The following is a 141,304-nucleotide window of genomic DNA, read 5'->3' as shown; positions in this document are numbered from 1 at the left end:
AATTTCGGAGAGGCAGTGGGTTTCTAAGAATGCGGGACCTGAGAGCCAGGCTACCAGAGTTTGGACCTTAGCTCTGCCACACATTAGTGTAAACCCTGGTTAAGTAATGTAACCTCTTTGTGCCAGTTTTTTGTTTTTTGTTTTTTTTTAAATCTGTAAAATGTGGATAAGAGTACCTGCTTCATAAATTATTCAAAGAGTTAAATGAGTTAATTTATGCACAGTATTTCGAACAATGCCTGGCACATAGTAAGCATTCAGTAAATGCTAGCTACTTCGGTTGTCATTTTTCTACCTTGTTTTTAACCTCTCCTTCCAGTACCCATTTTTAAACAGTCAGTGTGTTTTCGGTATCCTAACACATTTCTTAATTTCTTTTTTATTGAAATATAATTAACAACTGAGCTTAGGTATTAAATTTGAAGAGTTTTGACAAACAGCTATTCTTTAAACACCACCCAAGATAAGATGTAGAACATTTCCATTCCCCAGAAAGTTCTTTTGTGTCTCTTTCCATTCCCTTCCCTACACCATCCCCACAGCCTCCACACTCCTCATTTTTATCACTGTAAATTAGTTTTACCTGTAATTCTGTTTCCTATAAGTTGAGTCCTATGTATGTACTCTTTTGTGCCTGACTTCTTTGACTTCACATAATAGTTCATTTTGTTTTGTTTTAAATGTTTAATTATTTTGAGAGAAAGAGTGCACACACATGGGGGAGGGGCAGAGAGAGACTATTAAGCAGGGTCCACTCTTAGTGTGGAGCCTGACATAGGGCTCAATCCCACGACTCTGAGATCATGACCTGACAAGAGTCAGATGCTTAACCAACAGAGCCACCCAGATGCTCCTTAACATAATAGTTGTGAGGTTTATCCATGTTGTTGCATTTATTAGTAGTTTATTCTTTATTGTAAGAAACCTCCACACTCCCAGGTGGTTGTACTATTTTACGCTTCAACCGACAACGTAGGAGAGTTTGGTCACTCGGCATCTCCAACATTGGTGTTATTAGTCTTCCTGATTTTAACTTTTCCGGTTTACTTGTTTAGCTGTTTCTTTGCTTGCCACTTGCTATTTTTTCTTGCATTCTATCCCCCCCCCCCCCACCTTTTTTGGTTCAGTTTCCTTCTTAAAGTAATTCTTCCGGTAACCGTCTGTATCTGTTTGTTTGAAGATAATTTTATTGTGACCTGGATGTTGAAGCTTGATTGTTATTTCCCTTAATATTCAAAAACTGTTACTGCATTTTCCTCTGGCATCTGTTATTAAATGAAAAGTCTGTATCTGTCCAGTTGTCAGTCTTTTGTAAGTAGTGTTTTTTCTCTTGTTGTTGTTGTTTTACAACTTCTTTTTCTCATTGTTGTTAATAGTTTGAAGTTTCCATTCTGAAGACTCATGTTCGTCTTTAATTCTAGAAAGAGCTCCGCAATAATATCTTCAGATTGCTTCTACATATTCTCCATTGTTTCCATCTGGAACACTTATAAATTTTTAAGATTTATTTACTTTTGAGAGAGAGCGTAAGCTCTGGGTAGGGGCAAAGAATCAGCCTGTCACCACAGACTCTGTGGTGACAGCAGTGACCCCAGTTTGGGGCTCGAACTCAGGAACTGTGAGATCATGACCTGAGCCAAAGTTGGAGGCTCAACCGACAGAGCCACCCAGGCGCCCCATCTGGAACACCTATGAGAGGCATGCGCTGCCTTCTCGTTCTGTCTTCTGTATCCTTTAGCTTCCCTTTCATGTTTCTGTTTTTATAAACTCTGCCATCTTCTGAGTAATTTTTTCAGACTTCTCTTCTTAATTACTGATTTTATCTTTAACTGTATCTAGTCTATTTACTTTATCAATGGACGAATGCAGTGATTTCAGTTTTTATTCCTAGGAGTTCTTTCGGTTCTTTTTCATATCTGATTATCCTTTTGCCATGTTATCTTGTTCCTTGATTATGACTTCTCTTCATTTTGCCTGTTTATTAAAATGAAACACAATTTATAGCATTTTTCACAGTATTCTATTATTTTTATGATTTTCAGTTCTTGGGGCTGCTATTTGGGCTGGTTATTGCAGTTAATGTCTTTCCTTCTCATGATTCATCTCATGTGACTTTTTAGTTTTATTTTTGCCTTGTGGGGATGGTGTAGGGAGCCTCCTCCTGTGACACTGTAGCATTTCTCTTATCTGGGCAAGGCCCCTCTTGTTTGATTTTATTTTTCTTTCTCACCTTCAACACCTACCGTCATTGCCCTCCCCTGCTACAGGTACCCCCTCTAATGTATTGGATAAAATGTCTTTAGCTACATATGTAGCTTTGTCTAACGTATAGTACTATTTAGATTATGTGTTTTAGTTCATATAAATGCTTATTATGCTCTAGATCTTGTTCTGGCTGTTAGTTTTTCACTCAACACTGGGTATCTATCCACGTTCTGTCTGAGTAGCTAGTTGTTGTTTCTTTCTAATGCACTATTTTCCATAGTATGCATCCAGGGCATTTCCTTACTGTCTTTTAGTGATAGACATCTAAATTGCCTCTCATCTCCCTGCTACCCAAACAATGCCCCAGTAATCTTTCTGGCCATGTTTCCTTATGGACCCATGTAAGAACTCTTCTAGGATATGCATGCAGGAGTATGATTACTGGGTTGCAAGGCATATATGCAGAGAAAATTTCACTAAATATTACCAGAATGTTTTTCCAGAATAGCTGTATCAATTTATATACTCACCAGTGGTACCCTAGATTCAAATTCAAGTTCTACCGGTGTTACTGTGAGACCTTAGAGAAATTACTCAACCTCTCTGGGCCTTAGGCTCTTCATCAGTAAAAGGGGATAATTATAGAATCTGCCTCATCAGGTTGTTGAGAGGACAGAATGAATTAATATATGTAAAGCATATTCCTGAATATAATAAACTCTTCCTGAATATAATAAGCATCAAATAAATGCCAGCTCTTATTACTGCTGTTATAACCACTACAATTACTACTTGTCAGTTAATCAAAAGTAAGCTTTTCCTTCTCTTAATTGCCTGGTTATATCATTTGCTCCTTTTACCCCTACTTGAATTTTAATTTTTTTCCTAAGATTTGCAGGAATTACTTAAATCTCATACTAACTCCTTGTTGACTTTAAACTCTGCAAATATCATCTCCTGATTTACCATTTGTCCGTTGTCTGTTAATCATGTTTTTGATAGAAATCTTTACCATCAATGCAGTGAAATTCATCATTACCCCCCCCCCCCCGCCTTTTTTTTTTTTTGGCATTTGGGGCATTACGAAGTTTCCCTACCCCTGCTTCAAAGACCCCCTCTGACATTTTCTACAGTTAGCCTTTATAGATTTACCTTTCACGTTTGGGTCTTCCTCATATGGTTTGTAATAGTGAGTTCTGTTCTGTGTTTTTCTTCTTCCCCGTGTCTCTGTGCCTTGGGTTGTGAAAGTATTCTGGGTTTTTTCCGCTGCACGTCAAAGACCAGTTTGGATGTTAATTTCTCAGCTCAGGATTCCTGTATGATACAGATTTGCATACCTACACATGCCTCTGTGTGGCATAGGCCTACATTTTAGATTTCTTGTGGGTGCCTTTTCCTTTTAAGGCATAGATAATTAACAACTTTTATTGCTGCTTCCCTGAGTCAGTGAGCAGAGATTTTTTTCAGACAGTGTATCAAGGAAGGATAGATATTTGAGCCTCTGGGCTTTACACAAGGGTCTCAGTTTCAACTCACCCACCTTCTACCTGCCTGAAGCTGTATTTCTAGTCTCCATGTGAGGATTAATGCTTTCTCCTCCAAGCCCAGGGCCTGGATTGGAGTTTGAAACCCCTGTGGGTCACCGTGGTCTCAACATCCACTTACTGTTCCAGCTTTGATTTTGATGTCTCTTTCATTTTAGGTGCTTGGGATTTCCTTTTTTTTTTTCTTTTTTTTTTTTTTTTTAAGCTTGACTATATATTTTAAAAGCACTTTTAAAATGTTTTATCCAGCATTTCTGTGTGTATGAAGTGGGAGAAAAGGTCCATTTACATCAGCTCAGTGTGCCATTTTGCCAAAAGTCCGCTCTTTAATTAGTATTCCTATCAATCTCGGTAATTTTCAACTTTCAACATTGCCAGCTTACATATTAAGTAGCCCTTGATCACCCTTGAATGTTTTCTGCCTTAACTACCTCCATTCTCCCTTTATTGCAGGTTGATAACTATGTTTTAGTATCTGTATATTGGTAAACCATATAGTTCAGTTCAATTTTTTTTTAACTTTGCTCAGTTGCTTATTCTGCTACAGTGACTCTATTATTTTCTCATCTAATCTAGTTGTTGACAAAAATATGAAATAGCTCTGACTACAAGATTCTGTAGTTAATGCTTAAAATACCTCCCTCTGGTCATTGGTAGATCTTTTGTTTTTTAATCTGATGGAAGATGTGGATAATTTCCCTAGAAAAAATTACCAAAAACGACATTTAAAAAAAAATTTTTTTAATGTTTATTTATTTTTGAGACAGAGACAGAGCATGAACAGGAGAGGGTCAGAGAGAGGGAGACCCAGAATCTGAAGCAGGCTCCAGGCTCTGAGCTGTCAGCACAGAGCCCGACGCGGGGCTCGAACTCCCGGACCGCGAGATCATGACCTGAGCCGAAGTTGGACGCTTAACCGACTGAGCCACCCAGGCGCCCCTTTCTTTTTTTTTTTATGTTTTATTTATTTTTGAGACAGAGACAGAGCATGAGCGGGGGAGGGGCAGAGAGAGAGGGAGACACAGAATCTGAAGCAGGCTCCAGGCTCTGAGCTGTCAGCACAGAGCCCGACACGAGGCTTGAACTCACAGACCGTGAGATCATGACCTGAGCCGAAGTCGGAAGCTCAACTGACTGAGCCACCCAGGCGCCCCCCAAAAATGACATTTTAAGTATGTTTTAGTTTTTCCTGAAAATAAAATCTCAGTCACTTACTTCATATTAATAAGAATGTTTAAAAAGATCTAATGTACATCCAGATAAGTCTTTTGATTTACTGAATCCACAAGGCCTATGTTTGCTCTTAGGGGAAAAAAGGCACATTCTGTTGATAAAATTCATTTTTTAGAAAAACTGTAGTGCCTGTTTAGTAGTTTATACTTTGTGCTGTCTGCACACTGAATTCTTGTTCTGATTTTATTCTTGGTTATTAAAACAAGTTAATTTACAAATTTTAAGAACTATCTCCTTTTTAAAAAAAATATAGCTCCTACTTTTGCCTCGTTAAAATCTTACAGCATCTGTTTTGTTTTGTTTTGTTTTCCACTAGAAAACCAGGAGATACGGATTCCGGTCCTGCCCCTGCGGCTACTAGTGTCACATGTCAGCTCCCAGTCTGCACTTTATTTCTTTAAAAAAAAGTATGCATTTTTGTGATCCAGATATTAAGACAAATTGTATTCAAACAGGAGGGGTAGATATTCTTAAAGATACTGTGAGTAAGCTAAAAAAAATTCTATGAATTCATGAATGTTCCACAACGTTCAATACCACGGTATATAGATAAGGTTTGGGGTGATGAGAACCGAAAGATTTACATTCGTTTTATGAAGGTTTTTAAATAAATGAACTTTAATTCTTAGAGAAGTTTTAGGTTTACAGCAAGATTGAGAGTACAGAGTAGAGTTCCCATGTAACCCTGCCTCCCCCCGCAGGCTCCCCACTATCTCACAACACAGTGATACATTTGTTACAGTCAGTGAACCTACGTGGACTTATTATCACCCAAAGTCCATAGTTTCATTAGGGTACTCTTTTGGCATTGTCCACTCAGTGGATTTTGACAGATGTAGAATACATGAATCTACCATTGTGGTATCGTAAAGAATAATTTCACTGCCCTAAAAATCCTCTGTTCTTCACCTATTTATCCTTGCCTTCCTTCAGCCACCGGCAACCACTGATCTTTTGACTGCCTCAATAGTTTTGCCTTTTCTAGAATTTTGCCTTTTTCTAGAATACAATAGTTGGCTTCATACAGTATATAGCCTTTTCAAATTGGCTTCTTTCACTGAGCAATATGCATTTAAGTTTCCTCCGTGTCTTTCTATGGCTCGTTCCTCATTTCTTTTTAGTGTAGAATAATGTTCTATTATCAGGATGTGCCACAGTTTATTTATCCATTTACCTACTGAAAGTCATTTTGATTGCTCCCAAGTTTTGGCAGTTCTTAATAGAGCTGCTATAAATATCTGCGTGCACCTTTCTGTGTGGGCAGTTCATTTGGGTAAACACCAGGGAGCACAATTGTTGGATCATACGGTAAGGGTATGCTTCGTTTTCTAAGAAACTGCTAAGCTGTCTTCCAAAGCAGCTGTACTATTTTACGTTCTCATTACCAATAAATAGGAGTTCTTGTTACTATACATCCTGACTGCATTTGGTATGGTCAGTGTTGTGGATTTGGGCCGTTGTAATAGGTCGCTTTGATTTGCAATTCTCTTAGGACGTATATTGAACATTGTTTTCATATTTGCTTCTTGTACTTGCTGTCTGTATCTCTTTGGTGAGAGGTCTGTTAAGGTTTGGGGCATTTTCTAGTCAGGTTGTGTGTTTTCCTGTTGTTGAGTTTTAAGAGTTCTTTGGGTAGTAGTCCTTTAATAGATGTGTCTTTTGCAGATATTTTATTCTAGTCTGTGGCTTGTCTTCTCATTTTTTTGACATTACCTTTCACAGAGCAAAAGTGTTTTTTTTATAATTTGAAATCTGGCTTCTCAGTTATTTCTTTTAGGGATCATGCCTTTGGTGTTGTTGCTCAAGAGTCATCACTGTACTCAAGTTCATCTAGGTTTTCTCCTATGTTCTTTTCTTATTATTTTGAGAAAGAGAGCGAGCAGGGGAGGAGCAGAGAGAGGGAGGCAGAGAATCCCAAGCGGGCTCAGTGCTGTCAGTACGGAGTCCGACATAGGGGCTCGATCTCACCACTGTAACATGTGAGCCGAAGCCAAGAGTCCACTTAACCAACTGAACTACCCAGGTGCCCCTTCTGTGTTGTTTTTAGTTTCCTAGTTCTGTGTTTCACATTTAGATCTGTGATCCATTTTGAGTTAAATTTGCGAAGGCCGTGAGGTCTGTCTCTAGATTCATTTTTTTACATGTGGACGTCCAGTTTTTGTAGCACTATTTGTTGAAAATACTATCTTGCCTTGTCTTGTCTTTGCTCCTTTGTCAAAGATCGATTGACTGTATTTTTGTGGGATGATTTATCTGCTCTTTTACCAATACTGCACTGTCTCAGTTACTGTGTCTTTGTAGTAAGCCTTGAAATTGAGTAGCGTCAGTCCTCCAGTTTTTGTTACTCTCCTTCAATACCGAGTTGGCTAATCTGCCTCTCCAAATAAACTTTAGAAACAGTTTGTCAGTGTCCACAAAATAACTTGCTGCGATTTTGATTAGGATGTGTTGCGTCTATAGATCAAGTTGGGAAAAAAACTGAAATTTTGACAAAACTGAGTCCTCCTATCCATGAACATAGAACATCTCACCGTTTACTTAGTTTTTCTTTGATCTCTCATCAAAGTTTTATAGTTTTCCTCATATAACTCTTATACATATTTTGTTAGACTTACCGTTAAATATTTCATTTTTAAAATTTTGTTTTTAGGTCCTAATTAAGTGGTAATGTTTTAACTTCAAGTTCTACTTGTTTATTGCTGATATATAGGAAAGTGATTAATGTTCATATATTTACCTTGTATCCTGCAATCTTGCTATAATTGCTTATTAGGGTTTTTTTTGTTGTTGATTTTTTTGCTGGATTTTCTACAGAGACAGTCATCATCTGTAAACAAAGACTGTCTTATTCCTTTCTCCCCAATCTGTAGACTTTTTATGTCCTTTTCTTGTTTTATTAATTAGCTAGAGCTTCCGGTACAATGCTGAAAAGCAATGGCGAGAAGAGACACCCTTACCGTGTTCCTGATCTTAGCAAGAACAAGTTTCTCTCCATTAACGATAATGTTAGCTGTTGGTTTTTGTAGATGTTGTTTATCAAATTGAAGACGTTTCTCTCTATTCCTAACTTGCTGAGAGTTTTTAATCATAAATGCATTTTAGATTTTGTCAAGTGATATGATAATGTAATTTTTCTTCTTTAGCCTGTTGATGTGATGGATTACATTTACTGATTTTCAAATATTGAACCAGCCTTGGATACCTGGGATAAATCCCTCTTGATCGTGGTGTATCATTCTTTGTATATATTGTTGGAGTTGATTTGCTAATACTTTGTTGAGGATTTATGTATCTTGGTTCATGAGAGATGTGTGTGTGTGTGTGTGTGTGTGTGTTTCCTTCTAATGTCTTTGTCTAGTTTTAGTGTTAGTTGTAATGCTGGCTTCATAGAATGAGTTAGGAAGTATTCTCTCTGATTCTGTCTTCTGGAAGAGATTGTAGATATTTGGTGTAATTTTGTCCTTAAATGTCTGGTAGAATTCACCAGTAAACCCATCTGGGGCTGGTGTTTCCAGTATTCATTACTCAATATCTTTAATAGATTTAGGCTTATTCAGATTGTCTCTTTCTTCTTGTGTGAGTTTTGGCAGATTGTATCTTTTAAAGAATTGATCCATTTTGTCAGAGTTATAAAATTTGTGGGCATAAAGTTGCTCATATTTTTTGATTTTCCTTTTATTTTATGTGAAATCTATAGTAATGTCCCTTTTTTCATTTCTGTATGAGTAACTTGTGTTTTTTGTTTTGTTTCCTTTTGTTTTTTGTTTTTTGTTTTTTCCTTAGTCTGGTTAGAGACATACTTATTTTATTGATCTTTTCAAAGAAAGAGCTTTGGTTTCATTGATTTTTCTTTATGCATTTACTCTTTTCAATTTCATTTATTTCTTTGCTAATTTTTTTCTACTGTTTAATTGGATTTACTTTGTTCTTGTTCTATCCCAAGGTGGAGGCTTAAATTAATGGTTTTAGATCTTCTTTTCTGAAAGCACATTCAGTGCTATAGATGTTCTTCTAAGCACTGCTTTTGCTGCATTCTACAAATTTTGATGAGTTGTATTTACATTTTCATTTAGTTTAGGACCTATATATTTTTAAATTTCTACATCCAACATGGGGCTTAAACTCATGACCCTGAAGTCAAGAGTCACCTGCTCCATCTACTGAACCAGCCAGGTGCCCCCTAGTTAAATTCCTCTTGCGATTTCTTTCTTGACCAATGTGTTATTTAGAAAAACGTGTGTTGTTTGGGGTGCCTGGGTGGCTCAGTCGGTTAAGGGTCCCAACTTCAGCTCAGGTCATGATCTCACGGTTCATGAGTTCAAGCCCCACGTCAGGCTCTGTGCTGACAGCTCACAGCCTGGAGCCTGCTTCGGATTCTGTGTCTCCCTCTCTCTCTGTTCCTCCCCTGCTCATGCTCTGTCTCTCTCTCTCAAAAATAAATAAAGATTAAAAAATTTTAGAAAAATGTGTGTTGTTTAATCTCCAAGTATTTGGGATTTTCCAGCTATCTCTTTGTCATTGATTTCTAGTTTAATTCTATTGTGGTCTGAGAGCAGAGATTGTATTTCTATTCTTTTTAGTTTGTTAAGGGAGTTTTATGGCCCAGAATTGGTCTAGTTGGGTGAATGTTCATGTGATCTTGAGAAGAATGTCTAATCTGCTGTCGTTAGATGGAAAGTCTATCAATGCCCATTATACCCCGTTGACTGGTAGTACTGTTGACTGCAACCGTGTCCTTACTGAAGTTCTGCCTGCTGGACCTGTCCATTTTTGATAGAGGGATATTTAAAGTCTCCAACTATAATAGTAGATTTGTCTATTTCTCTTTTCAGTTCTTTCACTTTGCCTTGTTTTGATACTCTGTTGTTAGGCATATGCATGTAAAAGATTATGTCTTTTGGAAGTATTGACCCCTTTTCTATTTTGTAATGCCCCTCTTTATCCCTGATCGTTTTTTTTTTTTTTTTTTACTTTGAAGTGTGTTCTGTCTGAAATTAATATAGCTACTCCTGCTTTCTTTTGATTAGTACTAGCATGATATATCTTTCTCTGTGGATTTACTTTAAATCTATATGTCTTTATATTTGAAGTGGGTTTCTTACAGATAACATAGAGTTTGGGTCCTGTTTTTCAGTCTATTCTGATATCTGCCTTTTAATAGGTGTATTTAGACCATTGATGTTTGAAGTGATTATTGATATAGTTGATTTATATCTGCCATATTTGTTAATGTTGTATATATGTTGCCCTTGTTCTTTGTTCCTATTTTTGTCTTCCAAGTTTTTTTCATTCTTTCATGGTTTTTAATTGAGTATTTGACCTGAGTCCATTTTCACTTCTTTCCTAACATATCGGTTATACTCCTTTTCAGACTTGTTTTAGTGGTTGCTCTGTAGTTTGCAGTATACATTTATATCTAATTCAAGTCCACTTTCAAATGACACTATACTATTTCACAGGTAGTGCAAGTACCATATATACCAATAAAATAATCCCAATTTTCCCCTCCCATCCCTTGTATCATTGCTGTCATTTATTTCACATATATATGTAAGTATATCAAGACATAAACATACATAATCAAATAAATTGCTGTTATTTTGAACAGTTATCAGTTATATCAATTAAGAATTAAGAAATAAATGTTTTATTTTACCTTCACCTATTCATTCTCCAATGCTTTTCTTTATGTAGATTCAGATTTCTGTACTTTATCGTTTTCCTTCTCTCTGAAGAACTTCTTTAACATTCCTTGCAAGGCAGGTCTAATGGCAACTGAGTCTCTCAGTTTTGCTTGTTTGAGAAAGGCTTTATTCCCCCCCCCCCCCACTTTTGAAGGGTAATTTTGCAGGGTACAGAATTCTAAGTTGGTTTTTTTCTCTTACACTTCAAATATTTTATTCTACCTTCTTCCTGTTTGCATGGTTTCTGAGGAGGAATCAGAGGTGATTCTTATCTTTGATCCTCTAGAAGTTAGAGTGGTCTTCCTCCCCACCCCCCCCTTTATTTGGAGATTTTTTTTTAAGTATTAATTTTCTGTAGTTTGAATATGATATGCCTAAATGTAACATTTGCTGCTTACCCTGCTTGGTGTTCTCTGAGCACCCTCAACCTGTGGTGTGGTATCTGACATTGATTTGGGGAAATGCTCAGTCTTATTATTCAAATATTGCTTGTGTTCCTTTTACTTTCGGTTCCATCGAATATCCCCACTGAATATGTTTTACCTTTTGCAGTTGTCTTGCAGTTCTTAGATACTCTGTCCTGATCTTTTCACTTTGCTTTTCAGTTTGGGACGTTTCTATTGTTATATCAATCCTCAAACTCAGAATTCTGTAAAAAATTTTTTTTTATGTTTTATTTATTTTTGAGAGAGAGACAGAGTGTGGGTGGGGGAGGAGCAGAGAGAGAGGGAGACACAGAATCCGAAGCAGGCTCCAGGCTCTGAGCTGTCAGCACAGAGCCCGACGTGGGGCTCGAACTCACAGACCGTGAGATCATGACCTGAGCCGAAGTCGGACACTCAACTGACTGAGCCACCCAGGCACCCCCAAACTCAGAGATTCTTTCCTCAGTTTTTTCTAGTTTTCCAATGAACATATCAGAGGCATTCCTAATTTCTGTTATGTTTTTGACTTGTAGCATTTTTTTTCATTTTTTCTTATTTCCATCTTTCTTCTGTTATTCATCCTTTCTTGTGTGTTGTCTACTTTTTCCATTAATGCCCTTAGCATATTAATTGTGGTGTTTAAAAAGTTTTGGTCAGAGTGGTGCTTAGGTGGCTCAGTTGGTTAAGCATCAAACTCTTGATTTTGGCTCAGGCCACAATCTCACATTTTTTTTGAGTTTGAACCCTTCGTTGGGCTCTGCACTGACAGCACGGAGCCTGTTTGGGATTCTCCCCCTCTCTGCCCTCCCCACCCACTCTCAAAATAAATAAATAAACTTAAAAAAAAACCAAACAACCAAACACTTCTTGGTCAGATAACTCCTGACATATTTGAGTGTAGTTCTGATGCTTGTTCAGTCCTTAAAGCTGTAATTTTTGCCTTTCAGTATGTCTTGAAAGTTTTTCTTTTTTCTTTTTTAATTTTTTTAATGTTTTTATTTATTTTTGAGACAGAGAGAGACAGAACATGAGCAGGGGAGGGGCAGAGAGAGAGGGAGACACAGAATCTGAAGCAGGCTCCAGGCTGTCAGCACACAGCCTGACACGGGGCTCTAACTCACGGACTGTGAGATCATGACCTGAGCTGAAGTCGGACGATTAACCGACTGAGCCACCCAGGCGCCCCTTGAAAGTTTTTCTTGAAAGGTAGACATAAAGTACCGGGTAAAAGGAATTGTGGTAGGGGCGCCTGGGTGGCTCAGTTGGTTGAGTGTCCGACTTTGGTTTAGGTCATGATCTCACGGTCCGTGGGTTCAAGCCCCGTGTTGGGCTCTGTGCTGTTAGCTCAGAGCCTGGAGCCTGCTTCCGATTCTGTGTCTCCCTCTCTCTCTCTGCCCTTCCTCCATTCACACTCTGTCTCTCAGAAAATGAATAAACGTTAAAAATAAGTAAATAAGTAAATATATATATGTATATACACATGTATATATGTATGTGTATATATAAATCTATAATGAGTGAGCATTTATATTTATATAAATATAAAAAATACGCGTGTGTGTGTATATATGTGTATATATATATATATGCACACATATATATACATACATACATACAGAGAAAGAAATTGTGGTAAATAAGCCTATAGTTGATGGGATGATAAGGTACAGGGGAGGAAGTGTTTTATAGACTGATGATTAGGTCTCAGTGGTTTGGTGAGCCTGTGCCCCTGGTCTGTGAACTTCACCAGTGTTTTTCAGAACCTCCCCCCCCAACACACATCTTGGGGCAGGATGGCTAAAAGTGGGGTGAAGTGTATTGTCCTTCCCCCAGTTAGGTATGAATCTGGTAAAATAGCTTCTCCTGAAACTAGGCCTTGTTAAGAACAGAGTGCTCTGGTATATTTAAAAATGGTTAGTTCCCTCCCTTCCTCTGCCTGAAGCAGGAGGAGGTTTTTCTCCTATATTCACCCCTTAGAGCTCCTGCAGGTAGAACTCACAAAATTATGACTTGGTCCCTCTGGAGTTTTTAACTCAGACTTGTCCACCCTGAGCCTGAGGCAGTTTGTCAATTGCATTTTTTTGTTTTGTTCCTGGTGTGGTTCCCACCATGTGCCTGTTGGTGGGTTTCTGTTCTGAGAAGTTGCAGTTCTCCGAATCTGCCTGTCTTTCTCTCCACTTTGGGGGATAGCAGTTTTGCCCTGTGACCTCAGTTCTCTGACAGATCTAAAAAGAGTTGTTGACCTTTCCATTTTTTTTCAGCTTTTTACTTGTTGTCAGGATGGAATGGTGACTTCCTAAGCTCCTTCCATGCCAGACCAGAAACCAGAACTTGGAAATATTTATATTTTTATCTGTCAGCTTCAAATGTGGGAAATTAAAGAAATGGTGGTGGCCTAGAAGGGGATCATCCACAATCTTGCTAACAAAGGCAACCAGTGGTATTCTGACATTTGTCCCCCCCACCCCACCCCCTTGTCAGTGCATTTTCTTTTCCTTATCCGAGTGAGATTATACAGTTTGGCTATCTATGATCATAAGATCATCAAACCCAAAACTGAACTGGATGTCCTCTTCCCTAAACTTTTCTTATGTTGTCTGGATCATCTCAGCATCCACCTTCACGTACCATACCAGGACCTGGGAGCTGTCTCTCTCTTCCCTCGCATCCGCTCATACTCTTAAATCATGACAGTTACATTTTCTGAGTATTTTTGGTTGTCTCTTTCTCTCTCTTCTCTTGCCACTTTTCCGGGTCAAAGCCTTCATTGATTTATCTCTGAACTATGCAATAATAGAGCCTGTCTCCAGCATTATCTCCCTCAATTCTGTGCAGATGTCACTTAGATGATACATTTAAGATGCCTCTCTGACCATGCAACTTCCCTACTTAAAGCCTTTGAAACCCTTCAGTGTTCCTCATTCCCTTTCAGATAAATCCAAGCTCCTAAGCATGGCCCATGTATCTGTGGCCACACCCCCTGCCAGATTTAGCCCCTGATACTCCCTGTCCAGTATCACTGACATCCTTACAGCTCCCCCTCCCCCCCTTCCCCCCCACCACTGGGGATGTTTTCTTGTTCATGCAGGCTCACGCAGGCTCCCTGCTTCGAGCGCCTGTTGTCTTTCACTGTCTTTCCCTCGTCAGTGCCTACTCATTTATTCAGGCCGGTCAGCTCCTCCTCTAACTGCCTGACCCCCCTGGTCCGAAGCTGGGTTTCTGGGTGCAAATCTCTGCCATTAGCTTTCCTTCCATTCGTTTATTCATGCCACCATCTAATCAACAACATCGTGTGAGGCAGAATTTTAAGCTCTGGGATATAGCAGTCGATTTTAACAAGTTCCTTCCCTAAAGGAGCTTACATTCCAGTGAAGGGAGATACACGATGATGAGTAAAAATATATGTCATAGGTGATAATGCTATGATGATAAATAGAGTAAGAGGAATGGAATGGAGAAGAGGCTCCTATTTAAAGGACATAGGGAAGCCTTCAGTGATGATGGGGCCTTAGAGCAGAGACCTGATGGAAGTGAGAGTGAGCCATGCACACGTGTGGAGACACCTGCAGATGAACATGCTTAGTGTGTTCCGTGATCGGTGAGGAAGGCAGTGTGCTTAAGGTGGAATGAGTGAGGGAGAGCGGGTGGAAGGTGACATCAGAGAGTTAATGCCAACCAGGTTATGAGGAGGAACGTAGGCCATTAGGAGGACTTCGGCTTTTGGCGTTTACTCTGAGACCAGAAGCCCAGGAGGCCTTTGTGCGAAGAAGGGACAGGATGTGGCTGTGTGCTAAGAAGACCCCTCTGACTCCTGGGGTAGTGCTGGAAAGGGGCAGAGGCATGGAGACGGTTAGAAGGGATCGCTGTCGTAGTCCAGATAATAGGGGACGGGGGCTTGGACTGATCACAGAGAGCCAGGGGAGGCAGCAGGAAGTGATTGGGTTTTGGATATGTGTTGAAGGTAGAGCCAACAGGATTTATAAAGGATTCCATACGGGGTAGGAGGAAAAGACGGGAATCAAGGTTGACTTTTGAGTCTTGTTCTGAACAGCTAGAAAGACAAAATTGCTATAAAATGGGAAGGTGGCAGGAGAGTTTTAGATACAAGTTGAAACAACCTATCAGGCCTCCGATTGGAGATGCTGAGTAGGTAGCTGGAGGTGTGCATCTGGACTCCAGAGGACAGGACTGAGCTTGAGATGTCACCCTGCAAGCTGACAGGATAAGGATAAACTGCATAGTCCGGATTTGTTGATATTTCTTTTTATTTATTTATTTATTTATTTATTTTAACATTTATTCATTTTTGAAAGACAAAGAGAGACAGAGCGCAAATGGGGGAGGGCTGGAGAGAGAGGGAGACACAGAATCTCAAACGGGCTCCAGGCTCCGAGCTGTCAGCACAGAGCCCAACACGGGGCTCGAACTCACTCACGGACCGCGAGATCGTGACCTGAGCGGAAGTCGGCCGCTCAACCGACTGAGCCAGCCAGGTGCCCCAGGAAATGTTGATATTTCAAAAGTGTGGAATTAGATGGGACAGAAGACAGGAGGAGAGATGACTGAGTCCTGGAATATTCCAAACTGTAGAGGCCAGTGTGGCCCAGGGGACCCAGCAAAGGATGCTGGGTGGTGAGGTCACAGGAGAACCAGAGAGAGCAAGAGCAAGTGAAACAGGTGTTTGCAGCGGGAGGGAGTGATGACCCGTGTCCTGTGTTGCACATAGGCCAGATGAGATGAGGACAGCGTATTGAAGGTCCGTTTATGTAACTGTATGAGCCTTCTTCGTTTGGCTGAGAACTCACCGGAAGCAGGGGCGCGTACAGCTCTGACTTGGGTGGGACGCAGATGCTGTTGAACAGCTGTTTTCCTCAGGCTGGTTCTCTCCCTACCTCTGAGCTCCAGTCTCATCTGTAAAATGGGGAAGGTTTCCATTGAGTCACTGTGAGGATCCCGCGAGAGCTTCCAGATGAAGCGCTAAGCGTGGTCGCTTCCGTGTATTAAGCGCGTGACGGTTGCCGTCATGAACTTAGCGTACCTGGCGCGGCGCCCCTCCCTGTTGAGAAGCGTTTGTCAGATGCACCAGTGGGTTGCCCGTTTGTCTGACTGTTCCGTTCGTGGCGTCCCCCTTTGTGCCGGTGAGGTGTTAACGTGGCGCTTTCTGGGTTTCCCTGGGATGCAGCGCTGATCCGCAGACAGCGGATTCCGGAGGCGAGAGGGCGAGACGTCCTCGGGGCGGGGCCGCTGCCATGGAGCTCCCCAGCTATGGCCGGCAGCTGCTGCAGCAGCTCTACACCCTGTGCAAGGAGCAGCGCTTCTGTGACTGCACCATTTCCGTTGGCACCATCTACTTCCGGGCCCACAAGCTCGTCCTGGCCGCGGCCAGCCTCCTGTTCAAAACCCTGCTGGACAACACCGACACCATCTCCATCGACGCGTCTGTGGTGAGCCCCGAGGAGTTTGCCCTCTTGCTGGAGATGGTGTACACTGGCAGGCTGCCTGTGGGCAAGCACAACTTCTCCAAAATCATCTCTTTAGCCGACAGCCTGCAGATGTTCGACGTGGCCGTGAGTTGCAAAAATCTTCTCACCAACCTCGTAAGCTGCTCCGTTCAGGGCCAGGTGGTGCGGGATGTCTCCGCACCGTCCTCAGAGTCACTCAGGAAGGAGCCCGAGAAGCCCGAGGTGGAAACCCTTTCCCCCGAGGGTGCTGCAGAGCCTCGTTGTTCCCCCGAGGATTCTGCCCCTCCGGGGGGCCCTGTGAAAGCCGAGACCGAGGAGGCGGTCCATACGGTCGCACAGGAGATGAGCGTGGGTCCTTCCACCGCCCAGGAGATTCCGGGGAATGCAGACGCCCCGGTGGAGACTCCTCGTACAGCTGAAGTTTGTTCCCCCTCCCCTGCCGGACAAGCCTTTAGTGCGGCGAAGGAGGCGAGCACGGAACCAGGTAACATTCGCGTAACAGTTGTTTTGTGATCCGTCCCTCTGTTGTCAGTTACTATGTTCAGTGACTCTTGTGGAGTTTTTGTTTCTTTTTTTTTAAAGTTTGTTTATTTATTTTTGAGAGAGAGAGAGAGTGAAGGGGAGGGGCAGAAGGAGAGGGAGAGAATCCCAGGTAGGCTCCGGGCTGCCAGTGCATAGTGACCCCGGGGCTCGAATTCAGGAAATGTGAGATCGTGACCTGCGTGAAACCAAGAACCGGACGCTCAACCCACGGAGCCACCCAGGCGCCCCAGGAGTTCTTTTGTTTCAGTGATGAATTTACTGAAGACCACTGCTAGATAGGCAACCAAAATCCAATCCAATCCCACACAAAATCCGAAGCAAAACTCCTCCTGGGGCATTCTTCTTTTAAAAGTGTTTGTGTTTTTGAGTGTTGGAAGTCTGAAGATGAACTACAGAGCAGAAAAGCAATACCGAAATAGTGATGTATCAGTTTTGATGTCTACCCATTATTCTAACCAGGATGAGGCTGGCACAAAGGAAGAAGCTGTAAGAGACACTGTTCTTTGTTACCCATAACTGATGTGTCAGGTGTCAGTTATAGATGCAGTATGTGCCCTAAAGGTCATCAGCTTAAACTTTTAAAAATCACTTCAAATGATGAATCACTGATTTTTTTTTTTTTTTATTGTGTTTTGTTTTGCGCTCAGAGTATGAGAGGAAACGCCATCAGCTGAATTTTCTTCTAGAAAATGAAAGTATCTTCTCTGATGCACTCTTGGTTACCCAGGACGTTTTAAAAAGACTAGAAGAATGTTCAGAAATTAAAGGTGCACAGGAGGAGGTAGGTCCTGCGAGTTTTGTTTGTTTGCTGGTGTCCAGTGTTCTCTGGACACCAGATCAGCCTTCCATATGGGGCAGAACAATGAAAATGCAAAATACCTCGGGTCTCAGTTTTTTCAAACTTAAATTTTTTTGACATTTAGTCTCTAAAGAGCCGTCTTGCAACAGTACTAGGCAATGTGCTTTCAAAACCTGAATCCCAGCTTTCAACCAGTTTTGATCCAGGATGCTTAACTGATCATACCATTTCCTCCTGATTAATCAAGGGTAAAATGAAGCAGAGGGTAGTCATGGATAACCCCAAATCAAGATCAAATGATAAAAACCAAAGCAGAACAACAAGAAATACTCAAAACGTGGCACGTCAAGGATTTAATACAAACCTTACATGGTGAACTGTAGTCAGTGTTTAGGAATACGGTAGCCATTTTCAGACACAAAACAGTAATGGTGAACATTTATTGAGTACTTAATATGCTACACTTGGGACACATGTTATCACATTTAATTCTGACAGAAATCACCAGGGTGGATTTTACTCTTTTCTAGCCCCATTCTATGGAAGAGAAAACAGTCTCAAGGAGGTAACATAACGTGGCCAAGGTCACAGAGCTCGTAGGACTGAGCAGTAATTCAGACCAAACCACTTTGACTTCAGAGCTAGCTGTTCCTTTGCACACTGGGTTTTACTGCCAATAGGGTAAAAATGATACACATTTGTCATGTATGTATAAATGTTTAAGAATTGCCCGGCAGAAAACCGCCCAATGGCTTATCATGCTCTTTTTCTTAGCTGACCTTTTCTCCTTTTCAGTATCTTGGTGAGACGCATCCCCACCTGTGGGCTTCCCACTACCTGATTCCTCAGATCTTGAACCTACAGGATTGATTCCACGGCCACTTTAGAACTCCTCGTGCTTCTCTCTTCACCCAGCCGTGCCTCCTGTGCTGAGAGGGGCTGGCACAGTCAGCGGGCACTGTGCCTGCAGGCTCATCTGAGGGGTGGAGTGGGGTGGGGGAGGCCTCCCATGTTGCTGTTAGTTACCATAATCCAAGCAGTAAATGTCTTCTACTATTTAAGTATTTCCCCGATTCATAGCAAGTTACTTTAAAAAAAAAAAAAAAAAAATTCAAGGTCAAGTATTTATTTTGACCGTGGTTAATCAGTAGTTGGCTGTAAATTATTTTCTTGAGAGAGAAGCTTTTTATAAGACTGGGTTAACCCTGATGACTCTGGTAGGGAGGTTACAGATTGGTATCTTGGTACAAATCCTTGGTATTCTTTGTACCGATTATGTTGAAGGACATTATGATTTTATATTTTTGCACTTGGATGTTCTCTTAACTGTTCGGTGTATCATTTTTGTCACTAGTTTGTTACCTTGATAGCTTATAGACACATCTCTTCATTTGTTCTCTTAGGACTTCCTCTCCATTTAATTTTGGTTATGGAGGAGCAAGAGCATCCCTTAGACCAGCAACACCCAAATTTTTAGTGTTGCCTGTGGACAGACTTGCTTGAACTGTGTGTTAAGCATTTTTTTCTAACGCTGGTACCTAAAATGTGCGGCAAATAACAAATGCTCAAGAAATTTTTGCTGTACGTGGTTTCATTCAACATTTTTTCCCCTCCTGATTCTTGTCCTAATCTTTTGATGGCAGTAACATTAATAATACTTGGAAAGAACACTGATTCACTGTTGGGGATCATTATAGGCTTATGTTATTTTTTCTCAGTTTTAGAGATGAGAGTAAGAGCTCTACAAATCACTTGGTGGCTGTATTTAAAACTGAGTCTGTTATAGTCCATAATAAACCTTTCAGTTACAGAAAGAAAAAGAAAAACGGCTAAAGAGCATCAGATTAAATTAAAATATAGAGTTGGTGAAGTGCTGCTTTGTACTTAGGGCCTGTACTTCTGTCTCACTTTTTTAATGTTTATTTATTTTTGAGAGCTAGAGAGTGTGAGCCGGGGAGGGGCAGAGAGAGAGGGAGACACAGAATCCGAAGCAGGCTCCGGGCTCCGAGCTATCAGCACAGAGCCCGACACGGGGCTCGAACCCGCGAACCAGAGATCATGACCTGAGCCGAAGCCGGACGCTTAACCGACTGAGCCACCCAGGTTGCCCATCTGTCACTTATAACTTCCCTTTAGACAGGTTTATTAAGGTATGATTGACATACAGCAAGATGTATGTGTTTAAAGTGTGCAGTTTGATAAGTTTTAAAACCTGAAACCATCACCACAAGCAAGATATTGAACATATCCATCACCCTTAAGTTTACTTATGCCCTTGGTCATCCCTTCTCCCTTCTCCCCCCCTCCCCCCTTTCAACTTACCCATCCCTGGGTGATAGTGACCTGCTTTCTCTCTGTAAATGAATTTGTATTTTCTAGAGTATTATATACAAATGGAGTCATATAGTCAATATATATTCTTTTTGGTCTGGCTTCTCGCATTCAGTATAATTCTTCTGGGGTCTATCCATGTCATTGTATGTTTATTCCTTTTTTATGCCCGAGCAGGGTTCCAGTGTGGATATACAATTATTTTATTCAGCTCTCCCGTTTGCTAGTGTTGTGCTCTCAAACAACTTAATCTCTATAAACGTTAATTTCTTAATTTGTAAAACAGAAATGTTATCACCTACATTACAGGATCGTTGTCAAATTAATAAAGACTATTGATGTAAAACTCACACTAAAATGTCGGGCACATAGAAAGAGCTCAGTTGGTGGTGACTGCTGTTGTTTGTTTTTACATCAACTCTCTATTTTTAGGCCTAGTTGACTTTGAAACCCGTTTTTTACTTAATGCCTTATAATATCCTCGTTCCATGGTCGTTTTCTCTGACACATGGGATGGATCGCTGTTTCTTTAAGCTTAATTTGCAAGTCATGCTTTCAAATAGGTACCATTACCCGCCTGGAAGTACCTTCCTGAACTGCAGGCGTAGCGTCTTGTACAAAGCCATCGGTCTCTAGGACAATGGGTTCAGTGTATATAAAAATTATCCAGTGTACTTGTTAAAACTTACACCTCCAAACCTCATTTCCAGAGGGTCTGATTCTTAGGTTGTGGTAGAGTTTGGGGAATCTACGTCTTTAACAGGCTCCCCGTTTTGCTGCTTCGGTATCTGTAGACCACATTTCTCAGAAGCACCGTCAGAGAAGTTCATGGCTCACACAATTCTTCATGTATGATGCAGATGTCACAGTGTGCTGCTGCCTCTCAGTGATTTGAGGGCCCACCAAGCACACATTGTTCCCAAGTGTTACTCTTTGCTTACCCCTGATTCAGCAAATATTTACTGAGCAGCTGGTAAGTGCCAGGCATTGAGCCGGTTGCTAGGAAAAGAAAAGGAAATAAGACTGGATCCCTATCCCTATAGCAAAGAAGTCCTGCCACACGTGTAATTATTTTTTTGGAAGTCCCCAAACTATGGGAATCCCCAGAAGGCCTCAGTATTGAAAGCATCTGCAGACGGTTCACTTGAAACATCAGTCTGCATTTCAGCTACAATCGTAAAGGTCGGGAGTTTGTTTGTTATTTTTCTGTTTAAACATTTTTAGCTCCCAAGGAGCTTTGAATGCTTTTTGTTGTTGTTATTTGGTTAATCAGCATAACATTAAGAAGACAGCTTAACATTAAAAATAATCTGTGCTTGGATGTGTAATTTTGAGGCTTGTTAAGGCTTGTGAGCATTCTGTTGAGATGGACCAGCCTGTTCCTCTTCTGAAACACAGATATAGGGTGTGCAACCGGCCTGGACTGGGTTTCAGGAAGACACCATCAACTAGTGTCCTGATTATTCTCTTTCCTGAGATACATGATGAAAGGTGGCAAAGCCATTCCCCGAGCGGTGATTTGCGGCAACATGAGAGGAGGCCGGGCTGCTTGGGTTGTGTGCAACCGAAGCCAAAACTGATTAAGGAGAAATCTCTTGGGTGCTGGGATGGGAAAGTGGCTTCTGCCTGTCTTTATCTCAGTGTAATATTGCTGCCCATTAGAAAAAGCAGATCCTGACCTTAACAGGCTTTCTGGCTGAGCTGAGCAAAACCTCTGTTTAAAGGCAAGCTCATATTTTTTTTCAGCTGTAATGCAGGAACTTTTAATTGTCTTTTTTCTTTATTCCTAGCCATGTCCCTGCTTTTAATTAGTTGTGTATATAGCAGAGTGAATCTATGACTAGAATAAGGAGATAACTTCTACTATTGATTTCCTTGCTGTTTGATCCACTTTTCTCCTAAAGTTCTAGAAAGACTCCCAAAGCTTAAGATCTAGTAGCATTTTTTTCTCCTTCAACTTTGTTTCAAAGGCAAACAAGTCTCCCATGTGAATGTGATGTTTTCAAACATGTCACTACTTTGGAGGTTTGTCAAGAAGTGCAGGTCTGTGTCTTGTGGACTGTGTTCACTGACATTGTAGGGTGACCCTGTTGAGAAGTTAATAGGATTCATTTTAAAGGCCTATGAGAAATGAAAATAAGTTGTTGTTTTTCCAAAGCTTCTCTCTGCAAATTATTAAGTCTAAGATATGCAGCCATAGGTAGAAGGGCTATTGGTTTTATGGCAAGGGAATTTCATGCAGTTAAACAAGTCTTTATTAAGCACCTACTGTGTACCAGTCTATATACAAATCATCGGTACCAGGAGGAATGCTACGGATGGTCAAGATATGACCCAGTGTTCAAAGTGATTCTAGTAAGTCCAGTACAATGCAGTGTAAACGGATTTGGTTATACTCAAAATCTGGGAGTTGGAACTATGAAAAGGGTTCCAGGTCAATGGAATCAGCTCAGTGTTTCCTCCAGGGAACTCTACTTCCTGGCCATGCAGCCTTGGGCAGGTTACCTCACCTCTTTGACTCATTTAGGTAGTCGTAGAAGTAATGCGCCCTAGGACTGATGTGAGGGGTTAAGGAGACGGCATATATGCACAGTGTCTGGGATGGTGTTGAGCTCGTGTGGTCTGTATCATTAGTGCCGTCATCTGGCTCGGCATTCAAGGGAGGAGTGAGTGAACAAGAATACAGCGTAGCTCAAACAGACCCAAAGGCAGTAGGCAGACAGTTGGGAAAAAGAAGTAAATTCAATTAAAAGACCTTCGTACAAGGCAAAGATTAAATTTTTAAAAGGAAACTGTCCCATCTTTAAATCTACTGACCTGTAATTCGTTCATAAATCAAAGTACTCTGTGAATACATGTGTGACCATAAATTGATATGAATTTATTGAAGTACCTTTAACTCTAAGAATCCAAGGAATTCCAAGTGTATGGTTAAAGAGCAAAACTCGGTTTTGGGTTCATCTCTCAGAGTTCCGGTACACGATAGCCATAAGTGAACCTCAGTCTGCCGCAATATGTGACACCCTCTGTTCGGGCAGATACGCTATTTCAGAAAAGGGCTCACCGCACGGCGGAGCCCCAGGCAGCTTCGGAGGCTGATGGAGTAACAGTTAAAATGCTGGCTCTGGTGCCAGGTCCCCAGTAGGTTCTGGAAGAAAGAGCAAAGAGCAGGGCTGTCCAGGCAACTGACTGCTCCCTCCTGGCCCTTTCATCAGCCCACCCCTGCTCATCTTCCCAGATGGTCACACCCTAGCGTCACTGCTGAGCAATGAAGTTAACAAATGTTTTAATTTCACTGCTGAGCAGTTCTGCCGAGGAGGAGACAGCAGAGAGGATAATGAGAAGCACATCAGATGCCACCATTGATGAAAGCTTTTCTTCCCCACCGGCTCATGTGATAATGCCCGACAAATTGGATACTGGAGAGAGGTGGATTCGGGATATTCAGAGAGCTTCGGGTGAAAGAACGCCGGCTTCGGATAGAAGAGGACGGCTAAATGCTGTATCGGTTAAGATGCATCGAAGGAAGAGTGGAAGGAAAGTGAAAATGAAGAGGGAGAAACCCGTTAGTTATAAGGGCATTAGCACTGAGTGGGTCTGTGTTAGTTATTTGTTGCCCTGTAACAGATTAACATTTAGCAGTTTAAAAGAGCACACATTTATGACCTCGCCGTTTCTGTTGGTCAGGAATCTAGGCATACCTAGCCGAGCCCCTGGCTCGAGGTGCCTAGGAGGTCTGTGTCAGGGTGCATCAGCCAAGGCCGCAGACAGCCCCTGCCTGGGCTGGGTTGGAGTGGGGGTGGGGAGTGTCTCGTTCTAAGTACACCCACGTGACTGTTGGCAGGGTTCTGAAGACTGACTTCCAAGCCCGCTCACTGAGTGTTGGCCGGAGACATAGTTCCCGCCACGTGGGCCTCTCCGTAGGGCAGCTCACAAAACGGCAGCCTGCCTCGAGAGCCAAGACGGACAACACCCACATAGACGAGACGGAAGTCCTAGAAACTTCGCCTCAGAAGTGCCATCCCGTGACCCCTGCCATATTCTTTTCCTTAGAAGCATGTCATCAGTCTCAGCCTGAGGGCACGAATACCTGGTGCCGGGGATATTGCGATCCTTTTAGAGGCTGCCTACCTCCTACTGCCATCAGGGAAAAGGCATTCTCTGAAGAGGTTTTAGGTGGACCAACAAAGGTACAGAAGGCTGAATAAATGTGACTGAAGGGGATTAAGCATTCAACTGAGTTGGTATCTCGTTTGTCTCTTGTTATTAAAATAGAGACAAGATGAGTTACTTCAGGTTCTTGGAAGTTACTTAATTCACTTAATATGGATTCCTAAACTGGGTTTTATCTGAATTTACTTTTGTCCCTGACTAAAAATCCTAGGAACCTTGTCTTTCAAGTTTAACTTGGCTTTCTACAGCCATTCTGTGATCAGAAAGCAAGCTCAAGCAAAGCCAAGAAACACAAAGCCTAACTCGTTCCTAATTCCTGTTTATTTGGGAGGAGGAGAAAAGGATAAACATCTCTCTCAACAAAAATTTTAAACCTGTAATTACTACCAGAATTGATAACTATCTAGATGAATTTAGCAACTGTAGATTTTCATGAGATCCTTTCATGTCGTCTGTGTGTGTAGAAAACCATAACTTTTTGCTTTCTTGTGCAAAAACTCTTCTTTTATAGTATCGACACTAAAAATCATCAAAGGTAGGTTGTAGTTTTGCCAACTAGAAATACAAAGGCTATGCACGTGAAATTAACTTTCGGTTCCTTATTTTTAAAAGTAAACCCATGATTGCTAAAATAGAAATATTAACCCTTCTTTCCAGTTGGCCTTCCTCCCGCTGATTTTGTTTTATTTCACCACCAGAGTGGCTGATATTTTAGTACTCCAGGGTTAGAAGAGTCCAGATGGTGGCACTTGGTGCCAAGACCTCTGGAGGATAAGGCGTTTCTGGTGGAAATTGTGCGGCTCTAGACTTAAACGGAAAGCTTCGGATTAGAGAGCTAGCTTTCAGGGGGATCTGCCTAGAGGTGATATAAAAAGTATATGTGTGAGAGCTTTTCCAAAGGGAGAGCATAATGGAAGAAAAAGGACAGAGTTGAGACCAGTTTTTGGTACTGCTGATAGGTAGAAGTTTGGAAGGAAAGCCAGTGAGGAAGGCTGAGAAGGAGGGGTCGGAAAGGCCGGTGCTTATCCACACCAAATGCTTCAGTGTTACAAAGTCAGAGGAGCCCGGGGCCCCTGGGTGGCATCCTACTCTTGATTTTGGTTCGGATCACCATCCCAGAGCCATTGGATCAAGCCCCGTGTCGGGCTCTGTGCTGAGCGTGGAGCCTGCTTAAGATTAATTTTCTCCCCGCACCCCTCTCTGCTCCCCCTTCCTCTCTCCCCGTCTCCCCCACTCAATGTCGTCTCATGCAAGGGACACAGAAATGCCATATACCACAGAAAGGCCAAACAGGCAGGGATCAAATTGGTTAGGGCCTCACTCTCCAAATCCGAAGAGCGTGGGGTTCTTGTGGCCGGCTGATCTCTCTTGTTGGTTACTTGTGTTCACAGACTATAATGGGGTGTCTTGAGGGTGAAGAAGGACGTTCAGCATTCCAGAGAATCCTGGATAAAGTAAGAGATGAGAGCCTGGATGTTCAGACTGTCGTGTCTCTGTTGAGGCTATACCAAGATTCCAATCCTGCAGTAAAGGCAGCGTTGTTACACAGAAAGCCAGAAGACGTACAAGCAGCGCAGCCAAAAGGTAGGAGAAAACCCTGTCCACCCAAGTGGCTTGAGTTTTATTCTGGGAAGATGCCGTCAAGTTTGCTCCAGTGGCTTAGTTGCCATGAAGTGATTTTCCACATCAATTCTGCCCGTAATTCCAGAAGCTGCCTGTTAAATATATACCACCTAAACTTGAGCCTCCATTTCTATCCCCTAGTTAACTAGTCCGACACCTTGAAGTTGGAGCAGACGGTCCGTGTTCTCCTGCCCTTCAAAAAGCCACACGTCCCAGTCAGTGTCCTGACCGCCCAGGTCACGTGAACTGGTTTGCCAGCGGCACTTGCAGCTGAAGTTTCTCTCGCTTGGGTTAGGTACAAAGCAGTGGCCTTGCCAACCAGAAGTTAACCTCTGGCTGGCTCTGCAGCTTTGTGTTTCGACAGATAAATGAAACATTTTTCCTTTCATAGAGTTTAAACAGAATAATAAAGTATTTTCCTCTCCAGAAAGAGATTCTGCATTCGGGCGCTCAAAATAGGCTGAGAATCACTTTCCTATTCCGTTAGATCTCTCTTGACAAACCATGCTGTCATTTTCTTCAAATTGACTAGCTTCTCTGGTGTGTGTCTCTTTGTCCCCCAGGGAGCACAGAGGAGGGGAAGACCTTGTCTGCTCTGTTACTGGAACACAAAGAGGACCTGATCCAGTGTGTCACACAGCTGAGACCCATCCTGGAGTTCCTGGAAACAGCCAAGGAGGAACTCCTAACTGGCGCTGAGAGAAGGGTAACCGTGTCAAGCATTTCTTCCTCCCTCCTGAATCTGCGTAGCACAGTTTTTAACCTCTCTGTGGCACGTAGCATTTTCTCCCTTGCAGTGTTTCTATGCCCGCTGCATAGAAAGCACCCTGAGGTTCACGTTCTTGATCCGCGTCTCTTTGTACCCCCTGCAGCAGCTTGCTGAGGGCCTCGCACGTCATGGCGTACAATTAAACGCTTAGATGTGTGGGTGGGTGCACAGTCCTGCTCCGACTCGGTGAGTTTTTAATATAAAAGTTGCCTCAAAGGTTAAAACGTCCAGGCACATTTGTAATTATTATGACACTTTCCTTCTTTATAGAAAGGGTACACTGTTCATCGGTAGGAAAAAGTGGGGAAACCAGCAAAAACAAAAGAATTCAAATCTGTCACCGTCTCGCCACTCCACGGTGACCACTGCTGACATTTTGGAGCACGTGCCCCTCCGTATTCTCGTTTGAATCACCCAGAGACAGGCTTAGTAGCCAGGATAACCTGGTGTTTCTACTTACTGTACTGCGACTACGCTTCGTCCCCGTAAGCTGGATTTTGGTAGCTGCGTTGTATTCTGTTTAACGGACACACCATAATCCATTAGTTGTTTGTGGCGGCAGGTCTGTTTCCAATTTTTTTTGCCATAATAAATGAGGTGGCAGAGAACATCCTTGCATACACATCTTTGCATACCTCTCAAATTCTTTCCTTCGAGTAATTTCTAAGAAGTAAGATTTTGGAACAGAGAGTGTCAAAACGTTCAGGTGTTTGCTCTCTTTTGCCAAATTGCCCTTCAGAAAGGTTGTGCCAATTTACTCTCCCACCAGCCAGCTACTCAAATCCTCACAAAACTGCTAGCATGACTTCTCAAGTCAACTAGATAACTGTATTTGTTGGTGTTATTGATTTCAACTTTGTGCTAAAAATAGTTTCATATCTGGAAGGAAGGAACAGGGACAGAGCACTTCTGTGGCGTCAGTTCTTAAAACTAGGGGAAGTGGCTTATATGTTGGGGAGAGAAAATGTTTAGAAAGTAGTGGTAGGATGGCTGAGCACTGGATTAGTGGTGAAGACTGGCTCCTACCTAGATTCTCTGTTTTCAGTGATCTGAAACTGGAGTTTTTTCATACCAAATGGGAGCAATCTGTAATCTCAAAATTATGTTCTATAAATTCTGTTTCCAAAATTATAACTCCTTTGCATTTCTTAGAGAAAGACAATATACAAAATAAGGTTAAACCTCTGGTTTCTCCTGAGACTTAAAATTAAATGTAATTTCAGGCACTCAGTTTAAGTAAGTTGCCGATAGCTCGAGAAGTACCTGATTCCCTGGTTAGGGATTTCATTCGATTACTCATTCAAACCTTTTCGTTATTAGCTGGATTGAATGTGTCCTTTGAACTGTTTCATTATCTCGGTGAAATAGCATTTATAGGAAGAGCCCAAACGGAGCCGCATTCCCTGCACCAAGACAGACCACGCTATCATTTTCTTCTGTCACTTTCAGTTTACTTGACAGAAAGGACTGAAGGAGAAGAACTTAAATTAGTTCTAAATCGCAAAAACACTTCTTAGAATCGGGGTTCTACCAGAGCTTCATTAAGCTACTTCTTCTCATGAAAATTGAAGCAAAATAATAAAGCAGGAGTGTAGAGGTGAATGTTGATTCGAATCGCCACCGTGTTTTGACATGGTGTGGGGCGTTCACTCAGCCCTTTTAGAACTTCTCCCTGTTACGGGATGATGCTAATCAAGGCACCGTGGCCCTTATCTACCCATACCCTGGGTTCTGTAAGAAATGGTGAATAGAAATGTCTTTACTTCAGGATTGGAAACAGTCACAAGGAGGGTAACCTCACAGTTGTCTTTAACTTACTGCTTACTGTGTGCTGAGGACCTTTGAAACATTCCTCAGCTCTGCCCTCGCGGCAATTCCATGCCGTCATGGACGTTACTCTAATTTTAGAGATGACGAAACAGGAGCCACCTGGGTGGCTCAGTCGGTTGAGCACCCGATTTCGGCTCAGGTCACGATCTCACAGTTCGTGAGTTCTAGACCCGCACTGGGCTCGCTGCTGTCACACAGAGCCTGCTTCGGATCCTCTATTTCCCTCTCCCCGCCCCTCCCCCACTTGCGCTTTCTCAAAGATAAATAAACATTTAAAAAGATAATAAAATAAAGGTGAAGAAACAGACACTTGAGAAGGTTAGGCAGCTCACCCCAAGACACAGCTGCTGGGTGCCAGTCCTGGAACTCAGGAAGTCTAAGCAAAGCACAGTTCTCTTAACCGCTGGGCATAGTGCTTCCTAATCATACCAATAGCCACTATCGTTTAAAGATCACATGTGTCCTAGAAGTTATGTCGGGCTCTACAAATAGCGACTTCACTTTATAGACTCCTAATAACCGCTGTGCAAGGGCTGTTGTTATTCTCTTCTTCCACAGGTAGGAAGATAAGGTTCAAAGAATTAAATAACTCACCCAGGGTCACACAGGCAATACGTTTTACGACTGGGGTTCCTACTAGGCCTGTCTGGCTTTAAAGCCTGTACCCACTCTTGACAGTTTCTGGCCGCCTCATTATGTATCAGAGAATTACTTAGGAACTAAGACGTAGCAGTGAAATCAGTATGGGTTTTAGATAGAGACACTTTCACTTTAAATTATGATTCATTTAGTAGAAATCTAGTACATATTAGACATTAAACAAAGAGAATGACTGTGTTCTCTACTGACGAGGAACATGACAGCTTAATTTATAACGTATGCACTCCTTTCGTATGTATATAGGTGTTCCTTTCGTATACGTAAAACCAATTTGGTTTTATAACTACATTTCCTTTTAAATGGGAGTTAATTTGACAATGGCATCCTCTGGCATGCAACTGTGACTGACCTGCTTCACTGTTTCTCCTGAAAGCTAGCATTTTCCCATAGGAAAGCTCAAAATTTGGTTACTGGGAATCTGTAGATTGTATGTGTTGAAATAATCTCCCACATTATCTATCAGTTCCAGAAGAGCCTTGTTCCACATAGTGAGTCGTAGTCCATTAGGACTATTTTAATAGGAAAATAGCTGTAAAATAACAGTCATTTGTTTTACTTTTCAACCTTTTGCTGGAACCCTGTGTCCTTTTGACTCAGTAAATCCTCTAGCACACCGAGGAAGAAAAGGGGGCAGAGGTGGGGGCTGACGACTGGAGCTGATGTATGTGCAGAGCTGACAGGAGAGATCGAGAATGCAGAATCCACGAGAAAAACCATCCAGAAGTGCACTTTAAATCCATCATTTCGGAGGCCACAGACTAACGTGTAACTTACCTGGGCATTCAAATTGCTATGCAAATAAAGTAAAAGGAAGTAAAATAATAGGATTGCTCTGAAATTGCAGCCTCTTACCGTGGTCATGTACTGTACTGAACAGAGGCTGAAAACCACTGTAACTGTACTCATTAATTTCCAGTCTGTTTCTCAGTGTCTGTGTCTGTGTCTGAACAAATCAGATCTGAAGAACAACGTGAGAGGTCAGCTACCTGCTCTGCCACATAGGCCTCGTGCAGGAATCTTCTCACAGAATGCAAACCACTGGGGGACAAAGAATGTACACAGACCTGCATTTGAGAAGGAAGGATTCTCACAGAGCTGTTTGTTTGGAGAATGCTCGGGATTTGTACTGACACAACACAAAGAAGAGACCATGGGAACAGTGGCACTAGAGACGGCAGAGGAGGACCGGGGACGGGCGCCTCGTCCTTCCGTTTTGCTGGGCTCGCCAGCGGTGTGTTAGATGCACCGCGAATCGCTAGTAACCAGTGTCTGCCTCATTGCTTGCCGCTGCAGGAGATCCTGAATTGCTGCGAGGGCGGGACCCCCAAGGAGACCGTAGAAAAGCTGCTGCACAGAATGTCTGAAGACAAGACTCTGACTGCAGAGAGTTTGGTAAAACTCCTTCAGGCTGTGAAACCGACGTCCCCAAACTTGGGCCTTCTGCTGGAGAATTTGCAGAAATTAGCCACTTCGCCAGGCACCACAGGTATTAGTTAATTGTCGGCTCTCTGGACTGGAACCTCTCCCAGAAAATTAGAGCTTAAACACCCTTTTGGCTCCATGCTGGGGAGATGAGATAATGGTAGGAGATGCCCTCGTGAAACAGAGACTAGCTGTCAGAGATCAGTGATCCTCCATAGTTCTGGAGTGAAGATCTGGAATCTGAGAATTGCTCTTCTCCATCACGTTTCCCTCATGATGTTCCTGTGGTTCGGGGTTTGTTAAGGTGTGGTTTTTCCAGGGTTGCCTCACATGGCACCCGTGAATGCCTAAGGAGCAGACGGGCTCACAGAGCGCATGGTTTTGACAAGCTGTGTTCGTAAATACAAGCAGCAAAGACTCAGATCTTGATTTTCCCACTCCCGTTTGAGTGCTGTTTGGCTCTGGCAGTCCCCCGGATTAACCTTAAGCCCCTCATGTACCTTCTGTCTGGGGGAAGTGAGTCCGTGTCCCAGCCCTTAAGATAATGGGCCAAGTCTAGCAGTTCTCCCCTGTCCCAGAGCACTTGAAACTGACAGGGCTTTCAGAGAAAGGGTAGTTGGAAAATGAGAGAACTTTTTTCTAGCTTCTAGAAATAATGAATACTTATAGACTTGAACAATTTAAAAAATAAAGAAGGAAACAACCTCGGACCGTACCACTTGATTATTTTAGTGTTAAGACATTGACCTATTTTGTCACATTATTTTTACAATGTTGAGATATTCTATCATATTTTATAATTTTATCATTTCCTCCAGTATACCCTAAGCATTCTCCCCCACATTTCGGAAAACTCCCTGTAACCCTATTTTTTGAAGGCTATGTAGTTTTCCATCATAAGGGTGTATATATCGTGTATTACTCATGCCCTGTTAGGGGTACGTGTCGCGTAATGGTTAGGGCTATCAAGACTACCTGGGTTCGTGGGGCACCTGGGTGGCTCCGTTGATTAAGCTTCTGACTCTTGATTTTGGCTCAGGTCATGATTACACGGTTCGTGGGATCGAGCCCCACGTTGGGCTCTGCGCTGGCAGCACAGAGCCGGCTCGGGATTCTCTGTCTGCCTCTCCCCTGCCCATGCTCACTTTCTCTCAAAATGAATTTAAAAAATAAATAAATAAACTTAAAAAAAAAAAAAAAAAAAAAAAAGACTACCTGAGTTTGTTATCCTGACTTACTTTGTAGCTGTGTGACCCTGAGCCAACGATTTAACTTCTCTGAACCTCATTTTCTCCTCCCTCAGATGGGGGTAAGAATGGTACCCATTACATTAATTTTTTTTTTTTTAATTTTTTTTTTAACGTTTTATTTATTTTTGAGACAGGGAGAGACAGAGCATGAACGGGGGAGGGTCAGAGAGAGGGAGACACAGAATCTGAAACAGGCTCCGGGCTCTGAGCTGTCAGCACAGAGCCCGACGCGGGGCTCGAACTCACGGACCGCAAGATCGTGACCTGAGCCAAAGTCGGACGCTTAACCGACTGAGCCACCCAGGCGCCCCTCATTACATTAATTTTTGTGGCCACTGTGAGATAATATATGTACAATATTTAGCACGTTTATTAGCACATCATAGACACTCAGTAAATGAGTGATTTTTATGATATTAGCACATCATAGACACTCAGTAAATATTAAGTGTTCTGTTCATCATCATCACAAGTTATATAGTGGCAGATACTTTTGTACACAGACTTTTTCCCTTCAGAGCATTTCTTTTTTTAATTTTTATTTTTTCTTGTTTTTTAGAGAAAGAAAGTGCATACGTGCATGAATGGGGGGAAGGGCGGAGGGAGAGGGAGAGAGAGAATCTTAAGCAGGCTCCACATTTCAGCACAGAGCCTGATGCGGGGCTCGATCCCGTGACCCTAGGATCATGACCTGAGCTGAAATCGAGAGTCAACCCACTAAGCTTAACTCACTGAGCCACCCAGGTGCCTCCCCACCTCCCTTTTTTAAAGTGTTTTGAAATTTTTTTTTTTTTTTTAAGATTTTATTTTTAAGTAATCTCTGCACCCAACCTCTAGCTTGAACTCACAGTCCCAAGATCTAGAGTCTGGTGTTCTACCGACTGAGCCAGCCAGGCACCCCCTTCTTAAGGCATGATTCCCAGAAGTGGAGTTACTGGGCCAAAGAGGAGAATATTTGTAAAGCTAAAGGAAATGCCTGATGGTTTTTAGTTTTCTTTTAAATTAAATATAACCGTTTAAGAGAGAGTTTCAGATTGGCTCAAAGGGCATATACACAAAACTTAAGTATAGCTTCACTACCAGAGTCTTGAGTCATGCCTGCTAGTGTTTTGGATTGCCGCACGGATCCTCAACCTCAGGCTCGAGGAGTAACACCCCTTAAATCTGTACCTCTGGATCTCTCTTACAAGTGTGCCTTCTAATTACCTCCCTGTTGAGCAATCGCTAGCTTCTGCCACTGAGCGCTGACTTTTAAAGCATTAGTGGTTTTGCGACCCTGAAGCACCAAGTGCTTAAGGGTAGACCAAAGGAGATCTGAACACGTGTGTATGAGGCCCCAAGCTGGGAGCCAAATTTGCCTTCTAGAGGAGACAGAGAGCTGGCATTTCAGCTCTCTTCCTCTGTCAGCTCCCCTAACCTTGTGTAGGAGAAACCTGTAGGGGTGTTTCGTTGTCACAAACATTATTGTTTTGCTAATATCCCTGCAGTCCAAGCAAGCCCTGATGATTATGGGACTGAGCTGTTGAGACGATATCACGAAAACCTTTTGGAAATTTTCACAGACAACCAGACATTACTAAAAATGATCCCACACATGAAGGGTTTAGCCCCTGGAGAGAGAGAGGTAAGAGAAAAAGAAGGGGGGAGGGAGGGAGGGTGGGTAAAATGAGAGAAGGAAAAAAGATGAACATATATGCATACTTTAAAAATATATTTATATTACATAAATATACACACAGCCATATTGAGAAATGCTAAGGAGTCAGTAGAGGAGAAAGAAAACAAGATGATTTAATTTCTAGGGCACAGCAATAAGTTGGAAGTTGTAACTTCTGCAGTAATAAGAAAGGCATTCAGAAGGAAGTGTGAAGAACTTGGTCTTGTATAAAAGTCTCTCAGGTTGGGAGGTGAAGGATGTTGAAAAACCCCTCCCCAGAAATACGTCCACTGTAACCCAGGACCCCGACTTGCAGCTTTGCCACTTGTCTGGTGGCTAGAAAGTCCCTCACTGTATTTTTGTGCCACATTTTGAAGGTCATGGAGAAGCTTGTGAAACAGGACTCTGGCTCGGGTGGTTTCAGTTCTCTGATGTCAGCAGTTCTAGAAAAGCAGACTGTCTCTGCAACAGCCGTTTGGCAACTGCTGCTGGTGGCTCAGGAGACAAAGACCTGCCCGTTGAACCTGCTCATGGAGGAAATACGAAGGGAGCCTGGTGCCGATGCTTTCTTCCGGGCAGGTAGGCTACCTGATCTCTGTCCTAGCTTTGCCCCTGGTAGAGATTATCGTCAGCCTTGCCAGAAACTAGAAAGAGCTCTCTATGGTCATCCTCCACATCCCCACCATTGGAAGTAAGGACTGGAAATTTTGTTCAAGGACATGGGGGTTTGTGAACCTTTGAAAATATGCAGAAATCTAAGCCGATATTAATTATACTGTAATTGCAGTGATGTTTGCCATTTTCCCCACTCCCAGCCCCAGGAAGAAGATCAGTGAAGTGTATTCTCACTATGAAGAGTGGAGCTGAGAAGGAGTGAAGGAAAAATGGTGTTCATAGTTCCAGTCATGAGTTTTTAATCCTCCTTTCTTTCAGCGACCAACCCAGAAAGTGCGGCCTTAGAAGCCATGCTAAGGCATCGCAGACTGATTCTAGAGGCCATCCAACAAGGGACTGGACTCAAGTGCTTTACCGCAGAGGAGGAGCAGCTGGCAGAGGCTGTGAAGGAGGTGCGAGGGGGCGGGGGGGGGGGAGGGGGGAGGAATGACAAACATTTTTCCAGAGAATTCTACCAGGCCTGGGATGCTCTTGTTCCTAAGAGAGACACCAAATTCCGCAGAGTGCCTGTTGCCTGCTGAGCCAACCCTTCGCGGCACCTCTTTGTTTTTTTATTGTCCCAACTCTGTGTGGCAGGTGATGTCATCCACATTTTATAGGTAAGGGAACTCAGGCTCCAAAGGGTTCCGTGGCATGTCTGGGATGCTCTGGCTGGTCAGAGTCGAAGCCAGGATTTGAACCCAGGCTCATGTGACTCAAACCTAGCTGTATTTCATTTGTCTAAACTTAGGTAAACTCAAAGGGAACCATGAGACTATGCCTCAACACGTTCTAAGACGCAACTGCTTTCAAAGGGAGGAAAGTAAAATTGGTCTTATTACATACTCTGTTCTGGCGTCTAGGAAGAGCCAAGATAAACATAGATAGAACAAAGCTTTTGCCCATATGGGGTAGCAAATAGCGCCAGCTCATTTTCTGTAAGGCTTCTCGGTGTGGCCCGCATCCCAGAAAAACCAGGTGGGGACTAGGGGGGGGATTCATGGCTGTCCAGCCCAGGATCGTGTGCTTCTCCAGGGGGGAAGAATTCTAAAGGGACTGAAATTCAACTACAGGTTCACCTGTAGTGCTTTTTAATCCAAGTAGGCGTGGATGGTGTGCAGAAGGGCTGGTTTCTAGCTCTGTCCGCACAGGTGACAGCCCCACCTTGGCCTGACTCTCAGATGTGACGAAGGTGGTGCGTGTTTCTTTGGGGCTTCCGAGGAAAGATGTACCACTAGGCTCTCTCCAACTCGCCTCGTGCTTCAGGAATGGGGCTCCTGCAGTTGATGAGTTTGAGCCTCGCTAATGAGTCTCAGGCCTGCCTCCAGGGACATCAGGTTTATTTAGATAGGCTTGAAAAGAGCAGAAATAAAATGTCTTCCCGAACGAAAATTCCATTTGGCCATCTGTGGATGGTTTTAGCTTTATTTTCTCAGTGTACTGACTCTTTCTGCTGATAGCTGTAACATTCTGAAAGAGGATGGCTTTGAAATCATATTCTTGGCCTCTTTAAAGCCCCTATTTGAACCTTCTTTAAAAAGCTGAGTTTTTTCATGAAAGAAAATGTTTAAAAGGGTACATCTAAGTGTCTAAAAATGTGAGGCCACTGATCATGCAGAATCACTTCCAGACGTTGAGACAATTATGTATTATGAAAAATGATCTTGATCTTCAAGACAGAACCACCAGCTACCAAATCCTACAGCTTTCCAAGCTTTTAATATTAAGATCTAGAAAAGTTCTTTTGGAGACTCCTGGTTTCTGAGAAGATATTTCTCATAGAAAATGCTTAATGCTTCCTTGCTTGTGCCTTCTTTGTATTTGCACATTTGTCTTGACATCTGTCTCTTTTTTTTTTTTTTTTTTTTTAATTTTGCCCATTTCCCTGTTCTTGGGGAAAAGAGGGTTCTCCACATTTATCACAAGAAATGTAAACTTGTTACAGAGAGAGCAGTGCCTTCCTGAAATCAGCTTTTTTCCCTTAAGTTGAAAACCATGGAGAAAACTGCTGATACTAACCACAAACCTTTGTCTCCTGGTATTCATTTAGATTCTGAGCATTTCCCCTGAGACAGCCAGCCCTGAAGCTTCCCTGAAAGCAGTGCTGAGCAGAGCCACGGAAAAATCTGTCGCGGCCGTTGAAATATGTTCCCTCCTGTGCAGTGTCCACAGATCTTTCCCAGGCCTGCAGCCTGTCATGCATGAGTTGGCATACACTGGTAAGGAACAGAGTGGGGTGGGGGTCCTGTCAGGCCCGCGGGTGGTTCCCCTGTTAGAGAGAAGAGGCGGTAGTTTGCACAAGAGTTCATCCATTGCTGCCTTACTCCTTCTGTATGCTCTCGGTACCTGGAGGAGTCCTAGGCTACGTGTGAAGTGATGCTCTTCACGTGTATCGGCGAGTCAGGGTGACAAGGGTATCACTTTAGAGTCTGAGGAGGGTCTCAAGTAGTCTCCAGTGTATCCTAAGGAGAAAAGTTGGGAAGCAAAGTAGAAACGCAGGAGAATTTCCAGAGCCGTGTGATTTCTCTTACATGCAGGCTTCCTTACTCAGGAAGGTGGAGAGAAGGAAAGGTGGAAAGTGAGCAGTAAATTTCCCCGCGCAGCCAACGACAGAACAGATGAGAAGGTAGCCGAGCCAGCGGAGGAAGGCTGCCGGTCTGGGAAGCAGAGCAGTCAAGGAGAGACCGGCTCCTTGCCAGAGCCACAAGCGAAAAACACGTCTGCCTCCCCCGACCCTGCCAAGAAGAGCTTCGTCTGTAAGGCCTGTGACAAAAGCTTCCATTTCTACTGCCGTCTGAAGGTGCACATGAAGCGCTGCCGGGTGGCCAAGAGCAAACAGGTGCAGTGTAAGGAGTGCAGCGAGACCAAGGAGTCTAAGAAGGAGCTGGAAAAACATCAGCTGGAGGCCCACGGTGGAGGAGGAGAGCCCGATGCCCCGAAGAAGAAGAAGAAGAGGCTTCCAGTGACATGTGACCTTTGTGGGAGAGAATTTGCCCACGCCTCAGGTACTTTGAGGCGGGCGAGGTAACTTAAGAGGGTGGTAACTCTGGACATCGCAGTGTGGATTCCAGGCCTTGTGTCTCGTGTGCAGTGAGGGCCGTGGACTGGCCTGGGGAACGGAGCGGGTTCCTACAGACGCAGGGTCATGTGTTGAGAAGAGCGTGAGCTTTGGCGTCAGCTCTCTTAACTTCCCCACCTGTTAGGTAGGCGCCCTGATAGCACCCGTTTTTTTGAATTGTTGTCAAGATTTAAGATAATACAGTTACACACCTGACGTGCAGTGCCTACGACAGAGTTAGGACTTCGTGAACCGTGGCCCTTATTATTCAGAATAACAGCCAGCTATTTAACACTCGACTCTTAGGTTTCCATGCTGTTACTTGTTTCTCGATAATAAGTAAGTCACAGAAACCATGGGGTGTATAGCCAAAATTATTTACCCTTGTCCCAGATGTCAGGGAAACCTAATGAAACGTAAAGTGAGTTCTTGTTCCTCTGTGGCAGGCCCTATTTAAGAGAAAGAGGGGATGGGAAAGATAAACCCAGAACACTTTGTGCCTGAACCAAACAGGTGGGACCGAGGTGACCTCTGGAGTGCTGGGCGGCGGGTGGGTGAGCAGCATGGCTGTGTGAGGTCGGAGGGAGCGTGGCCTGCTGTCCTGTGGTTCGTGCTGGGCTTCCTCTCGGGGCCTGGTCTCAGACAGCGCTCTCGTGTCCTCCTGCTGGCTTCGTCACGCTGCTTACTGGTTCCCTCTGGTCCCTAGGCATGCAGTACCACAAACTGACAGAGCACTTTGATGAGAAGCCTTTCTCCTGTGAAGAGTGTGGGGCAAAGTTTGCGGCCAATTCTACCCTGAAGAACCACCTTCGCCTTCACACTGGGGACCGCCCGTTCATGTGCAAGCACTGCCTCATGACCTTTACCCAGGCCTCTGCCCTGGCCTACCACACCAAGAAGAAGCACTCGGAAGGCAAGGCGTGGAGAATTTCTTCATTTTCCCCGCCGACTTTAACTGTATGAATTGCCTAAAAACCCGTGGATCTGGGCATGATAAAGATCTCAGGTAGCTTACAAACAGCGACCGTGCAGCCTGTGGGCACACGGATGACCAGGAGTACATAGGTGCACAGGTGTGCAAGACGCTCCGGTGAGAGTGTGTGAAGAGAGGCTGGTTCACCTGGGCTGGTGACTCCATAGTTGGAATCTACATGAAGCCAGGGGTTCCTTGGGCTTCGAGGTGGAATTCAGGCGTGAGAAGAACCTTGGTTTGGCACCTGCTGTGGCGCTCGCAGCGGCAGGGGCTGAGTGATGAAGCTGGACGTCCTGTGCTCACAGAGCTGACGGTCTAGGGTGTGTCTGGGAAAGAGACAGGGGCCGTTGGAACAGGGAGTAACACCGGGGAGATGGAGGAATGAGGGAGGGGTTTCTAGTCCAGTCGGAGGGGAGGCGTGTTGTCAGAGAAGGCTCCTCGGGAGATTCTCTGCATCGTTCGGCACATTTCTGTGGAAGTGACGGTCCCACCGTCCTCTCACCCGGACTGCGGGAATAGCCACCCAACTGGCGTCCTGGCTCTCCCCTTCTCCCTGGACTGTGTTCTCGGTCCACAGCCCCAGGGATCCTTTCAAAACTAAACCATATCCTCTCCCTTCTCTGCTGCGAAGGCTGTCCGCCTCGCTTGGTGGAAAATCTGAAGGCCTTACGATAGCCTGCCAGGCTCCGTGTGACCAGCTCCCCTGGGCCCTCTCCCCTGCCCACACCCTGTTCTCTCCGCTATACCTGCCGTGGGCCCTGCATTCTTGTCCTTCCCGCTGCTCGGAATGCTTTTCATCCCTCCCCACCTCCTTCGGCTCTTTATTCACACTTCTTCCCGTGAGTCCTTTCCTGACCGCCTCGTGTGAAATCGCAGCCCCAGCCCCCCCCCCCCCCCCCCCCCCGCCGTTCCCCTGCGTGGCTCATCTCCACAGTACCTGTCACCGGCCATCTTCTCTGCTTCATTAGTTTACTGTGTTTCTAGTGAGTCTCCTCCTGTCAGAATGCCAGCTCCCTGAGGGTAGGGCTGTTAGTCTTTCCCCCCACCACTGCGTATTATTGGAACTTAGAATAGTACTTAGCAAGAGTGGATAGACACTCAGTAAACATTTACTGACTGAATGACTTTCCTGAGCACGACTCCAGGTAGCAGGGGCAGAGTCACTATACACAGCCTGCTCTCGTGGAGTTTACATTCCACTGGGTAAGAGAGACCGTGAACAAAGGTGTAATACAGTCAGATGGTAGTACTTGCCCTGACGAGAAGTAAAGCAGGGTGAGCGGCAGGAGGGCGGCAGGGCAGGGCTGGGGTGGGGCGCCCTCTGTGTCGTCAGAGAAGGCCTCGATGAAATGAGGTTTGTGTGGAAACCCGAGTGAAGTGAGAGCCGGAACCGGTGGCGGATCTAGAAAAGCCTCACAGGCGCAGAACCCCCTCTCCAAGTGGGGAGGAGCCTTGCCTGTTTGAGAGACCACAGGAAACTAGAAGGGGCCAAAGCAGCCTAAACGAGACAAGAGGGTGAGAGGTAAGGCTGGAGACGTTGCCAGAGGCCAGGTCTCGTAAGGGTCTTGTTTTGTTTTTTCTAAGTTGTTGTTTTTAAGTTTATTTGTTTATTCTGAGAGAGAGAGAGAGAGAGCACGCGTGTGCACACACACGAGTAGGGGAGGGGCAAGAGAGAGGGAAAATGGAGACCCCCCCCCGGGCAGGCTCTGCACTGTTGACATAGAGCCTGATGTGGGGCTCGAACTCACGAACCGCAAGATCACGACCTGCGCTAAAACCAAGGGTCGGACGCTTAACCAACTGAGCCACCCAGGTTCCTGTAAGGGTCTTGTAAGTCAGGGTTGGGACCGGTTGTTATGCAGAAAGTGCTAGTTTCTATTGCTGCTGTAACAAATTACCACACACAGTGGCTTAAAACAATGCAAACGTAGTATCTTGCCATTTTAGAGGTAAGGGGGCCAAAAGAAGTTTTAACGAGCGTAGAGTCAAAATTTGGCAGGTGTGTTCCTTCTGGAGGCTCGGGGCAGAACTCGTTCCTTGTTTTCCCAGCTTCTAGAGGTTGTCTGCCTTCCCCGGCTCGTGGCCGTGGCGCTGCAACCTCTGTGTCCCTCATCCCGCCTCCTCCTCTGACCCTCCTTGCTCCCTCTTCCAAGGACCCTGGTGATTATGTTGGGCCTGCTGGTATAATCCAGGATAATCCTGTCATCTGAAGATCCTTAACTTAATCATATCTGCAAAGCCCCCTTTGTCACGTGAGGGGACACATCCCCAAGTTTCAGGGGCTAGGACGCGGACGTCCTTGAGGGCCATGATTCTACAGCAGGAAGCCATAGGACAGTTGTGAGCAGAAGATCCCTAGGATGTGACTTAGGGGTTTTTGGAGTTAATTCTGGCGACTCCAGCCTGTCAGCTGTGATAGGGCAAGAGTGTGCCCGGGGAGGCGAGGTGGGCCAGTCATCTGGTGTGGAGGTGATGAGGCGCTCAGCTGGAGCTGTGCTAGGAGCGGTTGTAAAACGTTCATGTTTGAGAATGCGTTGTTGGCACAGAAGTACAGGACCCACGCTGGGCTGGGTGCCGATGTGAGGGGGGAGTTTAGGGCGGCCTGGAGTTTCTGGCTTGAGCAACTGAGTACTAGATGGTGCTGCCGTTCACTGTGGTGAGGAACCTGGAGTGCGTGGGGGTGGGGGGTGCTGGGGTTGCTGGGGGTGCTGGGGACAGGGAATTGGGAGCTGTGTCTGCAGTATCGGTTAGACCTCCAGGCGGAGAAGGAGGGTGATGGGCGGTGGGATGTGCAGGTCCGCAGTTCTGGGGAAAGCTGGGAGCCGGAGACAAAAATGTGGCCGTCGTCAGGGTACAGATGGCATCTGAGCACCGGGATAAGGTTCTCTACGAAGTGTGAATAAGGAAGGCCAAGGGCTGAGTCCTGGGCTTCTTAATAATTCCACTCTTGATTGAAGAAACCCTTTTTTCCCTAACAAATCTTATTTCAAAGCCCCACATGTGAACGATGAACATGGCATTGATTGCTCTCGCTGAAGCAGGCCCTAGGGTTTGGGGGACCTGGACCCTTGCCTCACTGATTTCTCCACTTCTCTGTTGGCCCATAATGGACATTGGAGGCACAGCTGGTCGAGTGGCTTACAGATGCCGGCGTCCGAGCCTTGCTCTGTACCTGTATTTTCTAACAGTCTTTGGCAGTCTGGTCATTGTATTCTCATAATGTGCATGAGGAAATAGAGAAGCCAAATGATTTATAATAACTTTATAGCAAGTCAGCGGGAGAAGGCTTCCATTCTCTGAGTCCCCGTCTGTCACCTTTATGTGAAGTCGCAATTCTGCACTGTGGCTGTGGCAAGGGATCCAGACCCTGGGCGTGAGGATGTATCTGGGCATGAGAATGTACCTGGGCATGAGAATTTCTGGGCATGAGGACGTATCTGTTTCCTGGGAGTGGAATGAGCTCTTCCGTACTTGGGGTGGCCTGGTTAGCAGATGGGTAGTCTGTGTGATGAGAACTCTGTCCTCATTCCTCAGGGGAGAGAGACCACACTGTGCCATCAGCTGTGTGTGTGCCGCCGTCTGATAGAGGGGCTCAGACCTCTCACCCGGTGTGTTGCAGATTGCTTGTGGTTTAATGTCCTCTCCCAGATCATATTCCCCACCACGTGCCTTGCAATGTGATCTTGTTTTAGGAATGCCGTGAATGTTTGGTGCTGTTTCTAATGGGTAAACTCGTGTATGTTTCCAGGGAAAATGTATGCCTGCCAGTATTGTGATGCTGTGTTCGCCCAGTCCATTGAGCTGTCCCGCCACGTGAGGACCCACACCGGGGACAAGCCATATGTCTGCAGGGACTGTGGCAAGGGCTTCCGGCAAGCCAATGGCCTGTCCATCCACCTGCACACCTTTCACAGTACGTACCGAGATTGTGGAGTGGATGTCAGGCACTGGCTCTGAGAGGGCTCGTAGCAATCATGACAGAAAGTGACACTCCACCAGAGCCAGCCCCGTTTGCTGCCTTCCCCTCCCCTATTCTCCTGCAAAACCGAGTCCCTTGTTCCTATTCCAAGAAAAATCCCATTTTAACGTGTCATCGTGTAACGTCCAGGCTGTTTCCTTGTCTCCTTTTTAGCCCACCTGGTACTGCTTGGCTGACAAAGGCAAATTATGCTTGAAGGAGATCCTTGATAACAGGCTGCAGAGCACCAGAATATTCCCATTAGTCCACCGAGCTTCTCTTTCCACGCCCCCTCCCGCCCCCACTCATCTCATAGCCCTACCCGCCTTCCCCATTGGAGCGGCCGGACGCTGTCTGAGCTCATGCACACCGTTGTACGTGGTCCCTGCTCACGCCGCCCTGAAAGCCTTCTGCCCCGCGTTCTCTCTCCAGGGCTCCCCTGGCCACCTGGTCAGTGGGGTCTGCCCCCATTTTTGTCCCCTTCTGCCGGCACTGATACAAAGACGTGCTACTGTTCGACACACACATAGGAGGGTACGGAAAACTCCGTCCTCATTCCGGCCTCGGGAGATGGCCAGTGTGGTGTCTGGCTGGCCACATTGCGGCTTCTCCAGCAGCAGGCGTGTGATCGACACCGTGTCCCCGGGAGTTAGGAGGAGCTGGGCTCTCAAATCACACGGGCCTGGACTTGAATCTTGACCCTGCCGTTTTCTTCCTTGAGACCTTAAGCAGATTTCTTTACCTTTCTAAGCCTCCTGTACCCCTTCTGTACATGAGAGAAAGGGATGCCGCCACCTTGGATCGCTGTGAGAGTTAGTGAGGTATCCCGTGTAAAGCGTGACACAGAAATGCTCACTAAATGCCAGATGTTATTACTGGTGTTGGAAGCAGCCCTCCCAGATGCCATTTGTCACCGTCAAAGCCGGTCTCTCTAGCACGTCATGCACCCTGCATACCCTTCTCCCTTCTCCCCTCCCCACCTCTGTTTCCCTTCTCCCCTCTCCTCTCCCCTCCCTGCCTCTGTTTCCCACGCACCAGTTTCTAGCAAACACAGGGCCTCACAACATGTACTTAATGTCGACCCATGCAAATCTGTTATCTGCCAGTTGGCAAAGGACATTGTTGGGGCTCCTCTGTGCCCAGCCCGGGGCTGGACACCGTGGACGATGCAGGAGGTATACACAGGGCTGCCCCCTTCCCCCAAGGTGTTCCTGGGTCCCCACGTCCAGCTCGTGAGGCTCCCAGATGAGTGAGATCTGGCTTGGATCTAGTGCCATCATTTTATGTCCTTTCAGCCTTTTTGAATACCATGCTCCTCTGGTCTCCTTTTCCTGGTAGCATTACCGGGGAGAGGGGTGAGGGCGGGACCGGTCAATCGTCAGGACGCAGAGGACCCCAAAGACTTCCGGGTCTTAGGAAGCGTCCCCGGTGGCAGGCCAGCATCCAGGCCCCTCTCCTGAACTGTTCCTTACCTGTGTCGCAGGCCCGCATCATGGCTTGCGGAGAACCGCTTCAGAGCGCCCTGACAGCAGCGTCAACTGAGATTTCAAGAGCTCATGTCCACAGGGAAACTAGTTGATGACACCGAGTGCTGCTGTGCGTCCAGATTCTTGAATTAATCTGACTCGGTGCACGTGTAGGATCGGCTCGTGGGCAAAGGATGAAAACATTCTGCTTTCCGTTGCTTTCAGAAAAAATAAACTGAAGTTTCCTGCCAAAGCGACAGCACACGTTTCCTGCATCGGTGCTAGTTCTTGTTTGTGAGGCCTCACTGCAGAGTTGGCATGTCCAGTTAAGCAGGTGGCTCGGAGCAGGGCCACGGGAATGAGAGCTGGGACTGTCACCCAGTTCAGCCATTCCCACTGGTGTCACTGCGCAGGCAGTCTGTAAGCCTTGCTTTTCCTAATCTCTAAAATAGGATGATAATAGATCCCACTCGTAGGATTATTGGAAGGATAAAGGGAGTTAATATGTGCAAGGCACTTAAAACATGCCTGTCGCATGGCACTCATTAAACATTGAAAATGTTTTCTTTCTTGAGTCTAAGGCGAGGAGCGAGGAAGCCTTCTTCCTGTCAGTCATGTGCTGACAATAAAGGAGATAGCATGCTCCGGGGAGTTTGTTGGAAATCTCTGTAGAAAACGAGAAAACTCAGAAATGCCCACCGCGAGCAGGGAAAGAGCAAGGGCACTGCTCCGTGCAAAGTACTTAAGCAGAATTTAACTTGTAGGGTGTAACGTGAGGAATCGGGGTGAACCGCTTGATGCCGCGGAGGTGGTTAGTACAGAGGCCTCGGGGGAGTCCCTCCTCCCGGGACGAAGGCAGGGGGCAGTCAGGTGACCACCGCACTCGCAGCTGGTCCTCAGCGTCTGCGGCCGTGCCTGACGTCTGAACGGAGTCCGGCACCTGGAGCTGCACACGGCCCGCGTCTCACTGACTGCTGCCTGTCGTTTCTTTTCCCCTCCGTCTCTTCTCACGATGTCCCGTGGCACCAGACATAGAAGATCCCTACGACTGCAAGAAATGCCGGATGAGCTTCCCCACCCTGCAGGACCATCGCAAGCACATCCACGAGGTCCACTCCAAGGAGTACCACCCCTGCCCCACGTGCGGGAAGATCTTCAGCGCCCCTTCCATGCTGGAGCGGCACATGGTGACCCACGTCGGGGGGAAGCCCTTCAGCTGCGGGATCTGCAACAAGGCCTACCAGGTGACCTCAGGCTCTGCCAGGAGCGCCTCCCCCTGTCCCCAGGCTGCCCTCCCTCCGATCTGCCGGGAGCCCTGGAGACGCTGATGTGGCCGCTTCCCGTGAAGGATGCAGCTTGTAATTACTCAGACTCTCGAGGGTGATCTGGTCAGAGTAATGCTGTTGGGAGCTTTAATTGCCGAGAATTCCTACACCTCTTCTCTCAGGTCTCAGCCTTGTCACGAACCGAATGCTGCTTTTTCCCTGCGGACATTCACACTCTGTGGAACCCATTGACCCTGTGTGTCAAGGGATGTGAGAGTGACGATGGCTGCGTAACACTGCCTGGAACTCCCTTATCTAGCACAATTACTGGGTGGTGGTTGTTGTGTAACTCCCAGGGAAGGGGGTCTGCTTTTTCACCTTCGAATTTGGTATATGATTAAGGGGAAACCCCATATGGAACTAAAAAGAAACCACATACGAGAAACTCAACTCTAAAACTACAGAGAAAACGGTGGTTCTTGTGACAACTGTAAGATTTGGGTATACGGAGAGAAGCACAGCTCAACAGAAATGGAGCACTAACTTTGTGCCGAGCTGGTGCTGTGACGTCAGGGTTACAGAGCTGAGTAAGGCCTGGGCTTGGCCTCTAGGAAAGCGGAACTGTAGGCACAGTGTCTCGGGGCTCTTCTGGAGCCCGGAAAGGAGTAGCAGTTGCTCATGGAGCAGGGACAACAAATGCTCCCGCTCCAGGAGGGTCTCTGCTGCTTCCCTGGGCCTCTGGGAGGCAGTGAGATACAGCCCACACACTCCAGGTGGAAGGCCAGGGTTTGAATCCTGACCCTGCTCTATACTAAATCATATGACGTTGGGCAAATCATTTAGCCCCTCTGTGCCTCAGCTTCCACCTCGCTAGAAAGGTTCTGGCCTCTCTCTCATAGGCTTGTTGTGAGGGGTGAGAGTTTCTGAAGGGCCAGGCTGAGCCCTGCCCCATAGTAGCCTCTTGGCAAATACACAGGTGCCTTGTTCCCCAGCCTTTCCTCTCGCATGGGCTCTCAGTGTGACAGGTAAGAGTGTGGGTCTAGACCCATAAGCTCATTTGTCTCACGAGGGCCTGGTGAACTCTCCAGCTTGTTGGAACGTTCCAAGACTTAACATTTGCCGTATTCCTTGCAGCAATTGTCTGGTTTGTGGTACCACAACCGGACCCACCACCCTGATGTGTTTGCCGCTCAGAATCATCGATCTTCCAAATTTTCATCGCTCCAGTGCGGCTCCTGTGACAAGACCTTTTCCAACACCGTTGAACACAAGAAGCACATCAAAGCAGAGCATGCAGGTGAAGTTCGGGTGCCTGTAGACGGGGTGGGAGCTGACGGGCGGAGTGGCTAGATGACAGCATCCTGAGCTCTGTCCACAACCCCAGCTTCCGGGGCTGTGGTGTGGTGTGGCAACTGCCTTCGTTCTGTCCCAGCACACCACCGCACTGGCCCGTCGGTAACGGTAAGCAGCAGCTTGAGTGGCTGTGGTTTTCAAACCCAGAGGCGTGGAGCACCGTAAGCTCCTATGGGCCCCTGAGCGACAGTGGCTCATCATGGTACCCGGGAAGTGGTGGACGGGCTTGGGTGGACTCCTGACTCCGGCGCTGATCGGCTGCATGACCTCGGCCGGTGACCGCTCTCTTCTGAGCCAGATTCCTTCTCTTCAGAAAGTTCTTAATACCTACCTCGCAGGTCAGTCTGCGGGGTAATCACTGCGGGCTTGAAGCATCTCCTGTGTGTGAGGCGCACGCTGAGCTCTGGTGGGTGCCTTCTCCTTCCCCTCTCACGGCAGCCCTACTTTCCTCCGGGCGGCCCGTTCTGATCTGGTGCTCTTTACACTAGACCGCACTGACAGGTTGTAGGCACGAGGTTCCCCGGGGAGACGCTGGCTAAGTGTTCGCCGTCGCTGCCACCCCCCAGCCCTGTGCCTCTCCGGCCCGAGAGGGCCGTCCTCTTGTTTGTTCCCAGCACCTGTTTCCTTGTGTGCCCCGCAGATACGAAGTTCCACGAGTGTGACCAGTGTAAGGAGCTCTTCCCCACACCGGCTTTGCTGCAGGTTCATATCAAGTGCCAGCATTCAGGTCAGTGCCCCTTCCACGACGTTCCTGGGCCCCGCCGCCCCGGGGATGCTCTTCTCCACCGTCCGCGGCTGTGCGGTGTGTGGTCCAGGACCCTTAATCAACGTGTGCCTCAGTTTCCTCATCTATCAAACGGGGACAATCGTAGTGCCTCCTTCCTCACGGCGTAACTGCAAACTGAATGTGTTCGTACCCAGGGAACACGGGAGGCGCGACCCCGGTGGGCATCCCTCAAGCGCCACTGTGGTTATCGTAGTCAGGGCCGTGTCTCATCAGACCTGAAATGCTAGTTTTTAATGAGCCGTTAAGAAAGAAACACTGCTGCCAATTAAACTATACTTAGTTGTCACTTAGAATTTGCAGGCCATTCTCAGTGCCGTTTGGGACTTAATGTGACGGAGGCTGTACGCACTCCTGTGTGTGCACGTCGGGAGGAAGGTAGACAGAAATTACCGTGAGCAGCCGCTTCTCAGAGTAGCTCTCAGTTTGACCGCCAGGGCATGTGTCGTCGTGCGTGATGTCTACTCCGCATCAGCACCACTGGGGACGGATACACGCAGGCCGTCGGTGTTGGTCCCCTGAGCGTTAGGGAAGACTAGCCCCTTTGTCCTGCTGTGGGGATGTAGCTGAGCGTCCACCGCTTACCGCGTCCCTCCTCAGCCATTTGGTTCCTGTGAGCTAGCAACGTGCGCTGCTCCCGTCTCGGGGGTTTCCTTCGAAGCCCTGGACGCACACTCCGCAGGGCTTGGTGCCGCCACCTTAGACGTCCGTCCCTGTGCAGCCGTTGGTAATTGTACGTCACCCGCCGCCTGGCCCGCAGCAGTCGTGAGATGCCGTTGGCTCCGTGTCAGGGATGTTAAAACGTGCCTCTGGGACCTGATGAAGTGTAGTATCGTCCGCACCCTTACCTGCAGTTGAGTGAAGAATGGGCTTCAGCAGAGGCACTTGGAGCCTGAATCTGGTGCTGTGCTGCAGAGCCCCTCACCTGCGTGGGGCCCATTCCTGTATCTTTCACGTTGCGTTCCTTTTCCTAAAGAGGATCCCCCAAAGCTACAAGCTTCAGGCCCCTCAGAACCTACATCTGCGTCTGCACCTTGATCCCGGCCGCGCGGCCTCTCCCCTGTGCCTGCTCTTCCTTCTCTCAGTCGTTCCACCCACAGCCCGTCCTTTGTGTCCCCCTCTTCCAGGGTCGCAGCCGTTCAGGTGCTTGTACTGTGCGGCTACTTTCCGCTTCCCGGGAGCACTGCAACACCACGTGACCACGGAGCACTTCAAGCAGTCAGAGAGCACCTTCCCCTGTGAGCTCTGCGGGGAGCTCTTCACCTCGCAGGCCCAGCTTGATGGCCACTTGGAATCTGAACACCCAAAGGTGACGGGCTCTGAGACTCAAGCAGCAGCCTCACAGGTGGGGCAGGTGATGCTGGGGCCTTCGGATATGAGGGTGCTAACACGAGGTTCCTAAGGCTTCTCTAGAGGCAGCTCTGTCATGCCACCCGGCCTTTCTCTCCGGCTCCCAGAGGGTCCCATGAGTAATTATACTCACGACCAAGAGGGCCTTGTAGAAGAGTCTCTCTGGACCTCTTAACCAAACAAAACAGAAAATTCTAGTCTCCTGGCGAACACATGCAGATGGCCCCTGGGTAGAGGGATCCTGGAATGAGAATTTCCACAAGCACAACAAGCTTGGTTTCTCCTCATTCACACACTCCCCATCTTCTGCAAAACACCCTGGGGTACGGCAGGAGCTGCGGGAGGCCTCAGAGAAGAGGGGGTGAGCTCTCTGTCGGGACCCCTGCCGTTGAAGCCTGAGACCAACCACCTTCAGGGCCAGAGACACCTTCGAAACACATTGGGTGTGTCAGGGCCATTCACCTTTCCCGGGGGGAAGCTCGCCTCTTCTGATGTTTCAAAACTAAGCTTGCTCCAGCCCCTGTCTGTGTCCCTGGTCCTCTTCCTGCTCTTCCTGTCTTCTCCAGCGAGGGTGGGTAGAGGAGGAAAAGAAACCCAGTTCTGTCGATCGTCTGTGGGTGGACTGGAACGGAAGCATTAACTGCTTGAACGGTCCTGCTGTCCAGCCCCACAGATGAGTCCTTTGTGAGCCGTGTTCTTACGGGCCTCTGTGCGAGCAGAGACCAAGGCAGGTGGGCAGGCTCCAGGGAAGTCCCTGCTGCTGTATCACCCACGATGGCCCTGCTTTGATCTTTTTTATATACTAGGATTTTATATACTAGGATTTTATATACTAGGATTCTTGGTAAGTTATGATGTCTTATGAGGAGGGGGAAGAAAAAGGTTTCTGTTGCTAAAGAATAAGGAGAAACAGTTTGAAAACTGCTATCCCGGGTGATTTTTTATTAGACCTCAGAATTAGTCCCCTCATCCCCACAGCACAGACAGGTGACTGAGTTTGGCCTCCCCTGCTCTGCCCCCTCAGGTCTAGCGCTCTGCTCCTCACTCCGGGCTGATTCTCAAGAGCCAGGGCAGCGGTACCCACTACGGGCTCTCTGGTTTCAGAGTATCAGGGGGCACCAAGCTGTCCCGAGCTCCACAGGCCACGAGCATCAGCGTGGAGGTCCGGGCGGGAAATGGGTGTTTCGCCACGGACTGGCTCTCCCTGGGATGGGAAGGCCGTCTGGAACAGGTGACCCGGATTTGGAAGAAGTCCGTGTGGCCTTAGAGGGGGGCTGCCAGCCTGGGGAGGCAAACGAGGGAGCTGACGGAAGTCACATTTCCTCCACTCGTCCCCGCTCCCAAGTTCTGTAGCCACACAGCCTCCAAGGAAGGCTCTTTGCCTGACTAAGGGCCAGAGACACCGCCTTTGGCAAGCCAAGGCTTCCGATAAGTCTTTCCGTTTCCGTGGTCAAGCCTGAGACCGGCCACCTTCAGTAGCATTCCTTTCAGTGGCGCTCCCCTCCGCAGCGTGATCCTCGAGACAGGAAAACCCAGTGTAAGAAACTGAGCCCGTGTTCACCGGTGGGTAATCACAGAGTCCGGGCACCCTGAGATGCGTACTGAGCTAAATTATAGCAATTTAGCACACGGAGTTATTTAAATTGTTTGCCTGCCTTCTCTTTTGCATCGCTGCTGTGTTAGACTTGCCTCTTCCCATTAGGCACATGTAATTGCTCTCCTCAGGTGAAAACATAAATATCATCATTACAGCATGAGACGAAAACCACGTAAATTCTGGGGAGCCCACTGTGGACACTGCCCAGAGCGGTCTCGCGGTCTTTCCCTTTCAGGTGATCCAAACCCCAGAGCCGGCGGCCCCGACAGAGCAGGTGATCACCTTGGAGGAGACCCAGCTTGCTGGGTCACAGGTGTTTGTGACCTTGCCGGATTCACAGACGTCTCAGACCAGCTCTGAGCTTGTGGCGGTGACCGTGGAGGATTTGCTAGATGGTACCGTGACCCTCATCTGTGGCGAGGCCAAGTGAGTGGCTGCCCATCCAGGGGAGGGCCCTGCGTTTGCCCCAGAGAGAACGCTCCGCAGCTTTGCCCTTTGCCCTCCGCCCCCGGCTGGCCCGAGTAGTGGGCATCTTAGCCTCCACCAACCGGAACACTCTCACTTCGGTCTCATAGAACCAACAGTGCTGGAGTCATCGGCACCGACACCGCTGCCCTTCAGAGGGGACGGGCCTACTGCAGTGGCCTCTGTGATGAGCAGTGGGACGGGAGCTGATGGCCAGGGCACCAGAGAGGGGCTGTGTGCCGGCAGCCTTCCCTGCAGAATGGCAGGTGCCTGTGGGACGGCGGTCACATATCGGGGGCAGCCTTCCCTGTGCAGAATGGCAGGGGTGTGGGGGACAGTGGCCCACAGATCGGGGCTGCCGGTGCCTTCTGGCCGTCTAAAAATGAGAGCAAAGCACAACGGACCATCCAGAGACCCCCAGGCTGGTGCACACTGGCCTCTTCCTCACCCTGTCATCCTCCCATCTGCTCGGGAGGCCCAGCCCACTCCCGGTGGACGGGGAGCGGCGTGTTAACGTGGGAAGGCCTCGCTTCCATGCCGAATCCCACCTCGTCAGGACCGTCAGCCCTTCCCCAAACGAGGCCTTGCCGTGTTTCTGCGGGAAGCAGTCAGTGTGGGGCCGTCCCGCTGCAAAGACAGTCCCTGCCTTTCCGGGATATTTTCCGTGGTTTTCTGTACCTGAAGGCTGGTTCCCGCAGCCTTCCCACATTCCCCTCACCCCTATTTCCAGTCAGAGCGGGAAATGTCTACGTGGCCCGCAACCCTCGCTCCCTCATTCTGGAGCTGGCGTTACGGCCAATGAACCAGGGCCCGGCCGGGTGCGGTGGTGCCCGTGGTTGCCCCTGGCTCTTCCTCCGGCCCCGCTCCCCCTGCCTTGCGAGGGGCCTGTCGTCCGACTCTCCAGGCTGCCGCTGTTACCGCAGGGTCGTGAGCCTTTGGAGTCTGAATTTCACCAAGTTTTTTATGTGCGGTTCCTAAAATATAATCTGATAATTAATGGTTTGTGGAATCCGTTATGAAGTGCAATTAGATGGATGTAGGTTCCCGCCGTTTGGAGGGAACGACTAGCATTTGTCTTCTTTCCTCGATGCCAGGAGGTCGCAGTCTGCTAGTGCAGTGTTTACACAGCAGCCAGGGCTCCCTGCCACGGCGAGGGGCTTGACCCCCCGCGGAGGTAGTGCCCAGTTGCGTCGGCCCCCCGCGAGCCCACGCCTCCTTGCCGAGCACATTTCGCGTGACCCCGTCCGAGCAGGGGCAGGGGGTCGATTTGGGACCCGGTGAGGACTTCACCGCCTCCGCGCCCCGCTGGAAGGGCGGAAGGCGGGGCCTTGCCGCTGACCGGCGCGTTCGCTGCGGCCATCTGGCCGTGCGCGGGCGGTGAGGTCCAGCGCAGGCCTGTGCACACCAGGCAGCTAACTGCTCCTGCCTCCACTCGTGTCCTCGTTTCGATATGCAAGTCACTTGAGCTTGTCGGCTCAGGGATCTTCCCATTGTGGAGTAAATGAAGTTTTCAAAGGCAAGTCCTCAAAAGCCAAAACCTGACCAGAAGATGGTGCTCAAACCCTTAAGACGTGGCCTCCGCGTGAAGCCCTCACTGCTCCTGCCACGGCCGTCTCTTCTGAAGGTTTTTCGGTCCCGTGGGCCGTCAGACCGGGAGAGCTCTCGATCTGCAACTGGCAGAGTGGCACCGAATCGCCCCTTGGGACCAGACGAAACCCTCCGGAAGAGAATGGAGTGGCCCGTGCTTACAGCGCCACAGGGGCCAGCCCGGCGGATAAGAGTGCCGCTCCTCACGAGCCTCGGCGGCGGCTGGGGATTGCAGCGCCGTCAGAATCCCTTCTAGTCGGAAAACAAATAGAAACTTAATTGCTAAGGGCTCGTAGGGAAAAGTGATTTTTCTTTTTAAAAAAGTCTCCTGGTGAAGGAAAGCTGAAGTTTTTAAACCAAGTTCTAGATCTTTTCAAGTACCGAGAAATCCTTTCTCAGGCCTCCGGTGGAGCCCCACATTGTGGCACGGCACACATTTCCTCCAGAATCGCCAGACCCGCAGCTCACTGTGCTGGGAGCAAACAGAGGGGTCAGACGTGTGCTAGGTGCGCGCCTGCCCCGTGGCCTGTTCGGCAGGAGGCACGGACCCTGTGCCGCTTCTAGTCGACAGCGAGGAAAGGTGCGTCCTGAGTTTAGTCATTGCTCCGAGTGGACCTCTGCAGGGCACTGCGTGGCGGTGATTTTACAGTGTCCCTCCCCAAAGATGCCTAAGTGTGGATTTTAATTGTAGGAAGACTTTTTCTAGCTCTGCTGTTTTGGTTCTTTCCTCCCACTGCTGCCCGAGAGACCTTCTGAATGTCTGCCACAGAGGACATTGTCATTGTGCTCTCCTCGGTCCCCGTCACTTGCTTTCTTATGGCAGAGGTGTCTGTCTGCCTTGTTGCCAGGGCTGCGCCCCGCTGGCCTCCAGGCTGAACCCTGGCGCGTTTGCGGTGGAGTGGAGGAGCCTGTGGGCTTCCCGGCTGCGTTCAGTGGGACCGCGGACTTTCTCTGCTTCCAGAGCTCGTGGAGCAGCCGGTGAGGAGTGGAAAGGCAGTCAGATTCCAAGCTGGAGTCTGCTTCTGTGGGAATAATGGGGATCATTTATGGAACGGGATTTGCCATCCCAGGTAAGTGAGACGACAGATAGGAGATTCAAGAGCAAGGGTTGCCCGAGGAAGGTGGGACTGTCCCAAGTACCTGAGCAGCACCTGGGGCCGGCAGGGCAGCAGAGGGGCTGAGGCAAAAAGCCTGTCTCTTCTGTCTCAGAAGCTTTATGTTTAGAAGCCTTTGAGCCCAGCGAGTGCCAGGGTCTTGTCTGTGCTGTGAATCCTGGGTTCCGTGATGAATCCTGGTGATCCATCCAGGGCTTCTGTGCGGAAACACTGACCCTCCTCTCCCACCAACCACGGGTGTTGGCCACATGCCCCAGGGAAGAGCTCTGATGGTCAGGTGCTGAGGGACAAAATGAGGTCTAGTCCGACAGGGCGAATGGGTTGGGGGGGTGGGGGGTGGGGGAGGTGGCCTACTCTGCTCATGGTTTTCAATAAATCAGGTGTACTCTCAGAATCGAGAAAGATGAGATGGGCCCTAAGAGTTTCTCACTGCAGGTGATGTCGCGGTCTCCACAGGCTGATGACATATTAATGAGATGGGAGGGCTGTGCCTTTAAATCTCAATGTGCCTGAGATCTATGAATTGCCTAAGGGATGGAAGAAACTGGTAACCTCGCATAGAACGGTTGTAGGGGACAAGCAGCATTTCTATTAAATCGGGAGTGGAAAGCTGGACAGTGACAGAGAAATTGCTGGGATGTTTTAATTATTCCTCCCAAACAAAGAACAGCAGCCTCAGCCCTGCTCCGCTTGGTCCAGTGTATCCCAGGGTCCCTTGAGTTGTAGGGAAGAAATGGGATTAACAGTAAGATTTGTGGGTCGAAGAGGGTATCGGAAGCAAGTTGATGATGATTGTTTTGTTGTCATGGAAAACCTTGGGGCTGGTAGGACTTGGGCCAAAGGCTCAAAGCACAGCCAGAACTCAGAAACTTCCTGCGCATACAGCTGTGCCTCTAAGGACGAGGGAAGCCGCCTGTGTTCTGGGGATCATGTTGAGAAAAATTATTTCCTGGGCTAATTCACATTGCGTCCCAACCGTGGAAATGTTCGTCGTTTCTCTTCCCAAGGCCAGCCACACCTCCCACCACGGTCAGGACAACTAGCCAGCACCTGGTGCTGTGTAAATTAGATTACAAACCGTTATTTTCATTTAACTTGCACTATTCTGTATAAATAAAATACGTACTTTGAAAATCTTGTGCTGCCTGAGTTTCAAATGGACTGTGATGTTACAGACCTGTTTCCTCTTTGGTTCTGGCCAGCTGTCAGATGGGCACTGGCTTGATAGGCCTGGTGTCCTCAGGGCTCTTGTGCCTTCAGGCCACACGAGCATGGCCTGGCCTGCGGTGGGGGGGGGGGGGGGGGGGGGGGGGCGGACGGATGCTGTCCTGTCACGTGGAGGCTCTTTCCAAAGCCCTCTTCCCAGGGAGCAAGTGTGCCGCAGTGTTTCAGAGATGGGCGTAGGTGCGCCACCTGGGTATGTCCGAGCTGTGCCACTTTCTGACTGTGTGACCTTGGGGGAGACACCCTCTCAGCCTCCCCCCTCCCCACTCCCATCTATAATGGGGGATATTGCCGTACAGAACTGTAGGGAGGTTCCAGGTCTGACTTTAATGGGCTTAGCGTTGAGACTGTAATTGTTCGCGAAGTCTTTCACGTGGAGGTCAGCCGGTCCCTGCGATGGCTGGCACTGAGGCGGGTGTCCATTCCTGCACCTTCATGTTTCTCTTCTCCCTCCCTCCCCCTGCCTCTCTCTCTCTCTCTCTCTCTCTCTCTCTCTCTCTCTGAACCCTCGGGGAACCTTATAACACCCACCACTTTTCATTTATCTCTTGAATCTCAACTGCCCCAAAGCACAAAGTGCTGAGCGGATGAGTATAAAATAAGCAGAAACCTTTTGTGGTAAATAGCTGAAAATGTCACGTTGCTGGCAGCCAACGAGGAAACCGAGAGGCCGCACACGGGCAGGATGTACCTCGTTTCTGCAGGAAGAATCAGCGTGAAAGGCAAGGGGAGGCGCGTTCTATCCAGAGGTCCTCTAAGGTCAGGTCAGCCTGAGGCTGGGGAAAGGCAGGCGGGCAGGGTGGCTCTGTGCTCACGTCTCCCGGGACAGTCCTGGAGTGGCTCGAATGGATCCCTGTCCAGAGCCCACAGGGCCTTTATGAAGGAGTGCCCCTGCCTAAGCGGTCTTTGGAGAGAGGCTGGAGCCCTCTGTTGTAAGCAATAATCCTTACAGGGTGCTGGGTGGCTCTGGATAATGGTAATGCACCCCTGGGCTCCAGCCACGAAGGTGAATGTGTGCAGAGGTGGGAAATGGGCCGAGTGATCCCTTGACAATCCAGTTATCTCCGCCCTGGGCCTGGGGGCTGCTGTAGGAGGCTAAGCAGCACAGTGGGAGGGGCATGGACTAACTAGACGAATGACCTTGGGCAAGGCCTTCCTAAACTTCTACCAGCATATAGATGCTTTGGAAATGATGTTTGCAACACGTTTAAAGAGCCTGGGGGGAGAGGGCAGAGAAGGGCAAGAAGGAGTACGTCCAACACATCCTTAAGGTAGAGGGCCTGGAGTAGAGTGCCGGGGTGCCCAAGACCAAGGTAAGACTCCCCTCTCTGGGCCGTACCGTGTAATCCCAGGGCCTCTGTCCCAGACCCAAGTGAATGGGGATTAGGGGGGGACAGGACATCCCAAGTGGAGCAGGGACTGTCGGAGCCCCTCAGCAGCACAGCCGAGGAGTCTTGTCTGAGCACAGGTGGGGGCAGCACCCAGTGAGAACCAGGGAGTTGGAACACGGAGTATGTAATGATGTCTGGTCTTCCCACCCTGCCTCTGGAGTGTTCTTGTTCATTGTTTCTCTTACCCTCCACACTTATGCTCAGGGATGTGTTTGGGTGTAAAGAGAAATGTAGCTTCTGGCTGCCTCTGTGTGAACTTGTCCTAGACCAAAGGGCTTCACCCTTCACTGAGAAATACTCCAGTACCCAAGGCTTCACCTAGAACAGAGGGTCTAGGACATGGGCAGAGACACCAGGTTCGGGGGTGCCTGGCTGGCTTGGTCGGTAGAACACGCGACTCTCGACCTCAGGGTTGTGAGTTCGAGCCCCATGTTGGGTGTAGAGATTACTTAAAAATAAAACCTTTAAAAACCCACAACGAGGTTTATTTCTTCTTGTGAACGTTCTTTAGGCTTTATTCTTGTGCCCCGGTGCCATCTTCTGCCCTGTCAGTCAGTGCGTGCCCACTAAGACACCTGCATCTGTTTGCACACTTATCGCACCAGACGGTGCACTCAAGTGCTCAGTAGATGCCGCTTGTCTGGCTTGCCCTCGTGCCCCTCAGGGAGAAACCCCCTCCCACATCTCCCCCCTGCCAGCGAGGCTGTTCCCCAGGCCACCTGAGGGCTGGTCTATCAGAACATCCTCCTTCCTTTGTCCTCCGAGGAGAGATTAGCAGAAGGCTCAGAGCAGCTATCCAGGCCCAGAGCTCCCCAGCTGCTCTGATCAAACACCACTCCTGCCACTCTTCTCGCACTGGTTCCCCCAGCGTAGGCCAGAAACAGCTGATCAAACACATCAGGACAAGGTCAGTCCAGGGACCCATAGCCCCCTCCAGGGAAGATTTCATAGACCTGCCATCAGGAGGGTCTGATAAAAACAGGCAGGGGGTGGGAAGAGGGCCCACGGGGCTGGCGCACGACCGAACAGCTTTTCATTCCTTTTAAGGTCGGAACCTCTGTGCTCGACACAGGGTCCAGACCAAAGCCAGCACCTGCAGAGAGGCCGGGGCTGGAGCTGCCTGTGAGCCCAGGGAGTGTAGGTAAGACGGGGAACAGGGCGGCTGTGCACGCGCACGCGATGGGCTGAGACGTGTCAGGCAGGAGCGAGGGTGGGTTTGGGAGTATGGGGTTATCAGGTTGTCACAGGGTGACTTAAGATCCTCCCTCACTAAAACGTGACCCCTTCAAGGGCAAGAACCGTACATCATCGTTTCTGTTAACACACACAGACGCACACGTGCACACAGTTAACCAGGCACCTCTGGTGTCTGATGGCAAAAGGTCTGTTCTCCCTGGAGTTCTGGGCTCTCTGAGGTCCTGTTGTGGCCTCAGTCCCACGCCAGATGCTGTAGAGGTCGGGTCGTGCTAGGGACCGATAGTCATGTTGCCCAAACAAAGATTATGAGAAAAGAGGACCAAAAGCATCCATGCTGGTCCACACCTAAAGTACCTATAAATGCTGTGTTTGTCTCTCTCTCTCTCTCTCTCTCTGTTTTCTTTTACATAGGAGTGGTTAATATTTTTTTGAAATATTTTCCTAATAATCCCTGTTAAGTGCTTACTGTATGTAAGCGCTTGGGACACAGAGCTTTGTGTAATTTTACTTCCCTGGCACTGTGACGTCACTGCTGTTATCCCGTGTTACAGGTGAGGAAACCAACACCAGAGAAGTCACTTAATGAGTGACAGAGCTGGTGAGCAGGGGTTCGAACACAGGCGCTCTGACTCCAGAGCTTTTTCTTACGTGGACGCTATATCCAAGCATTTCTCGCCTGGGACGCCTGGCTGGCTCCGTCGGCAGAGCGTGTGACTCTTGATCCTCAGGGTTGTGAGTTCGAGCCCCACGTTGGGTGTAGAGATTACTTCAAAATAAAACCTTTAAAAAAAAAGGAAATTGCCAAGCATTTCTTGCTTAATACCTAGTCGGCCAGAAAATATCTAGTCAGCTATACTACCAGTCCCTGACAGCCCGGCCTGCCGTACCCGGACTGTTGTCAGAGGGCCTAGCAAGGCTCCCTGCCTGCTGTCTCCTTTCCCTTCCCTTCCCCCCGTCCCTTCCGAGATGGCCAGTCAGGCCTAAACCTCTGCTTTTATCCGCTAGAAATGTGGTGTCATGCCCTTTGCCTTGCCTTTGGGACTAGCTGGTCTGTGGCCAAGGGCCCACCCCGGCTTCACCAGCCCTCAGTCAATACTTGCCATCTCAGTCCAGGCTCACTCCAGTCCCTGGAGCGTGGAAGGACAGTCACCTGACCAGCCTGAGCCCCGCAGGAGCAGCAGAGGCCTACACAGCCTGGCACAGGTATGCGAGGGTGGTTCCTGGACCCACACAGCTCCGGGAAGCATGTTGGCCTCTCTGACTTCCCCACCTCTCCCCTAATCCTGGGCTCCTAAAAGATAAATGTTTTCCAGAACAGCAGCCAAAGTTATTGGAAAGTATTTCATTAGAACACTATATGAAATGTGGTTCAGAGCCACCCTTCCGAGCTATTCAGATCTAAATTCAATACCCTGCTGTGTCGCTTGTTAGATGTGTGACCCTGGGTATTAGCTTCTCTTTACCTTGATTCTTCTTTCTTTTTTTTTTTTTTTGTCTGTAAATGGAGGTAATAAAAACTCTTAGGGTAATTGTGGAGATTAAAGGTAACACATATAACGCTTTGGTATAGGTTATTGCATGTAGAAAGTGCTCAATAAAAAAATACCACTCGTGGGGCGCCCAGGTGGCTTAGTCAGTTAAACATCCATCCGACTCTTGATTTCAGCTCAGGTTGTGATCTCATGGTTCATGAATTCGAGCCCCACATCAGCGCAGAGCCTACTTGAGATTCTTTCTCTCCCTCTCTCTCTGCCTGCTTCTCTCTCTCTCTCTCTCTCTCTTTCTCAAAGATAAATAAACTTAAAAAAAAAAAAAAGCCACTCATGCTAACAGGGGAACCAGAGCTCTGGAGTGGTCCCTGCCCCGATGCAGAGACCCCACTGGTACTTCTGAAGCTCGGGCAAGGTGGGCTTCTGGGTGGGGGAGGAAGAGGGAAAAGAGGGCAAGCTGGACAGAGTGTCCGGAAGGCAGGGCCTCCTCAGCCGCCTCTCTCTGCCCCATTCCCCTGGAGTCGTGCATGGCCAGGGCTCAGGAAACACCTGAGTGACTAGGTGAGCAGCAAAACCAGAAGCAGAGCTGGGGTCTGGATGCCCGGGAGCCACGCTCCTGCTGCTGCTTCCTGCTGCACCGCCGAGCCGCCTGGAGCTACAGCCTGCAGCCCAGGGGTGTGCCACCAACCGCAGGCCGACTTCTCAGCTCGGAGCACACCCCGAGGTCCTGGCCCTGTGGCCTCTTGTTCTGGCATCAGCAGAACAGGGTGTCTCGGTCCGTTTGGTGCCTCCAGGTCTGTCCCCTGCGGGCGTGCCGGCTTGGAGCAGCGGGAGGGCTCCCGGCCGGTGGAGCGGGACTCAGGCAGGCGGAGGCAGGCGGAGCGCAGCGAGGAGACCGGGTGGCAAACGCCCGGCCCGGCGTGGCCTCCCTAGTGTTTGGCCTCCCTGCACGGGTAACAGCAGGCCCATAAGGCCCTACTCTTCGTGGCGCTCTGCCGTCCTCGGGTCGTTATCCGGCCTCACAGCAACACGGAAGGTTAAGTCTCTTCGTCGTTACTCCTTTTGCAGCAAAGGAGCTCAGCCGCGGCCTCCTCTCTGGGCTCCGGCGTCCTCGGCTGGTCAGAGGTGGAGTTGCCGTCCAGGTGTCTGGCACCAGACGTGGGCTTTTCCCGCTCCACTGAGCTGCTGTCCCTTTTGTCACCGTGGCCCCCATACGTCAGAGCATTTTGAATCATTTGCTTGCTTGGCTCTGGCAGCAGTGCTCTGGGGCTAAAAGAGCATGAATTGTTATTTTGCAAATGAGGAAACTGAGGCTCCGGGAGGCGACCTCACCTGGTCACCCAGTAAGTCCGCAGCAGGACGGCAATCCGAGCAGCCCGACCCAGCATTACATGCACTTTGCAGGGAAAGGCACTGCTCAGCCCTCGCGGCCGGGGCAGGCTGAGCACTTACGTTCGTTGCCCTCTGCCTTGGGCCTGGCCGTGTGCACGTCGTCCCCAGCGCAGACATCGCATCCTGTTCGGGTCACCAGATGAGCCCTGCCCGGTAGGATTCCCTGTGATGAGGGAAATGGTCTGTTCTGCACTGCCTGGTGTGGGAGTCATTGGTCAGATGTGGCTTTGACCCCCTGAGATGTGGCTAGTGTGACCGAGAAACCGAATTTTCTATTTTAATTTATTTCTTAAAAATATTTATTTATTTTGAGAGGGAGAAAGAGCACGTGCCTGTGAGCAGGGGAAGGGCAGAGAGAGAATCCCAAGCAGGCTCCATGCGGGGAGGCGGGGGGGGGGGGGCTCGATCTCACAACGAACGGTGAGATCACGATCTGAGCTGAAATCAGGAGTCTGACGCTTAACTGACTGAGCCACCCCGGCGCCCCTACATTTTAAATAGTTGTATGTGGCTAGTGGCTGTCGTGCTCAGTGAGAGACATTCAGGAAGCGGCTAAACCCAAATTCAAGCCCAAGTCTGTCAGTCCCCAAAGCCTGTGACATTTCCACTGGTGCCCAGTGCCAGGAGGGGCAGGCACTTGAGTGGTGGACAGTGTCAGCGAGGTCAGGAGTGCCTCCTTTTGTTCACTAAGGGTGTCCCTCGCCGTATGCGCCTAAGGCTCGCACCATCCCCGTTCTGTCCCCTCCTCCGCCATCATTCGAGTCAGTGTCGATACCAGGGGCTCTCCCTGCCCCGTCGGAGATGCTGATTCTCTAGTGACATTACTTTTAGCCCATTTTGCAGGTGGGTACATTGGAGCTCAACAGGGTGGAGGAATTTGAGGTCAGCCAGCTTTTGCCGGAAGGGTCACCCTGGTGTAAACACAAAGTCCAGACCAGAGCTAAACAAATGAGAAGTTGCCACAGGGGCAGCCAGGAAACCCTCTGCCTACCCCATCTTTGAGAGGACACGGTCACACTGAGCGTGCTGCCCCGGGCACCAGCCGATGTCCACATAGAGTGAGCTGTGGGGGCCAGGCACACTCTCGGAGGCCAGGCTCACCTTCCTGTGTCGGTGGCATTGTGTCGGCTATCGTAGTAGAAGGTACTTGCCTCAAACATTTCAAAAAATTTTTTTATTTGATGTTTATTTTTGAGAGAGACAGAGTGTGAGTTGGGGAAGGGGCAGAGAGAGGGATTCACAGAATCTGAAGCAGGTTCCAGGCTCTGAGCTGGCAGCACAGAACCCCCCACGGGGCTCAAATTCAGAAACCGCAAGATCATGACCTGAGCTGAAGTTGGATGCTTAACTGACTGAGCCACCCAGGTGCCCCTCAATTAAACGGTTTTTTAAAGCATACTATAAACTTACACGTGATTTTGTTTATCTTGGAACTAACAAGATTTGTGGCAACGTGTCAGCACGTATGTAGAACAGAAGTCCTAGGAAAACTGGATGCATCGTCACCCACAAGCCGCAGGCCCCACCCCGGCGACTGGACCAGACGGCCTCTAAGGGCCCCTGTCTAGCAGTCTGTGGTTCCTTGCACAGCTCTGGTAGCGGGGCAGTCCGGGTTCCGGGCATCGCTCTGCAACCTGCACCTGTGCGACTTCTCCCTGGGCCTCGGTTTCCTCATCCGTGCTGGTGCTGCCCCTGCAGTGTTGTGAGCACCGAGCCCGGCCTGGGGCAAGCACGCAGCGAAGTACCTCATAACCACTCGTGGGGAACAGACGTGGGAGGAACTCCTGTCCTCAACGGGAGGGGAAACCTGTCCTCTTTGGGCCAAAATGCTGGCACAGGTGCTGAGAGTGGCACCAGTGGGAGCCTCCTGTGGCAGCTTCCGTCCAGGGCAGCCCTGCCTCCCCTCACCTCAGGGAGGGCTGGGGCCTTGGAGACCGTGCCCCCCAGGAGCTGGCAGGAACGGGCGACAAAACCATCTAGGCCTAGGAAGAGGGAAGCTTTCCAGAGCTGGGGGGAGGCGCTGCCCCAGGAGGAGAGTGGGACACAGGGACAGTGGCCAAGCCATCCCTCGAGCCCTGGTCTGAAGCCAGCCCAGAGCTCAGGGACTGAGAGTCAGACGGTCACATGCCAACCCGAGTGCTCTGGCTTTGGGCAGGCCATGTAGCCTCTCTGAGCCCTATTTTCCTTGCCTGTGAAATGGGGAGGGTACCAGTACTTGTCCGTCCCTCGGGATTATGAAGTAATACCCATGAAGACCCCCGTGCGGTGCCAGCAGAGAAGGGACTCGGTAGGTGGCTGTGATTAGCTCCCCTGGGCCTGAGCCTGGAAAGGGCAGTGGTTGCAGGAGACTCTGCTTTGTCGTGTGGACTCTGGTGCCCACAGGGCAATGGCGAGGAGGGCGTCCACGCGAGGCGTTCGGCCCTGACCTTGCAGACGTCGTGGCCCTGGCACTAACAGGGGGAGTCTGGGCCCAAGGCCCAGAGTCTTGCAGGGTAGGCCAGCCTGGCCAGGTGAAGAAGCCCGGAACCCTACGTTTGTGGGGGCGTCCTCACCCCGCCACTCAGCAGGCCCGAGGAGCTAGGATTCCCTGGGTACCGTGGGCTGCCCCCTATTTCCTGGCCAGAAGTCTCCCCATGAGCCTTTCCAGGAGCTCAGGTCCAGGCTGCCAGGGGGCAGGGGGAGGTGACGGGGCTTCAGGGTCCCCCGTGTGGGGCCGCGTGTACCCCCAGCCAAGCACACATACACAGGGCCAGACTTACCTCCTGGCCGCCCTCTTCCCCACCCCCACCCGCGTCCTCTGCCAGATCTTCCCACCCTCCATGTCCCCGTCCTTCAAGGCCCATCCCAAATATCCCCCACTCCACAAAGTTGCCCCCGGTCACACCAGCCACGGTGCCTTCCGGACTCATCTGATACCTTCTGCAGCCCACGATTCTGAGCATGGGGTAATCTCTGTTCATTTTTTTCATTGCCTTTTGTGTGTGTGCTAAAGTACAGCAAAAGAATTTACCATTTTAGCCATTTTTCAGGGCAAAATCCCACGGCATTGAGTACATTCACGTTGTTGCGCAACTGCCACCACCATCCATTTCCAGAACATTCTCAGCACTTTATACTGAGACTACCCGCTAGACATTTTCAGCACCCCCCAAAGAAGCCCCAAGTCTGCTAGCTTCACTCCCAGCCCCCCTCCTCCCAGGCCCCGGACACCTCTCTGCGCCTCCTGTCTATGAATTAGTCTGTTTCTCACAGAAATGGATTGTACCGTATCGGTCTGTGTTCGTGTCTTAACCCTCCACAGAGCCCTGGGCCTCTATTGAGTGATCGAGTAAAAAGAGCAGGTAAAGAGGCCAAAGAACAAAGATCATGCCATGCCAGAGGCTTCCTGAGACAGGCATGGCCCCTCCACGCTGCTCTCCCATCCCTAAGCCAGAATACCTACCTTCCTTCCTTCCTTCCTTCCTTCCTTCCTTCCTTCCTTCCTTCCTTCCTTCCGTCCTTCCTTCAACAGGCATCAGTTGAGCACTTACTAAGGGCTAGACAGTGTTCTAAGTGCTACAGACACCACAGTGAGCAAAAGAGAATGAAACCCCTGCTCTCATGGAGCTCATATTTTAGTATGGGAGACAGACAATAATTGAAGTATATAGTATGCTAAATAATGCTAAGCGTCAAGGAGAGTGTTGGCAACATCAGGCAAATGTAGTTTTAGAGAGGAAGGCCAGGAAAAGCCACCTCACTTAGCGAGTGTCTTCAGGAAAGATCTGATGGCTTTGAGGGATTGGCTGTGTGTCTGGGGGAGACACCCCACCCCCCAGCAGGGCCAGTGCAAGGGCCCTGAGGCAGGAGTACACGTGGCCTGTCTGAGGAGTATGGAGGAGGCGATGTGGCTAGAGCAGGGTGGGCAAGGGCAGGAGAGGAGTAGTGGGAGATAAAGCTAGAAAAGTAATTGGGGTCTGAGTATGTAGGACGTTCTGGGTGATGTCAAGGATCTGGTTGGTGGTGGCTTTGGGTGCGGTGCTGCGGTTGTGGGTAGAGGGTAAGTATGGGGAGAAGGGTGAGTGCTGGGAGATTGCTTTGGGGCTGTTGCCATATCTCATCACAGCAGAGTTGCTCGAAACTTGAAAATGAAAATGAGGCTAGGACCTAAGTAAGTTTCCGAGCGGCTTGTCAGCCAGGCAAGGGGAGATACGGCAGCCTGACCAGGGTGGTGGTGGAGAGGGGTCAGATGCTGACAGCAGAGCCAGTGGAATCTGCTGATGGACCGGACGTGGGGTCTCAGGGGAAAAGAGAGCCCCCCCCCCCAAGGGTGACTCACGAGATTTCTGTGTGCTGCGATGGGGAGAACCACGAGAAGGCAGGTCCCAGAGGGAAGACGGCGGGTTGACTTTGAGGCATGCTGGGTCTGAGGTGTCTGTGAAATGCCCGAGTAGAGATGGAAAGGAGGCAGGGGAAGCAAGAGTCTGCAGTCAGGGGAGTTAGAGGTCACTCTGTCCGGCATTCCTGTTTTGTTTCTGGAGGCCTACCTGGCACCTGACATCACCAGAGCTTTCCAGAGGCCTGGGCTGCAGCTGGGACTCACCTCCTCAGTGAGGGGAGGAGACTGGGCATCAGTCTGACCTTCCTTTGTCCGTCAGTCTGTCCATCCATTCATCCACCCACCATGCCCTGCACATCTTGGTCCCATTGATGACCTAAGAAGGAGTCCCCTCAACAGACTCACAAGCTGGTTACAAACTCTCACCCCCGGGCCTCCACATTCCTTCTTTGGCGTCTGTCTCTCCATCGGTAAAATTAGCTTGGACCGGACAACCTTCAAGAGACTCACCAACTCAGACCTCCCAGTACCCCAGCGAGGCCGGCTTGCCCTTGCCCTCCTCTGAGCTGGGCCCCCACGGCTCAGGCGGAGCTCCCTGCTCCCAGAACACCCATCGGAACAGCAAATGCACCCTGACATTCATTTTGCCCTCTTCATGTTTCACCCGGAAGTGATTAAGTGTTGAAGCAATCCAGTCAACCTAGCCAGGGTGGCTTACCGTCCACAGGACTCACAGGTGACTTGAGTTAAAGCTTGCATGCTTGAGAGGGCTGGCAGTTGACTGTGGGAGGGTGACAAAATCATACTCTCTACGTAGACAGTGCAGACACGTGTAGAGTACACACAGGCATGCAGTGTATCTGTAGTATTTGATTCCATAGGGGTGGAGATTAGGGGAGAAAATGTCTTACAAGGCTCCTTGAGGAACGATACTGAATAGAAGAGTAAGAAACACCAGGTTAAGGGAGGGAGGGAGGGTCGGGGCTTAGAGCACACACTCATTTGACCACACAATAGAGGGCTCAGTTTGGTGCTGGGGACAGAGGTGACCAAGCAAAAGGACACTGCCCTTAAGCCCACAATCTAGTAAGGGGCAGACAGAGAAAATAGGCAATCGTCATACCCGATGACAAGGGCCATGCCAGGGGCAGGGGGTGGAGGTAGGGCCCTAGCATCAGGAAGGTTCCAGAGACTAGGCCAAACGGGACTTCAGCAGGTGGATAAGACAGTTCTGGGCAAGGCCAGCCCATCAGATCCTGTCTAGGGGCAGAGAATGCAGACGCCTACGTAGAGTGATTCCTTTGGGTAGGTGGGGTGCGGAATGGGTTTAGGGGAGACTGAGAAGATCTTTCTGTCATGTCCTCAGCTTAGAATAACGCTGTGCTACTGGCTGATGCTTGGAAGCCCCATTAGAGCTTCATCCCTCAACTCGAGATATTGCTTTGGATGACACCTGACATGGTGGAAAGAATTCTAGACCATGTGCCCAAACAGGACTTGAGTCCTGGTCCCAGCTGTGCCCCTGATGTGCTGAGTGAGTATCCTTGGGCAGGCCACCACCTCCCTCCAGTCTCAGCTTCCCCGTCTCTAAAATGGGAGATAGCACAGTCCCTTCCCCCTTCCTCTTCACACAGTGTTCACCAAACGGGAGGCACACAGAGGCCATGGGTCATGGCTTCTAGATATGTGAGCTTACACACACACACACACACACACACACACACACACACACACGAAGATTCCTCCCCATCTCACCATTTTATAGGTGAGGGACTGAAGCACAAAGTCACTTGTCCAAGGTCACACAGGTAGTAAGTGGAAGAGCCGGGTGGGTTCAAACCCACCGGCTGAAAGGCATGGGTGGGATGAGAAGACACAGGTAGGGGTGGGTTTAGGAAAGCAGATGCATGGGCCCTAACAGGTCCTCTGTGCTCAGCTTTCCCGTGGGTGGCCCTGGCTGTCCATCCAAGAGCCACAATCTCTAACTGTCCTTGGGGCCACCTCCAAGTGGAGGCCACACTGAGGAGGTGGGATGGGGGGCAGCCGGAGGAGGCCCTGGAGACCCCAAGCCAGAAAAGAGAAGGCCCAAGGGGCCCTAAAGCTGTCTTCACAGACCTTTCAACTGTCAGAGGGATCCGACTTCGCGGTGCCCTGGCTCCACCCGCAACAGCACCTGAGAGAAAGTCCTGGAGGCTCAGTCAGCCAGGCAGGGCCCTCGGAGACCTGGCCTCTGCCGGCCTCCCCTCTCTGCTGGCCTCCCCAGCCTCCATCACTCACCGTTCCCTCGTTTGTCACTCTCTGGTTATCAAACTGCCAATGGCCCCTGCCACCCACTCTGCCCAGCCCCACCCCTGGGGCAAGAAGGAGGAGTCCCTCCCTGCTCCCCGAACCCGGGTCAGAATGCCCATCTGTCCTCTGTGGTTCGGCTGAACCTTCTCCTTTCCCTGTTCCTGGGACCCTCGGCTGTCACCCAGCCTGCTCGGCATCAGTGGGTGGAATGAGAGCCTCAGGGCCCCTCTCCAGGAGCCAGTGTAGCCTTGCGGGTGTCCCCCATTATCCAGGTGAAGAAACGGGGTCTTGGAGAAGTAAAGGAACTTGCCCAGAATCACGCAGCTGCTGGGAGGTGGGGCAGGGACTGTCACAGCCTCTTGGCTGTGCTGGGAGAGCCCTCCTGGGGGATGGGGTGGGGGGCCAGGGAGGTGGGGGGTTGTGAGGTCAGCAGCCTTTGTAGACCTCTCCAACACCGGGATTCTCGGATCGTGTTGATAGGAACAACAGCTCAGAGGCCTCCTTCCCGGAGAGCCGTCCCTGTCCACGCTGCCGAGATCAGCCCCACGCCACCATCCACCTTCCACCCGCCTTTGGTGTTTCACAGCACTTACCACGATCGAAACTTTGATCAAGTACCCACTGGCCTCTCTCCTCACCTGCATCATAAGCACCGCAGGGGCGGGGACCTGCCTTGTTCGCTGTGGGATCCCCAGGGCCCCGGACAATGCAGGTGCCCCACCATTGTTCCCGTGTGTCGGCAGGGGCTGAGCACCACCCGGCTGTCGTCCGCGCATCCTCCCAGCGATCCTTTGAGGTAGGAGTCAGACACTTTCCAGATGAAGAATTGGGGCCCCAGAGAGGTTAAGTGGCTGGCTCAGGGTCATGGATAATGGCAGAGCCGGTGGCCAGGTTTGTCCGATTCCAAAGCCTGCACTCTTAGACACCAGGCCACAAACGAGAAAGCTGGCACCCAGAGAGGCTAATGGTGTGGCCCGAGGTCACCCAGCCGGCTTCGGTCTGGGACGCTGGCTTTGTTCTTCACACAGCCCTCTGCTGGGTCCCCTGACGGTGTTAGTCGAGGGACGGGTCATGTTTTCAGGGCGCCCCTGCTGCCTTTTATTAAGCAGGTAAAGACTACAGCCTTCATAATTGCTCATAGGTCAGCTTTCCCTTTTTCCCGCTTTTTAAGCGAGGACACTCCTTCCGTGGTGAAAGTGGCATCGTCGCTTCTCTGGCCTCCATCCTTGGGGAGGGCCCGGACCCCAGGTAGGGACCCTGCGACTGCCCAGCAGGCGCCTGTCCAAGCTCCTCACCCTCCTTGCCGGTGTTGGAACGGTCAAGAACTATGCCGACGAACTGATGGTCTGTCGATGCCAGAGGAGACCAGTGTTTGTCTCCCCAGCTCTGCCCCTGAGACCTAAGCATGAATCTTCCAGATGCCCCTTTTCGGCTGTGTGACCTGGAGCAAGTCCTTTTCCTTCCGGGCCTCAGTCTCCCCGTTAATAAAACGGAGGTTCAGAGTCTTGGATGTCTAGACGTTCTAGAACAGTGCAGTCCCATAGAAAGATAATATGAGCCACGTAGACTTTTAAATTTTCTAATAGCCACATTAAAAGAGAGAAACAGGTTAGGGGTGCCTGGGTGGTCAGTTAAGCATCCCACTTCAGCTCAGGTCATGATCTCATGGTTTGTGAGTTCGAGCCCCGTGTCGGGCTCTGTGCTGACAGCTCGGAGCCTGGAGCCTGCTTCGGATTCTGTGTCTCCCTCGCTCTCTCTCTGCCCCTCCCCCACTGGCGCTCTGTCTCTCTCTGCCTCTCAAAAATAAGTTTAAAATGTTAAAAAAATTTTTTAGAGAAACAGCTGAGACTAATATATTTTACTTAACCAATGCATCCAAACTATTTTCATTTTAACATGTAACCGATACAAAAATACTCATGAGATAGTTTATATTTTTTTCATAATAAGTGATCTCAATTCAGGCCACCTACATTCTAAGTGCTCAATAGCCACACGCGGCCAGAGGCTGTTTAGCACAGTGGTTTGGACAGTGCCGGGCTGGAATTCCCATCTGGTCCTGCGCCCGAGCTTTCCCTCCTAGACACCCAGGAGCACTCTGGTGCCCTCGGGGACTGTGGGCTGCCTCTCCCTCATAGTCCCCACCCTGGACTGCAGCCGCAGGGGCTCCGAGGCTGGTGGAGACCTGTGCAGCTGCCTGGAAGCTTGGAAGGAGAAGGTGGAGGGGCGCTGCCTTCCTCTTCCCCCAGGAGGAGCGACGTCACGGGGAAAGTAGACCTCGGAACCCAGGGTCCCTGTGCTTGGATGGGTGTCCCCTCGGCTGAGAATCATCTGAGCCAGCGCTGGACCCTTTGCTTGATTATCTGATCTCACCACCCAAGGACCCCACGGGACGTGTGCTGTTCTCTCCTGGGTTTCCGCAGAGGAGGAACCTGCAGTTCAGAGAGATGGACTGACCTTTCCCTTGCTTCCAGATCCCTCTTTCATTCTGTGCCTCCCTTTCCTCTCTCCTTCCCAGTGCTATGTGTGTGTGTGTGTGTGTATGTGTGTGTTGGGGGCGGTGGTGAGTATGTGCCCACGTGTGTATGTGCACACGTGTGTCCGTGTGGGCGGTGCACACGTGTCGGGGAGGGCTCCGTGGGAAATGAGCCCCATCCGGCCCACAGCCTTAGGATAGGGCCCCAAAGGTCCACGTTGCAGGGCCCGGGTGCAGGTGGAAGGCAGTTCTGAGTGGCCTCAGTGGGAGCGCCCCTCACCCCTGGAACAGCCCCACCAGCTAGGATGGGAGGGGCTTCTGGGGGGGGGGGGCTGGGGGACAGACTCACTGCCCCCCACCCTGTCTAGATCCCCCTGCAACCCCTGTGGGCCTGGCACTGAGCTCGCTTAGCAAATGGGGGTTGGCCGAGGGCATCTTTCGCAGGGTCTCCTCACCACCCCCATCCTTCTCAGCTTGCCCCTCTCCCTCCTCCCTTCCCTGTCTTTCCCTGCCCTCTGCTGTCTTCCTGTGTCCCCATCTCCACCTCCGTGCTCGGGCTCCTCCACCTCTCCTCCGCTGTCGGTCTGGTCTCTCTTGCTCCTTCAGTCCGGATGTTGGCCATCAGTTGGTCTTCCTCCCCCCTTTCTCTTGCCTCTTCCCCTCTGGGTTTCATCTCCCCGCCTCCCCCCTCTGTTGTTCTCCGAGGCCCTCCTCCCCCCCAGGCCCCCCAACCTCCCCCACTTTGGACTCCCTTTCTCTCCTCCGAAGCCTCCTGCTTCTCTGTGCTCCCGTCTCTGCTCTCGGGTCCCCTCCCTCGCCCGCCCTCTCCCTGTCACTCGCGTGTGCCTCCCCTCCCTGAGCTCCAGTGGGGCCCCAGCTCCTCTCAGCCTGCTGTCTCTCTCCTCCTCGGGAAGGCAGGCGGCTGCGGCAGCCAGCGGAGGCCCCACTGGATGACAGCCGAGCCAAGCATTCCTCGGAGCTGTCACCGAGGAAATCACACACCCGCGCCTGAAATTCAAATTAGAGTTTTGCTGAAGCTGCTAAAATTCCTCAAATACTCTCTTTGAAGTCCCCTAGCAAGCTGGCCATTGCTGTTAAAATGAGATGGTGGCCAGAGGGTGTGGACGGGGCCACCACGCCAGGGACTGGGAGTGGGTTCCCCACACGCCCCGCCTCCAGTGGTCACCCCCGGGGGCTCCCTCAGAGTACGCTCACTGGGTCAGCCACCAGCCTCACCAGGCCGCCAGCCTCTGCCCACGGGGTGCCAGTGAGCCCCAAGCTGCTGGGAACCAGGAGCTAAGGGTCAGGGAGGAGGCCTGGGCGGAGGGCTGAGGGTGGGCTCCCCACAGACCCCGCTTTGGGGTCCTTGTCTCTCTGCTGCTCCCTGGGTGACCCAGGGAAGGCAACCACCACCCTAGGCCCGCTCTGCAAGCCCAGATGAGAGTTTGTACACACAGGGTGTGAGGGTGAAGTGAGAGGTCACTTGTGTGGCACCTGCACACAGAGTAAGTGGTCACCGTCTCTGTGACGGTAACGGCAGCCCACATGGGTGCTGGCAGTGGTGATCACGGGCACGGCAAATACTTCCGCGTCCGGCATCGTTCTAAGCTGTGTCTATGGTAACTCGGTTCATCCTCAGGACCCCGTGTGGGGAAGCTACTATTGTCCCCATTTTACAGATGAGGACAGGGGGCCAGAGAGGTTAAGTGGCTTGCTCACAGCCCCTCCCCACCCACTGTCTCCACCCCCCCCCCCCCCCCGCCCTCTACACACTCTACAGCGTGCCCTACCCCGGGGTCCAGACTTCTGTCCTGAGCCTGCCCCTTGCCAACTGCCTGCACTTACATTTCCCCTGGCAACCCTCTGCCCGCCCCCGTGTCCGTCCCTTCTGGCGGACGTGGCTTTTGCCGAACGAGGGCCTGTCGCCATTCCCTCCGCTGGCCCGGAGCCATCACACCTTCCAGCACGGCCTGCCTGCTTTCCCACCATGACCTGTCCCCCACCTGCCTGACGTTTTCCACCGCAGATAATACTCTGCAGTTAGGTCTTGTCACAAGCTACCATCAGGCAAGGATGGGCAGCTCTCTGTGCAAGAACTTTCAAATAAAAGTCCTTGGCACCCTGCTTCCTGTGATCTATAACAAGTGACCCCTGGGAAGGTCGACAGTAAGTGAGACAGACGGCAGATTGGGCCCTGAGGCCCTGGCGAGCCGGAGAGAGGGGCTGGCCCTGGAAGGAAATGGTGCCCGGGAGAGAGCGGCTGGCTTTTTTTTTGCACCGGCCCTGTGCCTGGCACTTAAGGACGGTCCCCGGCCGAGACTGACTGCAGCCCTGGGCTCTCCGGAACGGGCAGCCCAGGAAGGCATCTGGGCCCCAGAAACGGCCACGTGTGGCAGCCCCTCAGGTGCCTACAGAGCCAGGTGGGCTTTATAGTCACGAGGTGGGAACCAGGGACCTGCCAGCCTGAGCCGCTCTTGGGTCATTGATTCAGCAAGGCCGTGTCGATGCCCACGTGTGCTGGGGCCAGCCATGGGGGCGACCCCACGCCCGCCTTCTCACACCCCCAGGCGCCTGGAGAGACACGGCCCAGCCAGCAAGGACGCGCTGCTGTGATCAGCTCTGTGACGGCCGAAGTTCGGGAGGCCGGGCTTCCCGAAGACGCACCCAAGCCAGACGTGGGGAACCAGGGAGGGCTTTCTGGAGACCGGAAGTTTGGGCAGGCCGAGGCTGAGCTCACCAGGCAAACGGGCAGGGCAGAGGAGTATGCTGGCTGCGGCAGAGGGGGGAGACTGCAAGTTCCGAGCTGTTGTTTCTCTGAGTGAGGAAGTGGGGGTGGCGAGACCCTTGCCTGGAGAGGCAAGCGAGAGCCAGGAACAGAACTCTCGTGGTGGGGAACTGACACAGAAGAGGTTCCCAGATGCTTCCTGAAAATTCACCCTTTCGGGATTTGGTGGCGACATTCAGACCAACCGTCCCTCCTGTTCCACGTGCCTGTGCTAAGTTCTGTGTGAAGAATGATTGCCCACAGAGGAAGCAGCCCTGACGGAGCCTCCTCAGCCCCGAGGGGCCTGGGGCCGCCATTCCCGGCCAGGCTGCAGGAGCCACGGGTTCGATGCTCCAATGACCGGGGCGGGACGGGGACTCTGCAGATAAGGAAACTGATGCCAAACGGGGAGGCCAACCAAGGTCACGCAGAGGAGTTAGTGGCAAGGCCAGAACTCAGAGCCCAGGCCCCCCAGCCAGAGCTTTCAACTCAACTGCGGCGGGGGGGGGGGGGGGGGGGTCTCAGACCAAGCTGCCAGGTCTCGGGAATTCTCCTTGATGGTTGGTGCTGCCGAACGTACCCCGTCGGCACCTCCCTCCCGTGCTTGCTGTGTGCCCGGCCCCGCGCTGCACATTCGGAGGCTGTGCCGTGGGGCCGGAGGAGGCATGGATATTAAACAGCAGCTGACCCACATCGAAGCCTCCGGGAAGGATGCGGGGGCTGGGTGAGCGCGGTGCAAACACAAAGTGCCGTCTGGAAGAGGAGGCGGCCTCGAGGGAAGCCGGCCTGGGCCTCCACCCGGACCCCAGTCTCCCCATCCTTCGGCCAAGGGGACCACTGGAACCATTTCCCGAGGTCCCCTATCCTCCCCTTCTGCGGTGCTCACCGAGACCGTGTGTGCACGCACGCGTTTGCACGCGTGTGCACAGCCCGCATGTGCCGGAGCTGCTGACAAGTGCCCCAGGTGTATTTCAGGGGCCGTTAAAGCTCCGTGTTTAATGGCGGGAGCCACAGCGGTCACGGCTGTCATCGGGGATTTCACGGGCTCGTTTACATCTTTAGCTTCTTCCTTCCGAGATGACTTCATCATCCCCAGCCCCCACCCGCCCCCCAGCCCCTCAGCAGTGGTAGGGAGAGGAGGTGGGGCCAGAGTGCTAAGCTCCGCGTTGGGGTTCAAAGCTCTGGTGGGAGGGGACAGGCTGACGGAACAAGCCCAAGCCCAGACTGAGGGCCGGGAGCAGGGCTTCAGGCAGGATCCAGGGTCAGAAATGCTTATTCTCCCCACCCCACCCCCAACCCCAGCCACCACACGGCCCGCAAGCTGGAGAGGGGTGGGGGGCGGGGCTGAGGGCCGGTCGGAAATGCGAGGACAAGGACAGAATTATTGCATATGCAGCAGGCAGGGTCCAGGAGCCCAGAGGTCAGGACTGGGTGGGGTCAGGAGCTCCAGGAGTCTGCTGAGGGGCTGAGGGGCCAGGAGGGCCAGAGACTAGAGGCTATGGATTCCTGGCTGCCCTGGGAGCCTCAGCTCCTCCCTGCCCCGGCCGACCCCCACCTCCAGCCGCCATGGAAAGCTGCTCACAACTGTCAGGGCCCAGAGGCCCACGGCTGCTGGGGTTGGGGGTGGGGGGGCTGGTCCCTGCCAAAGTCCGGCTGAACAGGGCTGACCTCCAGCCAGAACTGGGCAACAGCCCCCAGAAGCTGAGATACCGAGGGCGGGTGGGATCCGGCATTGAGTGTGGACAGTTAGGATCCTTGAACTCTTGACTCACTTCAGCCACTTCCCTTCCCTGCTGGTGCCTTCGAGCAATCACTCCCCCTCCAAGTCTTTGTTTCTTTCTTTATAAAGGGGGTACATATAAGGCACCCCAGTTTGGTGGGTGAGATGGACACACAGGCATTTACCACGCTCTGGGCGGAGCCGGAGGGAGCGAGGCAATGTGGGTACTTAGCACTTGCCCTGCAGGCCTGGGAGTCTACTGAAGCAAGCTGTCAGGATGAACACAGTGACTGACCAGGATGACAAGGGATAAGTGCCGAGGACCTGCCCCCCGCCCAACCCGGGCTGCAGGGTTTCAGGTCAAGGAAGACCTCAAGGAGGAGGTGAGTCCAAGCTGAGACTTGAGGGAGAAGTAGACTTTAGGCCCCATGGGGGTGAAGGAGTAGCATGTGCAAAGGTCCGGAGCAGAGAGAGAAGAGTAGGAGATGGAGCCCCAGAGAGAAGCAGAAGCCAGACCCCGTCCGTCAAGGGCTTTGCGTTGCAGGCCAAGGAGCTAAGCCTTCTGCTGGGGCAGTAGGGCCGCTGCAGGCAGGTGAGCAGGGGCATGTGGTGTTCCAGAAAGATTACCCTGGCAGTGGGCGGGAGCAGGATTGGAGGTGGGGCACCTGGAGGCAGGGAGGCTGTGGGCAGGAGTCGGGGAGGGGGGTGGCGTTGAAGAGGGGCCAGATGCAATGAAAGGTTGGTGGGAGCTGGGACCAGGCTGGTGGCTGGGTGATTTCTGGGGCTTCTCAGGAGGAAGCCCTGCCCAGAGGCCAGGGGCTGGATCACTGTCTCCAGCCCCAGGGCCAGGCTGCCTCCACCTCATCAGCACTCCCTCCACAGCCCGGGAGGCTGTCACCAGGAGCCCCAGGAAACATCCCCTCGGAGAGGCGCCTGATGGACCTGTCACCACAGTGCCATCCCGCCCAGCCGGCCCCTCACACTCGCGGGGTAATCTGCTTCCACCGGGAACATTGTCCTTCAGCCTCCCCCAGCTCCCAGCTCAGAGCAGAGAGGGCGGGGTGCGCAGGACGGAGTAGCTTTCTTCCCCGAACAAATGACCTTGGGCCAGAACGGGAACAGCTTGGCTAGAATTCAAACAGCCTGGGCCCCCAGCAGCCCGGGGCTCTCAGCCCCTCTTCCACTTGTATCCCAGGGAGTAAATCTGCTTTGGGGACAGTTCCAAATCAAACTAGACCCTTGGGAGCTCCTTTCTAGGTGACCCCAAGCCACTGAGTGTCTCCAGCTTCCAAGTTACGCTCTGTCTCCTTCCCAAGAAACCTGCCCCCAGGGGGTTGTCTGGCCAAGAGCGGGACACATACCCAGGTTTGAGGGTCAGATACCTTTGGGTTCACATCTCAGTTTGGCTGCCTCCTGGCTGGGTGACCTTGGACAGCTTGCTCTCCGGCTCTGAGTCTTTTGGGGACCTAATGTAAGAGGGCCTGGAGTGGGGTTACTGGAGAGGGGAACTACAAACCATCCAGCCCACCGTGGACGCCTCACAAGTGACAACCCCTTCTGGCTGATTATTTCCTCCTGCCCTGCTGGGGAGCAGGACACAGGCTCCCCTATGGTGCCTCGCCCCGAGGCGTGAACAAACCCACAGCCCGGCCCTTTCTCCATGTTCTGGCTGCTCTCACGAGGTGGTCTCATGTAGGGCACTGGGCTTGGACCCCGGAAATTGGGTTCTGATCCCACATTTGCTGCTGGCTGTGTGACATTGGGGAAGTCAGCTGCCCTCTCTGGGCCTGTGACTATTCTCCTCCTCCCTCCCACATGCACACCATCACCCTGCTGTTTAGCATTCCTCCCTTAGCTTCTAGGAGTTCTTACCCACCGCCAGGAAATGGCCTATTCTGGATCTGTCTGTGCCATCAGACTAGCAGTTTCCGGAGAGCAGTGGACATGTCCTCCGCTCCCAGCAGCCCCAGATCCTGCCCCAACACTGCCCGGCCTCAGAAAACATGCACGGAAGGAACGAGATGGAGACAGGACAGGGGTTCTTTGGCCATGTGACAGAGGAGCACGTGGGCCCCAGAGGGGGGGGAGGGCGATTTGCCCACATGGAGTGCGGGGGGCGGGGGGGCAGCCATCGGTTAAGAGGGGCCAGCTCAGTGACCAAGACGGCCTCGTGTAGGGCCAGGGTTTCCCCTGGGCTGCGGTGACTAGTGACGATAATAGTGGTGGGCCGGGAAAGGCGGCAGGGACCTCGCCGTGGTCATGACCCCGGCTCTGGCTCCTGTCATCAGACCTGCCCAGGCAGCCACTGCCCCTCCCAGCACACCCTCTGCCTCAGCAGCTTTAATGAAAATCAGACATAGATCTTTAGAGCTGCTTAGCATTTCAATACCTTCAATAATGGGTATTACCAAGTCACCCTCCTAAAACTCTGCTCTGGAGAGGTGCCATCACCACCCACCCACCCACCCCTGCACTCACACCCACATAAACCCCGGCCTCCCCATCCACAAGTCACTGTCACCCAGGCTCTCTCTCACACACTGTGTGCTCGCACGCTCCCTCCCTCCCTCTCCCTCTCTCCCGCAAATACCCGAAAACACAGAGAGCTGCTCCCCATCTGTCAGAATGCTGATGTGGGCTCATCTCCTCCCGACAAGGCAGAATGATGATAAGGTTATTTTTTAATATCAGGGATATTAATACTCCTCTTTCTGATAATGAGCCGTGGCCTGATCCCTCCTGCTCCCTGAGGGATGTCTTGGGTTGGGGGCAGTTGAGGTGGGGGAGGGAGGCTGGGAGGGGTGTCAAAAGGCTGAGATGCAGGAGGGCCCCCTGGGTGCCAGGCACCCTTTCAACGTTCACGATATAAGGGCGGGCGGTGGCGTCTCCATTGGACAGGGCGGGGCCTGAAGCTCAAAGAGGGGGAGTGGCTTCTCGAAGCCCACAGAGCACACAGCAAGGGTCAGGCCCGGGATTCCAGCCGGTCTGACTCCAGAGCTCAAGCTCTTTGCTGCCTCCTAACACATTTAGAGACTTTCCCTCAACTGCTGCCAGGACCCCCATTATCCTGAGGCTCCACAGGGAGGGTCCCCGCTCCACCCCATCGTCCAGCTGAGAGGTCAGGCCCAGTTTGGCCCTGGCCCCGGGCCTGGCTGGGTAATCCAGCCTTCTGACAGGGGCCGAGGCCTTGCAGATGCCAGACCTGGCAGAACCTCCCTGTCCCATCCCTGTGGTGGCCTAGTGGTGGCCTCTCCTCGGGGCCATGAGCTCCTTTTACCTTCCCCCAGAAGTCTGGGGGAAGGGTCAGCACACCCAGCCGGTGACCCACAGATCAGTAGCCCCCGTGGTATCTGCTCCCTCCCTATGACCGACCCCAAGTTCCGAACTTTCCCTTCATCTGAACAGCCACCGCTCTGCGCCCTCCCACTGCCTCACGACTAAGCGCGTGGGCTCTGGAAACACAGATCTGGGTTCGAATCCTGAGCCTGCCACTTAGTGGCTGTGGCCCCTTGGACAAATATGTCACCTCGCCCGCTCCCAATTATTCTCATATATAAAGTACAGATAATAACAGAACTTACTTCAAAGGGCTGTCGTTTAGCTTAACAAGCAGAGTGAATATTGCGACATATCATCCTAGATGTTGGGAGCCCTTAGAGACCTTCCCCCAGGCTGAGCAGCGCCCCAGAGAGGTCGTGAGATTTGCCTAAAGTCACACAGGCAGTTAGTGGCAAAGAGACTCTAGCTCCAGTTCCAGGCCTCACAAAGGGAGCCAGGGATGAGGCAAAACGTCCTTCTAGAGGGCTGCCCGTGTGCCAGGTGTCAAAGGCTTGGTGCCCAGCAAGGGCAGAGGGAGTCCCTGCTCTCATAAGAAGGTGGTTTGAATCAAGGAATCACATACGTGCAGGCAGAATTCCAGACTGAGCCAAGGGTGCTGAAGGAGATAGGCAAGGTTCTCTGGGAGCTGACCTGGGCCAGGGGTCGGGTGTGGCTCCCTGAGGACAAACAGGAGTTATGGAGGTAGGAGAATGTTCCAGAAGACGGAACTGAGGATGAAGTCTGTGTGTGGGAAGGGGCGCGGCACATTCAAGAAAGCACCGAGAGGGAAGAGGAAGTGTTGGAAAGGTGCCAGGGTCCGGACCACCTGAACTGGGCCTTGTAGGGCGTGATAAAGATTTGGGTCTTTGTCCAGAGAGAAGAGGGGAAGGCTCTAGAAAGGCTCTCATCAGCGGCGGGGAAGGAGTGGGGGGGTGTGACTGAAGGGACCCAGGGAAGGGGCACGGAGGCCAGTCGCCCTGGTGAGAGGTGATGGGGGCTCAGAGGCTCACAGGCTGGTGGCCATGGCAGGTGGATTCAACGTATGTTTTGGTGGTAAAACCCAAGGGTTTGGGACGTCCTGGATACTCGGCCGATGGAGAAGGAGGTACAAGACCAACTTCAGGTGCCTGACTTGTACAGCTGGGTAGACGGTGATGTTGGACGAGGGCCAGGCACGTGGCAGAGAGCCGTGGTGCGTGAGTCTGGGGCAGGTGGAGTTTGAGGGGTGGCGGAGGTGACACGAGATGAGGAGAGACTGAAAGAGAAAGCAGTGGAGTCCACAGAAGACACAATCCCTTCAAGAAGTTTACCGGGGTTTGGGGGGGGGGGTGGCGGGGCATCTGGCTGGCTCAGTTGGTGAAGCATCCGACTCCTGATTTCAGCTCAAGTTACGATCTCAAGGTTTGTGAGTTCAAGCCCCGCATTGGGCTCTGCGCTGACAGTGAGGCACCTGCTTGGGATTTTCTCCCTCTCCCTCTCTTTCTCTCTGCCCCTCCCTCACTCATGTTTTCTCTGTCTCTCTGTCTCTCTCTCCAAATAATTAAACTTTAAAAAAAAAAAAATGAAGTTTCCCGGGAGGGGGAGGAGAGAGGGAGATAGCCCAGGTCAGGGGAATGAGGGACAAGGGGATGGCATGGTTTGATTTTCCGGGACAGGAAGGACTTGTGCACAAGGAGTTAGCAGCCCAGAGCTCGGAGGCCCATCCCGGTGTCGTCTTCCTTCCACCGCGTTCTGCTGCTGCCTGTGGCTCCAAACGGTGGAAGTGATTGATTATGTGAAACAGGAGGAAGCAATTAGTCTGTGCATGCCCGGCCATTAATAAGCCTCTTAGGTATTTATAACAACACTTCATTTACCCTCCAACCTGAGAACAAATATCCTGAGAACAGCCAGAAATACACCGAAGGGACCTCTGAGCAGCCACAGCCGTGGCCACCAAACTCAGTCTTTACTAACAGGGAGGTCCCTCACTTAGAGCCCACTGAGTCTTACTTTACACACAATTCTAATAAGCGCTCATTTTTTCTCAGTCCACACTAGAAGCAGCAACTCAGGAGACAGGTGGGAACCGTCAGGGGCAGGAGCCCCTGCGGCAGAGGGAAAGAAGCTGGCAGCTGGGGAGCCAGGAAAGACATGGAACCCTCTAGCAGAGAAGCCCCGGGGGCATGTAGTGAACAGGGCCAGCAGGTCCCCCACCCGTGGTCCTGAAGGCACCTCTGTCTTACGCTGTCCCACCACCAGCGGCTTGAACTAACTCATCTCAAAGTCCCTTTCCCACATCAATACGCAACGATCCTTTGTTCACAGTGACGATTCTGAGCCACTGAGCAAGGGCTAAATTACATTCGGTATTTTCTGCTTAAAGAGGACTCTTTTTTTTTTTTTTTTCCAATATTTTAAATTGTAAATTTTATTTTAAGTTTTGGTGCCTACAGTTTCTGAAATGCTCCCTTATGTGGAGAGGGATTTTGTAATCGCCTGTTTAATTATCTGCCTCCCCGTTAGGCTGACGCTCTGTGAGAAGGAGGGCCACGTCTGCGTGGTTCACCGTCTTAATCCCAGCACCTCGCACGGCGCCCCAGGAGGGGCTGGAGACGGAGTTGTTGAATTAGCGAATGGATTAGTAAATTAATATCGCATACCAGGCAACATTCACTCAACAAACATTATCACATTTAACTTGGCCTATTTCTTTTCTTTCTTTCTTTCTTTCTTTTCTTTCTCTTCTCACTTTGGTCATACGGCTACTAGAAAAGAAAAGCGGGGGCGCCTGGGTGGCTCAGTCGGTTAAACGTCCGACTTCGGCTCAGGTCATGATCTCACGGTCTGTGAGTTCGAGCCCCGCGTCGGGCTCTGTGCTGACAGCTCAGAGCCTGGAGCCTATTTCAGATTCTGTGTCTCCCTCTCTCTGACCCTCCCCCATTCATGCTCTGTCTCTCTGTCTCAAAAATAAATAAACATTTAAAAAAAAAAAAAGAAAAGAAAAGCGAAAAAAGGTGGCACACACGACCTTTCCATCTGCTGGGGTTGTCTTAGGCATTCCTGCCCTGGCTCTAGAGGCAGAGGACGAGGCGTCAACACGTTCCCCGCGGTCCGGGTGAATCTTCCCTATGTAACGGAAGGAACTTCCTCATGCATGTCCCGGTGGCTGTCTCCGCTCCAGCCTGTGAGCACTTCCTGGGCAGGGCCGTATCTCCAGGGGGCCACCAGCACGTTCCCTTCGTGCCCATTAGAAACGGTAGAGCCCTTCATGCCCATTAGAAATGCCCATGAGAAGAAAATGGTAGAGGGGGCACGTTACAGATGGGAACACTGAGGCCCCAAGCGAGGAAGCAACAGGGGCCTCATGCTAGGAATCCGGCTCTTCCTAAGATCTCAGAGGCCCCACCCTCCGGCCAGTCCCCTCACAGAGTAAACCCAGGGAGAGTGAGAAGGGGCCGTGGGGTGGGCTTCTCTTCAGGAGTCTGAGGGAGACGGCCTGGGGGCAACAGGATGTCCGGGGCGGGGGGGGGGGGTTAGGGTGGGGTTTAACCACTATCCACTACCCCTACCCCAACACTCACACCCACCCACCTCCTGCTAGAGCATCCCTTCTACCTACGCCAGAAGGGATGCCCTGTGGAGTTCTCCCCTTGGGTGTAGGACTGCCCCACGCCAGCCCCATCCTCTAAAACACGGTTAGCACCTTCCTGTCTCAGATCTCTTTTTAAAACGTTTATTATTATTAATTTTGTTTATTCATTTTTGAGAAAGACAGCATGAGTCGGGGAGGAGCGGGGCGGGGGGCGGGGAAGAGAGGATCTGAAGCGGGCTCCGCGCTGACAGCAGTGAGCCCAATGTGGGCCTCGAACTCACGAACCGCGAGATCATGACCTGAGCCGAAGTCAGACACCCGACTGACTGAGCCACCCAGGCGCCCCATCTCAGATCTCGTTACAGGTTCCCACGCGTGTTTGCACCTGTGACTACACATGAGTCTCACAGCAACCCTTCGAGTTGGTACACATCCTCATTATCCTCAGATAGGGAAACTGAGGCTCAGAAAGGTGAAGTGAGAAGTACTTCTGAGAGGGCATTTCTCCCAGGAAATGGAGAATATAATGGGGCTTGTGTGAGGCTCCCTGCAACTCCCCTTCCCGCTCCTAGATGGAAAAGTCAAGGGTGGGGGGGAGGAGCCGTGAAGTGGGGGAAGGAGTCAGAGGCGGAGCCCCACCCCCACCTTACCGGTCCCTTAGAGCAAGGTCCCAAGGGGCCCACGTGCTGGCACAAAGCTGGGCGCTGTTCAGATTCGCCTCTCGGAGAGTCGAGGACTAGCCCACTTAGCAGGCCTGGCTAGCACACCTGCACAGCGATCGAGAAAGCAAGCTGTCCTGCAGCCCAGCATGGCCTTCAGCAACCGTGGCCTCAAGCACTTGGCCAGCGGGGTGTGGGCCCCTTGACCGGCTGCTCACTCATTCACTCACTCAGCAAACGTTCCCGGAGCACCCAGCCAGGACCCTCCGTGGCCGCTGCCCTCGAGAGGCTCAGAATCCAGTCAGGGAGGGGAGACAAACCAGCCACAAGCATCCCAAGTCCTGCCGGTGCACTTCACAGAGCTTCCCACTCCATCCTTAGGGCCTCCCGAGTCTTCCTCTCCTAGCCTTGAACATGGGGAGAGAGCAGGGAGTGCGTGAGAGAAGGGATGCAGAGTCGAGCCTGGGAGATGCACGATGAATGACAGCGTTGACGGTGACGGTGACAGCGATCATGACACTGGGGAGCCTTGCCCCTGCCTTCACCCAGGGCCCCTCCCCAGCTGCCCTGCCTGCCTGACCACTCAGGAGAGGAAGGAAGGCCCCCTCTTCCCGAAGGTTCTGCTGAGACACCCACTTCTCTAGAAGAAGGGTCTAGTGGCTTCTTCCTTCCCATTGGTGGGTGGGCGAGTTGCCACTTGGAAACCTAGGACAGGTGGAAGGGGAGAGCGTGGGAGGGAGAGACGCTGGGAAAGGGCACACCTGGGCTGGGACACCCTGGGAGTTTCGGAGGGCGAGGAGACCACCGAACACAAGCCGCTCTTCCCCCCCACGGAACGCGGGTGAGATACATTTCTAATCTTGCTAGAGAGGATTCGGAATATGGAGCACACCCCTGCCTGACAGAGAATGGCCCCTCACGCTCACCCCGGTCCTTCAAGGGTCCCCCAGTTCCAGAAGACTGCAATATGGGCAAAACCCGGGTTTGGCTGGCTCCACCTCGACCTGGAAATGCAGAACCCCAGCCTCCTCCCATCAACAAATATTTCTGGGAGCCCTGGTCCGGGGTAGGAGATGCCCACAAGTGCTCGTGACTGCATCCTGCGCTCTGCCTGCAGTTTCCGGTCCTGCCTTGCTCACTCCCCACCGTGCTCCAGGAGCGAGTTGCCAGCCACGAGCTCCTCCATCTGGGGTGCCCCGCAGGGAGATCTAGAGCCCTGGTAGCTGTGGCCACTTCACCTACAGGTTTGCCCACACTGTGCTGTTATTAAAAGGTTTGCATTCACTGCCAGATTTGTACATTGGGAGATAACCACATAAAAATTCCAGTTATAAGACCTCTCTTGAAAACACAGAAAATCAGGCCCCCATCCCCGCGGCAATGGTGGCTGAAGCTGGAAAGACTCCCCTAGCTGGTTTCATCGGGCTGCCTGCCCGTCTCATGTGAGCATTTGAGTTCGCCTCTCCAAGTCTAGTCCAATCTGCTGCCTCTACCCCAACATCCCCCTCTTCGTAGCATCCCTGCACGGCTTTTAACTAGCGTCTGCTTGAATGCTCCTGGTAACAGAGGGCTTGCTACATCTTTGAGGCAGGTGGTCTGAGCACTTGGTCTGAGGCATTTGGTGCTAGGAAAGGGCTCCTAACTTGAGCTATCTTCCCCCTTTCTATAACGAAGAAAGATGCACGGAAACGAAGTGGGTTTTAGAGTCCAGTGGATCTGGATCTGAGCTCCTCGCTAGCATTTAACCAGCTGTGTGATCTAAGGCGAAAGACGATGGTCTTTCTTGGCTTCAGTTTCCTTAGCTGCACGTCGCCTGCAGGCTGTGTGGGGCTTTAAGTAGGGCAAGTTTATAAAGTGCCGAAAGCAGGGTCTGGCACGCACTCCCCAAATGGCCTCGATCATTCCGTATACCCTCCAACCATGGGTCCAACCAACTTTTCCCGGTGAGCTCAGGGGCTGGGAGTGCAGCTGGAGAGAGCCGGGCAATGGTCTGTGCCGGCTAAGTCAGAGGCAGAGTCCAGACTTGTCCCAGCAGGCACCCACACTTGAGGGCCAGCCCCCAGGAGCTACAGGTTTCTTATCTGCTTCCTGGACCGCTCGGCCCTCCAGGTGCTCAGGGGCTTTGAGGAGAGCAGGCAGGGCTGCAGGAGGGAGCCCCCACCGTCCCTGCCCTCTGCACACAGCCTGTAGCCTTCCCAGGATGAGGTCCCTACTCCTGGGAATGGAAGTGGAGATGGGGAACGTCACGGGAGGGAAGAGCAGGCAATGATAATCCCCATCGTCCAAGAACACCTGCCATTACTGGGCGCCTGGCCGTGTGCCTGGCAGTATGCTGGGCCTTTACCTGAGTCCTTGAATATGAGTCACACAACGACCCTAGGACGGAGAGGCTGTTATCCCTGTTTTATAGTTATGGAAGCTGAATCTCAGAGAGGTTCAGAAACTTGCCCAAGGCCACACAGCCAGGATTGAAAGTCTTGTGTGTCTGGTGTCTGAGCCTGCGCCCACGACCGCTGCACTCCGCCGCTCCCTAAAACTCTGGGCGTCTTCTTCATGCCCGGCCATTGGGGAGGGGAGGGGAGGGGAGGGGAAGGGAGGGGAGGGGAGCAAAGAGGAGGGGAGGGGAGGGGAGAGATTTTGCCCCAAAGTGCTTCCGAGCCTCCGCCCGGGAACTAGTGAGTGTGCATCCCAGTGTGTCACCGCGCGAGGCACTTTGGGCGCGCGTGTCTGAGAGTAAAGCGTGTTAGCGTGAGTGTGCGGGAAGACGCCTCGCCTCGGTGTGCGTGTCCGACACGGGGACTCCCCCGGTGGTCTGCACGTCCCGGTGTCGCGGGGACGCCCTGACCGTGGCTCGGCGGCGGTGGCTCCGGATCCACGTGCGGACGTGGGGCGCGGGCGGGTGAGTGCGAGCGTGCGCACGTGCGGCGGCAGGGTCCGCGGGCCGGTGTCCGCGGTGCGGCTCCGTGTCCCCCACCCCCACCCCCGCCTCGGTGCTGATTGGCTCGGCGCCGTGACGGGCCGGCCCCCGCCCGGGGCGGCGGCGGCGGCGGCGGCGGCGGCGGCGGGCGCGGGTGCCCGCGTGTGCGCTGTGTGCCGGCGTGTGCGCCGGGGTGTGCGCCCGGCCGCCGGGTGTGCGGGAGAGCGAGGGAGCGCGCCGACGCGCCGGCCGCTGCGGCCGAGCTGGAGGGTGCGCGGCGCCCCCGCCCGCCCGGCCCGGCCATGGCCCCCGCCCGGGGCCGCCTGCCCCCCGCGCTCTGGGTCGTCACGGCCGCGGCGGCGGCGGCCACCTGCGTGTCCGCGGCGCGCGGCGAAGGTGAGCGGCGGCGGCGGCGGCGGCGGCGGCGGCGGGGCGGGGGCGGCCGAGGGGCCGGGGCGCGGTGCCCGCTGCCCGAGGCTCAACTTCCTTCCCCTCGACCCGAGCGCGCGCGCATAAGGGGCTGGGATCCCTGGGTTTGGGGGCGGGAGGAGGGGGGGGGGTGACAGGGATGGCACCGCGGGAGAGAACCGAGGTCAAGGGACGGCGCGATGGAGACGGGGACAGGACTGGGGAACAGGGACCCGTGGGCTGGAGGATGAGGGACAGAGGCCCCCGGGGGTCTGGGGAACAGAGGGCTAGGACTGAGGGATTTGGAGCTGGGAACAGAGAACTGAGGGTTGGACATTGGGGATGATGGAACAGGAGGGGGGCGGGTGGAGGGGGGTGGGACAGAAGACAAGAGGTATAGAGGAGAGGGAACAGGACCAGGGGACAGGGCGGGGACAGAGGACAGAAGACAGGTATACGGGGATACAAGATGAGGTTCGGCAGGCTGAAGAAGAAGAGGGCAGGGGTGGCCTTGAAAGGGGGGACCAAGAACTGAGGAAGGAGGAGCAGAGAGCGGGACCAGGTTGCAGGAGGACAAGAGAGGGGCAGGGAGTGAGAGTCTTAGGTGGGAGGGTTGGAGGGCTGGGGAGGTCACAGCTGGAGGGGAGGGGCAGCTCTGGGGGGCAGGAGGTGGCCCTGGGCGCAGGGCACAGTGAGGGGCAAGCCGAGGGGCTGCAGAGGGGCTGAGGCAGGCAAGGCCTTGGAGAGCAGGGTCTTGTCCAGGGGCAAGGCCTGGGCAGTCCAGTCACCCAGGGGACGAGGGGCCAGGGGGATGGGGGGAGGAGGGTGGGAGCAGGAGTGTGGGCTGAGCAGTCAGGACAAAAAAGGTCTGGGAGGTGACCTCCTGGCAGTGGGAGGGAACAAGGAAAGCTGAGAAGAGGCACCCACCAGGTTCCCCCAACACCCAAGGCCTCACACCTGCACACCTACGCACCTGCACACACACACTCGTACACACACACAGTCAGTCCCACTGAACACTCCAGGTCCAGCCCAGGATGCCACCCTGGATTCTGTTCTGTACCCCACCCCTTGTCCCCCAGGACCCCCTCTGCCCCTACAGCTCTGCACAGAGGATGCGTATCCTGGTGCTCTGTGCAGGGTCCAGGGGCTGATGTCCTGGGTCCAGGGCTGCGTTCTTACCCCGGCAGGATGAACTTCTTCCACCTGAGAGGGAGCTCCAGAGCCAGTGTGCCTCATCCACGCTCAGATATACCGGAGATCCACCCCCTTGCACACGAACAGCTCAGAGATACAGCTGTCCCCGAAAGCACACGTGCGCACACAGACACGCATCAGGATTTGCACACATAGACCCAGGCCCGTAGAGACTCACTTGCATGGACAGTCCCCACCTCCAACGTCACCCACATCAGATACACAGAAGTGCAGCCAGTACACGTGTTCACACACATGTGGGGACAGATGCACGCACATGAAAATATGCACATTTATGGGCAGATACCACGTATGTAAGAGGACCCTCAAACCTGCAGTTATGCCCACAGAAATGCATATGTACATATAAATGCACCCACAGATAAACTTACAGTCTCCAGTGAAAAAGGGACCACGTAGGGAGCAGGGACCATAGCAAGGGAGCTAAGAGGCGAGGTGGCAGGCAGAGCAGGGCCAGCTGGGCGGCTAGTGATGAGGTGCAGGTTCCTGGGACACCAGAAGAGAACTGAGTGAGGGTCAGGCCTGTGAGCCAGGAGGAGGGCGGGATTGGGGCGGAAGGGCCTGGGGGCTCTCGGAGCTATGACCTGAGAAGACAGTTTTCCCAGGTTTGGGTTGGAGGGAGGGGAACAGTTTCTCATCAGTAGATGCCGAGGGGTCCACATCTGGGATCCGGGCTCTGGGCTTTGGGCAGTACACGCTCAACTCCTCTCTTCCATTATCTTCTCCAGGAAGGAGGCAGCACCTTCCAGAATTGCAGGCTGGCAAACCCCAGAGTCCCCCTGCAGAGGTGACTTTGAACAGGCTCACCTGCCGAAGGCAGGCCACTGGCCTGAGAGAGAGGACATGTCCAGGGGAGGGGCAGCAGTTGGGGAAGAGACAAGGTCCACAAAGAGAGGCAGGAGGGAAGTCTTTGTCTAGGACAGGGCTAAGCATTGTCCAGGGGCCAGTGCATGCCATCCAGTCAATGCAGCAGGGTACCCACGGTGGGGCGGAGGGCAGCCACGCAGGTTGGACGGCCTGAGGCGTAGGTTCCACGAAGGACAGTCCTTCCTCCGGAAGGACACGAGTCCCTCCTGGGATCATCCCTGGGCTGGTACAGTGCCAGGACTGGCAAGGGAGACTGTTGGAGCTCCGGGAGGGGCGTCTATTCCCAGCTGGGCTCTTGCAAAGGTGGCAGTGCCCCAGCCTGGCCAAGTGCCCCTACGCCAGGTTCCTGCCAGGGGAGAGGAGGGCCCTGCACCTGCAGAGATGCCCCCCAGGCCCCACCAGGCTCATAGCCCCTTATCACTCTCTGGTGTGGATTATCCACCACTTTGGGGTGATCACCGAGGCGTTCACAGCCTGCCTGACATCCCCTGGCCACCCGAATTCTCCAGCCTCACCATCATGCACCGCGTCCTCAGGGAATGTAAATCAATTTAAGTATTAGTCTCAGCGAAATGGAATGGGGGAAGGTGACAGTGCTGGAGAAAAAAAGAAATCGCATAATGCCTTCCACAGTGGAACAGGAAAGGCTTAGGAATTATCTGTGCTTCTCAGAGCAGGAGAGGGACCCGTTTGATCTCCCAGAACAGCCCAGGCGGGTAGGCCCAAGAGGGATGCCCATAGACATCTTGCAGATGAGGAAACTGAGCACAGAGGGGTTAAGTGATTCAGTTCCCTGAAGGCCCTGAGAGATGGTGAGTTCAGTCCTCCCATTGGCAAATGCGGAGACCGGGCCCAGAGAGAAGAACTGACTTCACAGATGTCACACAGACCCATAGGCCAGCAGTGCAAGAGGCAGGAGGGAGCCCAGCCCCGGTGACCAGAAGGGTCTGAATTTCCAAGGGGACTCAGGCCTGGGCCAGGTGGGCCTCATACTGGAATTCTCTCCAGTCTGAAGAAACCTCCGGTGGGCCTGGAGCTTTCCTGGACAGACATCCTGCATCCCCACCCCACCCCCGGACCCCCCTAGGAGGGTGTGTGAGGTAGGGAGGAGGGGCACAAAGGGAGAGGAGAGGAGGGCAGGGTCAGGGAAGCTTCTGGAAGGAGTCACAACAAGCAGCCCTGGAATCCTATAGCTCTTCCTGAATCCGATAGAATCGACTTTTGACTTATCTTTGGATTATCTGAGCCCCCTGGCTGGCTGATCAAGAATCCGCAGCAAATGTGGTGAGGCTTCCTGGGGTGGGAGGGGTCTGGAAAGCAGGGTCTGCAGACACCCACCCCTGCCCTGAGAGTCAGGACCCTCCAGCGGGGAGGAGTCTGAGTGGTGGACATTTGTTCTGATTGCCCCTGGGTCGGGGCAGGTCTGAGCTGCATTCAGGGGAAGCTGGAGAAAGGGCCCTCCGGCTCCAAGACCCCATCTGGAATGTGGGTTGGAATGGGGGAGCCCCCGGGTCCCCGGCCCCGTCATCTCCCCGGACTAGGCTCTGCTAGTCTGGGGGAAACTGCAGTGCGGCCCCCTCCCCCTCCCACCAGCCAGCAGGAGGAGAGAGCTTGCCTGACCCAGTTTTCTCTCCATTGCCTGAGAGGAAGGGAAGGAGGCGGGAGGGCTTCTCTCTGCCTGCGCCCCTGGCGTGGGGCCGGCTTGGGGAGGGGAGATCCCTCTGCGGACGCTGGCTCCGTGGCCTGATCCCACCTGACCCCTGGGGACCCAGGGAGGCGGGCAGAGGCCCGACCCTCGTTCTCCGAGCTCTCTCTCCAGCCGGCCTTCCCTCTGGGGGCTCTGACAATGGGGTGGGAGGGTAAGAGGAGGGAGAAAATCAGCAAATAAGAGAGAGCATCCTCACTCCAGCATTTCCTGAAGACACTTGTCTCCATCTTTGAGGGGCAGGCGCAGAGCTATGCAAATCACAGGCAGAAGGACACCCAGCCTCCCTGCAGAAAAGTTCCAGGAGGGCCCCAGCTTTAACCTCTGTAACCTGGCCCAGCCAGCCTAGTTGGAAGCCCATGATCGAAGGCTGGGAGAGGGGGTGCGTGGGAAGAGAGAGCGAAATGGAAAGCCGTGGGGAGGTGGAACCCAAAGCCCTCCGAACAGTCCTCACCAGATAGATCAAAGGAAGCAGGGGCCCAGAGAGGGGAAGGGACTTACCCAGGGCACACAGCATTTGAGATTCAAACCCTGATTTCTGAACAGGTTAGTGCCGCTTCCTCACCTCAAAGTGAATGGGTAGGTCTGAGGTCCAAGGAGAGAGGCAGGAGGGGCAGGACTTCGGGAAAGGGAATTCGCGTTAATAAGGCATTGACTCCGGGCTCCACTGTTTACCCTCTGTCAGCACTAGGTATTATTATCCCCATTTTACAGAGGAGGAAATTGAGGGTCAGAGAAGTGAAGGTCACCTGCTACTGTGTAGCTGCATTGAGAGATGAGCCCAGCAGTGTCTGGTTCCAAAGGCAAGCTCTTCTCTGTTGTGTTGTGGAGGCTTTGCAGGTTCCCCTTGGAGGATCTGGCTTAGAATAGACTCGCCTTCCGGGCCAGCACTCCTTTCTCAACCGCGGTGACTGCTCACGGGTCCTGCCAGGGCTGGGGGCGCTGTCTGCGGTTGCCTCGGCAGGTGCTCTGAACACCAGCCCTGCCGGCTCCGCCTGTGGGGCTCCAAGCATGTTCCCGAACTTCCCCGAGGCTCCTTGTTCTCATTGGTAAAGAGAGAAGAATCAGCACCTCTCCGCAGTTGTGCAGGTCACAGAGGAGGCGTCCAAAGCGCCCCTCGCAGAGCTCAGCCCATAGTAGGTGCCGAGAGGCCGCTCTTACTCCTCCCAATCTCTTCGCATCAGACGTGCACGGAGGACTTATTAGGTGCCAGGCATCTCCAGCGAGACGGTGGTGATTGCAAAGCCGGGGCCAGTCCTCCTGTGGGACAAATGACCGCAGAGTGTGAATGTTGGTGGGTGCTTTTGGATGCTGTCGTGTCCCACGAGAGAGACGGGGATCAGGTTGTCCCTCACAACACCCTGCAAGACAGGATCCACTGTCATGCGCATTTTTCACAGGAGGAACCTGGGGCTCAGGGAGGGGCAGGGACTTATTCAGGGACACACAGCTCCTAAAGTGGCAAGGCTGGGATTCTGGCCCGGGCCTCCTGGACTCCCGAGCCCGTCTCTTAACCATCCCGCTGCATCACCAACCAGGGAAACCCAGCGCTTGGGGCAGCTTGCGTTCTGGGGGTTTGGCCGAGGTGGTGGAAGGAGGCTTCGGGCAAGAGGGACAACTCGAACCGAGCCTTGAAGGAGAAGGGAAATGAGAAAGACCACAGACACAGAGCTGGTGTGGGCTGGCCTGAGTGAAGACCCGTATGGCCAGGTGGGGCTGCTCTGTGGGACAGGGGAAGGGTGTCCCAGGGGCTGATGCTTTCTTGTCTCCTGTTTTACAGTGAACTTGCTGGACACATCAACCATCCATGGAGACTGGGGCTGGCTCACGTATCCGGCTCATGGGGTAGGTGATAGGCAGTGGGGCCAGCGTCATCCTCTATGAGCAGAGAAAGGCTCTGACTCACAGTCTTATCATCAGATAGATCAAAAGGAAGCAGATGCCCAGAGAGGGGAAAGGACTTACCCAAGGCCACACAGCAGTTAGAAACAGAGCTACTGATTCTTTCCTTCCTCCTCCCTCCCTTCCTTCCTTCCTCCCTCCCTCCCTTTCTTCCTCCCTCCCTCCCTCCCTTCCTTCCTTCCTCCCTTCCATCCATCCACTATGCATTCATTCCTACCCTCCCACCTTTCCGCCTTCCTGCTTTCCTACCTTCCTACCTTCCTCCCATCTTCCTACCTCCCTTCCTTTCCTGTGTGCAGACCCTTGGGATTACAGAACCATCTGGTGCTGGGCTGCCAGTCCTTAAGTGTAAGGCCCCAAGTGTGGGATCCTTATATCTGGGTTCTGGGCCTACAGAGTCACATGCCACAACTGGGCCCAGGGTCGCCGGGGACGTGCCAATGGCCAGGAGCGGCCAGGAAAGGGCCCCAGCCAGGCCTTTCACGCCTCTCACGCCCCGTCCTCGCCAGGAGCTGTCCAGACCCCTGGACCCCCCCACCTGCCTCTCTCTTCTGTCAGAATCATCTGGATGGCACTGCTAGAACCCACTGTGGCCAAACCCCCAGGCCCATATGGCCTCCACGGTGACCCTGGGCTGAGCCCATCAGGTCTCTTTGGGTTGTGTGCTCTCAGGCAGGGGGCCCCTCCCATCTTCCCGGGGAGCTGGCGCGGTAACCTCAGGGTGTCCAGGGACAACGCTGCACCGTCCCCGTCCCTCCACGTGTCTTATCCAGATCCCAGGGTGAGCAGGGCAGTCAAGCCAAAGTGAACCCGTGAGCCTGGCAGAGGCCCGATTCTGCCATCGACAAACGGGTGGCCCTGGCGGTCACCACTTCACTCCCTGAGTCCCAGTTCCCCAGCTGTTGGAAGGGATGTGCCTGTGACAGTGTCATGGGGTTTGCTGCAAGGGTGAGGGGAGGTGACACCTGTCCTCCTGCAAGGATGCTCAGAAACGCACCCTCACATCCCCGCCATAGACACAGGCACATCGAGTACACATGACTTGTTTCATGAACACTGGCTTCCGCGGCTCTGGAGACGAGGGGAATGATATTAATGATGATGAGGGCGATGTTGATGTCAAGAGTTAGTGTTCATGAAGGGAGTAGGGGGATGTCTTCACTTTGGGGTAGGGTTTTTGTTTATTTAAGTAGGTTTCAAGTGATAGGGTTTTAGTTTGTTTTAAGTAGGTTTCATGTCCAGTGTGGAGCCCAGCTCGGGGCCTGAACTCATGACCCTGAGATCGAGAGTTGGACACTTACCCCGTTGAGCCACACAGGCACCCCAGGGTGGTGTTTTCGTCCGGGTCATTTGTGGCCTGTGGCTGGGGTCAGGACAGAGCCCCCCTCTTCTCTCCCTGGAGGTTTCGTGTCCTGGCAGCAGTAAGCTGAGTCCATTGTCATCAGCCCCCATGCAGCAGGCTTCAGGGAGCTTCACAGGCAGGCCACAGGGGCCTAAGAACCAGGAGGGAACTCCTTTCTGCCAGAGCAGGTCAGCCCTGCCTGAGGGTAAAGGCTGGGTCTTCGGGGTATCTCTGTACCTCCCTGGGCCTCAGTCTCTCTTTGTGGAATGCTCCTCTGTGTGTGCCCCCAGATGGCTGTCTCCCAGGGGTGAGCATGGGTGAGAAAGGGCTTGATAAAGTGGGCCAGCTCTGCCAGTGGCAGGGGGGCCGACCTTTGAGTGGGTGACTGCCTGGCTGATGGCTGGGTCAGCATTTCCCCTGAGACTCAGCAGCCAGGAAGGAGTGGGCCTGGCCCCAGGTTGGCTCTGGGTGTCTCTGTCCCTCTGTCCTACTCAGAACTTAGGACTTGGTTTTTAGAGTAACAAGGAATTGTAAAGGTTTTAAGCAGGTGGGGAGCATGACCAGACTTGTCGATGATTTTCTGGAAATCTAAGGCTTGTTTGCTTGCAGAATGCTCTAAAGCACGGCTCAGAGTTACCTTACTTGTTTAGGAGTTAGAACAAATAACGTATATTCACATAGCTCTGAATAATTCACAGACATTATCTCGTAATCCCCACAACCCATCCTGTGAGTAGGTACAGCCACCCCATTTCACGGATGAGGAAACTGAGGCTCAGAGCAGCAAGAAATAATTTGTCCACCATCAGGCAGGTTCCAAATGGTGGACTCAAACTCCAGTCTCTCCGGCCCGGAGCCTGTGCTGAGTCCCTGGTGTTCTCTTTGGTCTGTGTCCTCATTGTGAGGGGGTGGGAGGCAATCCAGCGTTGTCTGCTCAGCCAGGGGCCACCTTCCACCTTTATGGGACCTGGAGAATGGGCTTGTCCAGAGAGGAAGGAAGGCTGGGTGAGATGCCTGGGTCCCAAACTCTGGATGTCGAGCCTGTTCCAGGCTAGCAGGTGAGGCATACAGATCCCTGCATCCAGGGGGTCTGGGGAGGTGCCTGGGAATCTTTTGTTTCATAAACTTTCCAGGTGATTCTCCTGCCCAGCTGACTAGGGAGCCTGTGGACGTGGTCCTTGTGTTCCAGGCACCCCTCTGATTCTGAAGTTTCCTAAATAGCCTGGGAACAAGGGTAATCCAGGGCTGTCTCCAGCGTCAGCAAAATGACCAGATTGTCAGGCAAGGCTGCACGGCCTAGGAGCCAAGAGTCTGGGTCTTGGATGAGCCATTACGCTGCTGCCTTTAATCAGTGTGACTCAGGCAAGTCACTTACCTCGCCTCCACCTCCCCGTTTATAACACGGGGATGATCGCAGTTGCCATCAATGAGGATGCATGAAAGGGACATTTCCTGGTGAGAAATCGGAAGCCCTGAGAAGTTAAGCATCTCTGCTAAGGTTGGGGGGAGTCTGGCCCCAGGACCCAGACTCTTAATCAGGATGTGCCCCTCCCTCCACACGTTGGGGCGCACTCCCCCTCTTCTGGTGAATTAACCGATGATGCTGCCCTGGGATGAAAGTCACGTTCTGTTGTCTCACCTGATCCCCTGGAGTAGGTGGGAGGGGCTGGAATCAGCCCCTCCCCGCCAATTTCACGGGAGCGCAAGCTTCAGAGAGGGGAGGTGATGTGCCCAGGGCTGCACAGCTGGTCCAGGGCATTCTGTTCCAGACAGAGGACGGAGTTGCAGAGCAGCGGTGGGGGCCGGTGCCGGGGTGGAGAACAGGGCTCATTCCATCCTTGCACCAGCCTCCAGGAATTCGTGCCTCTCTGGGTGTCTGCAGCAGCCCCTGGGGCCGGCAGGGCAAGGCCAGGCCATTGGCACCGGTAGGGCGGCTGGAGCGGACTCAGATGGAGCTGATTAATTTATCCAGGTTCCTGGCAGGAAACGGACAGGGAGCAGCTGGCTGGCTCTTTGGTGCTCCGTTAATTGTGACAATGACTTTAACCCCAGATGTGACACCACGCTGCCCAGAGGCCCTGGCTGCGGTGGGGGGCACAGGGGGGCCCTGTAGGGGCAGGGGGTGTAGGAGGCATCAACTCTCGGGTGAGGCTGGCACACCGCGGACCCCTTCCCCAGGGGGCCCGGAGGCAGGCGCCGGCGGGCTAGGAAGATGCTGCTGGGTCGGCGTTGTAGGAGTCCTGTTCCTCTGGTGCCTTGCTGGGCCAGGCCCAAGCCAAAGCACTTGGCAGCCTACGTCTTTCGTCCTCTCGAGCCTCACTGAGGCGGGCCTGCCTGAGCCCCATTTTACGGGGGTGGGCACTGAGGGTAGAGACCACGTGGCTGGCCAAGACAAGGAGAGATGGAGGGGCTTTTGTCAGACTTCAGACCCCCGAGGCCCCACTCCAACCCTTGTGAATTACTCAGAGCCCCACAGATTCTCAGAACGTCATGAGGAGCAGTTTTTACCTCCCACCCCCCTTAAGTAAGAGGATCTCTAGTTCAAGGGCAACTGCCCATAGAGGCCCGAGAAAAGGACAGCAAGGCATTGCATCTCTGGCCGAGCCAAGGCAGGGACCCGGAGCCCGTCCCCTCCATCTGCCCTCAGCCCCCAGCCCTTCCTTGGGGCCATCAGGAGTCCACTGAACTCAGCCCACAATAACTGCTTCTGGCCAACCAGCATTCTGCAGTTGAGGAAGCTGGGGCCCAGAGAGGAATGGGAGCTTGCCCGAGGTCACACAGCAGGTTAGAGACCAAGAGGTCTTGATCTCTTGGCTCCTGGCTCATTTGTCAACACTGGATCTTGGAGGTGAATCTTCTGTGTCCAAACTGGGCTATTTGGTGCTCGTGGGACATTGCTCATACTCCCCCTGCAAGAGCTTCCTGCTTCAGCCTGCAGGAAGTTCCACCCCCCTCTGGATGCCCATCTTCTTTGGCATAGAGCACCCTACCACCTTGTCTGATGCACTGTGAGATGGTCAAGGGGAGGGAGAATTTCTGGCATGTTGCTTTCCTTGTTTTTAAAAAAGTTGTGGTAGGGGCACCTGGGTGGGTCAACTGGTTGAGCGTCTGACTCTTGACTTCGGCTCTGGTCATGATCCCAGGGTTGTGAGATCGAGCCCCGCGTAGGCTCTAAGTGTGGAGCCTGCTTGGGATTTCTCTCTCTCTCTCTCTCTCTCCCTCTGCCCCGTCCCCCCGTTCACTCTCTCTCTAAAACATTAAAAAAAAAAATTTAATGAAGCCGTTGAACTGGGTTTAAAAAAACAACTGTGGTGAGATACACATAACATAAAATTTCCGAACCACATTCTAACCGCTTTTTAAGTGTACAGTTCAGTGGCATTAAGTAGATTCACTGTGTCGTGTGACCATCACCACCATCTATCTCCAGAACTTTCATCTTCCCAAACTGAAACTCTGTCCGCATGAAACACCAGCCTCCCGTTCCCCAGCCCCCCCGGCCCCTGACAACCACCATTCCATTTTCTGTTTCCGTGGATCTAAGTGCCTCGTATAAGTGGAATCATAAAATATATGTTCTTTCACCGGCTTATTTCACTTTGTAGAATATCCTCAAGGTTCATCCATGTCGTAGCATGCATCTGGATTTCCTTCCTTTTCAAGGCCGAATAATATCCCATTGTTTGGATATACCGCATTTTGTTTACCCATTCATCCAACGATGGACCCATTTGGGTCATTTCTACCTTTTGGCTGTTGTGAATAATGCTGCTGTGAACATGAGTGTGTATTTGTTTGAGACGCTGCCTTCGATTCTTTTGTGTATATATTCCCAGAAGTAGAGTTGTTGGACCGTAGGGTAGTTCTATTTTTGACTTGCCGAGGAATCTCCATACTGTTTTCCACGGTGGCTGCACCATTTTACTTTCCCACCAACAGGGCACAGGGGCTCCAGTTTCTCCACATCCTCACCTACATTCGTTATTTTCTGTTGTTTTGATAGTAGCCATCCTAGTGTGTGTGTGTGTGGAGTGGTATTGCATTGTGGTTTTGATTTGTATTTACCCTAATGATTAGGGATGGTGAGCATCTTTCCATGTAGTATTTGACCATCTGTATATATTCTTTGGAGAAACGTCTGTTCAAGTCCTTTGCCCATTTTTTAAATTGGGCTGTTTGGTTCTTTGTTGTTGAGTTGTAGGAGTTCTTTATATATTCTGGATATTAATCCCTTATCAGACACGTGATGCGCAGGGCTGTTGCCTTTCACTCTGTTGATTGTGTCTGATTTATTTCTGAATCACTGATAACCTGGCTAGCGCCTGGCCCAGAAACCACCACGTTCAACGTCCCCACATCCTAGTACTCCCTTTCTCAAGGATCTGAGGCATAGTCAGGTTCACGAATTAGAAAGATCCCTCTGGCGACTGATAGGGAAACTGGACCCGTGGGCTCCCTGAATCACTCAAACAGAATACCCCCAAACTCCCCCCCACCTCCGGGAGTGTTTGGAGTCGCCATGTAGAAACAAGGTTGGATTTTGTAGCTTTGGCATCAATTCCAGTGCTGGCTCCACCGGTCACCAGCCGGGTGACCTCAGACATGTGGCTCACACGTCTGAGCCTGTCTTTGCTCCAATGCAGCAAAACACGCTTTCCCAGAAGGATGTGGAGCTCTCTAGAGTGCCTGACGGCTGTGACAGTCCAGTAGGAGGTCAGCAACCCAAGGGCAGAGACCCAAGTTCCATCTTCTTCCCCAGGATGCCCCCGGGGCCATGCATGTTGCACGTGGCACGTGGCCGGGGCGACCGGCAGGAGAGGGCGAGGTGCTGCCTCTCGCGTCAGCGCTGTGCTCTCTCTGCCCGCAGTGGGACTCCATCAACGAGGTGGACGAGTCTTTCCAGCCCATCCACACGTACCAGGTGTGCAACGTCATGAGCCCCAACCAGAACAACTGGCTGCGCACGAGCTGGGTGCCCCGCGACGGTGCCCGGCGGGTCTACGCCGAGATCAAGTTCACCCTGCGTGACTGCAACAGCATGCCCGGCGTGCTGGGCACCTGCAAGGAGACCTTCAACCTCTACTACCTGGAGTCGGACCGTGACCTGGGCGCCAGCACGCAGGAGAGCAAGTTCCTCAAGATCGACACCATTGCGGCCGACGAGAGCTTCACGGGGGCCGACCTGGGCGTGCGGCGCCTCAAGCTCAACACGGAGGTGCGTGGCGTGGGCCCCCTCAGCAAGCGCGGCTTCTATCTGGCCTTCCAGGACATCGGCGCGTGCCTCGCCATCCTGTCTCTCCGCATCTACTACAAGAAGTGCCCCACCATGGTGCGCAACCTGGCTGCCTTCTCGGAGGCGGTGACGGGGGCCGACTCGTCCTCGCTGGTGGAGGTGCGGGGCCAGTGCGTGCGGCACTCTGAGGAGCGGGACACGCCCAAGATGTACTGCAGCGCCGAGGGCGAGTGGCTGGTGCCCATTGGCAAGTGCGTGTGCAGCGCTGGCTACGAGGAGCGGCGGGACGCCTGCGTGGGTGAGTGCGCCACGCGGGGGGCACGTGGGCTCAGTCCGGGCGGGGCGTGGGGGCCGTGGCGGCCGGCAGGGATCCGGGCGGCGAGCTCAGCACCTGGGAAGATGGGTGACCCTCCAGGGTTCGTGGGTCAGCGAATACACCAGGCCGCCTGCATGCGTGGGAGCGTGTGCGTGGGAGCAGGGCAGAGAGAACGGAGGCAGGCACGCCGCAGCCGGGTGGTGCCCTCTGTGGGCGCCGTGGAGGGGTACGTCTAAGCACGCCCGTGTGCTCGGGCACATACCTGTGCGAGGGAACGATTCTAGGAGCTCACGTGCGTCGGGCATCGTTTTAGGCACTTTTCACATATTAACTCATTTAGTCTCCGGGCCTCCCCTGTGACATAGAAGCTACTCTTATCCTGGTTTCATAGACAAGGAGATGGAGGCACAGAGAGGCAGAGGAACTTGCCCGGGGGCACACAGCGCGGGAGTGGCAGACCTGTGACTTGAACCCAGAAGTCTGGCACCCGAGTCTGTGCTTAAAACCGCCAAACTTGTACGGAGTGGAGGGAAGTGGAACCAGTCCGTGGGTGAATGAGTGCAGTCTGGGGCACCCAGGGGGTACTCTCTAGGTTGGGTGTGTCACTGGGGCACCTGGACCAGCCTGCCGGTGTTTGGGGGGGGGGGGATCTTACCCAGGGACCTGTGGGAGGGGACAGCCAAGGTCCTCGTGAAGGGGAAGGCGGAGAAGGCAGCAGCGTGGCACCTGTCTCCCCATGAGCATGCTGCTGGGGTTCCCACGCCAGAGACTGAGAGCAGGACCCACACCCCAGGCTGCGTGGACGTGCCTCACGCTTCCACTGTGCCCCTCTGGGGGCAGTGTCACGAGGCATCCCAAGCACCCGGGTCACCAGGAGAGTCAGCTGGACAGACAGCTGGTGACCCAGCTGTACTGGTCTCCGCCTGGTTGCCCTCTGCCCTTCCTTGGCCTCCCCGGGGGCTGGGCACATGGCAGCTCAGCCACTCAGAGCATAGTGAAGCCTGCTGTTGGGACCACTGGTTCTCCTGGGGAAGGAGGAGGTTCCTGTGCAGGGAGCAGAGAGACTAGGGCCTGGCCCCAGATAGGAATTGGGACGGGGCCCATCCCTCGGCCCCAGCAGGCAGGCAGGGCCCCTTAGTGCTCACAGGACTGAGGAGGGCACAGGCTGACAATTTCAGGTGATGCTCAAGGTAGTTCTGTGGGATCAGGATCTCCCGTGCAGCCACTAGGCCCTTTCCAGCCCCTCTCGGGGGGCTCTGGTTTCCTTAAGAAGTCCTTCTTCGCACTCCCAACTGCTGTGAGTCTTTGCTTCTCCAGAACCCTAACCCCCAAAGCACCTTCTGTGACATTTGCCTGTTTCTGGACTTGTTCTATCACCTGTGGCCTAGTTGGCTCTCAGGCTCCCAGGCTCCCAGCCTCTCCTGGCTCCTATCGCAGCCATCCCTGTGCTTCTCAACTTCCCACTGGGTAATTACAATAACAAACACCCCCGTTGCCTTTACAGCTCACAAAGGGATGCTCACACATCAGTTCATTGGCTCACTGTAGCAAGGCGGGTATTACCATTCCATTTTACGGATGGGAAAACTGAGGCTTAAGAGGTAGTGTCGCTGCATAGGCCTCCCGGCTGGTGACAGGTAGAGCTGGGGCCTGAGTCAGGTCTGTCTTGCTCGGAGCCATGTGTAGGTATATAACCTATCCCTGGCCCAGCACCAGCGCTCTCCCTGCCTGAGCTGGCTTCCAACATCCCCTCATTCTGGTGCGGATAATAAAGTCCCTTAGCGACAGTTTGTTGAACGTTTGCCACATGAATGAGCGCTTCTTACTCCTCATGGCAGTTACTCATTTTGTTGAGCATCTAGTGTGGCCCAGGCACGGGGGTTTCGGCACAGGGAGTCCGTGCAGCCGGGGAGTTCACACACTTTCTCATGCTTACAAAAGTCCTCTGAGTGAGGTCGTGTCTCCCCATCTTACAGATGCAACAAACTGAGCCCCTTCCACCTAAGTCACAGAGTAGGGCTCTGATCCCAGGCTGGCTCCCTCCAGACCCTCAGCTGCTCCCTCTGTCCCTAGAGCCTTCTGCCAGACCCCACCGCCCTTCTCCCTGGGGTAACATCAGAGCAGTTAGGAACTGGCATAGCACAGGCCATAATAATCAGGCCAGCTGCTCAGCGGATACCTGCTCAAGGTCAGCCGCTGGCCCCCACTCTGGTGCAAGTAAGCCCCTTGTCTGTCCAGCGTGCCGTGGGACACACTTGCTCGTGGGAGGGAGACTGGTCTTCCTGACTGGGGGATCGGGGGTCTCCGGTGCTGCTCCAGCCCCCTTGTTTGACAGGGGTGGGGAGTGGAGCCCAGAGAGGGAGTGTGTTTTGCCCAAGGTCCCACAGCGAGTCAAGGGCAGGACTCCTGGTAGAAGCTCCCAAGTCCCGGGGCGCCTGGGTGGCTCAGTCGGTTGAGTGTCTGACTTCAGCTCAGGTCATGATCTCAGTTTGTGAGTTCGAGCCCCGCATCAGGCTCTGTGCTGACAGCTCGGAGCCTGGAGCCTGCTTTGGATTCTGTGTCCCCCTCTCTCTCTGTCCTTCCTCCATTCATAGCTCTGTTCTCTCTCAAAAATAAAAATAAAAAAAAATTAAAAAAAAGAAGCTCCCAAGTCCCGAGCAGCAGGACCGTCCCAGGGCTGGGAGAGGCCGAGGCCAGTCTCGTTTCCTGGCAGCACTGGCACATTAATAAAAAATAACAAAGAAATGTCAAAGCAGGGTTAGGCAATGGCGGCACGTTTTGAATTTTACATCTAAATCACAATACAACATAATTATGCCAGTTGCGAGATAATTACAGGTTTTATAAAAAATATTAATTCCTAACGCACGGCAGGCAGTGAGGTTTGGGGATGGGATGCCGGTGGTAGGTGGCACGGGGAGAGACTTCGCTCACTCCTGTCGCGGGTTTCTGTGATGGTCTGTGTAACCTCCTTTGAAGAAGCAACGTGGGTCTGAAACTGAGCCCCCTCCCGCCATGCGAGGGCCTGCCAGCAGTCCCCATCCTCACCCCTCCTTGGGTGGGTACCCTGAGAGTGAGGAGGCTGGGGGGCCAAGCAGGAGCTGGGAACAGACTGGGGGTGCCCTTCTGGGCTGCTTGAGTTGTCCTCTCAAAGCTGCGGCTCCCCTCCACCGCCGATCCACCTGCGTGGGACTCCCTGAGGACCGTGGGCCCCTGGCTTCTCCATCAGACAGTTGTCTCTGAGCAAACCGTTGAGGAGGAAGGCTGGGCCCTGGGGTCCCCGCCTGCCCAGCCTGAACCCTCCACCTTCCTTCTAGCGAAAGGAGGGGATCCAGAGCCTGAGGCCTGCAGCAGGGGCCGGCCCACGGCAGTGGCCTCCCTCCCGGCCTCCCTTCCCCCTGGTTTCACCCTCACCGCTCTCCTCAGAAGTGGCCGGGAAGCACTCAGTTTGACAGAGAAGACAGTGAAAGCCCATGGGAAAGGGACCAAGCCAGTCGCCCGGCTCTTTGAGGCCTCACCGAGACCCCTCAGGCCTCAGAGACCCACAGAAGAACGTCAGAGCCAGGCGGAGCTCGTCCAGTCTGCCAGTGGGGAAATGGAGGCCCAGAGAGGTGATGTGACTGGCCCAAGGGCACACAGCTAGGGGTGTGATTGCATCCCAGATCTCCCAACTCCTTGAGCAGAGCGGTCCCCTCACAACACAGTTCCAGACCCAGGCCCCACCCCCCCACAGCTGGCTGCAGCCCCCTCCCCGCCAGGAAGGGGAGAGACCTCTCAGAACATCACCCAGCAGAGCAGCAGCCCCGAGTCTGAAGTCCTGGTTGCCGTCCTTCCCGTCACCTGGACGCAGAATACAAACCACCCTCCGAGGCCCTAATCATTTTTCTATAAATATCAGAGCGTCTCGTTTCGGAGGGGGAGCGTGAGCGACGAGCTCTTTTGCCTTCCTGACTGTGTTTAAAATCTGATTTAGAATTAATTTCCTTTGGTCATCCACCGGCAGACACCTTATTTGTCAAATCTCAGGCTCTTGGCGGGGGAGAGGGGAGAGGTGGTGGGGCCTCAGGCAGCTGCCGGCCTGACAGGCGGCCTGGGCAAGGTGCCCTCGGCAGGGGCAGCAGCCCCGCCTGGCTCCCGGCCGACACGCGGGCCACGCAGACTCCGGAAGCACCCTGGGTCGACGGGCGGGGCCGGGCCCCTGCCCAGGGCCGCTCCATCTGTCTCGGCCATTAATTCCCGGCTCTGCCTCCAGGTCTCCGGGCTCCCCGAGGCCTGGTGATTAGTATTCTTATTAAAGATTATTTTATTTTCATTGCGCGGATTAATCTGGCTCTGACACGTTACAGCCATATGGGTATTAGCAGAGCGCGTGAGAACCGCCCATCGGTGAGCGGCAGAATGGCCAGGCCATCTCTAAGTCCCGGTCCATGTTGAGAGGCTGGTGGGGGAAAGGCCCGGGCTCCAGAGGCTCCCCCACCTGGGTTTGCATTCTGGCCCAGCGAGGAGCCTAGAGCAAGGCACTCCGCCGGTTTCCTCTCTGCCAAACAAATGTATTAATGGCAGCCACGTAGCATCGTGATAAGTGCCGGGCGCTGTCCTGACATGAATTCACATGCATTTGCTCATGCCATCCTCACAACAGCCCTGGGAGGTGGGGGACTATTATTATCCCCATTTTACAGATGAAGAAACTGAGGCCCAGCAGGCTGCCTAGCGTCCCTTCGCCTAGAGCAGAAGAGGAGCCCAGGCAGCCTGCTTCCAAGTTTCCGCTCTTAACTGACAAGAACCAGATGGACTCTGAACGGCCAGGGGCTCAAGACCCGCAGGCTGTCGTGCTGTGCTTGCTTTATGCCATGAATCACCCCAGGGTGTCACCATACGTGTGCTGTGTGCCTCTCACTGCTCCGACGGCACATTGAGAGCAGGACCGACTTCTCATATCTCGGCTCCATGGTAGAATCTCAATAAATGTGGGTGAAGGAATAAATGAGGGGAGGAATGAGCGAATGGTCCCCAAACTGCTAGCCGACATGGGTCACTGTCATTCAGCTCAACAACAGGCTCAACAAATGTTTGCCGATGAAGCGCAAAACCTTCCTCTGCCCCATTCCTGGGCCTGGAGGAAGGCTCCTAGGCTGTGCCCCAGGGCTTTGTCTCCCGGAGGGCTTCTGGGAGAAGGAGGTGAGATCACAGTGTGTCAGCTAGGAGCCCCACAACCCGGAGCTCCCAGTGAGCCCTGTGCCCTCGTGGGTCTCTCCAGGGGTGGGAGGGAAGAAGTCTCAAAACTGAGGCACACGTTCGCCAACTCTCCAACCTGTGAGCCCCTTCTGGCTCCACCCCCTCTGAGTCTGGGAAGCGGTATCATTTCTCCCGATGCCGGGTCTTCTCTCAAGCCTGTAGCATTTTACAAATTAACTTGATTTTAGCTATTATAATACACAGTGAACTTCCCGGTGGTCCCTGTTGCAAAGGAGGTCAGGTCCGTGGTGCAGCTGAGGACCACCCGGCTAGGTGGCATTTGGTCCTCCTTGAACTCCCGGGATCTCTCCCTGCTGCAGAGCAGATCATGGCGGGATTAGCTCACTTTGAAAACGTGGCACTGACCGCTTCTGCTCCGAGCCAGACTCTAGGAAGTTTGAGATGAATAGGGCAGCCCTGCCCTTGTTCACCAGGAGCTGCCCACAAGCACCTTCCGGTTTAGGAGGAGGGCCAGACGTACCGATACACAAGTACAGCCATAGTGTTATCGGTGGCGATACTGAGCAGGGACTGCAGAAGTGGGGCAGGGAGGAGTTGTTTCTACGCACCTGCACATGTGCGTGTGTGCATACACGTGGAGGTGTGGAGAAAGGCTTCGTTCCAAGGGACAGGAAGATAAATCTTGAGAGTTTGACAGGTGGACAAAAAGGACAAGCCATCCCAGGAAGAAGGCATAGCACGTGCAAAGGCCCCGACGCAGGAAACAACCTGCTGGGTGTGGGGAGTGGCCGGTCCTTTAGTTTGGCCTGTGGATGGCGAGTGAGAGGTGACACTGGAGGAGGCTGCAGGAGGGCTGTGCCTGCCACGCTTTATTGTTAGGCCGTGAGGGTGTGAACCGGCAGTGACCAAGTCAGGTGTCGTTTCAGGGAGTTCCATAACGTAGAATACCCCCACTCCCTGTGTGGCTGACAACTTCTTACTGCTTAGACACGATTCAAATACCATTTCCTTCCCTGAGAAAGTAGCTCCTCGCACAATTTGCCCTTTGCCACCTCACCCGCTTTATTTCCTTCCTGGCAATGATCACGGCCTCGTTTATCACACCCCAAGGTGCTGGCTCTGTGAGGGCAGAATGAATGGCAGTCACACTGGCAGCTGGGACTGGGGACTGGGGAGGCAAGGCTGGAGGCTGGGTCATCCAGGTGAGAGATGAAGCAGGTGTGGCGGAGGCCAGGGAGAAGGTCACGTACAAGACTGGTCAGTCCCGGTCACCGTGACAGGCTCTGGGAGGGGCGGGAGCCTGCGAGTCCTGGACAGTCAGCATTGCTTGGGGAGCTTGGAAAACAGATCCCCAGGCCCCACGCCTGGCTCTTCTAACTGGCTGGCCGTGGTGGGGCCTGGAATCTATATTTTTATAGGGGTCCTATCACCTGGGTCTCTTTTCCAGTCACATTCCCACCCGCCCCATTCCCTTCCAGCTTTCGTTCCTACCCAAGTCCCAACCCCAACCCTTGGATGCTGAGCCTCCTGACCCCCACACCCGAGGCAGTGTCTCACTCAGGGCCCGGTGTCCAGTGATGGACAGATTCAGGCTGGAGACAGGCCTGGGTGGGAAGGGCCGCAGCAGGAGACGTGACTCTGGTTTGACGAGGCTCTTTCCTGTGCCGACTTCGGGGCCGGGACTCAGGTATCGGGGTCCCAGCCTCAGTTCTGCCCCCGACTAGCTGTGCAACCCTGTGTAAGTCACAGGCCCTCTCTCTGCGCTTCGGTCCCTCCATCTGCAGATGAGGGTAGGGCCTGGTGATGCTGAAGGGCTACACCCGTGTCCCTCGGGAGATCCCACTAGAAGCCTTGGGTCAGGGGGAAAGCTGCCCCGAGGCCTGCCAGGGTGGCCCGGCTGGCTCACCTGAAGCCGCCTTGTCCTCCGCAGCCTGTGAGCTGGGCTTCTACAAGTCGGCCCCTGGGGACCAGCTCTGCGCCCGCTGCCCTCCCCACAGCCACTCTGCAGCCCCCGCTGCCCAGGCCTGCCACTGTGACCTCAGCTACTACCGTGCGGCCCTGGACCCACCATCTGCAGCCTGCACCCGTGAGTACCACCCCGAGCCCCAGCATCCTGGAGATCAAGACCGGGCCAGGACCGCATGCTCCCAGGACTCCAGGGACCCAGTCAGTGCTCTGTGGATGAGGCAGGGACAGGTGGCTCTCTTGGGCCAGGGGCCAGTCTGGGGTGGGGGGGTGACTCCGACTGACTCCTCTGTGGTGGCTTTGACCTCTCTGAGGTCCCTACTTCTTGTCACATGTCACCTGCCATCTCTACAGGGAAATCCTTCGTTCCTTCCTTCCTTCCTTCCCTCAGTCTTTCCTCTTTGCTTTGGGGAGCAGACGAGAGCTGGACTCATGCCCCGCCCGGTACCAGGTGTTTTGGGTCATCTTCTGATCCGGCAGTGATACTGCTGCCCTGGGAGCTGGGGTGGGCGAGCCAGGGGGTTCCCGTGAAGCAAGGGCCTGTCAGAGGAGCCCCCTAACCGCTGCCGTCCTCGACGGACTGCCTGAGCTGCCTTAGTGGGTGTGGGGTGTGGGGTGAGTGTGTATAGGAACTATGTGTGGCCGCCTGCTTGGATGTGGCATGCGTGTGTCTGATTCTGGGTGTGCCCTGGGAGGCCGGCAGCGATCAGAACACTGTGTGTGTCTGTGTCGGCAGCTGCTCCCGTAAGGGGCCCGCATAGTGTTTGTGTGCCTGGGCGCGAGCGTGAGAGTCTCGTGCCCAAGTACGTAAAGGACTCTGAGGGGTGCGTGTGCACATGTGGGTCCCTGTAGGGGATTCCCAGGTCCCCGCAGAACTTGGACGAATGTGCCTTGTGAGCCCAGCGTGTGCGCACGTGGCCCAGCAGGGGAGGCGCGTGTGCCCGGAGAGGGCGTGGTTGCGTGTGCTCATGCCCTGTGCACCTGAGGGGACTCCGAGGGGCTCTGACACCGCGCCTGCAGGGCTGTGTGCCTGGGCGTTCTGCGTGCTGCCGGCGGGGGCTCCTTCATCGCCTCCTCTCCTGGCCGGAAGGGGCCTCTCACATCCCGGCTGGGAGGCGTGGCAGCCAGCTCAGCCTACCCCATTTGCCAGTGCTGGTCTCTTGAGGTGGAGTGAGGGGCACTTCTCACTGGTTTTGCCCCCCAGTCAGTCTCCAGTCTCCCCCTCCCCCCACCTCCATCACACCCGGCTCCCGGGCTCCCTGTACATGGCGTGCACACACACACACACACACACACACACACACACACTTTGTCCCTCCCTCCCTCCGTCCACTGTCCTGCCCAGACCCATGCATTTTCCCCACAAGGGACCTGCCGATACAGAAAGGATGGCTGAGCGATGTGGTGCCTACCATGGGCTTTGCAGGCAAGGTGAGCCCAGCTCTAGGTCACGGACACTTGTTCTCAGCTAGCTGGACTCCAGTTTTTCTCCAAATCCACAATTCAGTGCCCTCGGGTTCTAGAAATCTTACGACTGTAAAAGACTAAGCTTTTAGTATTCCGCAGCCTTCAGATTCTACTATTCTCTATGATTTTGAGATTCTACTCTTCTATTTTCTTGAGATCTGAGAGTCTCCGCCTGAGATGCTGAGGCTTGAAATTCTGAGCCCCAGGGCCCACCCCCCTCAGCACCCCCAGTCCCTCCAGACTCGAATCCCCGCCCCCAGGAGCCTACCCCAGCCCCACCTTTCTCTCCAAAACCTCTGCGCTTCCCAGACTGGGGCTCTGGACACACACTGCTGCAGAGACCCCCCCTGGGCTTCCTGGAGCCTCCATTTTACGCCCAAGCGGTGCTCAGCGGTCTGTGTTTTACGTCCAGCGCAGGGTGAAGGAGTGAAATGCGGCAGGCAAATGACAGAGGCATTTCGCACCCGCCCCCAGGGTGGCCACTGTGGGCCCCTCCCCCGCCCCCCCCCCCCCCCAGGGTTGTCAGTCTCTCCACCTGCTCTGCATGAAAACGCTGGGAAACGCAAACCTCGATCCCTGTAGGTCCTGTGGCAGGACAGGGCAGGGGGTTCCCACCACGGCCGCCTGCCATTCTCTCCTCCCCAGGGCCGCCCTCGGCACCGGTGAACCTGATCTCCAGCGTGAATGGGACATCCGTGACCCTGGAGTGGGCCCCACCCCTGGACCCAGGCGGCCGCAACGACATCACCTACAACGCCGTGTGCCGCCGCTGCCCCTGGGCGTTGGGCCACTGCGAGACGTGTGGGAGTGGCACCCGCTTCGTGCCCCAGCAGACAAGCCTGGTGCGGGCCAGCCTGCTGGTGGCCAATCTGCTGGCTCACATGAACTACTCCTTCTGGATCGAGGCCGTCAACGGCGTGTCCGACCTGAGCCCCGAGCCCCGCCGGGCGGCTGTTGTCAACATCACCACGAACCAGGCAGGTAGGCGGAGATGCTCCGTGCCCCGGCTTCCCTGGCCCCTGGCCCTCGCAGGATCGGAGCACCGCCCCGTACGCGGTGGTGTTTCGGGCAAGTGCCTGCCCCTCCTGGCCCTGCCTTCCTCCCCAGGACTGGGAGTTGCAGGCTCTCCACACCCTTAGAAAAGTAGATCCTGCCCCGTAGGTGGGAGGAATCCGACAAGGTCAGAGACGGGCCTCCACGGCCATCGTAGGCCTGGGTTCCAGAGCTTTCTCTCTGCCTCTGTACCTGCCTCAGGTCCTATTTGGGGGCTTAAGTGAGAAAAATGAAAACTCCGAGCCCAGCACCTGGCCCAAGGTACCTGCTCAATAAATGTCATTAAAAAATAAAATCACTCTGATTATCATTTTCCAGAACACCTGCCACTGCTGCCCCTGGGAGGGATTTGGTTGCACTGGTTTGGACAACAGCCATTTATCTCTGTGTGTCTAGACAGTTGCCGGGCTGAATTTAGCCCCTGGAGCCCCTCCCTTTCCAAATTCTGGTGAGTCCTGCCTGTCAAGTGACAGCCCGGCCCAAGAGCCCACCACAGTAGCTTCTCCATTAACGGCCACCCCAGCACACATCTAAGCCCACCGTGGCCCCGACCCCGTCTCCCCCCAACACCACGCAGGCCTGGTCCAGCAGTCACTATTCTCACCATGTCACCGAGGAGGAGTCTGAGGCTCTGTGTCACCCCCACAGGAAGTGGCAGAGGCAGGATTCAAACCCAGGTCTGCCTCGCACCCAAGTGAAACAGGAGATCCAACGGTGAGCCCAGGGCACCCCCTCCCTGATGCCAGGCTTTGTCCATTCAAGAGACCCTCTTCCAACCGGCATTTGTGGGGCACGCACCGAATGCCCAGCTCTGTGCTCGGGGCTGGCGACACAGTGGGGAATAGGCCTGTGTGCCTGGTGCGTGGGGCCCTGCCCTCGGCCACTGGTCTCCAGGGACACTGGGGCAGGTGGCTGGCTGGCCGGGGTGCAGGTGGGGTAGAACCCAGGGGCATTCCCGACACCATCAGTACGCTCCATCGTTAAAAGAGAAACCCTCCCTTGAAGCCACGCTCCCTTCCAGCCCCCAGACCATTTCTGTTCCCAGGAAACCTTCCTGAAAGAGCTGTCTGCGTCCTCTCTCGGTGAGCCTCTTTGGGCAGCTCCAATCAGGCATCTTTCCCCACCTGGCCCCTGAAGTCCAATGCCCCCACCGGGCCACACACCGCAGGGACTTCTCTCCCTGTTCTTTTCTCATTGGTGGAACACTTGTGTCTTGGCCCCAAGCCCTGCACATCCCCCATCTTCTGTTCACCTGTCTGGCTTGCCCTTGTCCATCCTGCCAGCCCCTCTTCCCCAAACAACCTCAAAAGGCTGGAAGGACCCTGGGCTTGTCCCAGACCCTCCTCCCTCCCCTGTTCAGCCAGGTCCATCTTTTCCGAGTGATCTTATCAGGGCCCGTGGCTTGGAATCCGCTCTCAGGCTGACATCCCCCAAATGTACCAGCCTGGACCTCTCCCCTGAGGCCTAGCTGCCCACTCCCGCGCCCCCACTTGGATGTGTTTTAGCCACACAGCACCTCCAGACCTGCACCTCCCAGAGGCCCCCCGTCTCAGGACACGGCACCACTGTTCAGGGGGATGCTGGAGCCCCACACCCCGTTGTCAGCCTGACTCTCCTTCCCTCCCTCCCTCCTCCACCACCCGCCGGCCCCACCGGGCCTCACTTCAGGTGACCACCGCCCCCTCAGAGTCCTTCCAGTGCATCTGCCTTACTCAGCTCAGGCCGTCGTAACAAAATACCGTAGGTTGGGGGCTTAAACCCTGGAGGTGTTTGCTCACGGTTCTTGAGGCTGGAAGTCCAAGATCAAGATGCTGGCCAGTTTGGTTTCTAGTGAGAACCCTCTTCCCGGCTTGTGGACAGCTGCCTTCTTGCTGTGTCCTCCAAGGCAGAGAAAGAGAGAAGTGTCTGGTGTCTTTTCTTAGAAAGGCACTGATCCCATCATGAGGGTCTCACCTGCGTGACCCCCTCTGTACCTAATTATCTCCCTAAGACCCTACGTACAAAGACTACCAGGTTGGGGGTTAAGGCTGCAATATATGAATTTGGGAGGGGGACACAACTCAGTCCACAGCACTGTCCACACCCCCAGCATGTGCTGTGTGGGCAACCACAGGGGCCCCCTTCCCCTCGTCCCGTGATGCCTTCTCACACTGCGTCCTGAATGAGCTTTCCAAATGTAAGCGAGGCCCGGTCGTACACGAACCCTTTACCAGCTTCAGCCTGAGCTCAGATCCCATTCAGATCCTCCCAGGGCCGAGGGACACCCATGCCACCCACCCCACCCACCTCTCCAGCCTCACCTGCCCACTTTTACCCAGCTCCCTCTCTTGCAGCCACCCTGGCTTCCCCCTGCCCTGCCCTGCCCTGGGCCTTGGCTTTACCTCTCTTTCTGAGCGACAGGCCCCTCCCTGTGATGTCCAGCGGCTGGCTCCTTCAGTCGTCAGTTCCACTGTCACTCCTGCCTTGGGGAGGCCCACTCTGACCACCCCCAGCCAAAATGGCCTGACTCCACCTGGCCCCTGCACACAACGTTCCCTCCATCACACGCAGTGCCTTCTTCTGTCCCTCATGGCACTTCACCAACCTGTGACTGCACATCGATTTACCTTCTTGCTTTCTGTCTCTGTCATAGATCACAAGCTCCTCGAGGGCTGCCGTGGTCACTACAGGAACCCCAGGTCCTAGCTGACCACAAGGCATGTGGGGAAGGCATTCAGGAAATCCTGAGGGGGCCAGGGCAGACAACAGCCCTGAGCAAATGGGTGAGGTCTAGCCTCACAGAATGCTGGCCCCTCCCCCTCTCTCCTCCCTCTCCCCCTCCCTCCTCCCTCTATCCTCTCCCCTCCCCCCCCCCCACTCTGTCTTCTCGGCAGCCACCTCCTCCTGGAGCCCTCAGGTGACCCCACCCTGTTTTCCTTCCACCTCTGCGCTCTGTCCCCCTGTGTCTGCTCCACTCACACGGGACCTCTGGCCTTGGAAGTTCTTTGGTTTTTAAGAGGCGCCCACATACTGCTGGCACCACGATGGTCTTATCTGATCTTCACCTCCTCCTGGCTGGTGCTGCTTCTAGCTTCTCTTTCTGGTTGGGGAAAGTGCCCCCCCCCCCCGATGGTATCGGTCCCAGCCAGCAAGAGAAGGCTGGGTTGTGAACCCAGGCCTGATTCCCAGGCTGGTGGGGGGCCCCCTGTGCCACACTCTCCCAACTTCACTCTGGACTTCTTAATTTGTCACGTCAAAGCCACCCAGCAATATTTATTGGCCACCTGCTGTGCATAGTCCCTGCCTTCAGGGAGCTCCGGGGAGACAGGATGCCCTGATAGGGAGCAAGAACTGGGCGTGGGGGGCAGCCGGGGGCAGCCGGGGGACCCTGGGGGTGTGGGGCCGAGAGTCAGCTTGGCTGCCGTGGGGTCTGTATCTGGTACTTCCCAGCAGACTCACATCAGGGGTAACTGCGCCGAACGCAGGAGGGAGGGAGGGACTGAAAGGCTCAGTCAGTGAGTAACGGGGGTGCACTGGGGACCTAGTGTGACAACGGGAATGCTTGAGCTCAGATGGGCTCAGCTCAGGTCCTTCCCCTGAGTGTCAGAACTGCTGTAGTCACACTCTCCAAGTCCAGGCGGTGAGGACGCTGGTTCCTTCCGTCCTGCCCCTCCCTTCCTTCTCCTTTTCTTCTTCCTCCTCAGGATCTCCCCCTGAGATCCTGCTCCACTCCAGGCCTTGGGCTCGGGGTGGGAGGCATCGGGTGGTGGGGCCCCACGTGGACGAGGGTGTCTGCTGGGTGAGGCTGGCGGGGCTCCAGCACGCTGCCAGTGGATGGGCCTGGCCAGCGGGGAGGTGGAGGCAGTGAAAGCTGGACTAGTCAGGCCTCCTCTGGGTCAGGCCAACCCCAGCTTTCTAGACCCCTGGACCGAAACCGGGCTGTGCCGACCCCGGGTGACCGACCAGAGCGGCAGCCGGTGATTTGCTAGGAGGATTGGAGGATGCCGGGCGGCCTAGGGCCGGGGCAGGACTGTCAGCAAGGTGAACACGGCCCAAACCAGGGTCCCTGGGACAGAGGCCGGGCTCCATTATCACCCACCCTCCCATCTGACCGAGGCTGGCCTCCCACCCCCAGCCCCGTCCCAGGTGGTGGTGATCCGCCAGGAGCGGGCGGGCCAGACCAGCGTCTCCCTGCTGTGGCAGGAGCCAGAGCAACCCAATGGCATCATCCTGGAGTATGAGATCAAGTACTACGAGAAGGTACCAGCAGGGAAGGGAGGAGGGGGGAGGGGAAGCAGGCGGGAGGACCCTTGGCCGACCATCCCTCTCGTGGGCAGGACAAGGAGATGCAGAGCTACTCCACCCTCAAGGCCGTCACCACCAGGGCCACCGTGTCGGGCCTCAAGCCGGGCACCCGCTACATGTTCCAGGTCCGAGCCCGCACCTCTGCAGGCTGCGGCCGCTTCAGCCAGGCCATGGAGGTGGAGACCGGGAAACCCCGTGAGTGTAGGGGAGGACGAGGGAGCTGGGCCAGGCCAGGGGCCGTGGGGGGTGAGAGGAAGGGGATGTGCTGAGCGGGTGCCTGTGCTGGGTTGGCATTTTCACAGGTGAAAGCCTGAGGCTCAGAGAAGGGAGGTTACTTGCCCGAAGGGACAGAGCTGATCACGGCCCACCTGCCACTGGCTTTTCCTGAGTATCGGTGTGGCGTGCAGGTGCCATGGTGCCCTTTGCCAGCACGGTCACCTTATAACCGTCCCAGAGGCCCTCTAGTGCGTTGCCGTTATCCACATCCCCATTTCACAGATGAGGAAATTGAGGATCAAAGCAGTAAAATGAATCGTCCGAGGTCACCCAGCAAGGCAGGATTAAAGCCTGGTCGGTCTGGGGACGAGTTCTGTGCCCCTTCCGCAGTATCCTCCTGCCCCCAGCCTCCAGAACAGTGGTGCCCACAGCGTAGTCTGGGATCAGCAGCAGCATCACCCGGAAGGTACTGGAAATGCTGGTTCTCAGGCCCCACCCCAGACCTTCTGAATCAGAAACCCTGGGGTAAAGGCCTAGCCATGCAGCGTTTAGTAAGCCCTCGGGGTGATTCTGAGGCACCTTCAGGCTTGGAAACGCCCTGCCCCTGTCTCCAGCTGCTTGGGGTCCTTTCTCAGCTCTACACTCGGGTACCCTCCGCGGGGTGGTACTGGGATAGAAAGGTTCAAGGCTGAGTTCATGACCCCCTTCCACTGGCACTGCCTTGGCACTCCTGTGCCGGATAGGAATCCTGCCTGGCTCGGTCCCATTTACTGTGTGACCCTGAGTAAGTTCCCTGAGTTCTCTGAGCCACACCTTTCTTGTCTAAACACAAGATGACCCTGGGATTGCCCTGTAATTGGGAGCGAAACCCGCACCTCTCAGCACATTCGGCTTTGTTAACTGTTTGACTATCAGGCAGGACAGGCCCGTTACAGCTGAGGAAACTGAGGCTCAGACAAGTCTAGTGATTCTCTGCGGCTCACAGAGCCCCAGGAAGTGGTGGCACCGGGGCAGGAAGCCAGGAAGCATGGGTGAGCAGGGTCTTGAAAGGGAAGCTTAGCGGAGGGTGGGGGCAGAGGGGGAGGTGGCCTGTGACCGGACTCTGGGCTGACTCACAGCTGAGGACGCTGCCCACCGAGCCCGGAAGAGCCACCAGACCCCCGGGCCTGAGAGGCTGGTGCCCCACCCCGCTTTCCTCCTCTGCAGGGCCCCGCTATGACACCAGGACCATTGTCTGGATCTGCCTGACGCTCATCACGGGTCTGGTGGTGCTTCTGCTCCTGCTTATCTGCAAAAAGAGGTGTGTGGTCCCTGCCCCCAACCACCCCAAGCCCCTCCTCTGGAGCCCTGTGTCTCCAGCCTGTGCCGAGCCCCACCAAGCCAGCGTTCCCCTTGTGCCTGCGGGCAGGTTCCTCATATAAACCTGCTCTTCTTTCCTCCTTCACTTTGTCTTGCCCGCTACCCGCCCCCCTCCCCCGCATGCCCCGCACATCCCCCATTTTCCGTCCGCCTCTCTGGCCTGCCCTTCTTCCTCTCTGCTAGCCCCTCGTCTCTGAACAACCTCGAAAGGCTAGAGGACCCCGGGCTTGTCCCGGACCCTCCTCTGTTCCCTGTTCACCCAGGTCCGTCTTTCCCGAGGGACCTTATCAGGGCCCCTGGCTTGGAATTGCGCTCCCATGCAGTCCATGGGGTGGACATCACTTCGGGTGACCACCTTGTTTAAGCCTGTGATGTGGAGATCCTGGTCTTGTGTTGCAGGGGAGCTAGTTGGGGACCAGAGACGTTAGGCCTCTTCCACCAAGTAGATGTCAGAGCTGGGACGGGACCCCAGGTCTGCCAAAACCAAAGCCGTCGTTCTCTCTCTGACTCCATCGCAGAGGGAGGTAGCGATGAGACGCTTGTGTACTTCCTGTCACAGGCAGTGAGAATTGGAAGCATTGTCCTATTTCCTGGAGACACAGGCCCAGGGGAGGGAGGGGGCTTGCCAAGGTCACACAGTGTGGTAGACACCCGAGGCCTCGCCTCCCGGCCACCCCACCGAGGGTGGTTTCGTGTAAAACGGGGCTGATGATGCATAGACTGCTGTGCGGGCCGAGTGCGCTTGACTTTGCAAATTGTAACTGTCAAAGATGTCACGGTCCAGCCGGGTTGAGAGCCGGAGGGCAGGGACTCCCCTCTGCAGGGGCTGACCCCGAAGGGGAAGGAGCTGGAAGGGAGGAGTTCTGGCCCTGCACGGGGTCAGGGCTGAGGCTAGGGCCGTCCTCCACAGGCACTGTGGCTACAGCAAGGCCTTCCAGGACTCTGACGAGAAGATGCAGTATCAGAACGGGCAGGGTGAGTGCGGGGGACCCAGGGACGTGGGGTCACAGTGGGAACCAGCACCGGCCCGGGGAGGGCACGGGTGGGAGGAGCGAGGGCCCACAGGGAAGAGCAGAGCCCCGGGGAAAGACAGCGAGGTCATAGAGACCTGAGGCCTCAGGTGCTGCTTCCCTTTATTGGGTTTGCAGACCCCGCTGAGAAGGCTAGAAACCCTCCACCCAGGGAAATGCACAAGTTTGTGCGCTCACGCACAATTCTGCACACTGGTGGGGGGCAGGGGGCATCATATGCTCTTGGATAAGAACCTGTGCTACCGAGAGCTTTCTCAGGACCCTGCAGAGGCCCCAGAAAACAAGGATAATTAGGAGAAAGCCTACCTCCGTACCGCACTTCTGTGCCCATGGTAGACATTAGTATTATGGTACTGATTCTCACTGAGCTGAACGCAACATCAGAATCCTCCTTAACACAGTCTTCTAGAGAACTGCTGTGAATCAAAATTGGCCTTTGTGATGAAAACATTTTTGCTACGTTTCTACCCCAGAACAACTTAGAAAGACCTTAAAGACTCTAGCAGTGACCCCAGAAAACCTAACAGCAGATATACTCAGAACTCACTGGAAACCCCAGTGTCCTCTAGAGACCCCATAGCTCCTCCACAGAGACCCTGTTGTCGCTCGGTAAGCACATATTAGGCACCTACTGTTTGCCGCCACATCCTGAGATACCCAGGGATGCTCCTTACCCTCCAGCCTCCATCCCAGACCTCTCCCAGGCCCATAGAAAGAACGCTGCGAAAGAAAGTCTCCTGCACCCTCCTGATGGCCCTTCTTTCCTGGTCCCTCAGCACCCCCACCTGTCTTCCTGCCCCTGCACCACCCCCCAGGGAAGATCCCAGAGCCCCAGTTCTATGCAGAACCCCATAACTATGAGGAGCCAGGCCGGGCGGGCCGCGGTTTCACCAGAGAGATTGAAGCCTCCAGGATCCACATCGAGAAAATTATCGGCTCTGGTGAGCCTCGGGGGTTGTGAAGGTGGGGACAGCACAGGGGGGTGCCCGGGGGAGGGCCACCCAGGGCAGAGGGAGAGGGGAACCAAGGAGCCCGTACGGCAGACATGTGGGGCAGGGGGCGTGCCAGGGACCAGGTGTGGAGAGGAGGGTCCCGTAGCCCTCCCCTGCCTGCCCTGCTCGGGATCCACAGGAGAGTCGGGAGAAGTCTGCTACGGGCGGCTGCGGGTGCCAGGGCAGCAGGACGTGCCCGTGGCCATCAAGGCCCTCAAAGCCGGCTACACAGAGAGACAGCGGCGGGACTTTCTGAGCGAGGCATCCATCATGGGTCAGTTTGACCACCCCAATATCATCCGCCTTGAAGGTGTCGTCACCCGTGGTAGGTGCCAGGCGAGGCCAGCCTCACCCTGAAGGGCCCCTCCTGCCCAGGACCAGGAGTCTGGGTCCATCCCTGGACTGCCATGCTCTGCCCCTGCCCTGCCCCGTCCCCCTGGTTCAGGTCCCTGGATGACTTGGTTGGGAGGGGGCCCAGAGTCCGGGACACCAGGGGGAACCCTAGGCTTTCTGAAGCTGTCAAGTGCTGGCCCACCTCCTGGCAGCTCTCAGAGGGGGCATGTTCCTGGGGTCTCCGATCAGCAGGTCTGATCCCCCCACCAAGAGCCACCCCTGCCTCTGTCCCTCCCCAGGCCGCCTGGCAATGATCGTGACTGAGTACATGGAGAACGGCTCCCTGGACGCCTTCCTGAGGGTGCGTGCCCCACCCGTCCTTCCACATGGGCTGGGGGGAGGGAAGTTCAGGCTGGGTGTTGGGAGATCATGTGAGGCCTCCAAACACCCTTAGGAACTTGGACCCAGTGAACCTGGGGAAGGGGAGTGAGGCATGGGGAGGGGTCTTAAGGGGCAGCCAATCAAATTACCTTTCAGGGCCCCCTCACATGAAGGTCCCTCTGCCGCACGGGTCCTCTGCCCTGCACACAGGCTCAGAGGGGTGCCTCTGCGGGGACCCAGGGCTCCAGCCAGCTGGAAGGCATGGTGGGTGCGGTGGAAATCGCTAGACTCCCAGCCCCCACCCTACCATTTATTTGCTGAGCGTTCAGGCGCAGGGCTTAACCTCTCTGGGCCTCTATTTCTCCTTCTGCAAAATGGGTGGGAAGTCCTCAGAGCCCCACCTATACTTCGCAAACTGCCCAGAGCCTTCCTGAAGCCCAGCCATGTCCCCCTACAGACTCACGACGGGCAGTTCACCATCATGCAGCTGGTGGGCATGCTCAGAGGTGTGGGTGCCGGCATGCGCTACCTCTCAGACCTGGGCTACATCCACCGAGACCTGGCCGCCCGCAACGTGCTGGTCGACAGCAACCTGGTCTGCAAGGTGTCCGACTTCGGGCTCTCCCGGGTGCTGGAGGACGACCCCGACGCGGCCTACACCACCACGGTGCGCAGTCCACACCCCTTCCCAGGAGGCCCGGGGAGGGGCAAGGTGGCAGGGGGTGGGGGTGGGGGCTCCTCACACGTAGTCAAGTAAAGTTGGAAGTGTCAGGGTTGCCTTCAATCTGGGGCACGTCCTACCTCTTCTCTGCAGCTGTTTCTCCCTCCGGGAAATGCGAGCCCCCATTCCCACCCTTTCTGTACCCCTGGGTGGCCTGGGCAGACACCAGGGCTGGTCTCCCCCTTGTCACTCACTCTCGGGGAGATTTGGGGAGGGGTGGCGTCTCCCTGAATCACAAATCCACTCCAGAGCTGTCTGTAAGGATTGGCTAGAAACTAGCATTTTCAGAACGTGTTCCATAGAGCTGTGGGTTTCTCTAGAGGTGCCCTGGGGGCCGCCTTCAAGGCAGGAGGCTGAGTGGGCAGGGACCCAGGCCCCCCACCCTGCCTCAGCGAGAACCTTCCCTTAGGTCTCACCCACTGAGCGTCCTAATGAAGTTTCGCTTAGAGAAAGGATTTTGTGGCAAAAACAAACAAAACAAAAAAACAAAAACAGAAAACACACCAAAACCCCAAACCCAAAAAACCCAACCCAAGAAGAAGGAAAGAAAGGAAGAGCAGTTAGGGTGATGAGCAAGCCACATTCCGTGGGCTTGGTCTCTTGCTTAGGCATCAGCCTGGTGACTGATACTTACTGAGCACCTACTATGTTCCAGGCCCGCCACACACTTCCTTCGCTCAGTCTTCACGACAGCTGTGTGTGCAGGTCTCCCGGACCAGAACAGGTGCTCTAGGAAGGTGGAGGCCGTGTCTCCCCTCCTGGACTGCCAGTTTCCCAGCCTGGACCCAGTGCTTAGCTCCCCACTGCCGGTTGGGGAGAGGCCCTCAGCACTCCTGTGTGCCTTGCAGGGAGGCAAGATCCCGATCCGCTGGACGGCACCCGAAGCCATCGCTTTCCGGACCTTCTCCTCCGCCAGCGATGTGTGGAGTTTCGGTGTGGTCATGTGGGAGGTGCTGGCCTATGGGGAGAGGCCCTACTGGAACATGACAAACCGTGACGTGAGTGCGGGACCCTGGCTGGGCAGGGGCCGTTGGGGGCCTTGGAGGGAGGGACGGCCTCCAGCCCAGCACTGTGCTTGCCCCCACCCCAGGTCATCAGCTCCGTGGAGGAGGGGTACCGCCTGCCTGCGCCCATGGGCTGCCCGCGCGCCCTGCACCAGCTCATGCTCGATTGCTGGCACAAGGACAGGGCCCAGCGGCCTCGCTTTTCCCAGATTGTCAGTGTCCTCGATGCCCTCATCCGGAGCCCTGAGAGTCTCAGGGCCACGGCCACTGTCAACAGGTGCCTGGTGCCCACCCCAGCTCTGCCCAAGCCCACCTGCCCTCCCAGTATTTCCTGAGATAAGGCTCAGACTTAGTGTAAGCCCTGACATCTGGACCTCACCCAACCTGGGCCTCAAACCCCTGTGCTGCTTAGGCTCCTGACCCATCAAGTCTGGACCCCTGATCCCTGCCTTACCTGGGTCCCTGACGGCTATTCCGCCTGGGCCCTTGACCCCTGTCCTGCCTGGGCCCCTGACTGCTGTCCTGCCTGGACCCTTGACCTCTGAGCTTCCTGGGCCTCTGACCCCTGCCCTGTCTGGGCCTTCCTCAGCCCTCTCCTTGCAGCCTGGGGGCGAGCTTCTCAGACCCTTTGCCTACTGCTGAGCCTGGATGGAGGCCGAGGGCGGCTAGTGCGAGGGTCCCTGAGGGAGGCAGAGGCCCTGGCAGGCCACTTACCAAGGACCCCTGTGCCTCAGGTGCCCGCCCCCTGCCTTTGCCCAGAGCTGCTTTGACCTCCGTGGGGGCGGGGGGCGGCGGCGGGGGCCTCACCGTCGGGGACTGGCTGGACTCCATCCGCATGGGCCGCTACCGGGACCACTTTGCAGCCGGCGGTTACTCCTCCCTGGGCATGGTGCTGCGTATGAACGCTCAGTGAGTGGAGGGGCCGGGTGGTGGTGCCCGTGGGGGCGGGGACAGGGGGAGAGGGCAGGAGACCAGAGGCAGGCTGGCGGCTCCAGGGAAGGGGGACCTGGCCTCCCAGGCCAACCCGGTCAGCACCGCCCTTCCTTCACAGGGACGTGCGTGCCCTGGGCATCACCCTCATGGGCCACCAGAAGAAGATCCTGGGCAGCATCCAGACCATGAGGGCCCAGCTGACCAGCACCCAGGGGCCCCGTCGGCACCTCTGACCTGAGGCTGGTGGGGCCCGGGCAGCAACTAAAAGTGGCCCCGAGTCGTGTCGGCCACCAGAGGACTTGCGCCGGGTCATGTCGGCCATCGGAGGACTTGCAGGGTTGGCCGGAGGTCGGGCAGCTCCCAGCCTCTGGTCCCTCCTCTCAGGTGCCAGGGAGGCCAAGAGCTCCGCCACAGGACCTGGTGTTAGCCGGAGTCAGGCTGCCTGGGAAGCGGCATTTGGTGCCCAGCGTGGCTGGGACATCTGTCCCCGGCTGAGGCCTCAGTGACACTGAGCCTAACAGAGACATCACTCGCTTGCCTCTGAGAGAGAGAGAGAGTGTGTGTGTGTGTGTGTGCGCGCGTGTGATCACATGCTGTAGGGGTTGTTTTCATGAGGTCCTGGGAGCCCTTGTGAACATTTGTGATCATGTGTGTGTGTCCACCCATCGGAGCCAAGCACGGACGTGTGCCTGTGGTGTGCGTGCTTATCCAATTTGGTGGGGGGCATATGTGCGTGACCATGGATGGCACGTCATGAATGAGGACATGTGTCACGGGCCTGTGACCCGTGTGACACTGCCCACTGAGCATGGACCCAGGCCCCAGCACCCACAGGGATGAGGGAGAGGCCCATGCCCACCTCCCCCTACACCTGGAGGCAGGGAGTAGGGACCGCTTTGGAACTGCACCAGCACGAGGCCCACCCTTGTCTCCGCCCGGGTGAGCCCCCTCCCGGCTGTATCTCAGGTCTGCGCCCTCCCTCTAGCTGGTGAGGGGCCGCCTGCAGCCTCCACCTGGCTCCCACCGCTGCTTCGACAGGAAAACAGGGTTCCCGGCCAGCCCCTCTGGCCACCTACCGTGTAGGCATCACTGCAGAGTATGCCAGGTGCCCTCGGCTGGGCTTGGCTGCCTGGTCAGGGGCCAGGGGCCATGAACTTCCCTCTGGGCTCTGATGCCCCTCCCTGGCCCAGGGCTCCTCACTTGGAAGACCCTCTGCCAACCTCTCACTGCCTGTCCCTGGCCTGTGTCCCCATCCTAGGATCAGGGGCCATAAGATCCCAGCTTTTCAGCCCCCTGTCCACCCCTCTCGTACCACCTGGGGAGACCAAGGCCTAGAGGGGGGTTGTGCCTTGTCCAAGGTCACACAGCAACCAAGTTTCAGAGCTGAGGCCACCTGCCTGCCAGCCCAGCGCTCTACCCCCCCACCCCCCCATCCCACACTGACAGCCGTGGGTAAGAGGGGGCTTCAGGAGCTCCCCCATCCCCAAACTGACCCTCCCCTTTACGGCCCACCAGGGTATGTAAATATCTTTTTTCTACCATGTCAGAATATTTTTTCCTCACTCCTGACAATGCAAAAATGGTCTTCAAAGCACATAAAAAGCACCCAGGGTGAGAAAGCACCATCCCAGGGGAAGCTTGGCGGGCAGGGCCCAAGGAACCCCACCAGGCAGGATGCCTTGGGCCCCCTGCCGGCCCCAGAGGGAGGGGCAAACCCAGCTCCCCACCCCCAGCCCAGCCCTCCCCTTAGCCAGCACAGCTGTTCCGCAGAGACACCAGCACTGAGTCCCCCCTCCCTCCTGCAATAATTTGGGGAGTCTCAGCCCCGCCTAGGTGCCGCGGCCAGCTCTCTGCACCTCTATATATTATATTACTATATAGCCGAGCTGTTCTTTCTTCCTATGGAAGTCGGAAACATGGTCAGAACACGATCCGGGGAGGACCCTGACTTCCTCCCACCCCCAGCCCACTCTCACCCAGTTCCTGGGCTCTGATCCTCACCGTCGAGGGGGACACAGTGAGCCTGGCACTTGCAAAAGTGTGGCCCCTGCCCCGAGCGTGAGGTAGCCTTGGGGTCCCAGGATCTGCTTCTCTGTGGTCTTCATCCTGAGTCTTGAACGTACCCACAATGAGAATAAATTCTGCCTCATCTTTGCCTGTGTCCCCCATTTTTTTCCGTCCTTTCAACCTTGACGTCACCTGCTGAAGAGCAGCCTATGCTATGCACCTAGTGTATGCAGTCCATACATTTTTTTCTGTTCTGGTCTTACCTATTTTGGGAGGTAGGATTCATGCACCCATTTTAGATATAGGGAGACTGAGCCTTACAGAAGTCAACTCGCCTATAAAGTCAAGTTTGTGGGGAGCTGAGTCAGAACACTGGCTTGTCCAACTCCAAAGCCCATGCTCTGCTAGGAAGCACCCCTACAGGCCCCAAATTCTCCCTCCCAAGATGTGCGGATGGTGCTTAACACTGGGGCACAATCCCTTGCAGGCAGGCATTGCCCTTGCCTCAAGCTCTTTTGTGCAAGAAAGACATTCTCCGGAGGAGGAACACATAAGGCAGGAACATTTCATGGGAACGACTTCTTTGGGACCAAGGGGTCCCTTGAGAGATCTGGGTGCCACAGGGCAGGGAAGGGACAATAGGATGAAAACATCTGCTTTAGTTACATCAGGGGCTGAGGACCCACCTCTGATCCAGGAAAGAAGGGACGGCAGCAGAGCCAGGACAGTGGCGTCCAAGGCAGAGCAGAGCCCAACTATGTCCATTTGGGGAAGATGCCCCTGGGGGTCCTATTGATGAGCAAGCCCTCAAGCTGAAGGAAGATCTTCATTCCTGCACCTCCCTAGAATTGGAAACGTAGGACCGGGGAGAAAACAGGTTTGCTGTGTTTCCTATGTTATCTCACTAATAATCACAGCAGCCCTATGGATTGGTAGTATTGTCTCCATCTTACAGATGGGCACAGCATGCTCAGAGAGGCCAGTGTCCCAACTGGCAGAGCAACCATGTAAAACTAGACCCGTCTGATTTCTAGCCAGGTGTGTTTTTCCTGAAACTCTACAAATAAACTCTGTTCCGGGCCTCCCCGACCCCGCCGCCCCAGGACCAGCCATTTCCTATGAGGAAGAACCTGTTACCACACACTTCCTTCCCTAAGGGCTAATCATCAGAGCCTATGGAGCACCTACTATGTGCTGGGTGCCACTGGGGGATACAAAGGTGAAGGCAGACCCTATGCTAAGTGTCCGGGAAAGGGGGCATGCAGAAGGGTTGGAGGAGGTCAGAGGAGAGAAAGCCTGGAGGGCCAAGATTGTCACCAAGGGCTTCCTGGAGGAGGAAGCATTCAGCTGGGCACTGAAGGATGAGAAGGGTTTGGAGGTTCATTTCCCCTGTGTGAGTATGGATGCAGAGAAGAGGAAGAAAGACTAACAGCCACAGAAAAAACAAATGGGGTTCATGCATAGGAAGTCTCGCTGTCATGAAGTCAGCTAGTCCCTTCCAGTTTAATCTATATATTTTGTTTCCAATAAACCTCACAAGGGGTTTTCTCTGCAACTTGACAAGGTCATCCCCAAATGTATATGGAATAATAACCTAGAAGAGCCAAGACAATTTTAAAGAAGAGGAGGAAGAGAATGGGAGCCTCACCCTACCAGATATCAATAATTACTATAAAGCTCCAATAATTAAGATAGTTTTATTTGGTTCTGGGAATACAGAAACAGAGAAAAAGAACAGAGAATAATAATGCCTATGGACAGATCCAAATGTATTTGAGAGTTTGAAACATGACAGGGGTAAAGGATAGTCTAGTTAATGGGTGACATTAGGACAATTAGGACAACCCACATAGAAAAAGATAAATTAGATCCCTGCTGGTACTACTCACAAAATAAATTCCAAACTGATTAAAGTTTAAATGTAAAAAGCAGACTATAAAACTTTTAAAAGAAAAAAATAAGACTTTTAAAAAGACTTAAAAAAAATAAGACTTTTAAAAAGACTTTAAAAAAAAAACCAGGAAAATAACTTTATGACCTTAGAGCAGAAAATAAAAGCACAGATGATAAAGGAAGACACTAAGAAACCTTATTTCAATAAAATTGAGAACTTTTCCATGACATACATACAAAAATAGACTTGTTAGAGCCATGGCCGGGAGAATATTTGCAAGCTGTATAATCAACCAAGAGAGAATTAGTTTCCAAAATAAATTTTTTAACTTCAAAAAATCAATTTACCAAAACATTTAGAAACATAAGAAAGTGGGAAAAAGATATGAACAGACAAAGAAACAGAGAAAGAAATGTGGATGACCAATAAAGATATAAATAAGATTCTCAACATCACTGGTAAACATGGAAATGCAAGTTAACAGTAACGAGATAGGTATTGCACCAATTTGACTGGCAAACTTAGTCTCTAATGCTGGTATTCATGAAGGTGTTGGGGGAATAGGAATGTTTATAAACCACTAGTGGGGATGCAAATTGGTGCAACTACTTTGGAGAGCAATTTGGAAACAGTAAATTTTAAGATGAGCAAATCTAAGACCAAACAGCTCCACCTTAGTGTGTGCTCAGATTAGGTTCTCGAAGCAGTGCCTGAGATTCTTGTGCAGGTGATTTATCGAGGGAGAACTCCCAGGTGAAAGAGACAGGGGAAGGCAGAGAGGGTGGGAGGAAATGCTAGGCAACGATATGTTCTCATTGGAGATTATCTTCAATCTGATGCCACAGGGAACTCTGGAGCATTAATAATACCACAGAGTGGATCTGCCTTAAAGCAAGGAGGTCAGACTTGTACCCCGTGTCAGTCATTGATTGCCTATAGGCTGCCCCGTTGCGGGAAAGTGGGTGGTGTTGTATATCTTGTTGGGTGAGGACGTTCCCAAGAAGGGAGCAGCTATGAGCCCTTGGCAGCTAACTCTTACAGCACTTGCAGGTCAAAGGAATCAGGGCAGGGCACCCACAGTGTTTCCTACACATCCTAGAGAAACTCATACCCACATGCAAAAGGATACATGTCCAAGGATATTCATTGCACCTTGGTATATAATAGAAAAATGAGGAGCAGCCTAACTGCTCTCAGCAGGGAAACAGGAAAATAAGCTGTTTTATAAGTACAATGAAATCATCTACCATAGTTAAAATGAACAAAGTAGATCAACATGTACCAATAGGGATAAGGATAACACAGTATGGAGTGAAAAAATAAATGGCAACCGCATATATACAGTATTATACCATTTTTGTAAACGTTAACATTTTTTTTATTACGTTTCTTTATTTTTGAGAGGCAGAGAGAAACAGAGCATGAGTGGCGGAGGGGCAGAGAGGAAGACACAGAATCCGAAGCAGGTTCCAGGCTCTGAGCTGTCAGCCCAGAGCCCAACGCGGGGCTCGAACCCACGAACCGTGAGATCATGACCTGAGCGGAAGGCAGACACTCAACCGACTGAGCCACCCACGCGCCCCATGTAAACTTTAAAAACATGTGTAACAATAGAATTACAGGTTTCTAATCCGTAACTAGATAATGACAATACAACAGATAAACATAAACACCAACTTCAGCTTAGTTACCTCTGGGGAAGAAGGGCAAGGAAGGAAGGGGTACTGAGCTGTATTGACAGTGTTTTACTTATTTTCCTTTTTAAAATAGACTTCTAGCTGGTGTGTTTCTCCTAAAAGTCTAAAAATAGACTCTGCAAATTTGGTAAAATGTTAACACCCATTTAATCTTGGTGGGCACATCCGTGTCTGTTACATTAATTTATGAGTTTTCTGTATATTGAAATGTTTTATGATTAAAAATAAAGACTAAAAACCTCAAGGGTAGAGGTCTGAGAGTCGCCCTCAGGACGCTCAGTGTCTCCCGAGAAACAGGAACGGACTTTGGGTGAACGCGCAGGTGTGCGCTGTCCGTGGTGCTGAACCTCAATGGCAGCAGCTGGTGTGCTGCAAAAAAAAAAAAAAAAAAAAAAAAAAATCAGCAGGTCTTGTCAGCTCTCTCTCCAAACTGTGTTCCAGATGTAACCATTTATCCCCACCTACCACTGGTCTGAGACGCCGCCACCACCTCTCCCCTGGACATCTTAAGGGGATGGTCTCCCTGCTTCCTCTCTCATCCCCATAATGAAGGAATCTTTTAAAAACCAGACCATGCCACTTCCCTAATTACGACCTTCCAAAAGTTTCCTATCAAGTTTGTAATAACATCGAAAATCGTGGGGTGTCTGGGTGACTCAGTTGATTGATCAGTCGACTACTGACTTCAGCTCAGGTCATGATCTCACAGATCTCACGGCACGGAGACTGCTTCAAATCCTCTGTCTCCCTCTCTCTGCCCCTCCATGACTTGTTTCTCTCTCTCTCTCTCTCTCTCTCTCTCTCTCTCTCTCAAAAATAAGTAAATGTTAAAAATTTTTAAAATAATAAAATAAGATCCTCACCTGGCCTACAATATCCTACATGATCTGCTCCTTCTGGCCTCCCTGATCTGCCTCCAACCTTCCTCTCCCTCCCTCTAACCATCCTCTCCCTCACTCCTTTTATGTCTTGAACATACCAGGCCTTGGCATTAGCCCTGCCCTTTGCCTGGGATGTTCTTCCATGTCGATAAAAGGTTCAGCCTGAGTGTGGCCACCTTCCACCTGAGTCACATTCTACTACGTTACCTAATATTATTATATTTATAGCGTTTACAGCCAGTTGAAGTTATTTATCATTTATTTACTTGCTTATTTTCTGCTCCCATAATTCAGTAGGGTCTGAGGAAGCAGGTACTGCATCTAATTTACTCAGTGCTTTACCAACAGTACACAGCACAGTGATGGCCCTCATTCATGTGCAACAGATATTTATTGAAAGAATGAATGTATATCTTCCGAGCACCTGTTCTGTGACAGACCCTATATTTGGCAGAGGATATGAAGTCTAGAATAAATAAGATCACTCTTGCCCTCAAGATGCTCATAGACTGAAGAAAACATAGAAGCCAAATCACAGGATCATGGAATGTTGGAATAAGTCCCTTTGCTCTTATTATAGATTAGAGGACTTTAGGGGAATCAGCTTGGTAATTCTCCACACGCTTCTTCTTTCTTAGGTAAAGAAATCCAGCCTTGCCCAGGGAGGGAAATGGACTCACCCAAATTCACATGGCATCAGAAGCATAATCTGGCTCTGAGATTCTTCACCTAACTTCCTATAGTTTGTGTTTAAAGAAAGGTCCCCCAAAGCAGTTTCAGACACTCTTCTACCTTCTGGCTCTTGGTTGCCCTTCTAGGCACCACCTGCAGAAGAGAAACAAATTCCCATAAGAGTGATTTGAGGAGTAACAGGAAGTCCTCAGGCAGATGGACGCCTTACCTTTTGATCAAACATAACACCTAGATTTTCACCATTAGGATCTCATCTCTTTGAAGAAGACTTGCTGTCTTTGGATTTCCCTGAGAAAACGCAAAATCTCCCTAGAAGAACAACTCTCTGAGCCCCAAGTGTGGACAAGTCCAGCCAAACCTTCTTACCCCTATGAGGGGACTCACTGGGAGAAGAGAATAGATAATATGGTTGGGGGTTAGAAGAAGTGTGGAAAGAGGTGGTCCAAGATGCCAAGCAAAACTGGTGCCACCCATGTCTCTTGTCTCATCCCCTCTTCTTACTCCCCCACAAACCCACAGAGTACCTTCCAGCCATGAGGAAATACCTGCAGACTCATAAATACTCTTGGCCCTCTCCCATGACTGTGCCATGTGTCTCTTCCACTAGAGGAATGTTCCTCCTCTCTTCTCACCCTGGGTAATTCCTATTCATGCTGCAGCTCTCAACCTCTGGGGCCTCTCCCTAATTTAGGGTTGGATTTCTTTCTTTTTGAGATCCCACAGACCCCAGGATTCCACATTAAAGCACTTATGTTGCACTGTAATAGATCTTCCACCTTCACTGTTGACTGATTAAGGTCAGAACTGTCCCTATTTAGCCAGAGAACCCCAGTGCCCAGCCGAGGGCTGGATCATGGTAAGGATTCAGTGACTGATAAAGGCACAGGCAAATAATCCTTCCTGGAGTCCTGGGTATCTGCCTATTGTCAGGCCAGTTTCTTTCTCCTTCCCTACCATGTGACTTTGAGCATGTCACTTGCCTCTTTGAGCTTCATTTAATCACTCCTCACCTGTAAAATGAGGTCAGGGCTTAAACACACTGCACAGGCTTGTCTTGAGGATTAGAGGATAATATGAAGGTAAGACAGAGGGATAGTGCCTAGTGTTGGTCACTACAGCAGGAGGAGGGTGGCTGGGTGTCTCTGGGATGGTGTAAGGGCAAGGCTGTTGGTGAGTGCGGGTGAAGTCTTGGAAGCAGGAAGGGGTGGAGAGCCCCAGTAGTTTAGAGTCCTGCCTTCCATGACAGCCCTCACTGTGTGGTTCCTCTATCTCTCACATCACCCAGGGGGTGATGACCTAGACCCATGGTCACCTCTCATACTCCACCCCCAATGCCCAGGCACCTCATTAGGGACATCTCCATCTCCCCCACCTCAGGCTGCTGGAGAAGGGTCAGCTGCTGGTGTGAAATTCACAGTCCTTGGAGAGTTTGTATTTCCATGTCTCCTCTGTTGGGGCTGGTAGAAGGTGATGAATAAAAGATGGGAATGGGGGGAGGTCCTGTGGCTTTAAGAGAAATGTGACGAGCATTTAGAGTGGAGAGATTAGCACAAGAGCTCCTCTCTGAATACCAAAAATAAGGGGTCCAGTATCAAATGCAAAATAAACCAAAATAAACCAGAAAGCCACCATTCTGCTTTGATATGTCAGGGCCCCAACAGAAGAAGGGGACCTGGGGACCTTGGGTAAATGTAGAGAGTCAGGTGAAGGAAGCTGGGAACCATCAGGAAAGAAGTTCAAGAGGACCATGGCCAAGGTGACCTAAGGGCTGAGAACGGGACAGTGAGGGGAGGAGATTCCAGGTGCAGCCCCCTCCCTCCCAATGCTGACATTCTTTTGGGATGCTGAATGTAACAATCACCCCCAACACACACACACACACACACACACACACACACACACACACTCCTGTGAAAAGGACTGTGAAGAGAAGGTTGTCTGTATGGCATTTAATGGGAGCCTAAGTGGGTGGCTTATTGTTATTAATAATAATGAATCACTATTTACTGCACTTTTGTCATGTACCAGACAGTGACAAGTGCTTTCTGTGCATTACACCTTCCAGTCCTCACAGCAGCCTTATGAGAGTGTTATTATTACTATCCCCATTTCATTAATAAGGAAACCGAGGCACTGAGAGGTTATGTAACATGCTCCGTGTTACAGAGCTAATGAATGGTGTCTAGGGATTTAAATGCAGGTCAGCCTGACTCCCTGGGGAGTGGTAATGGTGGGTTGTGCTGAGGGGAATGGTTAAGAATGTGGGCTTTGTCCAAAGCTCAGGAATCACCAGCAGTTCACTCCTGTATCTGTCTTCTGGACAGTTGCTCCTGGGGGAAAGCATCTAAGACTCCAAGACCTCATTGGCCATAGAGGATGAGTGATGGGATAAAGGGGTGAAATCTGTTGCTGTATGTTTTTGCTTTGATGTGAGTGGATGACCATGAGAGGTTGTGTGGACACTTTTGTTCACTTGGTGGCATATGGCTGTAGAAAAGGGCACATGTGGCTTTGTCTTCAAGTGTGTGTATGACTGTTGGTATATGACTGCATGTGCATGTGTCTGTGTGAGTATGACTGTGATGGGTAATCATATGCTATGAAACTGAGGATGGCTGAGGTTTACAGATATGTTTTTGTATGTAGAATTCAGTGATTAACATACATAAAATGCACAAATATATGTGATTGGTATAGATATATTATTGTATATACGCTTGTGTGTGTGTGAAGAGTATAAGCATTTCCATGACTGTAACATGAGCCAGTGTGTGACATATGAGTGGTGTGCCTGTGTGTAGAGGGAGGTAGGATCATGTGTGTATGTGTGTGTGTGCCAAGACCAGATGGTCACCTCTGATACCCTCCCTCCCCCAGTCTCTTCCCCAGTGACAGAATTGAATGTCTGTCAAAATGCTCAAAATAGGAGTCATTTTGCCTCAATATAAGGATTCTCAGGGGGGCATTCTGGACATGGAATTTTTAACTGCAGATGCACAGCAGAGTCCCAAAGCCCTGCTTAACCCATGCATTTGGCTCTTCCCCTGAGGTCTTCCCAGTGTCCCTCCCAGGCAAGGCAGACACTCCTGGCTCTATTCTCAAGAAAGACCAAGCCTTGGGGCACCTGGGTGGCTTAGTCAGTTAAATCCTACTGGCTCAGGTCACGATCTCACAGTTCATGAGTTCAAGCCTTGTGTTGGGCTCTGGGCTGACAGCTCAGAGCTCAGAGCCTGCAGCCTGCTGCAGATTCTGTGTCTCCCTCTCTCTCTCTGCCCCTGCCCCACTTGTGCTCTCTCTCTCTCTCTCTCTCTCTCTCTCTCTCTCTCTCTCAAAAATAAACATTAAAAAACATTTAAAAGAAACGGCAAGCCTCAGAAGGATTGTGTGTGTGTGTGTGTGTGTGTGTGTGTGTGTTCTTCTTCCTATCCTTTCATAGCTGGAGAAACTGAGGCTCAGACAAATTAAGACTCTTGCCTGCAACTTTAGGCCTAAGTTGCTTTCCCCAAAATTAGCTTCCCTAATTTTCTGAGATTTATGCTCCATAATTTCGCCTAACTCTTGTCCTGGTGAAATGAAGAAAACCACTTATTCATTCAACAGTTATTCAGCACTTCCACCATGTGACCAGACGTCAGGGTCTGTCAAACTATAACCAACTCTTTGAGGATTAGGCAGTCATCTTCCCCAGACTCCCTTGAGTCTCAGATCCAAGGGGGTACTCTCGCAGCCCCGCAATGGTATGGAGCTGTCCTTGGTACTGAAGCTCCACATCGGGCGTCTTCCAAGGCCTGATCTGGGATCACCTCTGGATTTGGGGAGGACCTGAAGCTGAACTACTGGAAGCATAGAGTCATGATCAGGACAGGTGATTTTCCTGCCATGCACCATTATGGCCTGGCACATCTAGAGCCTCATCTCTCTTCTTGTCTGAACATTTCTCATGGAGCTTCTTAAAGGCTGGGTAAGGCTGATGCAACCCACGTCTTGGTTCAATAGTATTTGCTGGACTGTGCTAAAGGAAAAACAAAACAAAATAAAACAAAAAAAAACCAGGCCCTTGAGTGGGCCCATGGGAGGATACCATGGTGGAGGTGGTCTGGGAGCCATATCAAGGGGAGACCCTAGTGAGGATGTTAGAGCATCACCAATCAATTGTCTTTAGATCTTGGAGGGACTGGCCCGGGAAAGAGACTCAGACTAGCTCTTCCAAGAACCAGACAGTGGTGACTTCAGGAAGAGATGAGCTTCCCAAAGGTGAGAAAGACAAAACATTCAGTTTTTCTGGGGTAATCATGACAGCAGACCAGCCCTTAGGCACAACGATTACCATTTTTTGAACACCTATCATATGCCTGCCACGACCTAGAGAAATATATACCATTAGCCCCGTGTTACAGATAAGGAAACTGAGGTCCAGAGAGGGGAGGTAACTTGTTCATGATCATGTGGCTGGCAAGTAATTGGGCTGAAATGACACCCAGGCACGTGATCCCAACCCTGTGCTGCTAACCTCTGTGCTACAAAGGCTCCCTGAACCTATCCAGAAGGTGTGGAATTCCTACCTTCTCCCTCATGTCTCCCCACAGCCTTCTCTCAGCTCCTTCCCCTCCTTCTCCCCTTGGGTTGAGTTTTAAAGATGAAATAAATTCAAAAGGGATGAGGCACCCAGCCCAGAGTCTGGGGCCTGATCCGATTAACACTGATGTTCCTTTCATGAGGGAGGGGACAGTGTTTCTCACCTGCAGCCCAGGGCAGTAGAAGAAGCTGCCTGCAAATCATCAAGGCCTCCTGGCTCTGCAGGCCCTCCGAGCCACCCTGCCCCACTACCTGCCATCACCTTCCCCTCCTCCTATGTTCCCCATGGCCCAGCCACAGCTCTCAGAAGCTCCACCAAGCTCCAGCTGCAACTCCCAGACATCCTGGGGCAGCAAACCAAGCCCATACTTGGGATCAGACCAGAGTCTAGGAGATCCTGGCTCTGCCTTTTCCTAGGAGACCTCAGAGAAGCCACGTAAGCTTTGGCTTCTCCTCCAGTAAAATGGGGAAGATGCCTGCCTCACAGAGCCTTGGCAAGACAAGTTAATATATCTAGGGCTTCGAACATAGCTTATCTTCTCTTGGTTAATGATCAACAAATGGTCATTACTGCTACTACTATCATTGGATGGATGAATGGAAGCATTTCTTACCCTGAGTGCTGATGACCAAAACAGGACATGGATGAAAATTAAGGTGGTTGGAGGTGAGGCCCATCCATAGAGGAGACATGTACTCCTAAGGGAAGCCCCCAATTTCTCTCCACCAGTCATGTTCGCCAGGGGCAGCAGGGGGTGAGCAGCAGAGATTCTGATGGACCAGACCCCAGTTACTGGGTATTTTCCCAGTTATTGGCCTGACCTTGTACCTGATATAAGTGGGAATCCCTCAGATGGAGACCAAAGGCGTCTTGATCACTGGAAAAGCTGATGCCGGACAATGAGGCTTACATCTTAGGACTAGTAGGTTTCCTATGGTGAATCCCAGGGTCCCACAGACTCAAGGGCACTGACCCTAGCAGCCCAACCAACCACAGAGGAGCAGGGCACACATGGGCTTCCTGTGGGCAGCCTGGCTCCCAGAAGAAAAGATCCCGCCACCCTCCTGCTGAGAGCCCTTGGCTTGAGCACTTCCCCTCTCTGAGCCCCTGTTGGCTACTCTGTGAAATGGGGACAGTAACAGAACCTACCACATAGAGCTGTAGCCAAGGTGACAGGGTGCAAATGAGGCAGGGGAGTAGCAAGACAGACGGCTCCCTCCAACTCTTCCTGACCCCCACCTTCCCAGGGGTAGGGCCTTTCACTGGGTCTGAACCTCCCACAGACACCTGGGCACAGGTGACCCACAGAGGGGTCCAGGAGTTGCCCCCACTCCCCGACCATGGAGCAGCTCTCAGCAGTGGCTCTGAACCTCCCTGCATCGCGTGCCAGACAATGCATGGGGCTGTGAGGAGGAGGAGGAGGAGGGGAAGAAGCCGGGAAGCCCGAGGCCCAGGGGAGCACCCCGCACGCCAGTCTCCCTCACGTAAGGGGCTTGACATGCAATATGAAGGCATCTATCAGGCCTCTTCCTCCCTCTTCCCCCTCCTCCTAAGCATACCTAGGGAAGCTCCCCAGCCTCTGCTCCAACCCCAGCCTCTCTTCCCTGATGGTCCATCTGTCCATCTGTCCTCTCAGTGGGTAGACTGGTTGCCTGCTCCTCCTTTGCTCTGCTTCCTAGACTGTCACTACACCTGTCGGTCTGCCTGTTGGTTGTCAGGCTTCTTGTGGGTCAGACTGGCTGTCAGTCTGTCTTTCTGTTCGTCTTTCTCTCTGTTTTCCCATTAAGTTTGTCCTGTCAACGGCCAGACTGGCCTCCCATTTCTCAGTCTACCTGTAGTCTGTCATCACAACTGTCAGTCTGTCTGCTTGTTAGCTATTCTTTTATTGGCTAGCCTGGTTGCCCATCTGTCTGTCAGTTTGTGTTTTCCTCTGTCTAGGCAGTTGCTGTGTCCTGTCTTCCTATCTGTTTGCCTGTATCCACCTTGTGATCTCCACCCCCATTTCTCTCCATGTGTGGAGCTGGGTTCACTCATCACCAAAAGCCACCTCGCTTGGTCACAAACCAGGGCTGGCTGTCCCCAGCAAAGCAGAACAGGCAGGCTGGCACGCCAGGAGGCCCCTCCAGCCCCCCAGCCCCGGCTTGCCCCTCCCCCAGCCTCCATGGCACAGCCTCTCCCTTCAGCCCCACCCTCCTCTCTCCAGCCCTGGGGTGTTAACAGATTTATTGAAAGGTATTTGGGGAAGACTCGGTTCAAATTAATGGTGAAAATAAGGTTTTATGATTCCATTTCAGCTTTATTCCTCTACTGATTTTCTCCATTATCATTGAGCATCAATTGAGAATGGCTGTTCTCTGCAGTATTTATGGTAATACAGGTTAATGTCTGAGTTCGAGGAGCTCAATTAGCAAATTCATGGACAAGGGGGCCCGTTTGCGTTTCTCTTATGAGCCCGATGATTCATTAGCCACAGGGAGATGCTGGGTTTCACGTCCGCATACAAAACGCCAGCCTCTATTCTCTCCCAGGCATGTGGTGCCTGGCTCAGAGCTGGTGTTCAGGGAACAAGCGGGTCTTTGTTCCCTGTACCCATCATAGGCCTTGGCACAGAGTAGGCCCTCAATATTTGTTTGCCACTCAGCCCAGAGCACATGGCAGACATCTCTAAACATTAAATAAATCAATTAATCACTTTCTCCCCCGTGCCAGGCCTAGAGCCTAGAACAAAAGAGGTGCTTACTATTTGCTAAAGAAATTGATACACCCCAATCTCCTGTGCCTAACATAAGGTTGCCACATGGTAAATGCTGGATGAATGTTTGTTGACTGACCAACTGATTGACAATGAAGGAATGAATGAATGAATGAATGTCACTGGTCTTTTCCAGCAGCATGGCTGCCTAGATTCCCAGAATCGTATCCTGAGCGTGACTAGAAGAAACAGAACTTCAAGGAGGGGGTCCTAGTACAGAAGATCTAGGACTGGAGGAGACATGTGGAGTTCCTGTTCCTTCCCTAGGGCCAGACTTCAGGAGGTGGAGCAGCGACTGCCAGGTTCATAGCTTCCGGGTTTGCTGGGCTGGGGCGTCCAGGCTGAGCAGAAGTGTCGCAGGTGGCACCCACCCATCCTCAGCTAGTTGCCCAGGCCTGATCCTCAGGGCGGGGAAGCTGCACAGAGAGAGAAACCTCGTTCCCGTAGTGCCTTCCCAAGACTGCTCTTGCTGGAGACTCATCTCTTGGTGATGTGGGGCTGGGTGATTGGTCTCATTTTTGCAAATGTGGACATGAAAGCCCAGAGAGGGCAAGTGCTTGTTCCAAAGTCACTCAGCAAGTTAGTGGCTGAGTCAGAATTTGAGCACAGGTCTTGTATGTTCTTTCCTCTGCTTCCTGCTGCTCCCAGGCCCCACCCCTTGTCCTCTCTGCGCCCCTGATTTTCCACACCCTCCCCTACTAGAATGTCAAGTCAACGAGGGCAGGGATCCTTTCTGTGTTCACTGATGTCTCCCCCATGTCTGGCACTGGGCGAGCGAATTATAGTAAGCGTGCAATAAAGCCTTACTGAATAAGGAATGAATGGTGAGCCCCATGCCAACCCGTGAGGGCAAGAGCGTAACAACATTCATAGCACCTCCCACTTACGATGTTCCTCCTGTATGTGTTAGACACTGGCATTACTCCAGCCTGCTCTGTGGGGAGAGTGTGAATCCTGTCCTCGTTCTCAAAGAATCTGAGTTTAGAGCGGTGACTCAGCTTGCGCCAAATCGCACAGCTAGCGAGTGGTAGAGTCAGGGACAGGATTCCGACACAGTGCGTTCTGTACCTGAGCCCTGAGCCCGTACGCACGGACCACCTGCCCTCTGCACCCCTTGCTTGAAGCTGAGCCCACCCAGCTGCCCACTCACCAGCTCCAGTTGAGGCCGGCCCCTGGAATGACGGCTCCCTGGCCCCAGGCAACCTTCGGGGTGGCCTCCTGGGGCTGAAGCCAGAGCTGTGACAGGGAGACCAAGAAAGGGCAGGCCCAGGGGGGGCGAGGCGAGGCCCCGGGCCGCTCCCTGCCCACACCGCCTGCCTGGGGTCTCATCAGTGTCAGCAGAGGCCTCTCCATGAGATGAGGTTGACACTTCCTGCCATGGGCTGCCTGTCTCTCTCAGGAAGGGGGCTCTAGTGGGAGGGGGTGTGGCGTGAAAGGCAGGCATGACAGCCAGGCCCCGGAGACCGGCCCAGCGTGCCCTCCTTCTCCAAGTGCTTACCGAAGGAAACAGATGCAATTCCCGCCCCACGCTAAAGGCTCACAAGAGTAGCTGCCGGCATTTAGGGCTTGTGCGTGCCAGGCAGCGTGCTGAGCACTTCACGCACACCCTATCCTTTGCCCTCACAACTATGCATAAAGGAGGCCTGAGGAATAGCCCCATTTTACAGTTAGGGAAACTGAGACTCAGAGACGTGAAATCCATTGCCTAAGGTCACACAAACAGAGCAGTGGATGCAAGCCCAAGTTCTGTTTGACTCCAAGCTCTCGCCCTTAAACTCCACTCTCAAGAGCGTCGGTTGAAAAATGTAAGTCACATAAACACGGCCTCTGGTCTCTGGAAACCTTCTCCTGCAGCTTAATGAGATTGGGGAGTTAGAAGACACAGATTCAATCCTGTTTCTACCACAGACTCCCTTGCTGTGTGACCTTGGGCAAGCCACTTAACCCCTCTGATCCCCAGCTGTGACATCCTTAAAATGGAGATCTGTGCACCGATGTCTGAGAGATCATCCTGTTCGCCTGATCCCCGGAGGCCCCGCCACCCGTCTCTCTGACTTCCCCGGGCTGAGGAAGACTTTTATATTGAGAAGGAGGAGGTGGCCCGTGGCAGTGAGTCTCAGAGAAAACAAACAGCACAGCCTGTGAGAAGGTCCCAAATTGTGGAGTGGGACAGAACCAGGTCCTCATTAGGGATCTGAGGACCAGAGAGAAGTGACTTGCCCAAGGTCACACCGCACATTAGCATCCAGGAAAGGATTCCCAGGCCAGCACCTTCCCCCACACGGCTGCCACAGCAGTAAAAATGTTCAAAGAAATTTAAAAGCTTTACCTTTGGCCCTTAGTTTTTTTCTTTTTAAAAATCTTTACTCCTTTATCTTTGAAGAGAATAAAACATTGGGGTTCTTGAAAACTCTTTTTTTTTTCATCCTTTTAAACAAAAAATAAGCAAACTCACTCTAGAAGACCCTGAAGACAGAAATGGCATGTGGGCTTCCTCTTGCCCACCCCCTTCCCCCCCGAGACCGGGCGGCTGTCTCTCGGAGTCCCTGGCGGCTGGCACCGTCATGGAAAGGCCCGGCGGGGGGACTTTCTGGACCAGCTGCTGTATAAGCAGCTAGCGACTTCAGACAGACTGGAAAATCAGGCGCCACTTCAAAGGCTCAATGACAGGCGGCAGCGGAGGTAGGAGCACGGAGGTGGCCTCCCCTGACGACCAGCCATGGAGGGGAGGCACGGAGAAACAGCCAACAGAAGGACAGGCACCACCTCTCCCCACCAGCGAGGAAGCTCTTACAATATTTGTCCACCCCTGAATGCCAGCGGGTGGATGCGCCCGCTTGGGGGCCGCGGGAGAATAGAGTTCAGGCCTGGCGTCCGGGACAAGGGGGGCCTGACCCCTCCCAGAGCCAAGCTGCGCCTGCGGAGCTGTGGGTCTCTGGCCGAGGGTGGGCGGCTGGGAGCCCTGCGTGCCCCCGCCAGGCGGAGCCAGAGGGTGGGAAAGACCCGGGTCCAAGTGCCACGCCCCCCGCCACGCGTTCCAGGCCCGGCCACAGCCAAGCTTGAGGCCCCACGGTTCCTCTCTCGCTTTGCAGAGGAGGGGAAGCTGGATTCATCCACACCATTGAGGCAGGAGGAAGCCCTGCTAGAAGGGGGCGGGGGGCACAGGTGCGTGTACGCGCGTGCATGTATGTGAGTGTGCGTGCGTGTGCGCGCACGCTCTCACACGCAGGTCTTCAGCGCCACGTCCTTCATATCGCACCTTGCTAGTACTGCCCCATAGCTCATCGCACCCCTGGGCCCCTTTCCCCCTCACTTTCCTCTGTCCCCCTCCCATCCATCCCAGGCCATGCGACCTCAAACAAGGGACCCCATCTCTCCAAGCCTCAGCTTCCTGTCTGTGAAATGGGACACGTCCCTCTGCCTTCAGGGGGCCGTGGAGATTAGCGAAGCGCGGGAGCTCGTGCTGGCACACACGAGCCCCCTGGTGTCCACAGGCCCTTCCCCTCCACCCTCCACCCTCTTCTCTCCTCCTCTCTCCTTGGTTCCCTCCCAAGGCCTCTCTGTGCCTCTGTTTCCCCATCTGTAAAACAGGGATAACGCTACCTAGCTCCAAGGCTTGTGGGGAAGATTAGGAAAGATGCAGCATTAGGGGCTGTATTCCTAGTCATCCCGATGTCTTAATACTGGCATATAAATGTGAGTAGTTGTTACTGAGTGGGAGAGGGGCATTTGTGTGTGTGTGTGTGTGTGTGTGTGTGTGTAAGGGTTTGCACCAATCTTAAGTGTACTGCAAAATGACTTATTACATACACCTATGAAAACACCACTCAAAATAAAATGTAGAGCATTCCCAGAATCCCAGAATGTTCTGTCTCCCGGTTAATACCTCCCCCTACCACCAGAGCCAAACACTATTCTGGATACAGCCCGAGTTTTAGTCTAGAAAATCTGCGGGGTCAGACTGCACACAGGAGAATGGATTGGACAGGCACAGGTGAGGCGGGGGGGGGGGGGGGGGGGGGGGAGGAGGGGTGGGTGGAGAAGGGACCAGGGAGCAGGTATCTGGGCAGGGATATAGCAGAGATTGCATTCGAGGTGGGGTGGTAGGAAAATGCTGGCTGCCAGAGAAGGCCCCTAAGCCTGGGGTCTCAGGGGACCCCTTCTCCAGGAGCCTCCCGCTGCCTGAGGGAGAGAGGAAGCGTGCACAGTGGCTCGCAGTCACGTGCCTCTGGGGATTCTGGGCGGGGCTGGCCCAGCAGAGCCAGAAACGTGGGCAGCTGCTGCCCCTGGGCCTTTGATGTGACAGAGATGGAGACACACACACGCCCGACAATTAATTAATTGTGACTTTCACCGTGCAGCGGCCGCTTCCTATTGATCTCCGCCCGTCTGGAGTGAGAGAGACAATTAGGAGGGAGCACAGCGGCGGCAGCTAATTACCCACAGAACGAAAACCGTGCCTTTCAATTTATTAAACTTTTATCACAAAAATAACCGAGCCGCCCCCTCCTGCCGAGAAGCAGAGCGGGGGTGCTGTGGAGTGGCACCCCCAGTTAGCCTTTCACGGATATTAAAGGGCTGGGAGTGGTGACCACCTCATTGCCACAGAAGACTCCATGCACACATGGGCTCTGGAAAGCAGCCGGGAGAGAGGGGCTGTCATGTCCCCAAAACCAGCCCAAGGCTTGCGGCCTGGGTTCTGAGCAAAATCAGACGGCAGGGCCACATGAAACCGGGCAGAGGCCTTCGAGGAACCCCGAGGCCTGGATGAGGCTTGGGAATGTCCCGATCAAGCTGCCAAGGCTCTTGGAGTCCAACCGGTCCCACCTCTCCGGTGACAGAGGCAGCCTGGTGTGCAAGTGTCAAGGAGGGATGCAGCCCCTGGTTCAAACCTCAGCCAGGCCTCCTGGGGCTTTTAATGCCTACCACTATTTAGCGTCTGCCCGGGGGGGGGGGGGACTACCAGTCCCATTTTACAGATCCAGAAACCGAAGCTCCGAGAGGCAGAGTGCTTGCTCAAGGCCATACACCTGTATGGGCTAAAGCGTAGCTGGAAGCTCTACTCGCTTCGTCTTCTTCCACCCCGTGGCCTGGGGCAAGTGACACCGTCTCCCAGAGCCCCCATTTTCTTGTCTGTAAACTGGGAGTGATTATATCAACCGTGCAGAAAAGTTGTGAACATTTAGATGTTAGAAAAACAACGCAACAGGGCACCTGGGTGGCTCAGTCAGTTAAGCGTCCAACTCTTAATTTCAGCTCATGGTTCATGAGTGTGAACCCCGAGTCAGGCTCTGTGATGACGGCGTGGAGCCTGCTCAGGAATCTCTCTCTCTCTCTGCCCCTCCCCAGCACGCTCCTTCTCTCTCAAAACAAATAAACTTTTTAAGAAAAGAATAAATAAAAAACAAACAAAAAGCCTGCCCTCCTTGCAGCATGGCCAGCTGCCATTGCCATCAACAACAGGGAAACTGAGGCTGAGATGGTCACTGACCCCCGGCCAGCAGACGGGCTGTAGAGGGAGCAGAGGATTGCCAGCCACAAACACCTCTAAGGTCAGACCTGCCTCTGCCTTTCGCTGACGTCTGTGGGGGACCCTGAGCAAGTTACACACTGGCCAGACTCTGATGCCCTTGGTTCTGTCTGGCTTTGGGACGCTCTTTGATAAGCGTCCTCCCACGGAGCCCCACGAGCAGGTGGGATAGTGCATGTTACAGATGAGGATGCCAACACCATGAGAAGGCGAGGAGGAGGCTGGGCATAGACAGAGCCAGGCGGAGCACCTGGCCTCCAAGCTCCCAAACCAGGGCCCTTTCTGGCCACAGCTGCTACCCTGGCCTGGCTTTAATAGCAGACCCCATGCCCAGGCTGACCCCAGAGGCCAACCCACGAGCTTTGCTTCCTCTCCTCCCCACCAGGTCAGGCCAGCCTCTGGAGAGGCTGCAGACTCATTCCTACAGGAGGCGTGGGAAAAAAGTGAGGGGTACTTACCTCCCTGCCCCAGTATGAGCCCACTCCCCACCCAGGGCATCCCAGCAACAACGGCCTATCTGCCTGGAGCCACGCAGCTGGAGAAATCAAGCAGGGGCCTCAGAGAGGGCTCCTCAGGAGCCCCTTTTGCAGGGGACCCAAGGGCTGAGCCAGGGGCCGCTTGTCTCATCTCCCCATCCCCGTGCCTGCACCTCAAGCCCCTCACTAATGCCCGTGACAGCCTCGCAGTGTAGGCAACAGGAATCGTGTTCTTCGTGTTGCGGAGGAGACAGGGAGACTCCCAGGAACGAAGCAGCTCTCTCAAGGCAACCCGGGTACCTGCTGACTTTGAACGCAAGCTCCTTCTGCAGGCTCAGCCTTCCCATTAATTTGGCCACGCTTCCCTGAGCAAGCACTATATATTTCTTGAATAAATAAAATCTGGTATTTTGTAAGCACTTGCTATGTGCTTGGCACTATTCTAAAGACATTACCATATTGACTGCGTTCCTCCTCACCGTAATCATGCGAAGTGGCTTCTGTTACTATCCCCATTTTACAGATGGAGTTACTGAGGTGCAGGAGAGTGAGGAATAAAGTAACTTACCTGGTATCACACAGCTAGGGAGGGGCGGGGGTAGGATTTGAACCCGGGTGTCTAGGCTGCTTCTGCGGCAAGTGAGTGGGGGTGAGGAAGTGAGAGGAAAGAAATGGTGGGGGAGGTGCCATTTACATACCACGAATTGCCTGGGGGAGGAGGAGGGGAGGGTGTGGCAGGGAGGTGATCTGACAGGCCCTACCCTCCAGGATTCACAGTCTGCTGAGGTTTCTATGTGGATCAAGGAATTCAATGTCCGTTATGACCCTTCCTGAACTGTCATGAGGTCTAGTCACAAGGATCCTCCTTTCCAGGCATCTCAAACAAAATAAGAGTCTCTTACCTGGAGATCATGGGCTAGGCCAGAGAAAAAGAGGAGTCTGTGTCCCCTGTCCCCCCACCGCTGCTCTCCCCCATTTTTTCTCTTGGGGAGGACATAGCTAACAGGCTCTCTTGATGGGAACTTGGTTATGCCTGGGCCCCATTTTCAATCACGCCTTATGGACCAGCCTCTGGGGTGGAGGCAGGGCTCAGATCCCCATCAACGAAGCAAGATGAGGCCACCCGAGCTCTCGCCCACCATTTCCTCCCTGCTCACCTCCCTTCACTCTGGCCTTCAGTGCTGGGCCAGCTCCCAGGGGGCTCCCACCTTTACCTCCCCAGGGCTTGTTCAGTTCTAAGCCCCATTCAGAAGAGGAGTACTTAACTCTTGGCTCTGCTGCCTTTTCTAGCTTGAGAAGTCAGAGTGTGGCAAGACCCAGGAAACCACATTACTTCTAATTTGTCGCAGTGGTGCAATAAACCAAAGATTCTTTGGTCACCTACGCTGGACACATTTTGGTGGGGGGAACTCTCATTTTTGCTTTGCTTCAAGGGGAAATCATCTCAACAATATTTAAAGGAAATTCCCAATTCTGGAAGGGAGGCTGTAGGTGAGATCAGGCACAGATAACAACAATCTAAGGTTTAAAGCATTCAGGGACTCAAGCAAGGGATAGATGGAGGGTTGCGTACTTAGGGACGGGAGAGGGCAACGGAGGGCAGAGAATGCTTCCCGGAAGGGTGGTTAATTCGAGATGAGCCTTGGGCAATGGGTGGATTTGGGCCATGGAGATGGTGTAGAAGGGCAGGTCAGGCAGAGAGGAACCATGACCGCAAAGGCATGGAGCTGACAGGACAGCAAGTGTGTGGTGGGCTGGGTGGGGGTCTGGTTCCTGGGTCCCTGGCAACTGTGGATCCTGGCAAAGCACTGAGGTGGTGGCTATAGTGGGGTCTCACGTGAGGGGTCACTCTAGTAGATACACCCACATTTGTGGCAGCATTATTCAATAGCCAAAAGGCAGAAGCAACCCAAGTGCCCATCAGTGAATGAATGGATAAAATATGAAATATACACACAAAGGAATATTATTCACCTTTAAAAAGGAAGGAATTTCTGGCTCCTGCTACAACATGGAGGAAACTTGAGGACGTTAAGGGAGATAAGCCTGACAAAAAAGGACAAATGTTGTATGATTTTGTTTACATGAGGTCCCTAGAGTAGTCAGATTCATAGAGACAGGAGGTAGAATAGTAGTTGCCAGGGGCTGGGGGAGGGGAGGAGAGGAGTTAGTATTTAATGAGGACGGAGTCTCAGTTTGGGAGGGAGGGAGCAGTGAGGCTCCAGGTCTGAGGATACAAATTCCAACCCCAGACGGGCTCTGGTTAAAGGCAGCCCCAGCATCCAGTCCATGCTCAGGCACTTCTTAGCTGTGGGTTTTAGACAACTCATTTGCCCTCTTTGAGCCTCTTGTTCCCATCTGCAAAGCAGATAATCCTAGTTATTTCTATTCTTTTGCAGGGTTGTTGCAAGGGCCCAATGAGGTTGTAATAACAGCTGTTTATTGAGCAATTGCTATATGCCAGGCACTGAGTAAAGCACCCTATGTATATTAACTTGTTCAATTCTCATGACAACCCTATGAGATGTACTTCTATTGTCCCCATTTTACAGATGAGAAAACCAAGGCTTTAGGAGGGAAAATGCCTGCTTGGCATCATATGATGGGAAGTGGAAGAACTAGGACTCAGACCTGAGTCATGATGAGATCCTATGAATACCCAGGAAGGGAGTCACTGCTGCCACCTTCTTCCTCCAACCCTTCCTCCTCCTCCAAGGAGTTTCCCAAGATCCTGCACTAGGGAGACTCTTATCTTACCCATTGGGAGCTCCCACCTCTGGTTTCTAGGTGTCTCTGGCACCCCATGACCTGCTCACTTTGGGAGTTATTCATGTATGCCTCCCCCAACAGAATGTAAGCTCTCCAAAGGTGGGTCTGGGTATTCTTCATTGTAGAATCCCGGGTG

At 52.7% G+C, this 141,304-nt stretch overlaps 2 protein-coding genes across 2 annotated transcripts; both read left to right on the top strand.

Moving 5' to 3' along the window:
* The first annotated feature begins 16,287 nt into the window (after positions 1-16,287).
* Positions 16,288-54,369, top strand: ZBTB40 (zinc finger and BTB domain containing 40). Its single transcript, XM_053898833.1, has 17 exons — positions 16,288-17,037; positions 17,744-17,877; positions 25,791-25,983; positions 26,586-26,728; positions 30,575-30,767; positions 33,441-33,577; positions 33,988-34,189; positions 34,544-34,677; positions 36,315-36,483; positions 36,802-37,269; positions 38,029-38,235; positions 42,044-42,208; positions 44,749-44,963; positions 46,119-46,281; positions 46,978-47,064; positions 48,249-48,466; positions 50,304-54,369. Exons 1-17 carry the CDS (start codon positions 16,341-16,343, stop codon positions 50,496-50,498), a joined length of 3,720 nt encoding a protein of 1,239 aa, XP_053754808.1. The 5' UTR covers positions 16,288-16,340; the 3' UTR covers positions 50,499-54,369.
* A 29,739-nt stretch (positions 54,370-84,108) lies between these two features.
* On the top strand, positions 84,109-120,048 carry EPHA8 (EPH receptor A8). Its single transcript, XM_053898832.1, is given in 18 exon segments — positions 84,109-84,360; positions 89,943-90,007; positions 96,274-96,937; positions 104,085-104,240; positions 106,232-106,567; positions 110,754-110,878; positions 110,956-111,118; positions 112,346-112,439; positions 113,409-113,473; positions 114,306-114,470; positions 114,661-114,846; positions 115,154-115,215; positions 115,693-115,902; positions 116,805-116,954; positions 117,047-117,237; positions 117,695-117,743; positions 117,745-117,869; positions 118,012-120,048. Coding segments are annotated over 18 exon segments (3,015 nt in total). The 5' UTR covers positions 84,109-84,266; the 3' UTR covers positions 118,127-120,048.
* The last annotated feature ends 21,256 nt before the right edge of the window (positions 120,049-141,304 follow it).

Source organism: Panthera pardus, unplaced genomic scaffold, assembly GCF_024362965.1.
Source record: "Panthera pardus isolate Hobbes unplaced genomic scaffold, ASM2436296v1 HiC_scaffold_11, whole genome shotgun sequence".
Classification (NCBI taxonomy): Eukaryota; Metazoa; Chordata; class Mammalia; order Carnivora; family Felidae; genus Panthera; species Panthera pardus.
Note: the sequence above shows the minus strand (reverse complement) of the source record. Positions and strands in the feature narration are given on the sequence as shown.

What these genes read in the sequence shown, in the direction of transcription:
- ZBTB40 (XM_053898833.1), top strand. Translation starts at nt 16,341, where the DNA reads ATGGAGCTCCCCAGCTATGGCCGGCAGCTGCTGCAGCAGCTCTACACC. An exon ending in CCACCTGCACACCTTTCACA is followed by an intron (nt 42,209 to 44,748) that starts GTACGTACCGAG and finishes CCGTGGCACCAG; the next exon opens with ACATAGAAGATCCCTACGAC. An exon ending in CTCAAGCAGCAGCCTCACAG is followed by an intron (nt 48,467 to 50,303) that starts GTGGGGCAGGTG and finishes TTTCCCTTTCAG; the next exon opens with GTGATCCAAACCCCAGAGCC.